Below are 144,179 nucleotides of genomic sequence, written 5' to 3' on the forward strand. Positions count from 1 at the left end.
TAATCATAATAATAATAATAATAATTGCTTACACTTATATAGCGCTTTTCTGACACTCCACCGCCACCAATGTGCAGCATCCACCTGGATGAATTGAGAGAATGAAAGAAAATGTCTTTGAGCACCAAGTACACCAGAGTACATTCCTTTTACATGAAATGTACTGGCAAATAAAGGTGATTCTGAAACAAATATATCTGTTTCCGCTTAAATTCTTAATGGTTCCTTGACTCTTTAGTCACTTTCCATCAAAAGATTTGAAAAAGTGTGCTCTAAAGAAACGCATTCTGGAAAATTCAGTATCTGGCACAGGATTCAAGCTAACTTCTAACCCCATCCTATTAAAGAGCAGAAACTGCTAAAACAGTTCAATAAACTTGATTAAGAAAGAGCTCAGAAAGAAGCAGACACAGGGATAGTTCTCTCCGTTCCAGGGCTGAAAACAATGTGCTCCTGTGTCACTCAGTCTGTGTCTTATATTGTACCTGTATTTTGTAGTCCTCTGTTTTAATTTTACCTTTATTACATCACTATATTGTACTTCTGAAGGTATAGATGAAATTTTGAATCTTCTTTGTACAAATTGGAATTATTTTTTGTAAATTGCTTTGGGTAAATACCACAGCTAAATTACTGTGATTATCAATAATGGATTTTACTACGTCAATGGCATACACTCATGTAAGGAACCTTGATTCTTTTATTTAAATCCGAAAGGATGCCAACAAATAAGCTGTATTTAAATGCCATCATATTCTAATACTTTTATGTTGTAATGCTGTATATTAGCGTCTAGACATTGTTTCATTTGACAACAGTACCTCTGCCCTGAATTTACACTGCGTTGCTTTATAGGAGTAAAGAGGAGACAATGACAAGTCGTTTGGCTTGAACTTCTGGAACTTTCGTGATCTTTTCTTTAGTGATTCATAGGAGGTCCTGGTGGAAACGCGATACAAGAGAATAGCAATAGAATCATATGATTCGGATGAGTCATAGTCAGGTGACGTTACTCCTTCAGGAGGGGATGAGAGGGGGGGCGAAGGGGGGTATTGCGACATACAATAATTCATAGCAACTTTCACTCTCTTTCGTCATTTTCAGGTAAAGGGGCAAATCAAGGCCTAGGCTCTCATGGTGATGCAGCGTTTTATAGTATAGCTTTGTTAACCGATTTATAAGCTTATCAGCATCACATGCTTTTATGCTACCTGATGCAACCTCTTGTTTGTTTCTCTACACAGGACTTTATTTTTCTCAATTTAAGGAAGATCCGTAAGCAAATAAAAAAGAAAACTAAACCCAACTGCAGGTTGGAAATTATAAACCAGAACTGGCTTCCCGAAGCACAATCCATCAGGTTTTATGGGTCAATCTTAAATCCTCAAATTCTGAACCAGTACGTTGGATTAAGTTAATTTTCACTACTGTAGCAGGTGAGGTGTTCAGCCGTTATCACCCATTATCAGGCAGATGCCTATTTCTATAAGGGGCAGAATCTTTGTGTTGCCTATCCCAGGTGCAAGGTGAGACTGTACTGCACACACCAGTTATCCTAGCCAACAGGCCCTTAGAAGGTAGAAATGGACAACCTGAAGAACAACAACAGAAAAGGAGCATATATACTCCATAGAGGAGATGCCCCTGTCTGGAATCCAACCTAAGACCCAAAGCAGTAAGAAAAGTGGTCCTAACCACCATGCCACCACAATGTAATTTCATTTTTTGAAATAGAAAACACCAACATTTAGTAGCTCTCAAGGACCACAGTCAGTCATTTCTGACTCGGCAGCACCAATTAATTTGCTGCTCATTCGCCGTAACTGTTGCTTGAAAAGCTGCACAGAACAGTTCCATGTGGTGAATGAGCCTGACTGACGCAACGTGTTAAACTGATCCGACCGTAAACGTGTTGCACGTCTTCAAAAACCTACAGAGTTAATTACTAGGGCCAGGGTTGTCCACCACCTGGTTACAAACTCAGGACCTGATGGCAGGTTTCTGTGCGGCTTCTTCTCTCTCGCCCTCCAGTACTTGAGTTTGAAACTCGCAGTGAGACAAAGTTGTCGATTCTGCCAGGCCTTGATAAGGCTCCTGCATAGTCCAGGCAAACAGCCGATACTCATAGAAGAGTACATACACACAGCTACGGCTGTTAAAAAGGCTGTTCAATATGTGTTGAACAAAAATGTTCCAAAACACAAGTTTGTGCCAATTTCCAGTGACTCATCTTCAACATGAGAGGGTGGCAGGTTCTGTACCTCGCCAACGCGCAGGAAAGACATTGAGGTGGATCTCTTACTTCATGCTGACTTGCAGATTGCCATCTTGCCTGATAAACAGAGGTTATTAGATAATGTGAAGACGGTCCCCCTAGTCTCTCTCATAGTGAAAATGACTGGTTATGATTTACTTTAAAGTCACATTTCTTAAGATAACGAGGTACCTTCAAGTGAGGTTGAACAGGCTTTCTAAAACATTTATGTAGGTGGAAGGAAAATAGGTTTCGTCAGGGATGCCCGCTTTATACTGACTTCTGTACAAACCAGTGTTGTTTCTAATACTGAAATTGATACAATTCTAAAAAAGTATTTCCATTTATAAATTAAAAACATTACTGGCTCTGAATTTTGCTCCCTGAAATAAATATTTCCAGTCTTTTCTGTGTTCCCGCGAAAATCTTGAGTTTAGTTTTTAGAACCACTAGATGATACATAACTAATGTAATGGATAATTCACTCATGTCTTGCTTTTAACTCGTATTCTAGCATGTATTTTCATGTATTTCATGTACCTCAGTAGTAGGATCATTTCTTTCTCGTATTACAGTTCCTTTTTTATACTGAATATTTGCTGTTTTACAGAAGCTGATATTTCCATTCTGTTTTCCCGCGCTGGGATGTCACTGTAAAAAAGTGCTTTGTCATTCTTCGACCTTCAACAACCCACTTTGAATAGGGCTCCATTCTGTTTACTTTGCTAAAGACTGGCTTGTTAGTAAACGCGAAGAAAAAAAGTGCGTTTTTTTACCAGACAGCTGGTTTCCCCCTATTCTCATAGCAACACCCTTTTAATTTTTTAGGATGCTCAACCTCTGAAGAAATGCTGATTGGCTGGGGTACAGTATAAATACTAGCAAGGAGGCGGAACTACAACACAGCAGACTAGAAAGCTGCAGAAGTACAGTAGCTGGTTTATTCAAGTGCGCAATAAGGTTTCACGGGTTCTCGTCGGATCTGGTCAGGTGAAGATCGAAGAGGTAACCATGTCGATGACAGTGAAAGCCTATCTCCTTGGGAAGGAGGATATCCACAAGGAGATCCGCAGGTTCGCCGTCGACCAAGAAGTGTCCAGCAGCTTTGAGTACTTAACTCGAAAAGTGGCCGAGGTTTTCCAAAGCCTCAGGAATGCCACTTTCCAGATGTACTATAAAGGTAAGAAACTTTGGGAAAAAAAACGAGAACTTCAACCTGTTTGATGAGATGTCACGATTAAACTTGCTACTAAGTGAAGCTGTGAATTTGTATAGGTCAGCTGGGAGACGCAAGCTACTTTGTTACATCACGAGGGCCTTTTGTTTATAATGTAGCCTGATGGCAAAGTGAGTTATGCAAATTGGACATTGTGGGTTGTGCTGTGCAGTCATTGTGACGCACTCACTTTTAGAACTCGCAGAAAATGGCAAGGATATTTGTTACAAGATTGTCGGATGTTTCAGTTTGTTGCGTTGACCTTTATCAGTGGTTTATGGACTTATTGTTGGATTGTGTAACGAAGTCTCGTTGCGCGTGACATTGGAAGCGGCCTTAACGTCGTTATTTTTAATATGTCAGGTGAAGAGAGAAGGGTTATTAGTTACTGTAACCTGAATAATGTGGTACAGATATCTGTGATGGCAAGGGCTATCGCTTAATGAGCTACAGAGAAACAAAATTAACACTTAAAACGGATGTTAATCATTGGCTACTAAACGTTAAATATCGTTCTGTGACTTTATGACGCCGAGCTATAGGTTCATTGTATTCTGCAGTTTACTGTAGACGCAGTAAGATGGGACTGTCAGCCCTATCCAATTCCCACTGCTTATCAACGTTTTCCTTTGGTAGACTTCCGTGTATTCATGTCGGTTTATTATTTTTTTCCTAATATCTGGAAGAATGGAATTGAGAACGTTCACAAAATGACTTCATCTAAATTCTATCACTTCCCTCCCGTTAAAGTTTTCCAAAACAAAGGTTTTCTGTTTGATATGTTAAGGAATACCCCTTAGCAGCAGTTGATACGAGCCGTATTAAATAACACTCCCATGGCTAGTCAAGACCAATGTCTGATGTGTCAGTTTGGTGATCATGTTCTTAACGCCCTATTGCCCAATGAAAACAATGCATTATTAAATCCAAATGCATTACTGAAACTCCTAAGTACAGCAGTAAGGCTCGTGGGAATGTTACCAAGACGTCGAAAACACCTCATTAGTAGAGACTGGAATGCTTCAGTTGAGCTTGATTGCAGTTAAGGTAAAACTTTCCATAGCATCTCCTTTTTGTTCCCTGAGTAAATGACTAATTGTCTGTAAATTAAACCCCGCTAACTAACACTTTTTTTTTTTTCCAACAGATGAGGATGGCGACTTGATTGCTTTCTCCTCTGATGATGAACTGATGATGGGACTTGCTTGTATAAAGGACGATACTTTTCGAGTCTTCATTAAAGGCAAGTTGTTTACCCTGGGTGAATCATTTACAGTTCTTAGGGGACCGACTAAATGTGTTTAAACAATGACTTAAAAGTTTGCTCTGTCACAAAACTAAGCCAGTTTTTTTTTTTTAATATTGAGCAAAATCCATGAACACGAATACTTTTACCACTTGGAGGTAATGTGAAATTTAACGATTGGGGAAGTAGGCAATGTTTATTGAATTAATTTAAAGGTGGTGGCTCCACTCCTAGCTTTTAACTGTTAAATAGACATGTTTAACTGTTCTGTGTATCCTGTGCCACACTTTTTCTGTGAAACATGCTGCAGTATCCATTTTTAGGGACAGATAATCAGAAATCTCCTGTGCTCATGACAGTGGGTTTTTTCCCCCCTTCACCCCGCAGAGAAGAAGGAGTGCAAGCGGGACTTTCACCCCCATGGATTCCAGGGTCCTGATCGCCCCTTCCCTTTCCCCTTCTCCTTCCAATCCCCTCCCCCTCCCCCCTCCCATAACGCCGTGCACCCCAACGTGACCTGCGACGGCTGCGAGGGCCCAGTGGCTGGGACGCGCTTCAAGTGCACCGTCTGCCCCGACTACGACCTGTGCTCGTCCTGCCAGGCCAAGGGGCAGCACAAGGAGCACCCCATGCTCCCCATCTGGGCTCCCCTGCAAAACATGTTTGAAGTAAGACGCCTGGCTGAGCCATGATCGGAAACGAACCCATCTTGGAAACCTTGTTTGTTCTAGATCAACATTATGACGGCTGTTCCTTTGCAAAAACATTATCCCTGTTTTTAGACAATGGCTATTCAGTCCAGATGACTAGCACAGCTGCATATCCTCTTCTGAGTTTCAAATATTTCCATTACTTGTTTTAGCAAAATTCAAGGTTTAATTAAGTTTTGTACTATGATATAACTGCTTTATATGCATTATATATGTGCATGTTTCCCCTTGGTGTGACAGAAGTTGTTTTTTACAGTTCTAAACTATGCTGAACCTTCCTGAAATGTCACTTTTCTACTCTGGTTCTAACTGGATCTGCCTGTATGGCTAAACTGCAAAATTGTCTGAACTGCTTTTTCTTCATAACCTCATATTGCTGTTTTGTATTTGTGAACTGTTTGGAGGGTTTCGTAAAACCTCAATATAATTTGTGTAAAAAAGAAAATGTACACTCTTAGGCCTGGTTCGGTAATTTAATCTTTTTTTTTTTTCCCCTAGTGGTACCCGCGCGGGAAGTGGATGCGCAAGATGAGACATGGCTTCCCCCACTGCATGTGGGGTGGAGCCCAGAACAGGCCCCAAGCCAGCCAGGCTGGGCCCCAGCCTACACCCCAGCCTGATCCGCAGAACACCCAGGAAGAAGCAGGTGAGCAGTCCCTAGCCTACAGCTCCTCACATCCTTTTTACCACTCTTCTGCCTTCATGTAAGCTAATGAACACAAAGTAGCTTTGTCACGGATGTCGGAAAAGACATGCTGTGGAATGGCCAGAAGAGCAAAAGAGAGACCCTATGCATAGTGGCAAAACTGGGGTTAGCCCGGGCTCAGGAGGTCAGACGATGTCGGGTAGAAACCTATGCCCTCAGGCTGCTGAGGAAATGACCTATTGGTAGGTGGGTCTCAAGACATCCGAACCCTCAATGCTGAGTGAGGAGGAAAGGGTGACCCGGAAATATATAGCCCCACACAAAGACACACCGGAAGGACAAGCAAAGCACAGGGAAACTAGGAACAGGACACAATAGGAGCGCCCTCTAGCTGTAGAGGGCTTGACAAACTTGCTTAGCTCATGCCTACTTCAAAAATACAGACTCGACTTCTCAATCTTCTTATCTTCATATTTCCAAACTTTAACTTTGACCAAGCAAGATTTCATATGGTCTTTAAGCCATGCAGCTTTCTATAAAATGAAGAACCAAAGACTGAATTGTCAGGTTTTAAAAAATGGATTTGCTTTAAATCATTGTGGTCTTTCTTTACAGGTCAAACTTCTGTGCACCAGGATAGTGTGGATTATCTGAAAAACATTGGGGAGGGTGTGGCAGCCATGCTGAGTCCACTGGGTAAATCTGTTTTTGTATAAGGAATGTGCTAAATCTAAAAAAGGGCACTGCTATGAATGATTATAGCTATGGTCCACTTAACTGATACTACATGACGACAAAGGACATGTCGAATCCTTCTTTTGACCAGTCTAAATGTTCTCTGCAGGCATTGATGTAGACATTGATGTGGAGCACAGAGGATCAAGGACCAAAGTGAACCCAACCCAGCCTGCTTCTGGAGACATGTCCAGTACCCAGGCTGGAAAAATAAGAGAGGACAGCCAGCCGAGTGGTGTTGAACCAATGGACAGTGAGCAGCCAACTGATGGGCAAAGTAACCTGCAAGCCACCAACAGTGGGGCAAAGGTACAGGTTTTATACCATATGCGTCTGTCTCCACCCCAGAAACCTGTTACAGATGTAATGATCATGGTCAGGATTCCGATAATGAGACTTCATGCAAAATCCTGCTATTTTTCTTCTTCTGTTGCAGCAGTTTGAATAACCGAGTAGTTTCTTCTACTGATTAGTAATTAATTTACTAATTTAATTTTCACATCCAATAGGGGCAAAAAGAAACAAACAGTGATGAGGAGTGGACCCATCTCTCCCCAAAAGAAGTGGACCCCTCAACAGGGGAGCTGCAGTCCTTCAGGCTGGAGGAGGGATTTGAGGGGCCCAGTCCCCTTAGTGCTTCTGCACAAGGTCCTACTGGTCTGAGAGAGGCAGCCTTGTACCCACATCTTCCCCAAGGTAAATAGCTGGAGTTGGTCATGTGTATGTATCCTCCAACTTTAATTCTGGACGTATTTACTACAAAAGCTAAAAACATGCTTGCTTGAGCTCACTAGTATTAACTGCACTTGGATATAAAGAAATAATTGGATCCATAATATCTATATTTTTAAATTTATTAATCATTCTTTTAGTTCCATATTGGAGCACTTACAAAAAACCTCTTCAAGCCAGATCTTTGTTTTCATGTACAACTGTTGGGGAATCCTCAACTGCAGCCAAGAGTTAAGACGGTCTTGTTTCTTGTGCAGATGCAGACCCGCGCTTGGTGGAGTCCCTGGCTCAGATGCTGTCCATGGGTTTCACAGATGAAGGTGGATGGCTCACTCGTCTCCTTCACACCAAGAACTTTGACATTGGTGCGGCAATGGATGCCATCCATTTCTCCAAGCCTTCCGCACCACCAAAGAAGTAGACTTTCAACATGCAACCCCAGCAGAGCAATGGCAGTTCCTACCTTTCGCTTTCCTGTTAAACTTCAGCAGGCATCACTGACAATAATACAAAGTCTCCAGATCACTTCTTGCACGTACAGTAGGGCGGAAGTTTTAAAAATGTAACTACTAGGAAAATATCCCAGAGTGCTAAACAGCCTACCCGCCGTTTTGGGAGAGATGTAGTAATGACTTTTATTCTGACACTTTTCTGACTTTGGCAGGAAATACCAGACCATTTTAGCATCAGTGGGATTCTGTCATCTTAAGTAACCCAGCTGATTTCCAAATTTGATTTTATTTTAAATGTCCCAACTTTCTGAAAGAACTGGTAGCAATATATGCAAAGAACGTTTTTATTTTTTGTTTATGGCCCAATCACCCTACATTTTTTAACTTCCCTCTACCTTCTATCTAAAAGTACAGATAACGTAACATTTAGTTAAAAACAAGAATTGCTTGTACAACATGTTATCCTAATTTATGACTGTGTAGCCAACTGAAATCATCTTACTATAATAGTTTAGGTTCTGGTTTCAGAGATGTGAAATATTATTGCCAGTGATGTTCATGAAGTATTTGCTGAATTGTGACAAAATGAGATGGAGGTTCTGATTTATTACAGCTTGATTGTTTAACAGTCTTAAATTTATATCTGTCCTAGCTTTCAGCAAAATAAATTGCTTATGCAGCAAAATGTCTGTGCATTTTTTTTAAATGAAAATATTTTTTACGAAATGCTTTGTAATTTCACTCCGTTCTATCGTGGACATGAACGCACCGAGGACTATTTTTACACATGTATTTTAATATACATTTAATTAATCATACATTCTGCAACAGCAGTTTAAAATAAGTAATGAAGCTTCTGTGATTGTTACCTGAATATGCACTAAAGGTCATAAGTAAAAATGGTTAACAACAGAACTGTTATTCCAAGTTATTAAACAAATTAATCCACATTTACACATTTGAGATATTTGCCTTCTAAGACCTAATTCCACAATCCAAGCAAGTAATCGTTTAATCTATGTACATCCAGTTAGGAGAATAGTGTACAGTAAGAAGGGGAAAAAAAACTTTGAATATCATTTGAAATTACCACAGAGGCTTGACTGAAGGCTACAAAAAATCATCAAAGTCCTCATCTGTCTGGAAGAGAGACGAAATGGAAGAATATTGTTTTCGAGCTGGATTTATCTTACCATTAATAGTAGAGGATGGAAATAATGGATCTTGGCAAAGTTGGGATTCACTAGTACAATCGGAGCTTTCTAAATTTAATTCAAAGTTGCTGTGCCAATCGCCTGTTTTTGCTGACAGAGTACGAATCTCTGTGGCATTCTGGTACATGATGGATGAAGTTACAGTCTCAGGCACAGTTTCAGGAAAGAAACATTGATTCTGTACTGTAGATATTTGATGTGTCTTATTTTCACAATGAACTTCTTGGACTTTGTAACATCTCCTGTCTTCATAACTGTCATCAGCAATGGATTTAACAATAGAAAATATATCACCTTCCAGCCTCGCATCTGTGGTAACGGTAATTTTCCTTTCTCTCTGCCCCTGAAAGTCTCTTTTCTCCTTTTTATCTTCTGAAGGAAAAGAAAGGTACTTATCCCATTTCAAAGCCTTGAGCTCAGAGTGCTTTGCGTTGTATCCAGGGTTAGATGAAGCCTTAATTGCTGTAGGGACTCTCTTGGCAGCTGAGGCACCAGGAGAACCTGTTGTTGATGATTCCAGGAGTTTTGAATTTCTATTTATTAAAGTCAAACTTCTTCTCTCATCCATCATTGGCTTCTCATTCTTCTGTTATCACAGGACACACAATAACCTATTAATGCTCATAATATATGTATATATCATCTCTAATGGGAGGGAAGTTAAAACAAAACACTATTCATGCAGCTGCTAAAATAATTACTGGCTCCCACCATAGCAAGCAAGGTAATTTGCTAACTTATTAATGGTCATTTTTAGTTTTTTTAACAATATCTCTTCTAGGGTTACGGAGTACTTGTTCGTCATATTTACAATTAGGATGTAGTGTACCAATGTTAATATCTGACACTAACTCAACGCTTTTATAATTGCACATCTCCATGCACAGTTTTCTATAGAGTTGGGTGTGTATCATCTTTATTTACCTCTTGATCACTGCATTTTTTCCAGACGCCTTCATAGGAGACATGATTTGTAAATTCCTCAGTTGGTGTATTGGCAGAATCCCAGCTCTTCTTACGTTTCCTGTTATTACCAAGTAATGGTTAATGGTCAACAAATGCTGATAAGATTATTCTAAATGTGTAGTTATACTGGATGATGGAAACAACATTGAGAGAGTACAACTGGCCAACTCAAACTGGGTGTGACAGAATAAACCTCACTGCAACATATTTGTTATGTTATGTATTACTCTCTGATCTTACAATAAGTGTTCTAATAGTGGTAACAGCCACAAGGAAGAAAAGCTGATCTTTGTGATTTTATAAGAGACTGCTGGGAGACAAATAAAACTATAAATATATAATCTTGATAGTGTCTTTCTGGCCCATGAAATATCTTACTTTGTGCTTTTTATAGACTGATACCCTAAAACAAAGGGTAACTGCATATATCAGTCTCTGCAATAGATGGATATGATTGACATCTGTTTAAGGTTCATGTGCAAGAGGTTTGCCCTAAGTTAACATGGAGAAAGAACAATAATTAGGTGATCAAAGTACTGAAGGTGTATAACACATAGCCTTCCTTTTAGAACCATATATTAACACAGAATAATTATTTAATACTAGCTTTTTCCCCAAAAGTTATATTCTCAAAGGCACTAGACTTTACTGTTACTCATGTTACAGTAAGAAATCCAACTACAATACCTTGAAGTCTTATTGATGACATTCTGTACATTAAAGCAGCTACTGTCAGTGTACAGATTATCCTCTTCACTCCTTGTTGTCTCTTCTCTCGACTCCTCAGTACTATCCTGCAGATAGTTGCTCCAGCAACTGGCTTTTTTTTCTGCTTCCACATTCTATGGGAATACAAATCCCAAATCTAAAGGTAAATTATACAGTACATATATTTGGCTGTGTAGTTACAATTAAAGATAAGTTTTAATGCAGCATCCAAAGATCCCTTCGTCTACAGAAAGGCAAATCTAATCAATTAAGAAACCATTTGGACATCTGTCATCTATACTTAACATTGTTAAAGATAATATATCTGTAACAAGTTTTAAATACTCTAAGGAGCTCATGGGACAGTCCTTGAAGTTATGTTAGTTATCCTTGAAACTATGAGGTGCACTTCTATAGATCTAATATAGATTAGCAATTATCCTGAACTTGTTTACTTATAATTAACATTTAATTCAGTCATATAGTTTATATGCCATATTATATAAGCCATATTCTTAGTCAGTTGTTTTATTTGTTTGATGTTGTTAATCTAAGACATTTTTAGACAACTAAAAACCTGCAATATATCCTTCTTTTCAATTCTGGTGATTGTGTGTGAAGGATAAAAAATGTAGTCGTACCGGTTCAACTGCAATGCTCAAATTTTCATCTTGTGACTGAATGTCTTCTGAAAACCTAGCTTGCTCACTGTTGAATAAACACAATACACAATAAATACAAAGATTTATATTTTTATGAACACATGAAGTATTCACAAAACTACAAGTCACTGCTATATGCTAGCTTTGGGTAAACATCAATGTATATTATGGGCTAATTAATTAAATTACAACTCATTGCATTTGTCAACCATGAAAATGTGATAAATTAAAAGATAAATGATAATGGGATAACCTTCAAAATACTGTACTACCATTATTATTAATTCTGCTAAAAAATGCAATAATTTTCCAGTAGAATCTTCACAGTCCCCTTTATATCAGGTCACCGACTTGACAAGGAGTATCTGTTAATTTAAACCAATTTCACTGTTAGAAAATGAAATCTTTATGCATTTTTAAGCATTTAGAAACTGTGTAACATTTGAACAATTAAAACATCCATTTCTTTTAAAAAGGAATTACATTTTTTTGGATGATCTTTTCCTCAAACATTTTAAGATGGATATAATTAGTAGTATATTTGATGCAATTCTCAGTTCCTCGCATGTAATCCCCCCACTCAGGTATACAGTACAATACAGAATTCAGTACGAATGTCGAGTTTCTTAAGCAAAATCCAGGAGGTAAAGAATTTTCTCCATAAACATCTGTGGGCAAAACTGTGGAATGTAAAAATCATTCAAACAGGCATACCATGCATGATCTTCTTCTGCTTGTATTATTTCTCCACGCATTGCATTGAGTTTTTGAACATGGCGCCTGCAGTCAGCACCAGAGCCCTGTCCATATATCTGTAAACAAACAACAGTGAATTACATAGTAAACTCTTCTGAGGAGCGTTACTTATTGGTGTTTTCTGTAGTCTGCTTAGGAATATGGTACAAAATAAACATTTCTAAATCTAAATGTTTAAGAGTTGTCCAGGTTATCGTGTGATTGGAAGGCTTTTTCAAGGACTGCTTTGGAATGCCAAACTAGGAAGTAAATACAACATTTTGCAAAGGTGTTCTAAGGTGTTTCAAGAGTACTGTATGTGCTTGTGTACTTTTGCTGTCCAAGAAAACAAGTAACCCAGTTCTGACAGAAATATGCAAGGTCAACTGTGTCTATTTACATTAGAGAATTGTAGAGTATTAAGTTAATGTTGCCTGTCACTTGGTGTCATACAGTTGACAGTTCCCATACCTTCATTAGGGACTGTTTTTCTCCACACATTTTGCAGTTCCACTTATTGCTCTTTTTCACCTTAAGCAAACAACAAAACCGCAGAAAATCAATATAGGGCATAATGAATTGTATAGGACAATTGTGCCTGTCTTATACACAATATACATATAGTTGCTTATAATTATAATACTACGACAGAAATCATCGTGAGACAAAAAAAAAACCCTTTTAGAAGAAATCTCCGAACAACAGCTAGTTTCTATTGCATACTGATCGAAAACCGGTTACAGGTCATTACTGTTATCAAAATTAAATTTACCTGTTGGACTTGGAAGGTTTTGCATGAGAAACATCTCAGGACCTGAAATTCCTGCACCATGACTTTGCTTACTCCACAATACACATTGTTACACTTACAGTAAAAAAAAACTAGCTCCAACGTACAATAGGAAGAAAAACACTACGCCTTCTTTTCCCGGCAAGCTAATTTGAAAAACGTCACTTCCTTCTACGTCACCCCAGCGAGGATTGGCTGATTTATCACGTTGTCACCTGTTTATACACAGTTATGTAGACTTGCAAGACTTTCTCTTTAAGTGTTTAAATGTGCATGTTAGATTAAAGGAGTTTGATATTTAGTCAAATTTTGCCAAGTATAATGTGGAAATAGAACACTTACTTATAATTAATCTGTTAGTAATACTGGCTAGATACTGTACCAAATTCACTAAACAAAATGGTTAAACGTTACACCCTACTTTAATGCTTAAAAGGTGGAAATATTAACTAAACTCCATTAAAACTTGAAAATTGGCAAGGCAAAACACAATTGATGGATGTAAACAAGCTAAGTGTTAAGATCTGTTACTCCCTTTGTCAACATATTGTTTTATATTTTTCTTCTGTTCGCTTGTTCTTTGTGGATACCTTTTCTCCTTTGTACAATGCAATGTTTCGATAAAACATTGTAAAAAAAACAGCCAGGTAGATCGAATTCGATCCTGCAAGAATGAAATCTTTTTTATGTAATTTCACTGTTTTTGTCATTCTCGGCTTTCTATTTACTACAACGAAGCTGGTCTGTTGATTCTATTTTTTCTACAGCACTGTACTGTAGTCGAAAATCAAATCAGCGTTTGGGTGACGGTCTGTTTTCCAATCTGCGCAATATGAAGAGCAGGAATGTTACTGCCACCTGCTGGCCCTGCTGAGACTACATTACTGTATTTCAACCGGGTTAGAAAAGCCGTGAAATCTTGCGGCAACCCCTACCAGTGAGCTGAAGGGCGCATGGTTGGACTGCACTCACGCTGGTCAGCCATTAGGAACTGCGGGCGAGAGAAAACAGACTCAGCTGAATAAGTATGCTTATAGCACACTCAGCTGCCCATCTTTTCAAAATCAGGCAATATTTTTTGACAGCCAAAAGAACCTTGCGACCTTTCCTATAATGGTTTTAATAATGTATGGTATGTTAATTGTGAAATAAAAAACGTCGCGACCTCAGGTGAGAAAAGATATGGACTTAAAGAGTTCCAAGTTGTTTTTAGTAAAAAGAAACTTTAACATATGCTTTACATCTTCTAAATAATGTGGGGGGAAAAACATTGATGAGATACATAGTTAAAAGTGGATAATTTATAAAAGATTGTTAAAAATGTAAATGTACTATAAAGACCTAATTTAGAATATAGTTTTAAAAAGTCTGGTTTGTAAAAGATCTTTAAAGTTTGTAAAAAAAAAAGCATTCTTAGAGAAGAGCAACTAGATAGATTCTTGGGCTTAAAAGAATGTCTTACTCCAGCAGCCTAAAACAACTAATCTTTTTAGTTCTGAAAAAATAACTATTAGGAGGCGTGATTCACACAGTATATTCAAAATCCTCAAAGTCTCTGAGAATCCAATGAACCTTTTCAGAATCAGTTGTGATTCGGGCAAGTTCATTTGAAAAGAAGAACAGGAAGCTTTCTTGCACATAAATACTGTACTTGTGGGAACATGGAACGAGGTAGGCCAATCATGTTGTTAAAGCGGATATCCTGACTTCTGTCAAGAGATCTGTATCTTTAGATCACTTCCATAGATACTAGCAACATACTGAGCTAGATAGACCTTATAGAGTAGCCTCTTCCCATCTGTAACCTTCCTTGTGTTTATACATCAAACTCACCTTAAAACAGCAGAATCATAAGCAAAGCATATTCTTTTTTACACTTGCAATTTCCCTCATTCTCTATAGGCTGCACTTCTGTTGCATTTTCCCCCCAAGATACTTTCCTCTCCCTTCAGTACTGATTTGGCCTGGTCAAGCTGCAGTCCTGGGTCATTTTTAACACCAGTGATGATAACCATTGCCTTGACAGTGAAGGGACCTGACACTGTGGTTGGCACAGCTGTCTGTTGTTATACAGTTGTAGTGGTGCTGGGTTGGGCATCTAGATTTGGAAGGGTCTCTGGTGCAGAGATTGAAAGTGAGTTGGTTACCTAGCTAGAACATCTACTTCCTTATTGGGTAGTTGGCTCTATTTGATGTCAGAACTACATTTTTTTCCCCCCAAACACATGCAACCTGTTCCCGAAATGTAAATGCCTTCAAGCTACTTATATCATTTGTGTTAACACCAAATCATAAGGAGGAATATAGAATATATGAATAATCAGGTCTCACACTTGAAGAAGGCTCCACGGCCAAACGTTGTGTTTTCTTTCTTTTCTTTTCAGCATGGAATAAACCTATTACTTGTTCCTTTGCAGCCTACGCATGCTGACGCAGCTCCCCACCTGAACTACATAAGGAGGAATGCTTAACATGGTTAAGGCTCATTGCTAAAAGACAGTAATAAGTTACTGTTTTCTTTCTTCTTTTTTTCAGCATGGAATAAACCTATTACTTGTTCCTTTGCTGTACTTAGTTATACATGATTTGATGCATGCTACTTTCAGATACAGTCATAATGAGGATACTTCAAGACACAAACCTAGCTTAAAAATGGCAGAAAAAGTTAGTTTTAATTCAGCGCTTTTATTACATGATCATAGATACATCAGACATACAGTACAGTCTTTTCAAAGACAATTAAAAACCCCAGGTCAGCACTAAACAGATGCATGTAAATAAATAATAAATTAGAGAAGTAATGTAGGACAAACAGCACATCTAGCAAAGCCTGAGGTTACATAGCCAAAAGGGAATAGTTGCAATAAAAACAGATGCAGTTTAAAAGGAAAAAAAAATCAGGAATAGTTTCTGCCCACAGGCATTTTTTTTCATTAGTGTCTTTTAAATCTGAATAATTTTCATGTTGATTTGTGTATACATTAGTAATATAGTTGAAAGTGAAAGTCTATGAGTAAACGTTGTTTATGATATTTTCATGTAATAATTAAAAACGGTTAAAATTTATGAGAAAGGAGTGCAGTATAAAATAGGTCCCATTCTATGTGATTGGTCATAAATGGTAATAAAAGAAATGGTGCACACAAAGACAAGTAGTAAAGAAATTAAAACATGAGAGATGACCAGCACTCACAGACACATTATTCTGCATTATCTGGCTTTGTAGATCAAGTGCAAAATTCTGCTCTTGGAGTGAAAAATACAATAGTTCCGGGATCTTCAAGAAATTCCATAACTACCTGTGCATTGAATATGCCAACATGAAAAGAAGAACTATGCATCATAAAAAACACCTGCTGAACTATCTACAGTATCAGGGATATATGCACTTCTACAGCTGCAAACAGAAGTGGACATGTTATGCTTTATTTCTAAAGCCCCTTCAACTTTGTACATGTTTTTCTGCATCTATTGACAAGACCTGCATGAGCATGAAAGAAGCAAATTACGTAACGCCTATTACTCCGTGACCATGAATATCATGAACATCAAAATAAAGCAAACATCGATGCTATACAAATTCAAAATCTGTGTTCTCAAGTCCCAGCTAAAACATTCACACTTATTGAATACCTAAGGCTTTTTATTTTTTAAATGAAAAATGTACATAAACATATGGGTGTGTCGCTTAAAACTTACAGTGAAGTACCTTGAAATTGTTTCCTAAGATTTCCTACTCTATAAAGAAATTACAGCATGAACGGAAGTGAAACAAAACTCCATATTGCGATTAGAAAAAAAAAACACTGAGATTTGAATAATGCTTGAGAATTCATAATATAATTAAGGAAACTATTATGGATAGTAATTCATAGCTTATGACATCTACAGCTCATACATTCAAACTAGACAAAGTAATTATAACACTGAACTCCAGTTCTCTATTGTGCAAACTCTCTTAACCAAGAGACTATGTTAATGTTGGATCACACTATGGAATTTAAGGAAGTACAAACTCTACAGTTTTCCGACTACTATTGTAAAGCAGCATGAAATGTGGTTTGCAAAACTGAAAACATTTATATATTATTCTGATAGTCATTTAAATGTAGATCATGCACAGTCAGAAAATAAGCTCCCAGTTATGGCAGTAACACCTTAGGACCTTGATGTATATTTGGGCTGTGATTCACAGTGTTTCTAAAGGTAAACATTAATCACGTGATTATTCCATGTGGAACTCTATGTAATTGGTTAGGTTTTAATATGGAAATTATGCAATATTGCAAACTGTTGTACAATGGCAATTCCTTCTTTAAACAAATTATCTGAAGATAAAAGTCTTGCCGGTACCTTATAATTCCAGGTCACAGTTGGATATTTAATCAGAGCAATTTAAACAGTTTTAAGGCTTGGAAGCAGCATTAATTCCAGGTCAATGGATTCTAAGGCAAAACAGCTCATATTAAAGTGTATGTTTTATAATACACGTTAAATGATAAAATCGAATTGATCTCCCAGTGATTAAAATGCACATCAGACCCAAATACATCAGAATCCTGAAACACCTGATGCCGAGCAAATCACAATAATGATGTTCCTTGCATTCAATTTACCTTGTCTTAAAGATAATCCAGCAAAGGGCTGTCTGATAGAAGACCACAAATCCAAATATTTTTAACTATCTACTTAACAACAGTCTTGCTAAAATAGTTCTTCCTTCTTTCCACACAGTCAATCAATCACAGTAAATCTGATAATAAAATAAGTACATCAGTTAAGGCTAGATCTTTAGACAATAAAAGGCAAGTGACGTTACATTTACTGTATGTTGGGCTATCATTTATCAGGGAAAAAAACTAAGCAGAGAATGAAGAAAAAAAACAAACTTACCAACATTAGAGACTATCGGAGGTAGTTTTATTTGATTAAAATAAGTTTAAAATGATCGATATTAGATTTGCCTGTAGACAACATTAAGCTGTTGCTCATGAGTGAAATCACTATAGCAGCTTCGTGCTTTTCTTTAACCTCTGCTGGAATACTAACACGTTCTCAGAGCTTTTCTGCATGTCTCTGCTCCAGGTATGGTACAAAACGAGATATTTAAATGTGATCTTTTGTATCTTCAGAGTCTAAAATATGCTTTTCTCAAGTGACTGAAATCCAGCTTCACATGGGGTGCTGTACATGTGTGTACATTTTTCATATTTACGCATATATTTGTATTTTAATATGCAAAGCCTTTTTTCTTACATCCTGTTATTTGTAAACCCTTAAAATTAACATACTTATCGAATAATACCTTTGGTATGACACAAGCGTAATTCCACCAATATTCTCAGTTTTAGGAACATGAGAACAAGATGCATTGAAAATACTGTTCAGTGTGTAACTGTGGATTCTGGCAATTAGATAATGTGCAAATCATGAAAGTCAAACTAATATTAAATTGTTTCTGAAGAAATTTTTATACATATGTTTTTTAAAAAAAACAACAAAATAAACAAAAATCCTAATAAAGCCAGTAGGTGTAGCTGGAATCAGGAGTAATACGAGCATATCCCAGGTTTAGCGCTTATCCCAAACTCTGGGTGTTCCAAGGCCGTCTGAACCAAAAAGGGGAATGTGGAAGGTGGTTAATGCATCAGCGATATCCGTGACAGATTAATCAAATCATCAGCCCGAGAGCAAGGGTAGCTCACATTCACTGGAGGAGCTGACCTGCCTCTCCACTGTCCGCTGGGCCTTGCAAGCTGCCATCTTAGCTCTAATGTCCACCTTTTTCTCAAAGTAATCCACCAGGGGGGATTCGGTCAGGATGGAGGCTAGGATTTGCTCAAACGAGATGGACCAATCCCCATCCAGGCTGCTGCCCCTGCGCTGACCTCCGCAGCCAATCAGCACTGTGTCGTCGGAGATGTCTTCACACTGCAGTGAGCCTGCGCTTACCATGGAGTACGAAGACACAGAGGTGTCATCTTTGGTATCTTCATCTGAAGCCGGCAACTGGGGTACCTCTGCCGGTTCTTCAGCAGCCTGGGAGACCTGAGCCTCTTTGGGATTCCCTCCTGGGCTTTCCGCTGGCCTCTCCTCTTTAGGCATGTCTGAGACCGGGCCTGCGACATCATTGTGTTCGGGTTTTTTCCCCCCATTGCTGGAGAACTTCTTGCCAACCTCTCCTATTTGCAGCAGGAGGCTGGCCACTGTAGCAATGGAATGATACAGCTCCTGTTCACATGAGTCTTCGCTGAACATATTGTAGAGGGTTTTGCAGAGCTCAATAAACTGCTCCTGTAGTGGGCAGAGAGATTTGAAATAAAAAAAACAGCCACAGGTAAACCTTTAGTACCCTTGAACAAGGTGTAGAAAACATCATGTCACACTCATATGGTCTACCTTAGATGGCTTCATACCATTTAAAAAAAACACTCTCTCAATTTTCCAGGAATAATATTGGCAGAGGTCTCAATAATTGTTCTATGCGTTTTAATTTACCTTTGTAAGACTGCTGCTATGCAGATTTATGTCTCTAAGGTCCAGAGTAATATTTCAAGTGTACTTAAAGTAATTTGAATTGACCTTTTAATTTGTTGTAAACCTTAAGAGCTACTTGACATGAAATCAATTTGAATATATGCACTTCTCTTTGAAAAATGTATTTTATTTTGAAGGGGAACTGATACAGGAAAAGAGAACTTTGGATGCATTTATAATATAATAAAATAGTTTTTGTTAATGTAGAAAATTTGAAAAGTACTTATAATAACTCGTATGTTTCTTTCCATTATCTACCTGGTTCATCTTGGGCAGGTCTTTAATAGTCTCTTTCTTGGGTTCCTTTTCCTTGGCCCACATTCGAAGATAATATTTGTAATCCTGGGGCTTCTCCTCTGCCAAATGGAAAATCACAGATAGGAATTCTGTCATTGTCTTTCCTTGCTGCAGCAGACTGACAGTGGCTACATGAATGCTTGGAAGGTGGAAGATCACATTCTGGAATCTTTTCAAAGTTTACTATGGAACCTGTCTTCATCCTTCTCCAAACAAACACCAAAAAATCTATGTTCCCATTTTCATTTACAAGCTCTTAGATGTTGGACTGCCGTACTCCTACAAAAAGGACAGGTCAAGTGTTCTACGTTTTCCCATTGTCTCAAAATCTGAACTGTACCCCCTGTCAATCAGTATTTAAACCACCGCACAGGGCACACTGCCATAATGTGAGCAGTGAAGTAGTGTCTGTGGCTCTTAAAACAACTTAAGGAATCCACATATACCTCAAATATGTGCTAATATCTGTCACTTTCCAATTGATCCAAGACCAATCAGGCCATTTCATGTTTTGCCTATTTCTTAAACACCTTGTTTTTTGCTTCACCTTTTAATGGTCTACAGCTGCCTTTTAATTGTGTTGCTTTTTACCTTGGTCTTAAACGTCCTTGCGATTACCTGAAATTAACACAGAACCTTGAGATGCAACGCATATAAGAACAAATTATAAATCAAATCTGACCTAAACAAATCCCAAACTACTGCAAGACCAAACCATGTAAAAGACACATCACGAAACAAGCAATTATTTTCTTTAACTGCCACTTTACACTTTACCTTTCTTGTTTTCTGAATTTCCATTGCTTGTCCCTTCTTCAGTTGCAATAGGTTTGGCATTCTCCCCTACAGAAAACGACAGGACAGACAATCCACTGAGCACTAGCATTGTAACTTAATTATACCCAGTTCATTACTTAATAGTCAAAAACCTTAATGTTTTATACAGCCTAAGCTTGAAAACCACAGTGACATGGTGAAAAAAATTAACAATTTTTTCCTGTCAATTCCCTTACTCTTGATACATTTCTCCTATCTGTCTGCTCTCCATCAATAATTAAGGAACACAGGTAACTAAAATTCCAGAGGGAGAAGTCTTTAAAGTCACTAAACTACTAGACATAGTTAACAACATTTTACCAGCCAACTCTAACCAGAGAGATAGGAAAAATACTTTTCAGAGCAGAAATCCACAGAGCAAGACATCAGAGACAAACCTGAGATCACTTCCTGCAGCAGGAAGTCCATTTCAGACAGGAAGGGAGAATCTGAAGAAGCAGGGAACAGGTCACAAGCAGAGTGTAACAGAAAGGAAGACAGATCAGGAAAGCGAGAAAAAGGCAGAGTTCACAGAACAGCGTCTTCAAAATCTGATCATGCTGCTTTGCCACCCCTTTTCCCTGAGAACAGATTTCTTCTAACAGATTGTAACAAAAGCAATAAAATGAGATTTCATTAGTGACAGAGTGCCTTCCAGCTAAAAAAGATTCAAAGACCTTACTTTGAACTATCTACCACCGAGCCAAGGATTTAATAACAGGCAACTAAGATCAAAGTCATGTTTTATAAGGCATTTGTGTGGAGGGACATACCTTGTGGGCTGGCATCATCTGTGAAGAACTGAGTGGCCTCTAGTGCCGATTCTGCCTCTTCTGGACAAAGGGCTGAGGAGCAGGCAGGAGAGATTACAGGACTCAGCACTATACCCTCATTTATCCTACTACATGTAACAATTGTTAGGAAGCTCGAAAGAGACTTCAGCCATTTTGAACCTAAACACTCTATTTCAAAAGAAATGTTAGAAAAGTTCTTATGTTACCTCAGTTTCCAACCACCAAATTATTAGACTGGCTTGTGTGGGCTTTTACCAATCCTTACAGCTTTCACACCCCTTCATAGAAAGCTATCATAAAGAACAAACTATATATTTTACTGTGCATTCATTATTATTTTGACATGCACTTAGATACTAAGCACATAGAGATCTAATTAATCTTTTATTATTTTATAAGTCCACTAGATTACAAGTTTAATTGCTAACATGAAACAGACCATTTTGTATAGCAAGCTGGAGAACAAAAATCTAGTTACTACAACAATACACTGCCAGAATTGTTTTGTTCTTTTGTCAGCACAATGGGAAGTAACACACGAAAAAATAAAAAAGCTGTTCAGTAAAACACAGTAATTATTTTTAAAGCCAGGTTCCTTTAAAAAAAGTAAATATTGTACTTCTTGTGGTGACCTTTGCACAACTGACCTGGGCATGAAGGAAACATGAAGATAAGACAAAATAATTTGTTTTCTAAAGTGACTGGAAATGTTTAATCATTAGAGGGCACTCATAATGACACAGAAAAGTTCTAGAATTCCAGGGCAGTGCTTTTCCTGTGCTTGATTCACCATACCTGGAGGCAAATGCAGTTTGAAAAGCATCTTGAGTTTTTCAGTCATGTCTCCATGGTACATCCCACCTGACAGAGAAGACCAGAGTTAACATGGGAGGTACCTCATGACAGACTCATAGGCAGACTAGATGTAAGGTCCACAGCTTCATAATTCATATTTAACCCAAATTATTTTAATTTTGTCTTTCTATATGCTGTATATTCCATAAGTTTTGTATAACAATGTCCAGTCGAGCACTGGCTCCGACACCCTGAGGAATCACTTACTGAGGCCCGTGACAAACTCCTTGAAGTTGATGAGGCCGTCCTTGTTTTGGTCCAGAAGCCGGAAGAGGCGTGCAGCAAGAGCGAGGGTGTGCACCCCGCAGCTCCAAGGCGTGAGCGCCCCAAATAGCTGGCTGAACTGACCCACGTCGATGCGGTACTGCTCCAGGTAGGGCAGGCTGGGGTCATGGCGCTCTGCTGCGCTGGTACTTGACCCCCAGTAGCAGCTCATGATGTGTTTAGCCTGCACACCGCCAACCAATCGCAATGTTAGAGTCAGATGTTAGAGCAGTGTTAAGAGTCAGATCCCACATTATAGTGAGACATGTACTGCTGTACTTTTCTAACATCAATAAAACATTGTTTTCTTTTTCTCAACTCTCTTCTGAACATGCTAGTGGTGGGATGTGAGTTTAAAGATCTTCACTGAGAATCAAGGGTCGGCTTTTGCTAGGAGTGATGAATGAAAAGCCTTCACTCAACCAGAGAGCGATCGTGGTTGCATGAAGGCTTTAGTTTTATTTTACTTACAGTACTTCTCGCCATTGTTCAGCTACACAGGACTGCACACAGAGTAAAGCAGAGGAAATGTACACTCACCTTGAAGAGAACATATAGCTCTTCCAGCTCATCTATACCGAAGGCTGACTCAGTCATGATAGCTCTCACCTGAAAACAGACAGAAAATATTACACCTTAACTTCACACTGTCAGGAATGTTTGACTCTGTTCACACAAACAGTACAGTTCTACAGGCCCATGCCAAAGGGACCTCAGTCATTTTACAATGACTGAAATAAATTTGTTAGATTGTACATTTTGCAGCCTCTCATCAAACTAGGCAAACTGGTTGCACATGTACATTTAACAAGAATTAGAACCTACTATATATAGTACCACAATCTTTCTGTATGCTGTACTCACCACACTTCGTTTCGCTGTATCCTCTAATGACTGAATCACTTTCAGCCTCTGCCTGAATCTCATCTGCTCAATGACATCTGCCCGCAGAGTGCCAAATTTCTACATCAAGCAAGAAAGACAAATGAATGAATGATTCAGCAAAACAATATGCATTATAAGCTCTTGAGGGGAACATATCAGGGACCACATAATGCAATTCAACATGCTGTGAAATTGCAAGTTCAGTTTCTAAATTCCTTTACCTTAATGTAATTATAGCAAACTGAATTTAGCAGTGTGGTTACAATATAATACCTAATGTAGACAATGAACGTTTCTGTAGCAGGTACCACTTGAACAAATCTGGTAATTGTGAAAACTGCCTTTGGTGTCTTTTTACATCTGATTCCTTGGCTACAGTCTCTCCCTGCTCTACAGGTACAGTACATAAAGGAAGACGTCTTTGATATGAACACGGACCTCGTAGGATGACTTTATGAGGTCAAACACATCTATTTCAGGTGGTGGCTCATCCCCGCTCGTCAGTAAGGCATGGAGGTGAGGGATGGGTGGAGAGGGGGTCTGTTTGTTCACAACATTGTCCAGGTACCTTTGATGAAAAGGACAGAAGAATGAATGCCCAGCGGGCAACACTTACATCTCTCAAATAATACAAAAGCAATAATTTGGCTTTTGATTTAAGAGAGAAAAAGTTTGCTAAATATAAATTTAACATTTTTTACAACTAATTATGAAACAAAATCATGGCAAAACACATGAAAAATCTTGGGAGTGTTACTTATTAGAGGCCATTCCAGCTCAACAGAAATACCTTTGCGTACTGTGCTATAACTGTCAGACCACTTTTTATGTATTGCTATGTGTATATAATAACATAAAAAAGTGAAACTGTTCACATTCTATTTCATGGTGGGGCTTAGGCTGTGGAAACTGAAAGGCTTTAGTTCAAGTCCACAATATGCACAGAAGAACTTTATCCTAAACATAAGATTTTGATTCCCAACTAGAGACCCCAGATTTCTGTGAATATAAAACTATATGGTCATATTTATTATTGTATCATAGATACAGATAATATGACCAACATTATAAGCTGTTTTCTGGAAGTATGAAACCTGAGCTCCACAGATTTTCATATATGTTATATATTTTTGTTTATGCTATACACACAAATAAGCTCATTACATTAAGGTACGAGCCTTTGGGAAATCAGTAAGCACAGTCCGCATGTCATGCAGGATTGTGCTTAAACCCTTACTGACCTCCCCAGGATAGTCATGGCCTCTCCTTCATCACTGCAGGCCAGAAGCTGCTCCATGTTGGCGTGGAGTACAGCCAGAGACACCTGAAAGATGAGCTTGATGCCCTCATAGAAAAAACAGTCGACGACCAGAACCGCGCTTTCGAAGGGCATGACGCTGAGAAAAAGAGTGAGGAACCAGGAGAGTGAGATGGTGGAGATGACGCCAAGCTCCTGCATGCGCTCGTACAGAAGGGGAAGGCATTCCCGTGTCAGCTCTTCAAACACACCCTGGTCCACCAGAGCTCCTGAGGAACATGGACACAACAAGATGCCCAAGTGAGACGCACATTAAACAGTCACAGACGAGATAGACCCCCAGGTAAAAGAGGGAGTTATAGGAGACACAAGTAGAACTTAAGGTAATTCAAGCTGAATTAATGTTTACAGACACAATTGATCCAGTAGAACAGAATGTTTTGCAGATCTCCTTCTGCAAAAGTTACTCCACAATTACAACAAACTAACAATACACATGCTTTTCACTGAATACAGAAGAATTACAAATGGGTCATAAGTCACCTTACAAACAGGTCACAAGTCAACTATGGTCTAAACAGAATCAATGAATATTCTAGTTTCCTCAAAGCAGACAGATACGTTTTTTAAAGCTCAAGTTAAATGTGTGATGCATCCTACTTACCAACCACCCTGGTGTTGTAGTAGTCTGGCAACATCCTCTCACACAGAGCCACCAGCAACCAGAAAGCCTGCTCCTCACTGCAGTAAAGCAGCAGCACCGAGGTGACAATATTCATTGCCTGGGTGAACGGGAAGCAATTTCAATTACTGGGCATTGATTAGATTAGTTGTTAATACTTTAACAGTTTACCCCTTTCTTTTTGATATGTCAGGACTTCATTTTGCAAAACAGTTTTCTAATGAGCATTTGTCGAGTCCCACAAATACATATATTTTCTGTAATGGTGTATTCCAAATTGTGTCATTTAATTCACATTCCTCATAAGTTTTCTTTTGTGTCGACCAATAGAAGCTAATTCCAAAAAAAGGCTTGCTATGAATCAGCCGTCTCATTCTAAAACTTTCCAGTATTACTTCTCTAGAACTGTTTACAACCTTAAATGTGGAGCCCAGGCAATGTTTTTGAGAACAAATATCAAAAGTCTTGAGGAGCTGAAGTTTTCAAATCCTCTTTAAATATTTTTAAGACTTAAAGACCAGATTGTAAGCTTGGGAAAAGCAGCACAAAACGTTATAGAATTAAAAGCAGTTTTTCTTCTTGTTCTTTCTTTAGATCCTATCACCAGAGTTTATTTGTCAAGCTTTCCAGTACAGTCCTTTTTTGTTAAAGACGGGACTTGAAATAAATACATATCCCCTGAAAGTGTGCATTTCCTCACAATAACCCTTACAATACAACTGACAATTGTGCTAACATCCACGTATGTAACAGCGCGTGCGCCAATGCCTGCGGTAGCCTCTGACCTGGCAGTAGCCAATGTTAGGGTTGCGACAGGCGTAGGCGGTGAGAACGCGGCGCAGGGCGGCGATGCCCATCTCGTTCTGGAAAGCGTGGTGCTCAGGCATCGAGCGGTGCAGGTCCCTCTCGATCTCCTCTGTGGCCAGTGTGCAGCGCCCCATAGACTGCTCCACCAGCTCGGCGTAGTAGCCCGGATGTGTTGCCATTTCGTTCTGTGCCCCTGCGGGAAGCCAGAAGTGCCTTTCATTTCATGCTGTCAACGTAGTGTAGGACTTATTCGCATTCTTTTCTCCCCACGCCCCCATTTCCTTTTTTTTTTCTTATGACTGATTCCATGTGACCTAGAGTTTAAGTATTTAGATAAAAACGTGGATCATAAAAGTGATTTCAGAGGTTTTTGGTGATTAACGATTTAGGCAAATTCTAACTGGAATCTGTGGATGTTGGGTCCTCGCTGGATCAGAAAAGGGCAAAAATGAAAACTACACCATACATTTTAGCAGAAATGAAATTTAAACTTTCTTTTCAATGAGATATACAGTAAAGTGGTGAAAGTGAACAGCTCACCATGCAGTTTCCAGTGCAGGTTCTGAGGATTTCACTCAGAAAAGAGCTTTTGGGAACAGAAACCAAAGCTTGGGATAAGCAAGATTCTCTTCCTCACAAATTTTACTTAACTAGAACAAATGCTTCTGTCTCATAACTTGCCTTCATATATGAATAAGTATTTTCTGATTATATTTAATCATACAGATTTCAGTAATAATTATTTTAATTATAAATAAAGAGATTATAATCTCTTTATTTAGAGACTATACAAATGATACATTGTAAGAATGTGTAAAAATGAGCTTTACCGTTTTAAATTTCCAAAAAGTAAAAAATGTATAAGGACCATGACAGTGAGAGCCCAAAACAGCTCTCACGACAGATGAACTACTGAAAATATGTCTTATTTATCACTATTTCTATGACAACTGGATAGTGCTTAATAAGGAAACTTCAGCCACAAAAAGGCAGGTCAACTAAAACAAATAGGTCACTTAGAAGGCCATACATGAATGAGAAACGCTTTTAAAAAAGATTATTCTGTTAAAGATTTGTTAACCTTACAGTATCAGCAATATCCCTTTAAATACTATTGGTCTAATTTAGGCCTACCCTCTTGTAAACACCTCACCTACCCTTGAGACACTGTAGGATTTCTTGTTAGATACACAGTATGCAGTAACACCTTCACAAATTAAACAATTTTGTATCCGATTGAAAATTTGGATAAAAGACAAAAGCTTTCATCATCTGAACATTAGCAGACGCAGCTCAAATGCCTGAATACCTGAGAACAGCAACCACAGCTCTCCTCGGAGGCTGTCAGGAATGCCTTTCAAGACCAGATCCCGCGTCTTTGATGTGCGGTACATACACACCCCCCGGCCATACTCAAAGAAATGGATATTCCACAACTCCTCCTTCATCTTCTCCTTGGTCTTGTCAAAGGAACAGACGTGGGAAAGACAGGATTACGCAATTAGAGGCTGCTTCGCCGACATGTTTCCAGAAAAGCAAAAACATGAAAGAAAATCACACATCATGAAGGCTACAAAAAGTAGGAGGCCATTTTATGGAATTATTAGACCTGGTCCTTGTGGATCACAGCCTAGCAGGTTTTATCTGAGTTTTTCAACAGACAACATCTTAAGTACTGAAAATAATCCATTGAACAAATACTTGCTTGATAGTTGGATTGATATCTTGTAAGAAAAAAAAGGCAGTACACCCTGTAGCCTTTAAGATGTACAACATTTCGCTATGAAGAAAGCACATTTGCATTATTTGCTATGTCCTGTGTTTTCCTGACCCGCGGTGGTGGACACTCACTGCTTTGGGCCCCAGGTCCTCAGGAGCGTCCCTCCTGAAGATGCTGAGGAGGCCCTGGGCAGCAGTGGGCAGGTCAGGACTGTAGAACCGTCCCGGCTGGCTGGAGCCAGGTGACGGGGGGCTGGCAGACAAGGGAAATCCAGGACTGGGGGGGTCCTAATGAAAGAAAGAAAAAATATCTCCATGTCTGACCATTTCTCTTTAATACTATTTTAAGTATTAGATTACCGGCATGGGTGGAATAGCCTTAATTAGCAATTTGTTTTCAATTATTAGGGTCTCACTTGTATACATTATCCTTTATGTACTACTTTATACTAAATTCCTTTGCTGCAGTCATTCCCCTAGTGCACTGCAACACTAGAAAGATTTTCAACAAGAAAATAGAGAGCTAATGGCATAATGTCACTGAAAACGTACATGAGCTTATAAAGTGCCAAATGTGTCCCCTGCATACAGATGTTTTCATAGTAACATATTACTTTCACCTAATACTTAGGGATATTACTAACATCCCATAAGACACTGGATTTAATATTAGGAACAAAAATAGTGCACAAAAGAGAAGTGAGAAATCAGAGTGGACAAAAAAAGCAGAGTGGAAACTAACCTTAGCAGAATGCTGAAATAACAGAATGGGTGAACTTACAGACTGCTCTTTCCCATTGTGCCAAAGTTTCTCGGGGGTACGCTGCAGGAAATCAGAGATCCTCTGCACCAGAAAGTCCTGGTCCTTCAGATTGGCAAACAGGAAAGTCATCTTGCTCTTCGTGCTAATGGACAGAGGGCTAGGCAGTACACTGCTGCTGTCTGCTTTCTCTACAATTGTCACCTACACAGCAGGGAACAGGAGGCAAAGGTTACCGCCCAACTTCCAACAGGTAGTGTGAAAAGCGAAACACACTCCAGTGATTTCTATCACATAAGCCCTCAGTTACATTTAACCACAATTTTGCATATTCAGTCAACTCACTACTTACGTGCTCACAACTTACACGGTCGGCCCCAGAAAGTAAAAAATATCGAAAAAATTGTTTATTCCCTGAAAAATTCGTCAAGCACGTCTATATGAGCTAGTTTAGGAGCGTATACAGTAATCTTATTTACTTCTATTTACTGTTTTTATATTTACGTTTAATATATTAAATTACCATAAGAGGTTAGTAGGGTTTTGTTTATAGGGCTTATAAGGGTAAAATTTGACTATACTCATTACTGAAATCTGTAACCCCTGTGTAAGTTGCGAGTCGACTGTACTTAATATGTAACATTGTGAATCATATTGAAACATTTTGAATTTGTGTCTTCAGAGCATGTAAAAAATAAGTAAATTTTACTCAAATCAAGTACTTTATATTCCCCCCAATGATCCTTATTGCATACAATTCAGTTTGAGCCCAATAATACGCTCACCTCTCGTAATGGGATGATTAGCTGGCAAAAGTCCTCTTCCTTGCTGGAGAAGCAGATGTAATTGTTGGAGACGTACATCTGTCCTGCCACATGCATCTTGCTGAAGGGGGTCCACAGGGTGCAATCTGTGTGACCATCCAGCTTCTCATCTTGAGTCAGCCGGAAAGTGGCGCGGTACCTCTCGTTCTTCGCACGTGCATCCAGATCCCTGAAACCACCCAGACGCAACCAATCAGAAATCAGCTGCTAAAATCTGTGTGATGTGAAAGATACACAGAGTCCACACCTTAATGTGACCTTAACCTCCCGGTTCCTCAAATGCTTTCCGCATTCTCAATCTCAGAAACTCAACTAGCAATGCACTCGTGAAGCCAATTAAGGCAGAATGCAAATCTAGGTAAATTAACTGAAACTAATCTCAATCCACATAATGCTATCTCAGGAATATTTTCCATCTGCAGGTGTACTGTACGTAACCATCTAAGCTAAAGTAAAAAGTAATATATCTGAAAGAACTCCCCACTCAAGCATTTGTGAAGATGATTAATTTTGAAGGCTTTCTGTGGCCATCTGCCAACTTCCCTCTCTTTAATTGTTTTAAACCACCAGTGAGGGCAAATAATGCTTCTATTCCTCTAAAGCAGGGATGTGAAACTAAAACCTGCAGTGAGATGTAACATGCATTCCTCTGAGAGATGACGCCTATTGACATTTATAAACTATAGTTTTCAATACATGTAAGATCTGACCAAACTCTTTTTTCTCTTCCAGCAACATACTGTCCTATCGGTAAGTAAATTCTTTATAGACAAGGGATGAAAATATCATCGAAGTTGTGGTCAAAACAAAATGTTAAACGTATTGTTTAAAATTTATATATTTTTGGTATAATTTGTCTAAAACTTAACCATATAACAAATAATGCAGCCCATGTAAAATACATCCTCCTTCATGTATCAAGTCACTAGTGCTTCATAAAAAAAAACAACGGTGAAGAACTGTTTACATTTAAAAGGGGAAGTGACTTGAAGACGTACATAAGACGCAACAAAGATGAATGACTGTACCTCTTCAGTGCAGAGACATTTTTCAGAGGTTTGCAAGGCCTGGGGAGTGAGCGGTCAGCAGAGAAGGACTCGTTGTCAAGCAGCTGCCTCATGGCGATGTTGGCCAGCTGCTCCATCAGTTTGAAGGTCTCATTGATATTGAGGAACATGGAGAAGTAGTGCTCAGAGTCCCGGGTACTGACACGGATGCTCTCTGGGAACAGCAGAGTGGCGTTCTTCTCCAGCTGAGTCACATCAGTCCACTGGACCACCAGCGTCACTGCAGGGAAGGGGAAGAACAAAAACGGTTAGCGAATGGTGAAGTTCTGGCAGATGCAGCAAGTAACAAAAGACCACACACTACCAATGTCAGTGACTTCTATGTCCTACGTTCTTATTAAGTAAAACCTGACAATCAAGAAGGTTGTCAAGAAGGCCAAGACCATTATGGAGGGCCTCACCTCCTATATTGTGAACTTACACTCCTCCCATCTGGGAGATGCCTCTGTGTCCCAAGGTGTAACAGTAACTGACTCAGGAAATCTTGCGGTCCCACTGCAATATCATTCTCAGACAATGTAAAGAAACGTGCTTATTTCCTGTAACACTACTGCATCACCTTCTCTGCTGGTAACATTGGTATCGTTTGTATTGGACAGTGCAGTAAAACAATTATTTCCCAAGTGAATTCTGAAACAAGATCAAATGTACAGTTTGTAGCCCCCCTTCCTATGTGTCTGTAAGGAAAGACTAACTATTCCACATGCCTGATATCTAGCACCAAAACCTTGCTGGCTGATGGATAAAGCACAGCACAGGGTTCCCATGTGAACGATTCTCCAGACACGTCTCTCACCTTCCTTGCCAAGCAGGAAGGAGTAGAAACAGAGATGATTGACACTCAGATAGAGCCAACCCTGGCGAGGGACACGTCCCTTCCAGTAGCTGCAAGAGTAGTAGTTCACCAGTTTCTCCTCATCAGGCATTCCAAACAGCTTCCGCATCTTCAGCTCTGCCTCCCGGAACTTCCCCGAATCCTCTTCCTCGGTCGTCTCTTTGCTCTTGTTCTCCTCTGCAATGATTCCCTGGAGGTTATGAAGGAAATAAACTTCGGTAATCAGGCTTTCACATGTAACCGCAAGCACCCACCACCACACAAAACAGCCTGCATTTTCATACCTTGAAGTCCTGCAGTCTGGGTTGCATATGAACATATTTTCATGCTCTATTTTGGAAATTGTACTATGGATAGAAATAAGTCTTCCAACAAAAAATTTAGCATAACAGATTTTAAGTATTCTACTATTTTAAGTTGATCAGTGCAAGGTAGTACCAATTTGTAATGCATGAACAGTCAGGAAGAGAAATAAGACCATCTAGTCCACCCACAGAGACAACATTTAGACTCTGTCTGAGATCAGACAAGATTTTTGTGTGAAATCTAAATGAGCCTTATCCACAGACTTTTAAAAAATAAGTCAGACTAAGTAAATTCTCATTTCATTTAATCTCCAGATAAAATAAAAAGAAATGTATCTGCTGGTACATGTTTGGTTGAAGCTCAACCTGTTAAATCTCCACCAACAAGAAGTGCTTTGTCAGGGTGAGAATACCCTTCCCATTTAAGAGTTCAAATCCACAGCAAGCATGCTTAATGTAACATTATTCACCATATTCTCCTCCTTCAGCCTGACCTACCTGGATCTTGCCCTTGACAAAGGTTGTGATGTCCTCCTCATTTTCGAAAATGGAGAGGGTCTGTAGCAGGTTCGCCTCCAGCCACTCCCAGTGCTCTGTGATTTCCTTACGGGATGAGCCTAGGAAAAGGCAGCAGACGTCTATGTTAATAATATTCCAACAGAGATTGCATTTCACTGTGACCTCCAGAACCAATGTGAAAACTTTTGTCTTCTAGCAGTTAAAGTGGGAATGCAAATACTGCACATATCCAGCATTGCAATATTACTACTTAACCACACTGTAGGTGGTGTTACTGGGATCTGTTCATTTAACCTTCAGCAAAAGTTATGCTAAGATGCAATAAAGCTGACTTTAGCAGCGACAGTGACTAAACTCTACATAACAAAAAACAGAACCAACACCCATCAACAGGATAAAGCAGATCAATGTCTGCTGCATATCAAAAGGCAAGACTTGGAGCAGGGCAAAGCAGATCAACATGAGTTACATATCAAAGGACAGGACAAATATCCATAACAATCCATAAAACTGTGAAACCAACTTCCTTAAGAAACCATACTGTATATAAGTATTGGAAACGCCTTTCAGGGTGTCTGTTCTGCAGGACAGACCCAGCGTGCATTGCTGTCTTTATCGAGCTCCATAAAACTGAATCTGCACAAGACTGTGTTCTGCTCCTCTGATGAAGAATTTCACACAACATGGTGAAGAACATCCACACTGATTAAAAGGTAAAAAGCCCTCAAACACTGTACTCACCACAGGCAATGCTCCAAAAAATCTGAGAGTCCTGAGTTTGGTGGAGTATCCTGTAGGGGGCAACTCTTGCACTGGAGTCCAGAACGACATCTAAGGTACCCACCAGCAAACCTAAAAACACAAACAACAAGCAGTGAAGAAGAAAACCAACAAACGCACATAGAAGATGGATACTCTATCTGTTACTTTACAATAATGAGCAAAATTACCAGTTTTTAGTGTGTACTTTAGAGCAATATTAAAATAATAGTTACCATCTGCCATGGGAAACATGAGCAGTTGTAGTTAAGAGATGCATGTGTAATTACACTGCATGTTTAGAGAATTAAATACAAATTCCAGTGCCACAAACTGTATTGGTTTATCTGTACTACAGAACGACTTCAATGCAAATTGCTCAGGACACTTTGCAAACACAGTTAAGCACACATCTACTGACAAACGTAAAACAAAAATGGGTAAAACAATTTTCTACATTAAAATTACTGAATGCATGCCCATGTGACCTCATTAGCTGTTTTAAATTCCTTCAAAATTAATATCGATTTCACATGCCGTAAAGTTCCAGACAACTTTTTTCTTGTTAAAAATTGTCATTCATATAAAACCAGGAGCATCTGAATTAAAGACAAAAAGAAACGTAACCTGCCATTCATCATTGAGCGAAACCACATGACCTCTATCGCTGTCGCAGAAGAAATAAAACTGGCCAATTCAATTCAGAGGAAGTCACATCCTAAAGAATCATTAGTGTGCTTCCAATGGCCTGCTGCAGAACACAATTAATCTGTGCTGTTTTTAAAGTTAACCGGTTTATAACAAAAGTGTTTCACTTTTCAGTTTAAGAAGTTCACCTTACAGTGTAAATACAGTGTCAATAAGAACGTTGAAAAAATAGCAAACTATTACAAAAATATTTATGATAAAGCCTGCTGTAGTTGCTGGAATACATCATAAATAAACAGTAATAACCCTTCAAATCATTATTTTAATGTCACTGGCACTATGAAATCACGTGAATGTTATATTACAACATGCACGAGCAATTAGGTAAAAACAAACAGTACTGTAATTTGTAATAATGCACACCACGACAACAAAGTTAAGAAAGTGGAGTGAAATCCAGTACTTCCACATTTCCTTTTCTCAGATATGTACGATTACTGAAAAAAAAAAATAACGCTGTTGTCAGGTGATCTGAATGACAGAATCCTCTTCCTTCAGATTGACAAGAAAATACACCAAACCGAAAACACGATTCCTAGCTCTTCCCCAATCGGAAAAGGGGAAGAGGTGGGACTCCTAAAATTACATGACACCCTTTGATATCTCAGTATTTGGCCTATAAAATTCCAGCCTTAGAAACACTGAGGTGACGTTCCAGAAAATCGAACTTAACAGCATCACGAGAAAAACACAGACCTCGACAGTATTTTAACCACCTGTGAGATTCACGTCAAGAGTTCAAGCAGTTGTTCCTGTTTGCGTCTTCGCCGAGAATAGCCTAATTATCTTCCCGTGAGAGAAGAAAGACAAGCTGCTGTTTAAACGCTTCTTGTTGTTATACATTGTGTTTAATTACTGTGTTTACTACCGATGCCCCCCCATAAAAAGTACAACAAAACCCTTCCGGTCTCTTACTTTACAAAACATTTTGAAAAGATGTTATCGTTCAGTGCCTCAGCATTTTTAGCTGAATGTTTAAGTCTATTTTAGGCTATATACACACAATAATAAACGTATATACTTATAAGTTATAAGTCTCTACAGGCCAATTTCACTTATTCATAACGTTTTCCCCCTTAAAACATAGGTCAAATGAATCTTGATTCCTGACAGTGCTGTCGCGTAAGCCTTTATATTCAATGTTTGGTTTCATTGTATATAGGCCAACTGTCAAACTTAAGAACATGGAGAGATCAACTAAAAAAACACTAAACCAGCCAGTTTGCGAAGTCGTTTAGTTGTCTTTTCTAGGTAAGCAGGTTTGCTGTCACTAGTTAAAATGCCTGGTTTACTGTACAAGAAAAACAAGCACAATCACTTGGGGCAGTAACATTATTTTTTTGGCTCACCCCCTCAGGCGTTAAGCTGATCTGTCTAAACAGAGCCGAAGAAGAAAGAAAACGTATGAATAATCAAACATTTGCAGTTTAATCTCTTACCTGTGAAGCCCCCTCCCTTACCGTGCCCCTTCCTCCGCTGGAGAATAAAGAACGGGTTCGCCCTTTCGCTAACCCACAGCGCGTTGGCCAGCAAAACCTCCTCCGGTACGATCCACATCTGCACGTTGGGAAAAGACTTTCTCGACTATCAAAACAAATAGATCTTGGGTTTTTTTTTTTAAAGGCAGGTCGTGGGAAGTTGACTGTCGTTCGTATGCCGCAGACGTTCTGCCTGCCCCCCCTATTTTTGTTTTGTTTTAATTTACTCCATGGGCCGCCTATGCGATCTTGTGTTGTCTGGTGCTGCAGTGAGCCGTCCCCCCTTGCAGCCACTGACGAAAACACAGCCCCAGCTTCCCTGGCGTCACGCTGTATCTTGGAGGCAGTCCAGAAGAAGATCCAGGAGAAAGGGGGGGAAACACACGGTTCAATTCGGTTTATTTGGCAAAATTCATAATAACGAAGTTGCCATGAACAGTAAAACGATTTAACTGCTATCAGGATGCACGTCGAGTCTGATGTATCGTGCACTGTGGCTATGTACTGTACTGTAGGAATGAAGATGCATGACGTTTGTTATGGCTGCACTGGAAATGTAATTTTAAGGCCGTTTAACGACTTCTGCTCTTGCTGGTTTTGTTTGTGGTTTTTTAAAAGGGTTTTCTAAAGACATTTTAAAGACATCAAATTTCCAGGGTTGAGGTTCATTTTTTAGGATGTGCGTATGAGGACCACGAGCATTTACATTTCCCGATTAGAGATAATGCAGTTTATTACTCAAGTTGGAAACAGAAGGAAAAAAATGGAAATAATAAAAAATTCCATCGGGTAATATTAGACTTTACGTCTCCAAGGTAACTTTCTTCCCTTTCTAAATTTCGCATCTCCACCAACACTGTTTTACTAATTTAGGAGATCCCCCTAACCTATTTTCAAATATTATACTAGCGGTTTCACAAGAAAGAAACTCATTAGAAAGTACTTTTTTAATAGCAAGCAAGCAAAATGAGTTTTTTAATCAAATCAAGAAACAGCAAATGAAAAAGAAAATTTCAATTAAATAATGAATACATATTGTTTAATGTAACTACTGAGGTAGTCATAAACCGACATATCCTCATAACTAAGAGGACTGCGAAAACCTGGAATTTCACTAACTGCAAAATTTTAACAAGAACAACGGTCTAATTATATAGTATTTGAAGCCCAATAAAGGTAGAGGACTCACATTCTTTTCTGTTGGTAAGCAGAGCGGAGCTTTCAAGAAAAACTAAGAGTAGAATCTCTTGTACCTTTAGTCATTTGACTATTATATCTATGTAAGCTATTATATCTATTAGTTCAAGTAGGTAACTGTGTCAGCATGCGTAAGCTGCAATTATATCTATTATACTGTATATTCCTTTATGCAAATATGAAAAAAAAACCTTTCTTGAGAAATAATTTTGTCAGCGGTCCTTATTTTTATGTCGAAAATCACTTTATTTGCTGACACATTTGACATAAAGGAGCCAGGTGAGATGAATCCTTTTATGTGGCATAATAGAGTTAGACTGGAAGACAACCCTCCAGTCAGGAAAGAATTGCTGCAATGTGGGGTTAAGATGATCACTCTGTACCATTAAGTTGTGATCAGACTCAACTTTGCATACTGAACCAAGGATTTCATCCAATCCATGCCAGGAACATGTGCTCTACAACACTACAGAACAACACGAACGCTTCACTGTTGAAACTGGTCAGCGCTCAGGGCTCTAGTGTTCTTAAGGTCGGTGCCACGTGTCTACTTTCCAAGAACATGGCAAAACATGATATATCATGAAAACAGCATATCACGTTTTTCCACTTTTGGTACTCCGTTGTCTGGGCTCTTTGCAGACCTGGGCTCACAAATGTGCATTGCCAGGTGACGAGCGGTTTATGCATCGTAACACGACTATGGTATCTCACTGTGGAGTTCTTGGTGGACCAATTGTAGTTAAATTGGTCTAAAATCATGCCCCATAGAATAATGGCTGATGATGCCCGAGGTCGAAATTTGTAGTCAATCGATCTGCAGATGTCACCTAGTTTTGCCTGGCACTTCGATTTAATTCACTGGGCATCACAACATCCTGGACATCCTGGAGTGTGAGCTTCTTCCCATTGTTGCCTTTTGGTGACGATACACATTCATACTCCAACAATCACTTTTCTTTCAAAGTCACTGAGGTGTTCTCTTGCAGTCATTATTATTGACAACCATGCCAGTTGTTTCCATTTTGTGCCAGAACAAATGGACTGTACTCGTACAAAGTACAGTATCACACTGTCTCTAGGTTTCATTACAAATAGGAATGTGTATAAAGTAGTTTTTGTGGTGATAATTAAAAAAATTTTGCACTTTTTTTTTTACTACTCACTTATAAAAATGTATTCAACTAGGAACAAGTCACTAGTGTTTTAGGTTTTGGTGTAGAAAAATAAAATAGATACGTGTTTGTAAAAAATATAGAGGTTTGTTTGTGAGATCCAGCTTTCATTTATTGACAAAGATCACCATTGCCTATTAATATGTCACTTAAACAATGGATACGTAAATACTATTAAAGCTTCTCGGGAAGGATGAGGTGTGGTATTAAATTGTAGTTACATAACAAGAGATCAATTTAATAAAGAGTCTGTAACTTTCTAATATGAGGTGCAGCTGCTCAAAACACACACAAAACTCACACACTGTCCAAAGATACTGATGTGCAGGCACTTGTATTGCACACACATACAAGAAACATACAAGACTTAATCTTGCAGGAAAGTAAAATGCAATACAAAGGCAACTTTTCCAAAATGTTTTAATCTGAAGTCTGAATACTGCAAAGAGAGACAGAAGGAGAAAAGACAAAGGGAATTATATTCAAAGGCACACAGTGAAACAGTGACCCAAACCATAGAGCAAGACCAAAAGACTGAAGCAATATTTGCCATTCACATCTATGACACATATAAAATGAAGATAATAACCAGCTTCTTCTTAAACATTAACATCACCTTTCTCACACATCTTTGCTTGTCACGTACCATATGAACATGCGTTTATGAAACAATGGTGGAGGATTCAGAGATCAAATAAGAATACTGCAAAATTTACAGAAGAATCAGCTTTGCATGTCTTGTGGCAATCAACAATGACACAAATGTCCCAAAGAGGAATTTCTGTGTACTTACACTCAAAGCATTAAACATTCAATGAATTCCTGCCAATACTCAAAGAACCTGAAATCCCATTTTCAACAGTGCAGAAAAACAAAGTTTGTGTGCTACACATTCTGTGCTGCAGATTATCATTAATTACAATAGAGGCTCCATATATCTCTGCAAAAATAACAAATTGTTACTGCTGGTTTCTAATTAGGAGCTTTTAATGACTGAGTAACATTCACTGGCTCCACAGCAAGCTAATGGCTTGTCAGGAGCCAGAATAGTCAGCTCATAGGAGTCCATATGCGTAGGGAAGAATTTATTTAGAAGACACCAAAAACACATTGATATCCCCAAGCTGAAAGTATCATAGTAATTGGAATGTACAGCTGTCCTCCACTTTATACCTGGTTACGGTCGTCAGTCTTGCACTTTAGGCAGAGGAATGCTATTTTAGATCTCCAAGTGAAAAGGCAGAAGGGATGTAGTTACATGTTTCAAAAATAAATACCAGAAAATGAGACGTCAATTAACATTTTTGTTTTCTACTCTCAGTTCTTCCATTTTATTTTAAAAAATGTATTTGAAAGACATCAACATTTGAGATGCATTTTAACTGAATAATAATCATAATATAAAAACAAAACTCTACACCCATTGTGACATTCAAACCAGGAAATATTATGGACACTGGTTGGGCTGACAGGTGAAGATGATAACTAGCTTTAGTGTTCAATGAGACAAAGAAGACTGGTAAATATGGCTGGTAAATAGAAGCTGGATTCAAATTTAAAAAAGCTTATAAAAACATAAGAGGGTGATTAACAACTGCTACTCCAATTGTAGTAACAGCTACAGCCATCACAAATTCATTAATTTTTCAAGTTATTTATATTAATTATGTATCAATTCTTTACTCTACAACCTCTTAGAGTCTCGACATGGGACTTTTCTTTCCAAATACAGTTTAAATAATTTTGAGAATTATCATTAATTCACATATATTTTACAGAAAATCAATTATTTTTGCACATATTTTTTCAAAAATCACTTTTGAAAACAAAGCAAATGCAATTATTTTGTATACATTTATTGCATTTAAAATCTGCAGTAAACGTTTTCAAATAGGACACAAGACAAATAGTAATACAGTATGTACTTTTTTAAGCAACATGCTTTGGTTTGCATGTGAACAAGCTTAATAGTATAATCTGTATTGGGGAACATTATAAAGAGACACCTCAATTTAGCTGGTGAATCCCATTGAAATTCCATACATATTTGGACACTTTAAAATTGCCCTGAACCTTGCTGCAATGTTTTGCAGTATACAATGCTAAAACCTTTGAAGAGGACTTAAACTCTTTTGTATGTGAAAGGAAGCATACTTGCAGAAAGAAATAATGAGTAGGGCTCTCCACATCCTAATCTCTTTACAAAGCCCTGGACTGTTCTGGCTTTACATGTACATGAATTAGTATGTACACGTACATATACATGTAGTACATGTACATGATTTAGTAGTAACAATACTGTAGGCTACTTCTTTTGTACAGTATCTTGGCCACAATATGTAAAAATGAGGAAGATCTTATTTTATCACTAAGACCACTACTGATTTCACAGAAGTGTCTGATTTTTGTATAATCCAGTTTGTCAGGAAAACACATTGGCATACATCCTTTAATATTTAGTAATTTACTTTAGGTGCAGTTCAGAAGTGTTAAAATAATATTTAGAGATGAGTTCACTTTTAAAACCAACTCTTTCTTTCAGTACAATATCTGCAGCTTAGGTTTCTTTTGAAGTAACTCCCCAAGAGGACATCTCTTAGGAATGTAGTTAGTGATTGTTATAACTACATTATATGCTACAGCATTCTAAATACATTTGCTGGTAAAGCAGAACCACAAAGAAGAAAGTGTTAATTATGGGAGATAGAGCACCTCCAGAATAAGTGGCTATGGGATGCATACGTTCATTTCCTTTAAAGGGCAGCCCAGTAAAGGAATAACCCCTTTTCAGTGTTCCATAAGGTCAGCACCACATTCTCAATTCCATGCAAAATCCCCTTTTATTTGTAAAGGACTTCCTGGCTTCACATTAGCAATAGCAAATAGGTATGTATCCTAAACATATAACGTTTATTAGTGCATAAAGCCACACACCAAGAAGGTGACACTTTAAAATCCAAGTTCCGCATAACTTTATGAAGGTGTGATAAAGTTTCACTGCAAATGACATATCTCTTTTTAAACACATATATTAAGAACAGAAATGTAATAGAAAATTAACTGTAAGTTTTTGTGGAACAATTGTAGATTTTTTGTAGGCTATGGCACTGAGTTGTTTTGTTAACAGGATTTTTTTTAAAACGTGAAAATCATGAATTTGTCCTCGCAATTCTGGAAGTCCAGACTGTACATTCTTGCTTCAAAAGCGAACTCCAATAGTTCTTGATCTTAGCCTCAGAGGCAATTCACTGATATAATAAATATATTCAATGCTGAAAAAGCCCAATATGGCATTTTTGTAGATTTTTCTAGTACCACACATAAACGTAACTTGTGTATACACTGACAGATAATTCTACTTGTTCAGATTAACAGATTAACTTGTTCAGATGTACCCTTGATTTATTTTACCCGATTTACCTTCAGTACCTTCTAAGAATAAACCTTGTGACTCTTTAATACCTCAATACAGTAATGAAAAACAGTAAAATGAACTGACATACCATGGCATTATATACTGTTTAGTCTAGTAAATACTGATTGGTTATTTCCTTTAGATTGCTCTGACCTATCTGTGCCATTGTCTTCATCCTGGTCACTGAAATATCAGCCATGTAAGAAAGCATGCTTTTTGGTAGCTGAAAATTATTAGAACTCTGTACTATTAAAATTGCATTTCAAAAGCAATATTAGGGGACTACCAGGGAAATACAATTGATCAATGAGAATTATATACAGCTCGTCTATAAAAACTATACCTTATGCAAAGCACAAGAACAACAAAAAACCTCCTAGACAGTTCTAAGTGAAATAAAACTGCACACACAGGTAGCCCCCTTGAGAGGTTTTGAAGATTCAAGACAAATTAGAGGCCAAGTTATTATGTGGGTTTAAAAAAATCTTTTGGGCAACTATCTTATTTGACACATGGAAAGGTTAAATACCACGAGATACTGATCCACCAAAGAAATTCGTGTGGTGCGAAATGCAAAATACTCTTCAATTAAATATCTTTCAGGTTCAATAAGCCAAGTCTTTGAATCCAGTACCACTTTAACTGCCTCAAGTCAGAAGACAGGCTGTGAGAGATGACTGGAGTTTCTTTGCCAGGCAGCTAAGGGTGGGCAACCACGCTGGCAGCAGAGACAGCGTATTCTGATGCAGTATGTCTGGCTCATGACTGGCATACCCACAACAATGTCAGCTGTGTCAAGGCAGTCTCATTTTCTTTCAAAAGATCCTCTTGTTCTGACAAAGGTCTGTTTTGTATTTGAGAAAACAAAATCAGCTAATCATAATCACAGATGCTTGTGGATTATCTAAATATACTTAAACGCATGGTTATGAGGAATTCGGTTTAAAATCCAGGCAATGCAGATGATTCTTTAGTAAATATTGTTCTTTTAAAAAAAAGAAATAAAATTTTTTTAAAACAGCAAGGTACTTCCCACACTCCCATAATGACATCAGTTCACTATCAAGGATTCTCTTTCATCAGAAAAAAGAATTAGCTGGGAAGAATAATTCTAACAATGATAAATGAAAACCTGAATTATTCCTTTCTTCTTTCGCGACAGGTATAGTACATTCTGTAATGACAGTATGTTGTTTTCACAAGGTATAGGGAAGAACCCCACATTCCGGGTTTTTCTTTGTGCTCTGAGGTTTTGAAGCCTATCCCGGATTGGGGGAACCTGATGAATGGAAGAGACCTCAGGATTTATTTTCATCGTACAGGTCCAAAGAAGTCTGGATATCCGGAAGCTCAATTTCACACACCACATTCCGAGGAGACAATGAGTTTCGGTTGAAGAAATGACCACCTGAAGCGAGAGAGAAAAAAAAGAGAAATACTCACATATGCATATATCAAAGGAATGAATGAATTAGCACTTGCTGTTTAACAACAGAGAACAGAAGAGAAAAAACCGAAGAGAAGTTCCATACAACTGTTTCATGCTAATTAAATAATAAATACACATTTAATACATTGAGGAAAGGATTCTCTGTTATACTAGTTGAAGAACAGTAGGTTAATTCTGAATTATAAATTTTGTGGCATTATTATGTGAAGATAACACTAAAATATACAGAACCTTCCTCATAATTCACAAGCAACGTTCGTGTTAAGTGAAACCTTAGTCATGGATGTGGTTCTTGCAGCTTAACTAATTGGTCACAGAGAAACGTTTTAAGAAGGAAATAACTAAAGTTCTCTTAAGTTGAGAGGAGGCATGTAAACAGTGCAGTCATGTGGTATTTTCAGACGCCAGGATTTACAGCAATGCCCTGCACATGACGAGCTTGAGATTCAGTGTTTACTGTAGATAATTCATTTTTCCATTCTTTTATTCTGTAACCTACTACTCATATTCTGTCATATTATTTTAACATATGGACAAAGGGCAGGAACTGAAATATAGTGTAACTACAATGAGGAAACTGTGTAGTATAGCACTACTGTACTGAATTATAGTTTTCTAGCATGCGCAGAAGCGCGCCATCTACTGGTACACAAACAGCACTAGCAGTCGTCTCGAGTTTGCCAGATGACAAGACACATACTGTACATACCGCATCTTGTTTGAAAGAGTTTATTGCACACTTCAAGAAATCACCCACTTTCTTGAACTCCTTACTTTATGCTAATAAAAACTTATCTCTGTAGTGGTAAAAGGAAGACTCTCAAGATGACAGGAAAACATAATTCCTTTAATACTGCAGCTGTTTCAAAGACAGCTCCACTGGCCTTCACTCCCCAGAGGTCTGAAACTAGAGAGATTACTGACCAGAAGAAACCTTCAAACCTAAACATTTTATAATGCGAGATGAGATTGCAACAGAATGCAAGCTTATATATATAAGTAAAATTACCTTTCTCAGGGTATACAAGAAGATGAGGCACATATTCTGTAATTTTCCAGCTTCTCTGACTAATGTTGTAACACCCAAGAACACATGCCCTGTCACCTGCTTCTTACAGTTCTCCTTTATTCTTTTTCACACAAGTCATGCATTTGTGCCAAACACTCCCTTTCCTTCCTGAAACCCTTCAATTTCATATACAACTTCAATCAGATATCTGTGTAATAATTCATATTTTTCTGTTTTAATGTAGAGAATGGACACTGTAATATAATAATAAAGCAGGCTCCAAATGAGATGTGTAATTTGAAAAATACACAAACTGGCACTAAGAAAAACCTTTGGTCCAAAGAGAGTGGAGACTTATAATAAAACAAGGAATCCCGGTCAAGGTTTTAAAAATATTTATTATTTAAAAGCATTATTTTTCACTAAAAAACTACCCTCTTTACAAAAGCGTTATAAAAACATATGGTTGAACTAGAACTAAACAGTGGAGCTTGATTGCAGAAACTTCATCCAAAAGATGATTCTTCAATACCACTCGACACTGTAAAAGATAAGAGAGAACCAAGTCTTACAAAAAGAACAGACTTCTACTGATTTACATTAGATTATCTCAGTTCTTTCAGGTGTTTATAGAAAGGAGACATAATGGAAGCATGAATACGAGAACTATGCAAATGATATACTGCATTTAACACGTATCCGTCCCTAGCAAAACAAAGATTTTTTATTTTCTCCTGAATGTGTGTCATCTCACCAATTAGAGGAAGGAATGCTATTGCAGAACTTTCAGAGCTCTTGTAGAGGTTCTGTATCAATCCCCCAATAACATCTGACCAAGTTGCACTTTAGTGTTTTTGCACAGTCACTGCAGAATAAGGCACATCTATGTAAGACAGTTGTCTTTTTGCGAATTCCAGCATTTTGGAGGTCTGCATAGAAAAGTGCTGACCAGAACCGGACATCCATATATATACAGCATATATAAAATGGTTCCATGAATATAAGTAAAATAGTCCTTAGCGTAAGAAGATATTTAATCAAGGTAGTCTGATGTGGTGGAAATGGAAATAAATTAAACAGTATTGATGAAATAGATGTTTGGATTCTCCACTTCTATCCCAAGAGCATTTTACTCCTGTCTACAGCTCAGATAAAGAATCCCTGCTGGACAATACAGCTGGGTGATTCCTTTGACTCAAGAGAAGTCACTGACCAGCCTTGCTTCCTTTTAAACAAGACATGTCCTGTCAGTTATCACACACAGCTGAATGAGGGGGTAGGAGGAATGCAAACCCTGTATGTCAAAGTGGTTATACTTCCTATTTCAAGGACACAGAGATCCCCCCAGATTATCTGTCTTCATGCTATTAAGAAATGCTACTGTGCTTTGTCCAGAGATTTGACTATGAAAAGGAAAAATTAAGTGCAATATCAAATGTCTTTAAATTAAGCCTGAATATTAGTGTTTGGACATCCTTCATGCTTTGAAGTATGTACATCAGTACATAATTTAAACACATTTTATATATCATTTGTAGTCTTTAATGCTGAAATAATTTAAAGTTCTAATATTTAATGATGTAGATATTTAACCATTATTGTGTTTTACAGTTTGTTATTTAAAATGAGTTTTTAACATTTTCTCCTTTAACAATTTCCTAAAGATACTGTGACTCTTTAGTCTTTATTACATATCTATTATTAGAGTACATTATGCAAGTGATATATTGCTCTGTAACTTGAAAAGAAGCTCTTGGTTGGCATCCTAATTAAGCAGCCACTCTTGGCTGAGATCCACAGAGGCTCTTTGTGAACTGTCAATGCACAGAACCTTATCAAAGTCAGGCTGAGATTGATTGAGCTTAATTTGTCCAACAAGGTTAATTACGTCCTCTGTACCAGATAATGTCCTTTCATGTCACTGCATCACCAAGTACTCTTTTCTTTACTCAGAGCAATTTATGTAATTTTTTATGAAATCTAAATTCTACCTTGTTTTATAAGCCATGAAGAATGACAGATTGTGGTTTCATCTCCACAAACAGTGTGCCATTCAAACCAATCATTCCAGTTAATGTACTTTATTAAAAACCAAACAAATATATCCAAGGCTGCAATTGAGAACAATTGCAGGCTGCACACTCTCTTGCAGGGAGGTTTAGGGATGATTATAATTAATTTGCAAGTCACATCAGTCTATTCCCAACCAAGCAGAAATTATATAAAAATAAATCACAATATGTATAAACATAATTTAACGTGGAACAACAAAAGAAGAGGAAAATACAGACAACAGAAATTAGTCCTACCATCACGAGGTGCTTATAAGCTATTAAGTTCCAGAAAACACGGTTTCCTTACTGTAAGTACTTTAATGAAATTATGTGCGGCAATATCCTTCCCTAACAAGTATGAAGAATAATTTTCTTCTACTTGTTAGTTTCCAGTCACTATATAACCCTAGTATTGTACATCCAAGGACTTAAACCAAAGATATACAATACATGAGTTTACTTATTTTGGCCACTGAAGTGTCATTCATACTTCAACCATCTATCCACCCAATTTCTAATTGCTTCTTCCAATTCAGGGTTGTGGGGAACCTGGCGCCTATACCAGCAAGCAATGGGTACAGGGCAGGATACACCCTGGATGGGATGCCAGTCCATTGCAGGGAACACACAAAGACAAACACAGACATGCACACATTCACACCTATGGTCAATCTTCCCAGAAGCCAATTAAAGTACCAATATGTTTTTGGACTGTGGGAAGAAACCGGAGAACCTGGAGGAAAACCACACAAACATGGGGAGAACACACAAAATGGGCAGACAGCAACCCAGGTCTGGAACTGAACCCAGGGCCCAAGCATTGCGAGGCAGGAATGCTAACCACTGTGTAAAATGCTGCCCAAACTATCACTCTTACTCCCGATTTTAAATAAAGGATTAGAGATCATGCTTTCAGGCATGGTGTAATGGTGTAAGAAGATTGTTAACAAAGTGGCTTAGTTTCATACCAAGATGAAAATGAAACTGAAAAATGTATTATATATTAGTTTAAATTAATAATTTATTAAATCTAGTTTAATAAGGATGCCCAGTTCCACCTTAACTCATGGAGTTTCTGGTTTGGTTTCTGAGGAAGCAGCTTCACTATTAGATACACTTCACTCAGTAACCAATCAACACAAAAAAAAAAGTTACAACAAAAGCCATTGTCTTGCACTTTCATGGTTAGGAGAGTGAGAAAAGGGAGTGAGAGATGAAGGGTACTTACTCAGATGAAGACAAGCTAACGGTGGCCTTGACGATCATGTAGCAGAGGGTGAGAGCGCTGAGAAGGCCGAAGCTGGCGATAATAAACCATTCTTCTGTCAACAAAGGAAAGGGGAAATCACTGTGGAGGGGCAACTCTAGGTGAGGCCCTGGAAGTCCTGCGGCACAGTGAGCGAGTGTGGCATTCAAGCTCATTTCAAAACACATCGAGCAGAAGAGAGCTGGAGAAACGGACAAAAATGGAAGCACGTGGGGAAGAAAACGGAGAGACGCTGACAGAGCGCTGGTGAGTCTGGACAGTGGAACTGCCAGCCTTTTTCTCCACTGCCTGTTGGAAGAAGTGCATAAAAAAAACATTTTTCTGTCTTGTTTTTTTGACACACTCCATTTCTAATGCAAAAGCTACTGTTTTAGAACATAATTCTGTAAATGAGTAAAACACAGCTTGTCTTTGCTTAGACTGTTTAGAGAAAGAATTCAGTTAGAACGCTTGCTTTTCCTTTAATTTTGCCTTAATTACAGTGAAAGGACAGCAGAGTGGAAAAGCCTGATGGGCAAATTCCAGGAAGCAGATGGATTGCCTTAAGCCTTTTAGGGAAAAAAACTGCTGTATTATGACAGAAGGAATCTCTGACGTCTTACCAGCGTTTTGCAATTAAGATCAATAGGCTTTCAGTCTAAAACAGTACTCTTGGAAATCTGTGATGAGGTTTGAAGTACAAAAACAGATTACATAGATTTTACAGTTCATGGTATCAGAAAAAGTGTAGATGACCTTAGATGTAAGTCTGTCTCATGCTACACTTTGAAACTTGTTTCATATTCTTTCTCATCAAGTTAATCGCATGGCGTACTTATGTTGAACAACAGGCAACCAGTATCACATCCTCTTTTAATAAAGGCATTGAAAAAGAGAGATGACATCTTCTCATAACCTTATAGTATGATGATTTGTAATTTTTTTAACGTTTCATCCCCTCCTATTTGAAACTGTCAGAATGTACTGGGTTTGATCTCTGATGGAATCCGACAACTCTGTGTCCATGTCTTCTGACACCTCAATCCTCCCTCTGCAAAAATATCCTCGTGTTTTCCCCACCAAAAAAAATTTTCATATCATGTGAAATTTAAAAAAAAACAAGCAAATTATAATTTTGTTTGTGACAACCTGATCTTAAATCGGCTATGATGCAGGAAATATTCCTTGGGATCATCAGGACCTCCTTCTATTTCCTCTCAGTTGACAGAATAAATGTGTTTATTTGCTTCCTTGATGAGAGAAATGGTTCTCTTTTAGACATTAAGTGTTGGAGACCTTCACTGATCATCTGTTGGCTTGTTATTATTACCATTTGTACAGGTTGTGTACAGAAGTTAGTGAAAATGCTCGTGAGCTAATCTCTGAGAGCAGACATCAAATTCTCGTTAATTCCAAGACGGAAAAGATGTTCTCAAAGACCAAATTTCATTATGCCTACTGAAGTAATCAGATTGCCTTGCAGTGGGTTTTATTTTGTCAACACTGGCAGCATCCTCCAGATGAAAGAAGGTTAAGAAATGACTGAGGGAGATATTCCGGACATTGTTTGCTACACATTGTGCTGTTTTTCCTTGAGATGGAGTTTATGGGGCAAGGTTATGCCACAGTGTATCTGATGGTGAAAGTAGGCATGCCTGTTTTGGTAATTCTCCATCATTTCCAGTATGTAATGTACATATCCATATCACATAAAGTTACTTACGTGTCCTGTAAACTGTTCTTATTATAGAGGACTGAATTAGAATATTTCTTCTTGCAATTAACTTTGAAACATACTAATCTGGTATACTAACACTGTAATGTGAAGCTAAACAAAATAAATTTACTGTAGTTTTATTAGTGCACAACAACAGTGCAAAGCTCTACATCCATGTGTATGCTGTGTGGAATTTTATCAATAAATTGTGACATTAAATTAAAAAAACAAACAATTTGGGCATGTACAAAATTCAAGTTCACAACAAATCTACCACATTAATAGCACTTCTGTTGTTGCCAAGAAAACCAATATGTCCCTGTGTCAGTCTGTGGACACTTTTGTTATCTATTATATTTTTAAGGTTATCTCAACTTTCTATTTCACAAAATGTAAAAAAATAATAATCATTGCTTCTTTAACAAAAGGCCCCAAACTACTGTATTAGCTACTTGTAATAACTAGAAATGTCTTCTGCACAGATTAAACTATGGAGATATTGATCTTTAATAAGCCAGATGCAATGCGAAGGATGTTTCTATCTTCTGAATCATCTGCAAACTCCCACCACCAGAAGATCAATAATTTTAACAGACAGTTCTTCTAAGTGAAAACTCTCTCAAAGAGACTCAATATTCTGAAAAAGCAGTTTAAAAAGCTTATTTTCTTACATTGCTCAAACTCTTCACAAACACAACACTGTATTGCATGGCTTAAGCCTTTTTGGATTTTGGACACTTTGCATGGTTTAAAAGATACAGAAAGGTCTGTAGAACATGGCTATCTATATGATTTCAGAGTTACCAGTAAATGCCAAAAATATGGCTCATACAATATTAGGCTATAGGGGATAGAAAAGAACAAAAGGAAAGCAAATGCAAGCAAAAGCACTGCAAGGTTAGTAAGCAGACATACCCAGGAGACACCAGATTTGACTCTGTGATAAGTAAAAGGCTTAGTGTGGTCAGGTTATTATAGCAGGCAAAGGCAAAGAATTTATTTAAAAATTGAAAGGTTTGAAATTTTGACTGCTGGATGAATTGTATTCCTTCTATACTAATATCACTTGTGATTTGCAGCTCTGACTGTGAAAGTTGTGGATATCACACATTGTACTGTATGTGAAAACCAACTCCCACCCACCACTTAAATTTCTTAACTGTTTCTTCAAGCAAAGAAACTTTTATTTGCCCTCTTATTACAGAGAAAGCCTAATGTGAGCAGACCACAAACAAGACACCGGTCAGTTAATCCTGAATAGTACTTGGATTTCCTCTTTTCAGCTAATAGCTGTATAGCTAATAGTTGATAGCTGTTAGGCTGACATGCTTAGAAAGCCCCCATAAATCACTAGTGGAACCCATAGTTTGCATACAGATCCTGCTACGTGTGCTTTTGCAAGTACTGGATAAGGAGACAATGCAGGTCTAAGAACAAAGGTAGCCATTTTTTCTTTCAGCACTTTTAGTTCTGTTCACAGAATGTTCTTGAACCCACACTCTGCAATAATGCTTGTATGACCTGTTGAAGCCTCTCCGGGCTGTGCTGTGGTGATATCGCTGACATTAAATATTTAAAAGGTTCCGCTTATGAAGGCCTGAGAACATGAGAGAAATGACAGCAGGCCATTCGACCCATCTAGCTTGTTTGACAGCTGCAAGGAGATTTTTTATGGTAAGGGAAAAAAATCTATAAAATCTGGCACTGAAGACCTACAAATAAGTGTGTTATCTGAAAGTAAACAATGTAATCTGATTAATAGTAGAAGAAGGTTCACAGTGAATACAGCAATTCTAACAGTAAGCTTTAGTGGATGACAGTACTGGGCAAAAGTACTTCTCAATTCTTAATAGCTTTATTGTGCAGAAGCTTATAAGAGTGCAGCTTTTCCAGCTTCACACATTCCAGGTGCAATCATGTATGGCAACTGCATGAGAAAACCTCTTACTAGTAACAGCAATGTTGATCTCTCCCGTGCGTGGCGTAAGTTCCCCCTCTGATGGGATTTGGGAGGTCCCAGAATGCCTCAGTGGTTCCAAGCTAATTGAGTTCTCATTGGATAGATCCCCCAAGGCTGATCTCTGATTGGCAGCCTGACCTCGACCTATTCTGTCCATATCAAAGGCCACATTGTCCACACAGGGCAGGTTTGGCTAAAAAACAAACAGGCAAACAAAACACGGTTAAGATGAGCAAAAAATGTTAATGTTTGATCCTAGTGCCCTTTGGTCTGAAAATCACTGAAAGCTACATATCAGAAAAGCTTGGCCGACAGAAAATTACACAGTGTTAAAAAGTACAATAAACATGACAGAGTACTAAAACTCATACCTGACTATAATTACAAAATATCTTACCAGAACATTTCAACCAGAAAGAAAAAAAATAGCAAATACAATCAATGTTTCTGCCAGAAGGTGGCAGTAGCTTCTAGGTTTTCCTTAGTCACAAAGGCGAGTTGCATAACATCAAAGCTGGTATCAAGGGCTGTTTCATAGGACATCCTGGCACATTCTTAAAGTCTAAGCAACAATATTTATTTACATTTTTATAGATTCATTTTTGCTGAGATATGAAAGAGTTTGCAGACTGGATTTTACATTTCCCTGTCACTTCAGTCACATATCCTCCTTTATTTGCGCTTGGAAACACAAGTGGCCTGTTACATGATTGCAGTTGACTTATAACATTTTCTAAATCTGTTTTGTTGTATTATGGGAATAAAATGTGTTTATCAAACAGCAATGAATATATGTTATTAATCCTTACTAAAAGAACTAGGGTTTTTGGCCTAACTACATACAATGCTGTTGTCTATTTATGTGAGCCACAATTTTAAATAAGGATTTTAAGGACAAAAGTGCTTGTGGAGAAAAGCTACTTAAAACCAAGGATAGTTACTGCTTCAGGGGAAGTGATTACAAATCATGTGGTCTACGTTTAAAGTTTAAAGTAGAACTCAAACAGTGAATGGCATTAGATTTATTTTATGGCAACAGAGCACTCTGGAAACATTAGGCCTATGTTCTACACAACACTTCACATACACTGCTTACCATTATTCCTAGAGCTTTCAGGATATTAAGTTTGCACATAGGGCAGGTACAGTGCTCATTCAGCCAGGGGTCCACACATATTTTATGGAAGACATGCCTGAAAAAAAGAACAAAAGACAGTGAGCACGAACCAGTCAAGGCCCGTCTCATAATAGCAGATTTTGTTTCTTTGTCAAACCACAATCATCCACACTGTGGATTATCTACATAGTTCATTTGCACATTCTGATCCACAGTGTACTACTATTGTTTTATTTCAGACGGACAATCAGGAACAATATCTAGTTGAATTTTCTGTTGTAATGCAACTTAACAGGTAGTTCCAGACATTTTAGTTTTTAAATTTAAAAAAGCTTTCAGAAAAAGTAAACCAATATGGAAATACATCATGTAGTGCATTGGAGAGGGATAACATAAAAACAACTGCAAACAACTTCTAGGGCAACGGTTTTCTTATAGTCATCAAAGACACGTTATGCGTCTGCATACAGCGAGGACTGTTTTTTTTCTTTCCTTGATTTCATGTTTGTCAACTGATTGTTTTTGCAGGATTTTGTTGCACAGTAAGATTCTAGAAAAAATAATGGTTTTACCCTGATCTGCTTTCATGTCAAATAACATTTGATAAAATAATTTAAAAAAAGCTACTTATTGTTACAGTTGTGGAACTGATTTTTGCAGTATGCAAATTAATTAATGTTAATTGGATATTGATCATCTACATTTGGAAGATACATGCACTTGGATGACTGAAGTGACAGTACGCTAAGCCATAGTTTATTTTACGGTGTTTAAGCCCCTGTACTAAACCTAAGAGCAAAGCAACCATTTTCAAGCATCTTCAGTAATGTTTAGTAATTTGTCTGAATCACATATATCCATATGTTCTTTTTTATAAACCATTTACAATGCAAAACAGGGTCACAGTATGGTAGCACATGTTTCTGAGCCCAGGAATTATTACCCACTGACCTACTCCAGTTAGCTCACTGTAATGGGACTGACAGTAGTCAGTGTCAGCCCCAGATGCGTCTCTGGTACTCAGTGGTCCAGTGAATATGCGATGCGCTGTTACATACGCAGTTCATGTTTAAATAATTCAGCACGGGCTGCTTGGAAAAATATAATCTTTGATTTCCTGTGCTGGGCAAGCTTAGAAAACTCAAACTGACTTCTACCTCACAAGAGCATTAGTAGGTAACCTAATCTTATCTTGCAGGAACCCAGAGAGACACAGGGTTTCTGAGATATATAAGCTTGACTGTGCCTGTAAAACAAATTCTCCTTTAAACGTCACCTCTAGGCAGGCAGTCGTTACAGAGGGGTAACAAAAGAAGCAAGGGAAAAAGATGCAATTGCACACACAAATCTACGCATTCCCTTGGCCCACAATGTAGGCATGACATGGGATAAATGCCAAAAACACCCCAAAAACCAGTCTACCTACTGGAGAAGTGCTTCCTCATTAGCATTGCAATAGCTTATATACACTACAGTAGTCACATGGTCAGCCTGTGACTGAATGCTTTTTAACCAGATTATCTTTAAATTGCTAAAAAGATTTTCCTTTACCAGAAAATATAAGTGTAAAGTGCTAATACACTGACAGCAGCAAACCTAAGAGCAAAGCAACCTTTACACCAGTTGAAATTTAACTGATCAGTATAAGAAGCATCTTCAGTCATGTTTAGTAATTTGTGTGAATCACATATATCCATATGTTCTTTTTTATTAACCTTTTACAGTGCAAAACAGGGTCACAGTATGGACTTTTACATTTTCTTTGCTGTAAAAAAATACCTCCTGGTTTTGTGACTTAGCAAACTGTGACTTATTGGAATATCCACCTGTAATACAGTATGTGTGCTTATGGGATGCTCCCACAGTTATGCTGTAATGAAGATAAGGTCAGGGACATACTGTAGATCTCTAAAATGGATATAGATCAGTCTTCCCATGCTTCTACTTACATCATGAACACCAAAATTAAAAACAAAATTATTTTCTGCTTTGAGAAAACTAACAGGCCCACCTGGGATCAAAAATACGTAGCATATCACCTAACATTTATGAAGTGAAAGGTATCAGAAAGTTACCCCAAAAAAGTTTATTTTGTATTCTTGTTTTTGGCCATTTAAAAACAGGAATATTTATGTTCCACAACTTGCACATTTCACAAATTTAACATCTCTCCCAAAATAGTAGGGAACCACGTGCAGTGATTTTGCAATATATTAAAGACACAAGCAAGAAGCTGAAGGTCTCAAGCAAACACTGACCTTGCACCCCCTCAGACCTATTATTTCCCCACCATGAGAACACACATTCTCAAATGAAGCTGATTTGCTTTCACAGAACACAGGTAACAGCCTGTCAGATGTATTTTAAATCTCTTCAGAATCATTCCAATTCTGAAACCAGGCCAAGGTTATGCATCAGCTGTACCTTAATATACCAGAACAGCCAACATGCTAGTAATACATCATTGTCCTTAGGGAATGGACACCACCAGATCAGAAATGGGCCCCATCCATTAGCAGGCTCCTTCACAAGCACAACTGCAGACTGGCACCATGCAGCTAGCTGAACGTGTAAATTTTAAAAACATATGAGATTAATGTTAACTCCTGCATGCCACAAATATAACACCTAAAGGCTTGGTAAACAGATGGGACTGTGGAGAGAAATGCTATATACAGTACCTTAATTCACAAGTAACAAACATTTCTGAAAGAAAATATTTTGCAGAGTCCCTACATTTTTAAATTAAAAAATGTAAACCAAAAGAATAATATCTGATTTTTTTTTTAAAAGCAAGAATTGAATTTAATGAATGTGACAATGCCCTGACAATATTTTCCTGACACCAGACTAATAAAATAAATGGACCACATTACTACCAGAAAACAAGCTTGGCTTAATTCTTATTTATGTTATCTGATACCACATGGATGGTAGTGATATCCCTACATCTACAAAATGTCAATAGGCATAAAGCAGCCCAATGCAATTAGACTGTGATTACCCTGATTCTTCAACTAAAGCATTAGACCTGTGCAAAACAGATTATAATACCATTAGGACAGCACTGACCTGTGTCTCAATATCCATTGTACATTTAACCAGCTTACCACCTGACACATTTGAAACTGTTCACTTTAAAATCCAAGCTAACAAGAATTTTGTAAAATCCAAAATCTTATGAATACATCTTGTAGCAAAACTAAAAATAGACTGTAATATGGAAAATAAAAGGTTGGGTTATTAACAGCAGTAAGACAGATGACAAATGATAAAGACTGTATAACAGCTGTTTTCTAAGCATATATGACATTTTGTTATTACCTGCAACAAATGCATTTTTAAATGCATTTTTTAAAATAAAAATCATTATTACTGGATTATTTCCATTTCCGTAGTACTGTATATAGTTCAACTACTGCATTTTTAAAATGATCGCTTCTGTAACTTCTTCTGGGTTACAGATGACTGCACTTACACAGCTGGATGTTTTAAAAATAACAAAAAAGTGCTTTTCATTCATGACTGCACTTGTAGATTTAGACAGAAAGATATATATACTGTATATATAATCTTAGTCTATATCATTGCAGTTTTTAATAGAAGGAATCTGATTAAAATAAGCCAAATCTTTAAAGGCACTGAGCAAAGTCAACCCAACAGACTTGCTCAGAATCAATAGTAAAAGATGAACCAGGGGACATACATGGAAACCAAAGAGATGAGCACTTAAACCAGAGAAGGCACTCCTGACACAAAGGCTTGTGGGAGTCTGAAACACGCTACCCAGCCATGTTGTCAAAGCTGATACTCTGGCTTCCTTCAAGAAACGGCTGGATGAGATCCTTGGATCAGTTACCTACTAAAAACTAAACACTCTGCAGTATATCACATTTCAATAATGCTAATAGCTTTTCAATGATGTGTACAAAGATGACCAAAGAAAGAGGTATGCTGGTTGTTTTAAAAAAAACTTTCGTTGACGAACTGAAAAAAGAAGTGACAAACTCTCAAATTGTATTACTGAACAATTAGAAAAGGTTTTGGTATCTCAGGTGTATGAATCTGATGATCACAACTATTGTTATGCATCTCCCCCTTAGCGTATTTGCCATCTAGTTGAAGTTAGTAGAAAGAAATTGCAGTTTTCTGTTCACAGATTCCTATATTTTATAAAAAATGCGACAAGAAGCTATTTTTTCCGCTTTTTGTGGAAAGAGCTCATAATATAATGAAATTGTGCTGAATGATGTAGTGGTATAGTGAAAAAGCCTTGAGGCAACAATACTATGATTGCGAAATATGCACTGGAGACATTTTGAAAACAACATTTATGCTATATTTGTCTCAGAGCACTGCCATGGAGAGTGGGAGTTAACAGGTCTAGAGTACTGAATAAGGAATTCATTAGACAGCTGCCTTCATGTTTGACCTTGCTGGAGATAGATATCTGGAGCACAGAATGGAGGCAATGGCTTGTTTTTATGTTATTAGGAAATTAGATTTTCTGTTCAGAAACTTACTTGCAAGGCAAAATGCGAACCACGTCATTCAGCTGGTAGCCTTCAATGCAGACTGCACAGTGATTAAAGTCTGGGTCTGTTTCCTGACAAAACAAAACAAATACAAACAGAAAAAAATGCTTAACACATATATTCCAATGTTAAAACACTCCTCATGTTTCCTGACATCAATACAACCTGATGGCCAGCTCACTTTTAGTCCTTCGATCTATTACGTTCGTAACAAACTAGGGATCTTTGATGCAAGACAATAAAACAGAGAAAGAAATAGAAATAATGAAGTGCTGTGATCCAGAAATTTAATAAAAATAATGCCATTCTTAGTTAAACTGGAATCTGAATATTGTCTAGTATCAGAGCAATGATCTAATAATATTGCATCCTGCATAAGACGTTCTATTTTCTTTACTTGCTTGAATCTTCAAACAAATGATAGCAGCAATAACAATCTACAAAGATTATCACTTGCACAATTACTGTAAATTACAAGATATTGAAGACATGGGAATTCTGAAAAAGTGGGTCAACAAAGATGCTTTCAATATACTGTATCATAGTAATCAGATCAAAAAGATACATATATCTGTGAAAGTCCAAGTTTGCCATGCCACACTAATAAGCCCTAATAAGGGTGAAACAGCAGTGCATGGCTTCTAAATTTGCTAAATCTCAGTGCTACCCCAGTGTTGTGAAATAGCAAGAACTAATTAATATTCATTCCAATAATTCATACAGACTGCATGCTCGTAAAATCAGCTATCCTTATTTAGGGTGGATAAAAACAAAAACAATAATTACAAAAAAGAGCATATGAGTATGATGTAGATTAAATATTATAATTATATAGATATATTTATTATTAAATAAGAAATGTATCTCTTAAGGAGAGAATGCTCAAATTAAGGTGATGTTATAAATGGAGTACCACAGGGTCCTGTATTAGGATCACTCTTCTTCCAAATTTACATCAACGATTTATCTTCTGGCTTACCTAGCAAACTAGTGGATTTCCGTGATGATACCGAAACAAGAGGATTAGCAAACACTTCTGAAGCTGCAAAGTAAATTCTAAAGGGCTCTAATGAAATACAAGACTGGGCAAACAGCTGGCAGATGACATTTAATGTGGACACATAATGCACGTAGGTAGCAAGACAAAATACAGATCTACTGAACTAGAAGAAGCTACTTGTGAAAAGAATTTAAGTGTTCATGTTGACATTTCATTTTTGTCAGTTATCTACTAGCAACTACAGAGGCTGGATGGACTGAATAGCCTCCTCTCATTTGCAACTATTTCTTATGTAGTTCAAGTAGGTAGCACGTGAAGGCTGCAAAGGAACAAGTAATAGGTTTATTCCATGCTGAAATGAGAAGAAAGGAAACACGTTTCGGCTGTGGAGCCTTCTTCGGGTGTGAGTCCTTTTTTCTCTTTTTAGCATGGAATAAACCTTTACTTGTTCCTTACTTCATACTGTATGTACACAAATACCCAGTAGCACTATAACAAAAATTGTATTATACATATAGCTGCCATTCAATTAAAATACTATAGAACATTTAAATAGATTCATAGATTTCAAATGTGGTTTCAGATGAGGAATCCTAAAAAATGTGAAAAACAATAGAGCTTGAATTCTGCTACAGAATCTTAGCCAAGGCCTTCAACGGGTTAAAGCTTGTATGACTTTTACAGCTATGAAGTTTAAATTGCCTTCATGATAGAGTAGCTTGTCCTTCTTAACTGTCCAACCACATTTGACAATAGTCTATTGCTCTGCTTTCTCTTTCAGTGTGTTTTATTCAACACAACAAGGTAAAGAAAAGAAGGATGAGCCACAGAAAGATAGGGAGATGCAAATCAATGCAATCTTATTTATGGGACAGTGATATCAAAAAAATTGCTGACTGAAGGAAACAAGGAACTATGGCAAGGACATTTAAACCACTACGGGAGACAAAATTAGCAACAATCCTGCTTATGGCAGAAAGAGATCAATGTACTTGATGAAAGTTGGGGAAGAAAGCACGTTCCAGGCAACAAGAGAGATGTTTTTAGCTTTTCTCTCAGATAACACCACTCCAGCAACATGGATTGGCAATTAGATTTCATGCCACACTTCCTAACTGGTATTGATTATGCCAGGTGACAGCCCATGCCTAGTGCTTTTCTCTTCCAATAAGGAAGCTATTGGTTCCATGATGTACACGTAGTTCATTTCTGCGTCTATAATTGGTTTATTTCATAAACTACAAATGTATTCTGTAGTACTGGTACACACTGGACACGCGCAGGAATTTAAGAAAGCAGATTAACACAAAGATGTCTCCTAAACATCAGGCCAAGTCCAAGCATACATCCCTGGCCTGCGAGACTCTCTCCTCTCCCTTGTCAGCAATGATTAATTCCCTGGACTCTGTTTGGGCTGCTTTACTGCCTGGCTGACTTTTTTCCCACATCATTACTTCTTTATCTGCATTTGGTTCTTCTCCATGGTAACTGTTCTCTATTCTATTTTCTGTTTCTACTTCATTTGCAAAGCATTTAGGACTATTTCTTCATAGCATAGAACAATTGGGACTATATTCTTATGATGGGATAACTGCAATTATGTACAGAATGCTGATTACAACCCCACACCACTACTCTTTACTAGATTAAACAAATTCAGTGCAGCCTCAACTGAACAGGTGCCTAACGTTTTTGTTACATTTGGGCAAAAACAAAAAATACAGACCCAGATCTGTATTGTACAATCATAAGTATAACAAGTATAACCTTATTTTTATACAGAATTATATGCAGAATTTTTTGTGCCCATCTGAATGTGTTGATAATAGTGTAACAGGCACTAAAATGAATGTCACTTTTTTTAAAATCACAGTGTCTGCAAAGGATTCAAAGCAGCTGTTTTGAAAATCCAAGTCTTTGTCTTAAAAAACAGAAAGCCTCCACTGGGAGTGCAGAACGTGGCCTGCAGCCTTAAGAGTCTGGCAGCTGAAATGGAGACTAATCCACTGTAAGGCAGCAGACTACAGATCCCAGGAGACAACGCACAATTGGACAGCCACTTCAAAGGTTGTACTGGGGTGATCCTCGATAAAAAAACTGTATCATTGGCTCAGTATGTCTGGTCTTTAGCTGTTCTGGCTGTCAGTCCTATGACATAACACTTTTCACTCATTTCAAATTTCATTTTCAGTGTGAGAAGAAGAGGACTGGTTGTCAATAAAACATGCTGGAGGACAGCCACTTATAGTAAATTTAAAAAGTAAATAAAAATAATAGGTTTTTGGTTCATAACTTAATGTGCAAACACCCTCTGAGCTACAAAACGTTTGCTGACAGTTTATGGCCAGAGTCATGCTCCTTGAAGGCGAGACATCGTGATGATCATCATTCTGAGTGTCGGGGTCTTTCCAAAAAACAACAGAGAATCTTTATGAGAGGGAGGATGTTCAATGATATTACAATTTAGTCCCATTTAGCCAAGGTCATGCATCTTGAATTTCATAGAGGTCGCTTCTCAACAATCAATGCTTGGAATGTGATTCTATATGCCTTACATGAGTCATTTTACATGGAGTTTTTATTTCTAGTAGCATGTGAGCTGTCTGACAATATTTTAGTAGAGGTATTCTAACTTAAATGAATAAATAAAAGATTATGGTGGTCATCTGGCGATGCACAACAAAATATACCACATCACGGACTATAACCCAGTGGATAAAAACCCAGTGAAGAACTAGTGTAGCTAGGAATCTGCTGGCATGAGTTCAAAACTCAAAACCCATGCTTTCTAACAGAAGAAAGTAAAAACAGACATCTTGATCTTTTCAGGAGAAGATATGCTCTCCGTCTGATCGTTTGTTTTGATGTAGTGTTGTAGAATCTGGTAGGATCATATGTGAATGGTTAATCTTTTCCTGGAGGCTTCATCTTTGCTCTTTTTTATATATACTGTAGATAATGAGGAAAAGCAACTGATAACAGAACTCAGTTTTTGTTGAGCACTGGTCATCACAATCTTCATTGATTCCTTAGAATGTGCTTTAGATTACCCGTTAAATTAGAATATTATTAGACACCCCCTTCACCTCAAATGTCCTGGAAATTAAATAACGGTACTTGGAATACCAAGACAATGACCTTTAACTTTGGATTTTATGGTCTTCATATGTGCCTTCAGGCAGGAACTATTTCTTCTTTTGTAGCTTGAAAAAATGGTCACATGGAGGGTTGGATCACAGGCAGGTTTTTATGTTTTCCTGGCAGATAGTTTTGGGTGTGAAGTTGTTCTTATCTAAGTAACTGCAGGGAACTGATCACAAGATTGGATGACTGCTGTACATAGTGTACAGAGCCATGAGAGCAAAATAATGTAACATTTCAATGCTTTTCGCTAACAAACCAATTGCAAGCTTAGAATGTTTTACTTTATCAATAATGTCATATAAAATATGAATAATGAGTTGCAAAATTAATACATACTTTAAGAAAGTAAAGACGACTTGAGTTTCTTAGGTCCGAGGAATTACTACATAAATTTCTATTTAAAAAAAGGACCAACGTTTCTTTTCTTTGTGTTAAAATAAGCTTCCATAGCAGGAGAATTACTGTATCTTGACTTATCTCTCCTTCATGACACTCTGAATATTAGTGTGCACTGTAATTAAGTCCGTCATTTTAAAAGAGCCTGTAAGAATCTGTAGCTGGGGGGTATTGTAGTGGGGGATTAGCAACCAGGCCTTGTGCAACGCCTGCACTAGGATCAAAATAATTATAGTACTAGGCAGGCTTTTGAGCTAGGGATGCATGTCAGTTGCATTTCTAACAACAACAAAACAAATGTCAAATGACAAAGGTGTGAACAATAAGCAGTGGTTAGGGCTCTCAGCATGTGCTATACAAGCTTTCTGCTGTTACTGAGCAGAGGGCAGCACTGCAGTCTGTGTAACAAAAACAGAGCTACAGGTTTCTATTTTTTTCAACTGAATGAATTATGTGGAATGTTTAGTCATTTATTGTCTTGTTGCATGTTCTGCTGTATCTGTTTATCATGAATCTCCAAAAGTTTGGTAGTACTGTATATTCAGCTAGCAAAGAACAATGATCAAATCAGACAGAGCAACATAGATTCGCTAAGCAATGGGAGTTCTGAATACACACAATACACAATAAAAGTAGCAAAACTAAAATGAAGGTGATACACTATTCGTGTGAGATCCCAATATCAGCTGGAAAAAGAGCCTAAGCTCAGTAATCAATTTTATTAGACTCTCAGGTATACCTCTTTTACAAGAAACAGCAAAGAATCCCCCTTCCAAAAGGATCCATTATTTTATTAGAAACAGATTTCAAAAGAAATATGATGTGGCTTATAGGGGAAAGAAAGAACTGCTCAAACACAGAAAAGATTATGTTTATTCAAATGCAGGGCTGAACCTATGAATATACTGTAGGATGAACTATGTAAAGTAGACAGACATTATCAGCTGAATTCAGAATATATCATATACCACCTACGCTCTTGATACCTCAAATGGAGACACTCAACAAGTTCTACTTCTATTGGGTGGGCTTAAGTAAGAACTGGTGATTCCAAATTTGGAAGCCTACAAACTGCTGGCTATTCCAAGTTTCTACATATACAGGACATTTTAATTAGGCAACAAATCAGATCATTTCTTAACTGTGCAGTCATTTCTATGCTCTATAATGGAAAACATCTATGCACTAGTTAGAGTATACAGTCTTTGAGATGTGTGGGCATCAAAGACAAATACAGTGTTCTATTAAACACCAGTGATTGAAATAGTGTCGCTAGGTTCTAAGTCCATGGATTCAAACCACATGAATAGACTTAAATGATAATGTGAGACAAGGATTCCACCAATGACTTTCACACAAGAAAGAAAAAAACACTTATTGCTAAAGATTTTGAAAGTCCATGGAAAATAAATGCATTTTCTATCTGGATAGAAACAGCCAAGGTGAGCAGAACTCTGGCCTACCTTGTCACCTTTCTTCACAGTCCTTGTGGTAAGTTTACCAATTGCTTTCTTGGCGGCATCACCGAGCCGGCGCTGCAAGACAGAAATATGAAGCATATGAACACCTCACAGACTTTCTTCCACAGGAATGTGACATTTTTCACTCAGAGTAAACTAGCTGTTAGGTCACTGAGCATGGAAGTCATAACCTTAGTTTTCATTAAATAGATTTCTTGAGGCTGCCCAAGTTCAATTGCAAAGGAACATTACTGCACATAGATGAGCAACGCACAGCAGAATTTCTCCCTATTTAAACAGTGCAGTAAACAGAGAAGGCAAAAGCATTAAAAATAATCTCTGACCCATATAATGTTTATAGAAATATATGCACGTAACAAGGAATACAATAACCCAAAATCCATTAAATTAAAAACTGAGAGGATTTTGTTTTTGATCTTTCAATTAATTTTTCTCTTGACAGTCATTTTTCATAGATGTACAAACCAGTCCAGAAATAAATAGCTTAATTTATAATATCTCCAAATGTCATTCTAAAGGCTGCATTTATAAATTTGTATTATCTTTTAACAGAACAAAGCCACAAACACATTTCTTTGCGGGCAGTTAAACATTTAGCAGAAACTGCAGACTTGATATGGTTTTGTCTGGATGCCAAAAAGGCTATGCTTTGCTTTTTTTAACTTGATTGAGAGATAAAAAGAAAGCAAGCTGAGGAAAACCTATTATAACCAACAATAATAAAAATACATCTTTGAATAATCTGTAAATTTACTGGTATCAAAGAAGGAGAAGGAACACAAGCATAAAGCCAGGAAAAAACTCAGTCCAACAAGGATGGCATCATTTAAAATATAGTATTGTGCTAGTCAGCTATTCAGCTATTAAAACCCTGAGATCCATTTTCTTCTAACAGTTGAAAGCAGTCTCCTTTCATTTTTTTTCTGAAAGAGAAGGATGGTGTACAAAAAACCCATCGTCTCTGGTTAAATTCTTTTCTTGTAACTGATATATCAGTTCAGTTAGGAATTCAGAAAATGTCTGTCGTTTCTGAGGCCTTATTTACCAATGAAATGACCATATTCAGAACCATGGTATTTGGAAAATAATTACAGTTTCACTTTTTTTTTGTACCATGAATACCAGGAAGGGGATTGAAATCACTTTCTCAAAAAGTGAAACAGAGGATTCTGCAAAATGCTGCTCTGTCACTTTTCAAGAAAGTCCAAGTGCTGTAGGAGAGCAGCTTGTGTGCATCTACATGAATGCAGATTTCTCTGTAATGGAGAGATCGATGTAAAGCTACTGACAATCCTACTGGGTGACATGTTACATTTTTCTGTAAGGTCCTTCATCGTCAGTTCTCTTTGACAGTCCATTTCAAGGTACATCAGTCTCCAATGACCTTTTCATGCTAACCCTGTAATATTTTTCAGCTTCTCATCTGTGCACGGTCAGTCATACACAAGCTGCTGACTATTCTCTATATTCCAGCCAATCATAATATAATTTTAGCACACTTGACAAGCTAATTAATTAGGCTACATGAACCTGCACGGCTAACAAATTTCTAAATGTTACCTTACATATCCTCCCCATATCCTACAGGAGAACGATAGTTGTGTAAGAGGGCCTTGGACCATGTAGACAACAGCTGTTGGTTTGACCTTCAGAACTAGGTATACGTAATGTTGACTCTTACACGTCATTATCATAGGGCAACTTCAGTTTGCTAAGCTTACAAACATCGAGAACCAGAAGATTGACTAGAACCGTGTAATTATAAAACACTGCCATGCCTCTTTGCTACTTCTACCAATCTCTGTAAACACCTACAGTATGCTTTAGTACTGTTTCAAAATAATTTAAAATCACAATATAGTTATGTATAATAAGAAGTGCATTTTTGGCTAAATGATTTGAATAGCTTCTTTCATGCTGGTAAACATTACTGTATCCTCAGATAAAAATGTGTCCTTTCTCATCACTCTGTCAAACTGCTGTATGGTCTAGCTGCAAAGTCATGTGTTGATACCAAAAGCAGCTCAGCTTCACCCCAGAGACAATAAGAATTCACAAACTACTGTAACAGGAAAATAACAATGAAGAATGATTCATTAACTATGCTACCTGGGAGAAACCGCATACATACTGTATTTGAGAGGAGCAAAGAGCAGATAAAAATATAATTTTCTGTTTAATGTGGTCAAGCACTGCACATGAAACATCTGAACATTTTGCAGATTTTGGTAAAGACATGTAATGCGAAATTGCTACAATATTTTCCAGAACACTGTTACATTCAATTTTAAACAAAATCAACTAAACATAATCCTAGCTAACTTTAGGAGAAAACGTTTTTTTTTTCCAGGTGTACTGTAAAAGTAAAATGCCAAACTGAAATGATCATGGACATATCGTTTCTTAATAGTCCCATTATGCTGATATTTTTATATAGAAAACACCTTCTGTGCCACCTGAAGACAACAAAATTTTACAAGTAGATGAAATAAAAACCACAAATTTTGACACAACACATGGCTGATCAGTACAAGAATAATCAAAAGTACTAAATACGACAGGACATTTATATTTGCTTACAGGCAGCTTCATTTTGTAGTTTTTTTGTGGTGCTCTGGAAACAAGTACTGTATCTTTATAAATGGTTAACACAACCTGAAGCTGATGAAAGAAACAAAAAAGTGGTCACATTCTCTTGTTGGAACATACTGTTTCAAAGACAAATCAATGGAGCCTTATGACCTTTTCTGGTTTTCAACATAAACCGGATTTTTTATTATGTTTTCTTATGATGTTTCTGATCCAAGAGATTGCTGCAGAGAGGCTGACAAAAGGCTTATGGTCAAGTTCCAGATTGTGACACACCAATTCCAAGCCAAGCTTTCACTGAATGCACAGCCTGCAGTTATCCATTTAACATAATGTATCCACTGAAATAAAAAAAAAGGTAACCCATGCAGTCAAAACACATGAAAATGAAAATTTATGAAACAGACATGAGTGGGAAAGTGCATTTACGACACCAGCCAACAAACAAAATAATCCTATAAATCATTAGTAAGAGACGCACGGCTGTATTCAATCCAAAAGTAAATGCAACTATGTGAAATCCATTATCTTGATTATACTGTATGATAAATAATTTAATAAAGAAAGGAATTTCTTGTTTGCCCGTAAGGATGTGTTATAGGCTTGTGTTCATCTGCAAAGTTCCCCTTAAATTCCAGGCACCTGTCCTCAGTTGTGTGTGGATACGACATATTTAATGAAGTTGCTATACTGGTAGTTAGATATCAGCAAGGCTCAAGATGTGAATTAATTTATGATCCACTTAGAAATACTATTTCTACCTTAAAAGACTAATATCAGATTATGATCTTATTAGATACAGATTTTAAAATTCAAAAGACTTTTTCTAAACCGCAGAAACATGGCATTTTAGTGACGGTATAGAGCACACTGTGAAGTGGTACACAAATACTTAGAATCTTTTTGAAAAAGGCAAAAAAATTAATCTTAAAGAGACTGTTAAGAGGATGTTGCATGCTGTGGAAATTGAGCATTTTTCATTAAATTTTATTTTGGTTGTATGTTGAATAAAACCGAGCAACAGGTTCAATTTATGATTGACAACTGATTTCAAAGAACAGGAGTGCTACTGGACTATCTCATTAGCCTGCTCAGAGACAACATGTCACAACACAGCTCACTTTAATTGCATGACAGCATGTATGTGCAACTAGGAAAAAAAAGAAGGGTACTATTTGTTTTCTACAGGAATCAAATATTGCCATATATTTTGCTGTTTACTTCTTACTGCAAAATGGCAACTTTACAGTATGTATGTTTATGGGGCAAAAACAAGTAAAATCACAATGGAAATCTGATTGAAGAAGGATTTTGAAGGAATACAAATTTCTAGAACTGAACAATCAACAAGAAAGCAACCAGAAAACAAAAGCACAGGCAATCTAAGATATACCTTTAAGAAAAAAACACTATGCATTGGGGCCCACCTCACAATTACGCTTATATAATTGAGAACTGAGTCACACACTTTTGCATATTAAAACTCTTCTAAATCTTTTTTGGTTAGGCAGGTGCTAATTTGACAGCTGTGACTAAAACAATCTGACATGCTCCTTATTAAGCACCTAAAAAATGTAGTATAGAAGGATTGTGTCCAATTAAAGAAACCCTTTAATTGGGTAACAGGATGTGCCTACATACTGCTGAATGTATACTGGCATAAAACAGAAAATTGAAGGTTACAGGAAAAAGCAATACTCCAAAAATACAAATGTTTAAAAGAATGCTTTCTTTTCTGCAAAATGTCACAAGAGAGGAATTTCTTTCAAAAAGGCCTGTTCTTTCTTGTAGACAACAGGAAGCATGGATATAGTTGTGTAAAAAAACTTCCCTTTTTTCATATTGCTGCCATTTCATAAAATGGTAAAAATGAAAGTCAGAACATTTCTGAAGGCTGCTAAGAACGGTCACAAACCTTTATCTAGGTGACCTAAGGACCCTATGTACTGTACTCAATATCAATGAGGAGTTGTTTTAATTCTAATATCAGGGGTATGGAGAAGGGGACTGTTTTGTGTTCTCTATTTCAGTAATTAACCTTAAACTGGTCCAGTGAATGTTGGTCTTTCAGACATTATAATTTTTTTATTGATGCAAACGTGAAACCCTTTCAGCCCACAATATGAGCAGATGGAAGAGCCATACATTGAGATTGCTCATCCACAGGAAGGACACTGAGCCTGAAGCAAGGTCAATCATCTGGCAGGTGACGCCTGCAGAATAGATTTAATTGCTTTGAACTGGAAATCTGTTGCGCCTGATTTGTATTATTAATTGGAAAGTCATTTGTCTTGGTAATTGTTGTACATATGGATGTTGTAGAAAACACTGTTTGGCATTTAGAGTCAACATAGAAAAACAGAAGGTTAAAGAGGTTTAATTTATCTGATTTAGCAGATTAAGGAAAGTCAACAGTGAAATACAAGTGCATGGGTTTGCTCTGTAATACACCTAAAATGTGTTCCCTCTGTAGCCCTTCTCTTCATAAAAATAAATTAAATTCAATTTATTTTTATATAGCGCCTTTTAGCTTCTGGTTTCCCCAACAGGAACAAAGCAGACCATAGTAGCCGCCGAAAGATGTGTATTCTTGTCTTTCAGGCACTTTGTTATGCCCTTGCTTTACACATTTGTAGTCATAGGCATCCTTTCACAAACTAAAGATGAAAATAGTTGATTCACCAGTGACAAGGAGAAGCAAAAACAGACTAATTTTTAGTAACCTTTTCAAAGCAAAATCACTTTGAAATCACTTTATATATTTCCCAATCCCCTGGTTTCTCTAAAAACATCCTCCCACATGATTAAGTCATTCTCAGATCAATCACACGGGTAAAGGAAGGGAAAGAAGCTGCAGAGTGTTTCTTTTTCAGATTATCTCAGTGGACCCGAGGACTATTGAAAAAGGGATGTGGACATAAGACTTGGAGTTTTGTTTTTTAAATATTTTTGCAATAAACAATAAAAAAATGTTCTTTTGAGTTTCAGAATAGTCTTTGGATGTGCACAAAAATACTGACTTTCCAGTCAGATGAGATTGATTAATTTACTGACGAGTGGGCTGATTTTTCATCATATATATAATGTTCACATTTTCTCAAGTATGTTTTTTTGTTTTTAAAGTTGTTAGAACTAGCAGCACCAGAAGAGAAGATATACGTGTCTCTGTACAGCAGGCACAGGAAGATAAAAGCAATGTGCACATTTTCATATCTTTTCAACAGTCAGCCTCCAGCAACAGCTGAAGCAACTGTCTTCAACTCATTTCTCAAAAAGCAGATGAAATGGGTGTTGCCCCCAAAACTTTAGACATGAGCCATATTTAAACTGTTTCCTCTGAAGTAAAACAGTGAAAATATAATGCCTTCTAAGCCATTTTTTTGTGTCAAATCAATCCAGTGGACAACACAATTCTCAGGAACACTTGTTGTGTACACAATTGTTACAGAATATAATGGAAATTCTATAAAGTTCAGGAGGACAAGCTGCAAATCCTTACAATCACTGGCACTAGGTAGGGTATAAATATAGGTTTTTATACAAGCTTGTTTCAGCATTTGTTACAATGACACCCTACTTCTTGAACCAATGCAGAAATGTCTTTATTTATGGAAACCGAGGTTCCACATGAAAAGACAATGATCCCTCAAATCAAGTGGGTTAATGACAAAATATTAAGACTTCTTCCACAACCACATGATTGAGGTCTTTAACTTCTGAAACAAGTATGATCATGATTTAGACATTTTAACCGAAAAGCCTTGTCTTGATTGTCAGCACATAACCCTGTCAAGTTTTTATTTCACAGCATTCTTCTTAAAGCCACTGCTAGTATCTTCAGCAGAATATGTTGATGGCCAGACAAAACAGTAGCATAGCTTTGAGGAAGTCTCTGGGATTTAAACAACATTCAGGAAAGATGTAATGAAACACTGAAAGTATAATGTTGAATCAGGAAACAGTAGACAATCTTAAACTTCTTTAAAGTAAAGTATTAGGTGTTGTCAAAGTTACTTCAACAGATCGGAATTCTCTCCTCACTTTTCTAACTTCATGTCAAACAATTTAATCTTTATTTATATTGCAAATTCAAATGCAGAGAGCAAAGCCAACCTTCTACATTAAAGTTAAAACACTTGTTTGTGTTAGCTGCAGGAAGATTTTATTTACATCTACTGTCAAACACACTGTAAAAAGCATATAACACAGTGGAACATTGCTGTACCGCTTAGCTAGATTTAGACGTCAGGAAAAAGAGCTCATGTTAGTCAAGCCTACAGCACATACTGGGCTTGTAAAGATCTGGCTTGTCAAAAACTTTTCAAAAAGAGAACTGTCAGGGGGAAATAAGCCAGCAGAGAAATATCTTTCAATTTAAAACTGAGCTTTATAGTGCTATAGTTCAAAGAGATGAAGTTGAAACACAACTTCCACAAAAGCATATGCCACATTTATAGTCTTTGGATGAAAGGCACAAATACACACACGGAGAAATACTGTTCTGAGAATACAGCAGCACAAACAGCCCCCTCTCTTCAGATGGTGGTGGTGTTCATCTTCCACCACCTGGCATTTAGAGACAGCTGCTGGAAAGGAATGCTTGTGAAAGTTTTATGAGCTGAGTGTTTTTACCACATCAAATTTTCATTAGGGTTCTCTTAACCTTGTTTAAAAAATAAATTCAGAAAAAAAAGAAAGGTCAGGGAACTATGAAGGAGTCATCCCCAGGGTTGGTTTCAGAAGGCCAACTCTCTTACTAAGGGTTGCTGTGGTATGTTCTCACCCTCCTGGTCTCTTGAGGTTGTATGACAATATCAGCATGCCAACAATACATTCCACCTATAGTATTCATCTAACAGGCCACCAGGATAGTGGGCTGAAAGCCATAAATTGAGATCATAACGCTGATGATGATATTAGAATATTAAAATTTGATTTTTTTAATCACAAAGCACTGTAAAAAGCATGTTCAACATAGACAGCCATAATTAGATTTCTGTGTTTACCTGCCTAGTGTATAATCAGTTACCCATTTTTGCAGCCTATTTTCACTTTTCTTATGCCAGCAGCCATATCACCCTGCAACTCACAACTGGCAACCCACTGAAGCTAAGCAGGTGTGAGCCTGGTCAGTACCTGGATGGGAGACCTCCTGGGAAAAACTAAGGTTGCTGCTGGAAGAGGTGTTAGTGGGGCCAGCAGGGGGTGCTCACCCCATGGTCCATGATGGGGACACTATACTGTAAATAAGCGCCGTCCTTCGGATGAGACGTAAAACCGAGTTCCTGACTCTCTGCGGTCATTAAAAATCCCAGGGCGTTTCTCGAAAAGAGTAGGGGTGTAACCCTGGCGTCCTGGCCAAATTTCCCATTGGCCCTTACCAATCATGGCCTCCTAATAATCCCCATCTATGAATTGGCTTCATTACTCTGCTCTCCTCCCCACTGATAGCTGATGAGCGTTCTGGTGCACTATGGCTGCCGTCGCATCATCCAGGTGGATCCTGCACATTGGTGGTGGTGGTGGAGGGGAGTCCCCATTACCTGTAAAGCGCTTTGAGTGGAGTGTCCAGAAAAGCGCTATATAAGTGTAAGCAATTATTATTATTTTAATTATTATTATTATGCCACTGTGCAGAAATTATTATAAATGCTAAAATTGAAGATGATGGGTAACACTTTACGGTCTTATATGACCACAACAAATAACAGGAGACTACAATCATTCGGCAGGTCCTCTAAACACTGTTTCAAGACCCAGGGAAAACACGCACCTGGCTTCTGTCCCGAGCGTTGGTGTAGCGAATCTTCTGGATGAAGTAAAAAATAAGCCAGGCGGAGGAGATGATCATCAGCACGATGAAGGAGATGGAAACAAAGACCAGGGAGCCACGGTTGATGTTCTTGGGTGGACCTCGAGTGCCTACAACTATGGTCATCATCACTGTCAAGTTCTTCTCTACGAAGCCCAGAATCTCCTTGCCGTAGGACTCGGTGATCATCACAGCTACTGTGTCCCCAGTACCTACAAAAAACCCAAGTAAAGGTTTGAACCTTAGTTCAGATTAAATACTTCAGACTTCAGATCTATTTCCTCAAAGAGATAAGTGCTTGGAAAGGTTGCCTTCTTGTCTACTGTAGAAAAGCTTTTTTCCTTTTTTACAGAAAACATGGATTATACACTGATGCAAAGATGACATTTGTACAGTATTATGATAAATTCGACATCTATCAATAATTACAACTGCAAATAATTGGAAATGAAAAACAAATGGAAAATCACAAACATCAGAAATTTAAATTGCTCTCTTAGTTTCAAAACCATATTTATAGATTTGCTCCATAGGACTGTACAAATTGGTAAGACATTAAAACACAGTTAATTCAGTAAAAAAGCATTGGTCCTACATCAAGTACTTTGATCACGCTGTAGTTTTTAAGATGACTGACACTATTGTGGGAGGTTAACTCAACTTGCAAAAACTTTTTTTTTTTATATTGACCTTAGGCAGCACAAGAATGACATTATGCATGGAAAAAAAAGAACACCACCCTTCTAATTAGGCTTGCTCATGACTTATCATCCTATTATTTACTTTTATAAGCTGGTTTCAACAGGCAATGTACTGTATATGAATGACTTCACTCCTTTCACAATTGAATAAGAAATAATTCTTTATCATATATATTGCACGTATATGGGGTTACTGAATGTTCTAACCACTGAAGGCTGATGCCTGTGTAAGTCTGCTGTACACCCAAATTTGTATAGTGGAAATAAATGACTCAATTCGATTGACGTTCATTACGCTACTCTTAGAAGCTTGATACAGTGCTGTTTTAACAATGAAAGAGTCATACCTGATGTGCTTAGGGAGTTCTTCTAGAACTAGTTCCTGTTTTCCCCAGAAAAGCATACAGTGCATAATCCCTCTTTTCCAAGGGAAATATACATTTATATGACAAGAACATTAAACTATCTGATAAATTCTATGAGAGGAATGCTATCGGATTCAGACTGCTAAGTCCTGCTGGCCTCTGGGAAGTTCACCATGTTTAGGTATTTGTTAGCTTGACACTTCTGTGGTGAGTGACAGAGAGACTGATGCAGCTCAAAGCTTTTTTCATGTCAACATTAAAAAAAAGATTCATCATAAATATGCAGTGTAAAAAATTGCATCTGGTCTGTTACTGAAAACCATATTGTATATGAATGACTACAAAGATATGGTAAATTAGGTGGAATTTTGCATATTGCACTTTATTAAAAGGACTGTCAGATTGTTACTTGTTGGTTATTAACTTATTTGTTCATTTAAGTACAAAGACCAACATTTTGCTTGGAATGTGGAAAATAGTGTAGTAAAAGTGTCCAAGCTGCTCATTTTAATAAAGTGAGGTTTTGCCAAACTTGAGATAATCAAGTTTAATTCAAGATTCAAGATAATCACTAGATGCACCCAGAAAATAAAGTCTTTGTATCTTGTGAAAACCTAGGAAGTATGCTATGCTGAAAAAACACTTCAGAGCAGAAGTGCTAGTTTTATTTAACAAAGTTAAACATCTGAAGATCAGCCTTGGGCCACACTGTATGATTTTAGTTGCTAAAGGTGAAATTGAGTTGACCGCAATATTATCGTAAAGATATCCAAGTTCAAGACAAACTGCCCTGGACTGCTAGCAGTAGAGTCAGGTTACTGCAGACTTCACATCTATAACTTTGATTCCCTTTATGCATTTTTCATTAGTACCAAAAACAGTTTACCATGTGAATAATAAGAATGATGTACATTTATAGAGTATATACATCCCTATTTCCTGAGTCAGGAAGTTTTGGTTTTATACAGAAGAATATCTGCAGGAAAGAAGGAACAGTGTCTAGTAACAGACAAGAAACATCTCTTATATCATTGATGAAAGATGCTGTTTTGATACTGGCATTTTATGAGCAAGGGCTGCTGCGAAGGCGTTATTCTTAGTGTAAGCTAAATAAAGACTTCTTGCAGAGACCCTAACAAATTATTTGTATGATGGATTCATAGAAGACGTGTGAGGCACAGTTTTCTATACAGATAAATAATTGGTTTGAAAAATTAAAGAAGTTGGACTTTTTAAATAAATAAGAAAACATGAATGCAGAACATATAGTATAATTAATATCAGGTCCTAACACCAGCTTGGTGTGCAATCAAATAATAAAAATGTACACCACCAGCATGTTTCTTATATTCTCGAGAACATGGGGGATATATAAATGTGCAGAAATCATAAACAGGACAAATATTTATTATAATATTGTGTTATATTATTTACTACAGAATTACACAACATGCAAGATTCTCACAGCTACAGTATGTGCTGATTTTTAAAGATCTGCCTTGAACACACAGAAACACAGAACTTTTCCTGAAGACAGAAATACAATAAATGGGGAAAGAGTGAGAAGAAACCTCTGTTTCACCACATAAACGAGCTTCTTCACTTTCTAGAACACAACAAGAATTTCTTAAACAAATGAGAACCTTTATGCTCCCATAGTTATTTTAGCTTTAAAGGTAACACAAATCGAAAATATGACTTTTCATAAATACTAAGACAACATGTCCCTAGATGAAGATCTACTGTGTGATCTGGTTCTCTTTTAATGCTCACATTACCTAACAGATTCTGGTTTCTTGAAATGCTGGAAAAACACTCTTTCAGAATGAAGTTGCTTTGTGTTCTCCTACTGTGTTTCTTCCCCTTGCTCTGTATGAGCTGGTTATCCTCTCTTTTCTCCATGTGATCTAAGAGAGCTGATTTAACCAAGGATCCTTGGCCATTATTACTGCCTCAAGCAAGACTGTCAGGTAAAGGGAGTTTATGAAAATACACAGAGTGCCCTTTGTCTTATCCTTTTAGGAAAAAGTGCTTTAGATGGGAAATTTAAACATTGGGCTGCCCATCAACATGCAACATAATGAGACTGAGAAATACATCTCTTTTCCCTCCACAAAAAATATTTTTTCTCTGTCCCCACACTCTGATCTAAGCATTCAAAGTTTCCAATTTTTTTTGAAGCATGAGTTACCCTTTAATTGTTAAATTAACACAAATCAGTCTAAATACTATATTATAATAATTACACTTGTACAATGCTCACATGTACATTAAGCAATATAATCTAATAAGACATAAAAAAAAGTTTAATATCTATCACATTAACAATGAAATGGTCATCACTTCATATTTCTGGTAGGTAAAATATAAAATACAAACTAAAATGAAGTCCTATGCATCCAAATACTCGCAGGGTTCTAATTAAGCAGAAAATCTGCAAAGCTCTTTAGGGGAATGACCTGTCCACAGATTTATATTGCAGTCAAATGAATGGTTTCTCAACATGGACACAAAACCTATACAGTGTATGTACAGTAGCAGGAACTTCTAAAAAATGGAAGTTAAACCATCTGGCATTAAGAGGCATGCTTCAGCACAGTAAATCAGAGAGAATCACATCCTATGCCTTGTAATTTATTGATGCACAATGTCCTTGGTATGACACTCGGAGTGTAAGCCTTTCACAAATGTATAGCTGTTTCACAGCAGGGTTTGGTGCTCAGGGAATATCAACAACCAGGCCGTGCTGAAACTGCTATTAAAGACAATTAGCCTCAAGTGGACTTTTTCTTACAGCATTTCCCTTAACGGGCTCTGAATTCCTAGGCTTTCTTGTACCATATTTAATACATTTCACTCACAAAGAAATCAGCACTTATGGTCACAGATAAAAAAAAAAAGAAATTTAGTTTTGTGAAATAAAATTGGATTCTGCTCAGTTACCGAAAGGACAGATTAATGGATTCAAGAGGGTACAAACCACACAGCCAGATCAAATCAAGAAATTTAACATCTGTTTGAGTTAAATTAACATTTAGTAATAAAAGATGGATATGTGTGTGGACAAACAGGCTATCATTTTCATTTGAATTCCTGCTGAATTACTTGTTTATTAAAGAATTACTGCCTAGGGGCTGCAGTTTGGGGTCATGTTTATAGGGGCTGGGAACTAATGAAGTAAATGGGTGCAAATCACAAGTGAGATACTGTAGCGCTATTTATGCAGTGAAGTTCTACACTAAAATGATGCCAGTAAAATTCTCTGCTGCATAAATAGCCTAAAATCTTAACTGTGCTTTATGAAAATACATCTGTTTATACTGTTATGTCAACAAGCCTATCCACTCTGACCACTTGGACTCTTACATGTCTTACAATACGAAATATAACCGCTTATTCTACTTTCTGATGGCCTAGAAGAATTTACAGTATTGTTTTGTACTGTACAAAGTCCTAAGAAGCATTATGTTTTAGGCTATACAGTATACTGTAGTTGATCTGGCACTCTTTTTTGTATAGTATTTTATATATTGGAGGTAGCAAATACGATCAGACTATGTATCTAATATACAGCCTGTAATCAAAGCAAGGGCAATAAAACTCATAATTAGCTGGAACCAGAGCAGCATCTTATAGAATCTACTGAATTGAATTCACAGCTTCAAACGTGCATTAAAGGTACCACTGATGCAAAAACACTAACAACTCAAACAACCTGCTTTTAAAACAGGTTTCAGCAGTGTAAAATTTAATAAACAGCAATGAGCAGCAATTACATTAAAAAAGAAACAAAAAATGCTACTCACATTTTCAAGACATCATTAATTTTTAATGTTAGAAAATCCCAGTAATGTATTAAAACTAAAAAATCCTCTGGAAAAATGGAAAGAAAAGCAACAAAAATGTTTGCTACTTTTTCAATTCTGTTTGCAAAGCTTTCAGACAAACACAAATGACAGCACCATGTCAAAAGTACGCAAAAGATAAATAATTTTACTGTCATCGCTCTATTGCTATTAAAAAGACTTATTTTGGTTTTAAAAACATCTGGGATTCACTATTTTTTACTACTGTATATATCTATCCAGTCTGGACTTTGTTTTCTGGCAGTGACTCCTACACCTGCTCAGAAGTAAATTAAGATATGCAGACACATTCCTCCATCATGCCCACCTGTATAGCCATTCATTTTTGACACAGCTCCACAATGCCTCAAACATAGAGGTCAGTGCTAAAACAAAGGCGTCTCATGTTTCCCTGCATTAGTCCAACTTAATGAGAGGCAAAGATGAGCTTTCATGCTGTAGAAATGAAACCTTACAACAACCAATTCTGAAGGAACTTCTCTAAACAAATAATCCAGTTGAACAGGCTTATGAATCACTGAATACAGTGAAGAAAAAACTTTTATTTGCATTAAAATAAATAATTGTGTGTTCAAAACAGAAGTAAGAAAAGGAAATGGGAGCTTATCTGGTTCTTCAACATCACCGGAGCAGCTCCAGTTACAGCACCAAAACAGGAAAATGCCATGACATCTGCTTTTACTTACCCAGCATTTAAAAAAGAATGCAAGTAGGTCAAACGTGTCTTAACAGCTAATAGTTTCTTCAATAATCATATGCTTGACACTGAAGCCAATTTTAGTCTTTACGTTTACAGATAATTATAAACATATTCCTCTCCCACCATGTACCAATGAGTGCTCTAAATAATATTGCTCCCAAAATTCTCATGTAAACTTGCTGCAAGGGTTCTGGAATATAAAAAAACAGTAATTGTTTACCAAATACTGTCAACTGATTGTATTTCAAATCTGTGTCAGCTGAAGATTAAAAAAATGCTGAACAAACAGGATACCAATATTTATCAAAGTCTTAACTGATATGACCTTACACCGGCTGCCGAGTTAAATTTGCTTGGCGAGAGAAGGGTGAAAAGGGCTGCACTAGAAACAAAAACCTTGGTACTGTCACTTTTAGTTTGTCATTAGGATTGCGCAAGTCTTGTGTGGATATTTACCGGGTCATAGAGTTCATAGCAGGCAATGTTGATTTCAAAAGTTTGAAGACACCTTATCCTTTTCACTTTTACACTTGTTCAAGCCAAATGAGAGATATTTATAGTATGCTTTTCATCTCTCCATTCATTTTCTAACTGTTTTATCCAGTATCCAGGAGCCTACCCTGGCAAGCAATGGATGCAAGGCAGGGTACACTCCAGACAGGATGCCAATCTACTGCAGAGTACACACAGAACAGACACACACTCTCTCACGCCAGACCCAAATTCCCCAGAAGACAATTAACCTACAAGTTCAATTTCTTTGGGAGGAAACCAGAGCACCTGGCAAAAACCCACACAAACACTGGAAGAACATACAAACTCCACACAGATAGCAGCTAGGAAACGAACCCAGGCCACGAGCCCTGTGAAATGGTGATGATACCCAGTGGGACAACCTATTTTTTTCATAATATATCTAACTTATCTAAAATACATAAGTACTGTATGTAGTGTGCGTTGCTATCACAGTTGGTTGCAAAACACAATCTGCAGGAACTGTTGATGAAATAAAATGGCAGAATAAACAAAAGCAATAACACAACACACTGTTTTAAATTATTATCATTACTTAACTTAATCGCAACTGCTATGGTGCCTCTTTTGTAGAAGTGGAGGCTTCAAATCTGATTTCAGCTAACATTTTCAGGAATTATTATAGCACAGCAAGTCTGACAACATCAGGGGGCTCTCCAATTACATGTAATAAAGCAAATCAACACAGACTGGACCACAGGTTAAAAAAGCACAAAACAACAACTAGCTGTTTAACTGTCATTTAAGAAATGACAACATCACACTTTATCAGCCTAAGGCTTATATCTATATTGAATTTCCACTGAAAACTTAATAAAAAGAAAAGTGTTCTTCATTAGGCTGTAAACATACCAAAAGCAATGAAATGTCACTTTTAGGGAAGCAGAAGTATACACATTTTCCATAATAATGTGTTTAACAACAACCCCTTCAGTAAAAAAAGAAGGAACAAATAAAAAAAATACAAAACAGCTTTAAACCCTTAGCTCTTATCAAAATGACATTTATACAGATGCACTCAATCAGTGATTAAATGGCTCAGGAAACAGACAAGAACTGCTCGGCAGGAAAACCTTCATTTCAGCAGGCAAAATCTGATTTCTTTTTGACATATCAATAGTCTACCAGCTTCTTATCACAACTGTGACCATATTGAGTTTTTCTTCAGCTTTTTTCAAAATAGTTTCAGAGGAATCAAAACAGAGAAAGCTGTGGATTTAAAGAATCAATGCTCACATTCAAATTTATGCATGCGCAAAATCAAGCAACATTCTGCCTTATATTGCATTGGCAAGTTTTTATTCTATCTAATCCTTAATCTTCTGAAGTGTGACTTATTAAGAAGTTAAGGATCATTTCAAAAACTGAAGTACTGGCTGGATCAAAGTCTGAAAATAAATGGTGTGCACTAAAGAGCTGAGACTGCCCTCCCCTACCCTAGGGTCAAGTTTGTATTCACCCACCACATATTGCAGTAAAAGCAAGCAGCAAGATCAACATCAGCTTTCTTCCAAATAGTTCTTTCAGGATTTACCATGGTAATGAATTTCATTAACTCAAGAGTACTGGTGTCACTATTAAGCTTTTTTTCCCTGCAAAAGTTTTAACATTGTTCAATTTTAATCTTTTTCTTCTAGTTTGACTGTAATTCTGCCAAAACAGAAGGAAGAGATCTGTGCCCCAGTCTAACCTTTTTGTGGTTGGAGACTTTGTGCCAATAAGTAGGTGCTGTCGGACATGTAAATGGGCAATATATGAGTCCATGGTCATATACTTCTTGAGACCATGCTTAAGAGAAAATATATTCTTGCTGCCTTTACATTAGAAAGTTTTTAACAAGAGGGACCTGCAAGGATCATGAGTGGTCCTTTCACACCAAGTTCATTTGAGCATTTGGTGTAAATTCAAGTGTGGTTCAGTTTGTTTGGAGTCACAGGTGAAAACTAATGATGATGTCAAGAGGACACAAATCATGTCAAATCAAGTGAGACTACTTGAAGAATTCTCCAGTCCCTCATCTCTCACTACATCCCCTGTAAATTTCTCTATCAACTGTCTCACCAGACATTCTCCACCAGACTGGTTATCCCTCCTCTCCATTCATGCAAAAAGATACTGACTACATATTTAAAGTTTGCAGAAAATAAAAAGATGCACATTAAAAGAAAGAACTTTCAATACAGAAACTTCAACACAGAAAATGGCCAAATAAAATACCCACAGACATTTCTATATTTAAATTTCCGTCGGTCTGATTGTGACAGGAAAGTCATGACTCACTTGCTTCCCACAGATGATAAAAAAACAATTTTTCATGTAAATGGTTGCAGCTTTGTTCAGTCCCTACATTTCATTCTTTCAGTGCAACACACTTAATGTAGGTGCTTTGATTCTACAACACAAACAGCATAGTTATAACAGCAGAACATGTAACACTTCTTCTTGACAGTAGTGAAAAAAAGATAGAAGATAAAAACAACGCAGGGGAAATCACAGAGACCAAAAACCAACTTGATGGTGACCTTTCTGCAGAACTATCTATAGAAAATGGCAAGGAAAAAGGCTTTATTTTACGCTACACTGTTTTCTCAGTTCACCAACAGATTTCCCCAGCCCAGGTCTACTGCTTCTGAATTTGTTTTCACAGTTACTTATGGACAGGTGTTGCAAAAACACGGGAGCATCTAAAAAATGAGTTTGATAGCAATTGTGCAAACTAATCTGTAGGAATAATATAAATGATGCTGACATTGTAAAGATAAAGCACTTTTCAGAGCAATAAACCTAGAAATACAGTACTAAGACAGTATAAGAGAAAATTAAATTATGGTCTTGTATGGTCTCCCAGTGTTCTCATGGGTTTCCTCTGCAGGCTCTGGTTTACACCCACGGTCCCAAGACATACTGGTACAGTATGTTAATTAATAATATCCTGCAGCTAATCCTTGATCATTTTCCAGCCTGTAGAATAACAGTTAACTCTTACAATAACATGGAAACATTTAACTTTTCACTAATTGAAATACAAGTAAAAACAAATCTGCTGACTCTATCATTTGAAAGCTATAAATGTTTAAAGCAATTTAGTCCATAAATGAAGATTCATGCAACATCTATTTCAATTTCAACTGCTACTCCTGAAATAACCTTATAAAAATGTTAATGAATGGCCACTTTGCCACACACAATCTTGCAACACGTTCGTTGATAAAAAGGCCTTGTTCTTATGTGGATGCAGTACTCTAGTGCAAAACTACAAAAAATAAGACACTGTTTCTTTACTAGTATGTTTTACATTAAATACAAGAACAGTATGACACTTCTGCACAATTATATGGTTTATAGGCAAGTGGTTAGAACCATTATCTGTACTGCAGTGTAATTTGATATTGTTAATACTAAAATGGCTCAATTCCAGCATCCCAGGGCTATGTGGCTAGGCTTGTAACACGTCCTTGAGCTGCTCAGGAGATTCGTACTGCAGTGGTCAGTGCTGCTAACAGCATGAAACTACTACTACATTCAGTATAAAACGATAAATTGAGCAGATAGTGATAATTAAAGCACAATTACACTTACAGTACATGCTTTCTATTCATAAAAAAACTTTTTTATAACTAGATGTTAAACTAAGAATAGCTAGTGCTGTGGCATCCCTTCTATTTCTAAAACACTTGCCTAATTCCTTCCTTAATTCACTATATTACTTCATTCCTTGCTAATGTTATTTAAAAAGAAACAGTGGTTAACAGGGCAGTACAGAACAGTTTTGTCATTGACTTGTGCCTACCTTCATGTGCCATGGTCACTGTGTCCTCCTTGGATGAGTTGTTGTAGATGACTACGCCAGAGGCATTGAAGGAGGTTGCTCTCAGAATTTTCTCCTTGAAGGTGCAGTTTCCTCTCTGGAGCAGTGCGATCCAGTGTGTTGTTTTGGGTGGGACAACGAAATGAGTCTGAGGATCACAGCCCTGTCGGTCTGCAACTGTCAGACAAAACAAAAACAGACAAAAAAGGTAAGACATACAGTAGGAACGTAAGAGGACAGTTACAGGAAAAAAGCTCTTCTAATACAATAAGCTTCAGGGATGATGTAATTTATTTTGTCATGGCTTTTGTCTATACAGTAGCAACATTTTAATCTACGTTTTGCACAGATTAGTTTCGTGTGACTGTTGCAGTATTTGCCTTCCTTATTGTTTAATTTTGCATTTGAAACTTTCTTATTATTTAGAAAATAAAAATTCTAGTGTAAAATATTTGTAATTTCCCTCCTGAACAGAAAAACTAGTGTGTCATTATCACAAGATTAGACGTTTACTACAGCAGTTCAAAAACACGAAACTCTGACAGATACAAGATTCTACTTGTTGAGCATGTATAACGTCTGGTTAAACTATTCATGCTCCTGAAAATTTCCCCCCTTTTTGCTTCTGTTAGAGCTTGTTTCAACAATGAAAAAAATAAATGGGCATCAGGTGATCATCTTGCTTCAAACAGGACCCCTATTTTCACACATTTTCACCTTATTGGGGATAGAAGCATGGGAGGCAGGAGTTAATTGGTCAAACAGTGTGACTGGCCATGTTTCCGGAAAATGGAAATGACCCAAAAATTATTTGGGTTAAAAATGATTGGGGCATTTATATGATGCATGATTAACATAATATGACAGCTTTGAAATCAATCAGTATAGAAGTTCATAAGACAATTTTGGAATGTTTTTCCTATATGTGACCCACCAGTGTAGCCCAGTATACCTGCCTACTATAAAATTCTGAGGAAGAAAACTGACCTTACAATTAATCAACATATGCTTCCACTAATTGGAAACTTAAACAACTGCTACACTATATTTCATTTGACTCTTCTAAACAGTTTCAAGTCTTCTATTTTCTTCAAATATACATACACAGCATTTACTATTCACTCTCTAAAGCCTGCAGCATGATCGTATAGTTATTTTGCATATACTGATTAGGTCAAAACTGCACCTAAGGTTACTTTAAGAACTTTCTTTGTTGTGAAATCCCACTACACTTTGTTCTCAGGAAAATTAAACCCTGCTAAGCTTCATCTTCACAGCTGCTCCCTGGAGTCTGTGGAAATGCAGGACTACAATTAAAAGAGAAGTGGGAAGAAGCCTGGAAGCCCTGTGTATACAGTGTATGTGTCAAAAAGTTTTGCTCACACTGAACAGGGGGATTAGAAAGTCTTTCTGAGGTCAGCGAAAGGCAAGAGGTCAAACATTTGAAAGATTAATCATTCCCACATTTACAGTACACATCACAGATATAAGTACGTACTGCTCCTGCCTGAAGAACACACGTAATCCATACTGTACATACCGGTTTGCCCACATAAGTGGTCTACTCTGTGCTACAGTATAGAATCTGATGTTCATTCCCTGAATCAATAATCTGCTTATTTTCAAACAGAAAAAGGAATCTTAAAACCATAGTCATTACTTGCATATATTTTACTTTATGGCTGATAACACTTTACCATCTTCCAGTCTGTGAAAAAAAAACAACTAAAAATAATAAGTTTGGTCTGCAATGGAAAATGTTAAAATGGGTGCTGTGACATTAATGGCGATTTGCATTTCTGCAGCATTCTGGGCTTATGGAAGTCTTAATTCTGCCACTTCTGTACTTGTGCAACTTGATCTACATTCTCATTCACAGTGGGCTGCATCACATTATGAACAGGATTGTCAGGAATGGATGGGGTTTACATAGTTTTCCTTTAGCACAATCAGTCATCAGACAAAAAAAACATAAAATAGAGTAAACTAAATACAGTAGTGTACTACTCATGACCTACTGAATAAGATTGTATGGACCATGGAAACTAGAAACTATAATACTGACCTGCAACACACACAAGAACTAAAAATATTCACGCAACCAAGTAAAAAACCTGGGCACGTCCCTCTTTTTGAACCTTAAACTATAATATTATAATGCAGTTTATTATACTGTTGTAGTGTATTATATAATATAGTGTGGGCTGGTACATTGGCGCACTGGTAAGCACTGTTGTCTCACAGTGCTGGGTCTCCGGGCTTGTATGGTCTCCCAGTGTTCTCATGGGTTTCCTCTGCAGGCTCTGGTTTACACCCACGGTCCCAAGACATACTGGTACAGTATGTTAATTGGCCTTTGGGAAGATTCACCCTGGTGTGGGTGTATGCATAACTGTGTCTGTATGTGCCCCGCGATGGGCTGGCATCCCACCCAGGCTATGCCCAGCCTTGTGCCCATTGCTTGCCAGCTCCCCCATGACCCTGAACTTGAAACGGTGGTTAGAAAATGGATGGATGGATAATACAGCATCATATTTATGCAACGGATCCACCATGTCAATGCAACATACTTCAATAATAACATCAAATAAGCTATGAAGTAATGTGTCACAAAAGTATAATAATTTCTGAAATATTATGTAATCAATATGTTTGAGTATAGTTCCCGTTACAAATCTTAACTTCTGCATGTAGTTTAATGCAAGAAAATCAATAATAAGCAAAAATGCCATATTCTATTTCTTGGCATGTCCATTAGATATTGCCAATATCTACGTTTTTCTGAAAGCAACATGCTCAGAAACAAGAAACATACGCAGACAAACAAGGAAGTAAAGCCTGCAGTACATTTAAACAACTAATTCTTGTAACACTTGTAAGCTGTTGCTTATAAATGAGCCTACACAATTTAAAACAATTGATTCAAGAACTATGAATCAAGCTAGAAACAGACGTGCCTCAAGGTTCAAAAAGGGGACATCCCCTGTTCTTTTTTGTACTTGGTTGCTTTAATATTTTGAGTTCGTGTGCCTGTTGCAGGTCAGTGTTCTTCCATAGGGGAGACATTTTCCATATCAACACTTCTACCTTCGTCAGGCAGTAATCGCTGCTTTTTGGTTCAACGACAAGCACTAAAATTGCCTCAGCTGCTTTAATGGGACATATAAGGTAATGATATATCATGCATGATGGAAAGATAGCACTCCATCTGTAAGCTATCAGTTTCAAGGGTCTATTTTGTAGTATCCTATGTGAAAGCATGCAGAGAGTTAGAGGTTTGACTCAACACTGACAAACCCAACTCCATGGAAAAAAAGGTTTGTTGCCTATTGTTGCAAGCACATACTACACCAGACAGCTAATGGCAGTTAAAAGACATTTAACAAAAGCAGGTTGGATAAACACCAGTTGTAGCATTCAACTGCGTTGGAAAAAGGGTGAGGCACTTGAGGGGCAGAAATCTCCCACTCCGATAAACCGTTAATGAAAGACAAACGTTTGATAATGCTTCTGTTATACTGTAAGCTAGCTGTTTTTTTTATACGCTCACAGTTTTTGAAACATGATGGGTTTCAAGTTTAATAGGTCTGTGTCAGTCAGTTTTTTAAAGGAAAGGAAGCATAAAGGTCACAAAGGCAGCATTTTCACAAGCATTTTTCCCCAGCTGCTCTTCAACAATATTCACAGGGGTCACATCCGTGTCAGTTTTTCTCAGCAGCAACAAAGTCAGTCAACACTCTGGGCTCTGGGCTCTGGTCAAAACCTAGCCTGTGCAAGCCCGACAGCGGCATGATTCAGGGCCACAAGATCAAGTCTCGGAGAGGGAATTTAACACAAGGAGGCTATATTTCTGGTCACAGAACCACTGAGTCCAGGCAAACAAGGTCTGAAAAGCAGACTGAATAGCAACACATCTACTCCAATTACAATACGGGTTCTATCCAGTACCATTTTAGCCTTGTAACAGAATCTCCCAGTCGGAAACAAATGGCACAGGACTAGTTTTTGAGAACACATACCTTCTCAAAATTCATATGAACATACTGTACTGTATCTTTCATGACATGTTCTTCTCAGGATCTTTATTTCAAAGATGACATTAAGAATAGTTATAGAATAGTTATTTCAGCATATCATCCCTGTGAAATCATCAGGAATGCATTTGCTTTTCCTCTTAAGTGTAAATACCATAATATTCAGACAACTGGTATTACAACTATATAGGAATAATCAGGAAGGATTAAAGGAGTTTTAATCTCAGGAAACACAAGGTGGTGCAAAGAACTAAAAACAAACAACGGAAAATAGAAATGCTTCAAAATATGTTTTTAATACAAGGGTTTTCCAGAAATCTTAGAGATTCAGTCCCTAAGGTGTTAAGCTAATGGAATTCTTATATGCAGTGCAAGTGGGAAGGAAGAGACTCTGCTCTTACGTCATGGTCAAGAGCAGCTGGAGTCTTCAGACCCAGGAAACAGGAGAAGGCTGCATGAAGAAGAAAAAAAGAGAAAAAAGAAAAAAACTGTGCCGCAGGAAGGAGGAGGCGATGACAAGGAGGAACTGCAGAGTTCAGAGGCAATGAGCTCTTTGCAGGAAAAAAAAAGTCTAGAGGCAGTGAAAAACATGCAGCCTTGTAACAATCAAACATTACATGATTATTTTTTCCTACATCGGGCGTACCACTGAATCACCCAAATGAGACAGGCCTGCTCTTCATTGTTGCTGTGAATTAGCATTAAAAGAAAATCTCTTCTATCTTAAATGCACTCACTAAAGCATTTTTTATATAAATGCAGTAAGGCTTACTGACTGCCAGTTTATCTATTATCTAGAGCAAGCAGGCCATAATCCTTTTGCGTATTCCAGCAAATGTAAAGCACAGTAGCATTTATCCTGGATGCAAGAATGGCTTAATATCAAGCAAGTGTATAGCAGAAGGTCAGAATAATTGATTCGCTTAAGGAGATACTACAGGAGCTGTAGTATTATTAACATTTTTCCCTTAAAAGTATAACATGCAGGGACTAAACTGCATGTTATTTTAGGTGTTTGCAATTCTTGCTTGTTTTAGAGAAAGAATACTATGTGGAGTGCATAATCTTGGCTAAAGCCAAGAACAGAAGTGAGAATGTCATGGTGCAAGCTAGCTCTGTGCCTAACTGGTTTCAGTGCCACAATCACCTCCAATCTCTTTCTAAAGTTAAAAATAAGTGTCTTTAAAACAAGGCATAACACATCTATACATTACAATGTATTTGGTCTATACATGTATGCACACAAAAAAAGAACAGAGGTACTACACACAATTTGCCAATTTCCCTGCCTGTGTAAAATGTAAATTCAAAACCATAATTTGCAATTTTCCTGGTGGTCAGTTTCCTGAAGCTGACACGTTTTAATTACTGGGAAGAAATAAGGTGCAGTTTGATTAATAATCACAATTACAATCACAACTACTGACTGCCAAAAGAAGTGACTTCACTGGTCAAGGTTAAAGCAAGACTATAGTCCAATAGTCTTTCCAGGAACTGCTTCACAAACAACCCCTTTGTCCCCAACACTTTGTACTGACCAGTCACCCTGCAGTCACCAGCTTCATGGTCACTGAGGCCACTGAGACTTAGATTTCTTGACTGTCCAGAAGGTGAGCTCAATTTAATAATGAGGCATGCACTATTTCATAATTCTCACTACCTGAAATGCCATAGATGACAGCAACAGGTCTGGTTTCATAAGAATACATTTAAAAACATTGTGCTTTCTATCTTATGTATTTCTGAATATTGACAAAGCCAGCACAGAAAATAGAGAGAGCTGAAATGTACCAGGTAGCCCATGGCATTTCAGAAAGTACAGTTTAACTGTACTACAGTGTTCCAGAATTCAAACCTAACACGGGCCTGTGTGGAAAATTTTATGAGAAATGCATTATTTTCTGTAACAGATAGCTACACATGCAGGGAATTAGATAACAGGGCACTCAATCTGTTTCAGGATTCATTTATCTTAATTAACATGGTTCCTGGTGGAAGCAAAAGATTAAATACTGCTGCTGGAATGTAAAGTGAATAATCCCTTTAATCAACAACATGACCATACTAAAGAACTGCAGCGGGACGTTTATCCATGTACTGTGTAAAGACGAGAACCAATTACTCTTAGGGTTCCTGGGTCACAAATCTGCAAGAGTTTTACAAGATAATTTTATAAACATTCTTGCAAAAGTTATAATTGCCCACTTTGCTTGGTTGGAAGACAAAAAACCTATAATACTAATACTGTTAATTTATATAATAAGTTAAGCAACTTGTGAAAGTTTATTCAATATTCGAGTGTGTTGCAGTGACTTTGGGTCAGAAGAACACCAATAATGAGAGCAGGTTATGAGAGCAGTGAATTCCCCCACACTCTGCATCTGAAATATGTAACCAATGAAACCCAAGACTTGAGAGCAAGGCCTAGTGAGGCAGCTGGCATTGCCACTCTTCATGCACTGCTGAATTTGTGAGAAAAAGAGGCCTTTTAAGCACTGTCAGTGTGGTACTTGTTGTCATCCAAAGCCTTTTATCACACATCCTTCGGGGAAAACAAAAACTAACAAGCAAAATGGGGAGCCGCATTCCTCTAACAATGAAGGCTGAGCGGCACAGTGGATGACAAGAATCCCAGATGCATTCTCTTCCTCTGACAACCTCCTAATCCAAAGGCAGAGGCTGGCAAATGAAAGACAGCCCTCCGTACCACAACAGAATACTTGAGACTTTTTCAATATACTGCATGGCTGGACCGGGGTTGGTAAGACTAGAAACTTGCAGATTAGGCTTTATGGAGCACTGTAACATTAATCAGGCCAACCATGCAAGTCTGAATTGAAAAAGATGCCGCAATCATCATAAGCAGAGCAGACTGATATTCAATTAAAAAAATGCTGACATTTTAATATCAGAATATAGGTATCCAAATGCCTTTTTTACATTCCTTTATACTTCTATAAATTTGGTATTGTCTATTAAGTCAACTCCTCTACTACACGTGGAGAATAAAGATCTAGAAACATGCTTCTTCAGCTCTCCTATCTTCCATAGCCATTCACTCTTGGCTCCTAAGTGCAGTACAGGCGAGTTATAGCTAATTGGAGGAGTGACATCACTGCAAGCTTACAGCTGCCCATCAAGCCAAAGGAATCATTACTTCTATAAAAGTAAATTTGGCCCATAATATCTTTTCTCTTTGATAATCATATTGCTGACTAATGGCCTGACAGATACGGACCAGCAACATTTGTACCAGCATTATTAGTTGCAAGCTTAGGTGCAAAATAAAAGAAGACTTTTTCCTTCATCATAGAAAATGATTCCTTTACTTTCTTATAACACTCCAAAGCTAAACAATAACTGACTATTTACTATGCTACAGAATTGCACAATCAAGGAAAGTTGTGACTGATATTTAATTAACCATGTAATTTGCTGTACTTACATTCTGGTAAGGACATCTATCTCATTATTAATACTCCTTTATTTCAGCAGGTAGGTCTGTTTAGTACAAATTCTCATTTACAGTGACAACCTGGAACCCAATTATCAGACAGCACAACAGTATCATCGCACCTGGGATTTGAACCCAAGACTCTTCAGTCTGGAATCTAGAACCCTTAACCTTTAGTCTACACTGCAGTCTAAATAACTGAAAGAACTTTTTTGTGAAGTTTTCTGGAGCACGGACTGTCTTTCCTGTGTTAGTTCTGTGAAGATATAGCTAGAATTTTTAAAAATACAGCAAAGCTGTCAGGTCTGTTACTAGCAAGCACATGGCTAAATAATAAATAACCTACAGAATTTACAGATTATGCTCTCATCTTGGAATCTGTTGTGCACTACTGTACAGCAGCGTGTGATCTAGAGGGAATGCTTCCAATCCATTGGTGATAATGACCTGGACAGCAGGGCTGCTTTTATCATGTAGTGGAAAACTGAATTGCACCATAGTTTATTTGACAGTAGACAGAGATGCTCTTCGTACATCCTGAGCTTGTCAAGCATTAACATCAACAGAGAAATATCCCATATTTTCTTCTTCCATAAATTGTTGCAGCACATTGTAATGCTCCCAGCCTTTTCCTTCAATTTATTTATTTCACTTGACAAAGACATGCTTATTTAAATATTTTTCTATATGGTAATATTGTTAGGTGAAAATATGAACATTATACTATTAAGAAGCAATTATTACCATAAAATGTGAATCCTTTAATGTTTAATATGTTCATGGGAACTGCTACTAATACAAACTGAAATTGCATGGCTTCCAAAGTAAGTGGCTTGGTGACCTGTTCAAAGTGACTCACAGCATTTAATACCAGCTGGGTAATAATTTATTCTTTAAAGCTAATTTAAAATTCTATTTATACCTTGAGGTCACGCATCCTAAAAAGCAAAGTACGTCTATTTTATTCCCAGACTATCCCACTTCAGGTTTAGCACTGCAAGCTCTAAAAGCATGTTGATATATGAAAAAAGAAAAGACAGTACCGAAAGAGCTGACAGTGCACACGGCAAATACCAATCCAGTGCTCTGTTTACCTGTTTAAACATATGACTGGAAATATAATTACAGGAAATAAATCTTTTCTCACAATAGCATGGCATATTCACCAGAAAATAGGAGTCTCATGACCTTTTCTCATCGCGTTCAATTCAAACTGAAACCAAAGAATGCCTTATGAGTAATCATGATCCACACTAGAAATCTGGTGCAGTGTTGAAGTGTATGATTCAAATATACTGAGAACAACTCAGATGTATTGAGTTATCTGAGAAATGAAAACATTTCAAAGAAATTCTGTACCCTGAACCAAAATAATAGTGTTGTACATTTCAGACTGAAAGAGCTCCTAATATTATTCTGAACAATAAGGGGAGAGTTTTTATGACTTCAGTAGCTGACCCTTAATTTCACAAAATGACTTGTGGATTTCCAAGGTCTGACATCAAAAGCAACTGTCAGGAATTTGTTTGCTCCTGGATCAAGGAGCTGTACTTGATCCAGGATTGGTATGATAGTTATTGTCACTCATAACACTGATACATGCTAAAATCAGAAGAGAAGGTCACCATTTCTCTAACAGCACTAGCTTGTTTTAAGGAACAACCATAGAAGGAGGGTATGGTACAGTACAAGCCACTTCAACTGAGGCAAGATAATCTGAGAGTACATTTTGACTGAAAATGTCTTGTCGGTCAAAGCACATTTTAGTGTGGGTGTTATAAAAGTGTCCCATATTGATCTGGTGCTTAGCACCTACTCCTGTTTTGTGGGACAGTACCTAGCTACAACAGTACTTAGAATACCAATGATGACTCAAAACAAATTCTAATGAATCTTCCAAAAGCCTGCTGTTGCTCACTGTTAACTCTATTTCTACCTCATATTTTAAAGATAAAATACTTTATAAGCCAGCATTCAAAAAAACATTTTGAAGCAGCTTTTAAAATGCCTTAGTCACCTTTAGCATCAGCTTACGCTTTCCACATCTAAAATAATCAGTGCAAATGATCTAAAGTTTAAGATAGGCCTTATACTAAACAAGCTACTGACTGCAGTTAAGTAATACCTAAATGCAAAGCCATTTTCTGGGTGTACCGTTTCAAACAAGTGTGACAACAGTAAGCTGTCAGCAAAGCTGAAAGTGTGTCAGGAAATGAGTTACAAAACGAGATTGAACATATTTCTCATCAGGCCTCTCACACAGGGATCCTTCAAAATACAATACTAGGTGGGCTGAATGGCCTCCTCTTGTTTGTAACATTTCCTTTCTATGGTCGCTTGAATCCACTGGTCTCTCTAATCGGGTCTTCTACAAAGGCCTTGTACACTTAAATCATTATTCTGCTTTTAAGAAAGAAAGACACTGAAAACATTGTATCCTGCAGTCCATTCTCACCTTCTTCATTAAATCCATGTTAAACTCTTTAAGGTGTTTTATTTTTAAATCATTGCATACAAAAATATTGCAGGAATGGACTGATTGTACAAAGACTGAAAAATCTTTCTCCATTACATACTTAACATTCCTGCATGTTTTTATTCAGAACAAGTGATCTTTTTGAATGGTCTAATTCTCCTTTCAACTAATTAAGCTCACAGAAAGAGAAATGGCTAATATTGCCATGCAGCTACAGCCTTGTTTGTATTTCCCTCAACCACATTTTGAAAGTTATTACTTCTGCATTATTTACTTAAATAACTTTTTTTTTAATTAAGTGAATGATGGAACACATTAAATATCGGTAATTAAGGCACATTAAAAAAATGTTGTGAAAGGACAGAAGATTGTGGACAGCAATAGAAACTATGACACAATTACTTGACAGGAAATGGTGGTTTTTTTTTATCTGTACAAAAAATGCTTTGCAGCCAAACAGTTTTTTCTTAATCCATTTAGTGCAGCTTCCTTTGTAAATGAAAATATGTTAAACGTCAGCTTGCTATCACTTTAATTATTACTGCAAGGTTGCTATATAGCCTTTTCAATCATCGGTACCAAAAATACCTTCTACTGTAACTTTTGTTCTACAACGTAAGAGGCAAGACATTCATAATAATACCAAAAAAAAAACAAATCCTGGAAACACAAGCTTACTGGTAGACTCCCGCTATATTTCAATGCTTTACATTCTGGGTTACCCAGGGGAAATCAAACCATTGGGCAAAATTAATACTTTTCGTGAAAGATTTTAGGAGCCATCATATGCAAAGTTCATAAGGCAACTGCAAGAGTAGATCAAGATCCTTCATTTTTTGCAACTACTTCTACCTCATGTATTTTAAATCCTTCCACTTCTGTTAGCAAGCACATCAGTTTCCACATAACTCTATTCTTCAATGCTTTAGAAGAAATGCCAAATTATGGCAGCGGTGCTGTCCCACACAGCACAATACAACAGTTTTATTATCATGTCCCTATACTTGTTTGTATCACCATTTTAAGTGCACTGAAGAGAAAAAAAATGCAGAGCAGAAAAAAACGTTACAAATATCTTGCGGGTAGGTGACATATGTAGCCACTGAAAATAGGAAGCACTGATCTTTGTGAGAGACACCCAGGTGCATCTAACTTGACTGCATTTCCTAAGCTCTTTCAATTCAAACACAGGTAGTTCAATGATACTCTCGATTCTTTACATTACAGAGAGCCTGAAAATGAATGCCTACATCCTTTGTAACTTTGTGTACTTTTGTGTTCCAGCAGCTGCTTTACGGTCTCTACACTTCAGTTGAAACACTCAGCCTATGACACCTGTCAGCAAATGTGTGAAAAGTCTGAAAATGCTCAGAAGAACTTTTACTGTACTTAAATGTAGATGGTATTCTGAGGAGGACCAAGAGCACACCACACTAATGCATCATCAAAGGCAATTGTTCATTGAATAATTCAAAATATGTTTTATTAGGACTAATGGATGCACCAGACTTTACTTCTAGGATGATGTTTTATGCTTGCAATTTTCAAAGTGAATGAAAATGAGCAAGATAAAACCCTGTAATGTGCTTAGGAGTAGACTTCAGGAGAATGCACTACTGAGAAAGTACTCTGGTAAGTAACAACAAACATTAGCCTTCATTTTCAGTTCAGTTTGATAATAAATAATATTGTCCTTCAAATCATGAGAAAAGGCATGGGGAAGCTTTTCATGTTCCCAGCCAATCTTTATAAAAACAACATCAGTCAAATAACAGCTTGGGATTCTATTTTGTTGACTTTTGGAGACAAAAACTACACTGTTGCACATGATTATCAAAATGATGGTGCAGTAGCTTTACTAACTTCTATCTAGATCTAGTCAGAAAGCAAAACCTAAGTAAGGCTGGGACTAGTCAATACTGATATGGGAGACCTGTAAGGAAGTTGCTGGTGTAAGTAGTGAGGGTGGACCAGTAGGTGTGTCTCTTTCTTCCAAACTAGCATTTACAAAACCTGTATCGTCACTTTGCACAATTTATACTACATACGGGTAGGCAGGCTTAAAATATATTTATAAATTTAAAACACATACAGTATATACAACCATTCCTTCTTTTAGCTGTTTTGGCTATACTCAATTTCTGTTTGGTACAGATGCTTATTACTTTGATGTACTGATCCAGATCTGTCATGAGAATACAGTATAAACCCTCCCCTGCACTGAAGATTGCTACTCTGCCAATTTTAAAATCCAAAACAAAATGACTGCCCAAACAGCAGTGTTTCTGGAAAACAATAGTTTGTTTTAAAATAAAGTTAAGTTGTGCTTTAACCTGGGAGCTGTTAACATAAAAAATATTTACAAAACGTGCTGTGAAAGTTTCCAATCCACATTAATAACAGAAAATCAGTTAGGAGCATTCTAGAAGCTGAATTATTTCTGTAGCAGTACAAGGGTCATTTAACAATGGGTGTCTGATTTCTCATATTCTCTTGATCTAAAGAACTATGACATTTTCTCTAATTCAGGTGTTGGACAGTCAGTGCTTTAAAGGGAAATTGCAGTCCCAATTTTTCCAGACCGGTTATTAAAACTCGGTTAACAAAATAAATTCATTGATGTTTACAAATAAATTACAAATATCAAATTCAACACAAAATCATAAACTTTGTGAAAGTACTGTAAGCCGCCATCTTGTCTCACATTCGAGTTCCCACGACTCTTCCTTCTCACTAGTTACTGTAATAACTAATGTAATGCGATGTACGAGCGAATAAATACAGGTTGTGCAGCAGACATTTCATCACAGATATGTTCCAATGTGATCTGCATGTAAGGTTAACCAGTAGTATTTGTTAGCAAAACCGTCTCAAAATCGAGAGCAATACATTTAAAGAGATTAATTCATAAGCCTTGTTGTTTACATTGACGTAGGGCTGATCTAAATCATCCCTTGTTGCATTAAAAGACCAGATCAGAAGAATTTTGGTAATTGCTGAACCATTTATTGAGATCATTTGCCAGTTTCCTGCTCTATTTCATGATGCATGTGACCTTATTTCTTACTAGTGAAATGCTATTTTTAATTTCGTGACCACTCATCAGACCCAGTGAAACTAGCCTATGAAAGTTCTGCTTGGCTGAGCAAGTGAGGAAGTTTAGCAAATTGCCATCAGTTTCTGTCCATGATGCCTCAGCAAAACACTTTCACACCCCCATCCTCACAATCCTTTTCAGAGCTCCTTAAGAAAGGTTCTTTTGAAACGTCCTCTGCTATGTAGGCAGCTAGTATTGCAACACTCATGACTCGAGCAAAACGTGTATCAACAGGAAATAGCAAAAAGATAAAAGACAAATGCAAACTTGCTCTTCACCTGTGGAGGAAGGTGATCAATTCACATTAAAGACACTGATTTAACAGCCACTGTTTTCAACCTTGGTGAAAATGTTTGTCTGTTCATCCAGGATGTATTATGCTTCACAGCAAGTGTTTATTAGTATTCCTTTTATTATGTTTATTGTTCCCTAAAGCATTATCATCAGATTATCTGAATGCTATAACATTCACATAATTCTATTTGGAGATATACAATACTAATTGATAGGCTACAGGACTAATACAAAACAAGGCAGTTTAAAGTAGAAATTGTTGCACTACTTAATATTACAGAGAAAAACACTCAATACACAGTAGACTAAATTACATAAATGAAGTACTCCATCACCAGTGCTCTAGATTGATAGTGCTTATGCTGTTTCTACAGTCTATGTAGGCAGCCCAAACCAGTAATTCTGATTGTGAGTTTTAAAGGAAACAATTTTGGAAATTGGGGTATCAAGGCAGACTGAATTACCTGTGACAATTTTTCCATGAAAAATTCAATCTCAAGTTGTGGCCAGTGAGTTAGAAAACAAAATGTCTGAAAAAAGTTCTTTTCCAAATATACAGTAGTCAGAATGCTAGCAGAAAAGTTCCATATCGCCACTGGAGTAAGGTTTGATTCACAAAATATGAAACATTGATTTACACCATGTAAAATCTACCAAATAAGAAAAAACATGTTGTTTTTGACTATATTTAAATGCATATAAATATAACTTAAAAACCACATTAACACCTATTGATAAAAATGTGTTCCAGTTTCTGTATTTAAGTCCTCAGGCCATGAACTGGCCTGAGGACATATTAACGTTTCAAGGGCGTCTTCCCATTCTTGAACTCACAAGCCCTGTCCCATTCTTCCAAGAGCCTGAATCACGCACCAAACCCTTTTAAAATAACATATTTACCTTTAAAGAATTATTAGAAAGCATCCGTCATAATAAAATTACATGAGTAATGATGACTCAGATAATCTTAAAGAGCTACGTCTTGCTTAACCATGAATTCTCTAAACAATAATGATGGATACAAACAGAGCACATACTTCCTTGCTAAAGATTAATTCTCAAATTATAGGTTGTAAGCATTCAAGAAAATTCAAGTGTTTTCTAGGACTGGACAGAAAACAGAGTATACTAAAATGGTAAATACTCAAAATTGGGGCGACATGATTACTAATGTAACACATGGATCTTGGTCTCCCTTTGTTTGCAGACTTTCTGTTTTTTCTTATGTTTCCAAATAAGAACAGAAACAGCCAAGCAGAAGTGTCAACTCTAGAACAAGAAAACTTGTGATCACACTGCCAGATACTGGTCAGCCAACCACATGGAACTGGTGTGCTCAAATCTCAAGGGTTCTGGCAGGGCTCACTGCAGGCAAAAGCTTATACTGAATGATCCGCTCAGAAAACCGCAGGGTCCCTACAAGGTCTGGAACCAACCTTTTTGTCTTAACACGCACAGAATTACATCCCAACTCAGGCAGTGTGTTGGGCTGAAGATGACTGGCTTTTGGGTATCTTTATTTCATAGTTATTTTATGGAGAACAAGAAGACATTATGTACGAATATTGGGTGTAAACCATCTCACTATTCATGTTATTAATTATATGGGGTGGCATAGGAGTCAGATGATTGACTCGAAACTCATCAAAATGTTGTGTCAGATTCATTTTAGCTGTATTTGGAAACTTCCTCTTCCTAACACAAAAACTCAGACGGCATTCAGGGTCATTAGTCAAGAGAACCACCAAATAAGATTAGCAGTGCTGTACCATGAATACAGCTTATTTCTCATGGATGCTTAGCCAAAGTAGGAGCTGCATCCTAGACATTTAGCCATGCTAGACTGGGCAAAGAATTGAGCCAGTGTCTTCAATGTTTTTTTGCCTAATTAAACTTCAAGTAATGGTCCCAGTTCCATCAGTAGGGCTGTTAACTGCCCTATGGTTCACTACATTCAATGATCAAACAGATTTTATTTAGCCAGGAGTGCTCACAGGCACACTGGAGGCTTGGCATAATTTGGGAAAGACCTATGATCAAAAAGAAAGTTATAATTAATGTGTTGTGCATCTGCTGCAAAAATAATTTTTGGTTAGTGGTATGTGTAAGACATTAGTATGCTTTGAGAGTGTGGATCATTCACTATACAGTAATTGTTATTACGTCCGGAGTAAAATTTAATACCTAAGCCAAGTACTGGCACCCTGGATCTGAAACAATGTTGTGGCATTCATAAGATTTTATTTTAATACATGGTTTGTTTATTTATCTTATAGAATGTGAAAGCTAAGACATTCCAGTGAACAAATACTGTAATCCCTATATTTACTTAATTGTTTTCTTGCCTGAGCAAAGAACTGTCTTTAAAAAAATCACAATATAAATATTAATATCCAAATGCATTGGTCCGCTTTTGGAATGATAGCTGTATAACTCGGGAGAGTACTTCTGTAGCCTGATAAATCAGCATACACTACTTCCATACAATTAGATGGTATTCTCAGAAAACAGGTGCATTCTTCTATTAGAATCTTTGACAGAGCAACAAAGAGTTTTGAAGGTTCTTACCACTCTGATTTCCTTATTACTAATTTCTTCACACCCCTGAAAACCAAGAATCTCCTTTTTAAAAGTGCTGCCGACAGCCAGGAAATAAAAGTTATCTCACCACTATGACAGCAACGATGCTGTCCTTACAGACAGGAACAGAGCAAAACAGAAAAGTGTACAACTGCTGCATGGTAACCCATTCAAGGGCGGAAACATCAATTGCCGTCATACTTAAAGAGGACACTGCGTGTAGAAGGCATATATTATAAAACAGGAAATGTTATCTGTATGAGGGATGTAAAGATAAGCTCATGAAAAAGGCTACAAATCAGAGGAGGCCATTCAGCTTATCTGGGCATTATAGTGATTCAAAATTTAACCTCCCTTTGCTTCTGAACAGTAGCGCTCGTCTGCAGTGTATACCTTCTTCAGTAAATTCGGTTATTTCGGTTGCTGTCACACTGACAATTATGACACATCATGACAAAACAGGGTCAAAAAAATAAGTGCATTGTGTTTTTTTATCTGGAACGTACCAATTGGCACAACAAAGCTATAGACATATTTACCATCAATACATAAATCTTACATTTGAAAAAGAGATGAGTCTAAATTTTAATTTACACTTCTATAAAACAATCACAGCATAACAAATACAGTTAACCTAATTAAAAGTTGCCCTTGATCATGTTTATCCACAGTAAAATATACTGAATGATAACAAAACCTTTTTGTCCATCAATGGATTACTTAATATGCTGTAACCAACACTGAAGGAAATGATTATGCAGCAACAGAAAACTTTAAATTAATTTCTTGGAAGGCTCCCCAGGATAGCTACAATGGGTTGTTTTTACTATTAATATTTCAACAAGAAAACAACCAAGAGCTCCAGCCTACAAGCCCACAATGTAAAAGCAGGAGTAGATCCACTTACTGCTTCCACTCCAGTTTAGTCATAAGAAGCACAATAATGGCCTGAGATGAACCAGCTGCTTCTGCCTAACCATGAGGAACCAGTTTAATTACGTCATGTTTTTACTTTATCCCAGATGAGACAGAACAGTTCAGACGTGCACTGCTTCTTAGTCATATACAGTACCATGTAGGTTTATCAGTTTTAGAGACCAAGACGAGCTTTAGTAAGAAAATACTGGGTAAAAGAAATATAGGAAAGATACTATAAAATATTCATATTTGTAACATAGACAGAGTGGGATGAATCTCAAGTTATGGGGATTATGTTTTAGAGGACTACAACATCAAACATTTTCTTTAAGAAAAATCACTGCGCCATGATATCACCAGATCACGTTATTACAAGCAAGAAAGCACTGGAGCAGTGGTGAAAATTTGTATTGACCTCTGGGTTTCATTTTGAGAGTGACTGATATTTAAGGCTTAGGTTACTTCCCAAAACATGTCAAACGTAATGTAAAAATGCTTTAACATCCACAAGGTTTGAAACCTACAACTGTGTCAGTGATCTTGAACTCATTTCCTGAAAGGCAGAATGTCTTCAAGGATTTGATTCAAGTGGTCAAATAATTACCTTAAACATTTCTATTCTTATTCCTTGTCATACAGGCCTATAGGATTTTTCGGGATATCCTTCACAGTTCACTTTAATGATGTGTTATTTTAATAAAATAACACTTCATTAAAGACACCTATAAAATTTCTCAGAGCTCGGTTAGAAGTATGGCAATTAAACAGTTAATTACTTAGTTCTGGTGTACTTGTTTTAAACTTTTAAATTATTTTGTCACAAACAATCTTGGATCACATGTGTCTCAAAAGGGGGGATGTTTACACTGCACATATACACAAAAGAGAAAAACAAGTGAGAAAACAATAAAAGTCTAAACACTCTTTGAAATAGATCTTTGAAAAATAGAAAATTTGGAATTATATCACTCGTTACAATATTTCTTTAAAATATTTAGGGATCAAAACTGAAAGATGATGTTTCCACGTATTGCTCCTATAGTAATTTACATGTTTTTTTTATAAAAACGTTTTATCTGTTTAGTCAACGCTTGACAACAAAAATGCCAGTCAAATATAGTATACTATATTTTAAAGCTCCTATTTGTGCTTCAAAGGCTGAAAACAAAAAAACAACCCTAAAGTTACCATAAATTACGGCCTCGGCAAAGTTTTGAAAAGTAGGTTAGAGTGATGAATTTTGTTTAAATCGAGGTTTCAAAGGAACAACCAGATGTTAATTTCGCGGTTTAAAAAGTAAAAAAAAGAAAAAACACAGGATGCTCACACACCAGAAGATGGCTACACAAACGAATTTCTGTGTTTCTCTTTCTCCTTTTCGGGGATTTCAAACATCAGAGAATTTCAATTGATTTTTGTCATTAAACAAGAATACAACTTACTGTACGTGCTCTTTGAATACAACTAGTGTATGTTAATGATTACAGATCTCGGATTCTGACAGTTCAAGCCCAACACAGTTTGACCTGTCTTCAACGGGCTAGAAAATAAAGCGTGAAAACCAAGCCTGCCGCGATTATTATAAAGTCTCACAAAAATACACTCTCTTGACTTCCCTTAGTGTAAAAACAAAGATATGTACACGTCTGATCATCTAGCATTTCTTAAACATGGAAACGTAGCGGGTTTACTCTTGAATTCATAAAACAAGCTTTAGAACTGCAACGCCACTTCGGACGGGATGGGACGATGCCTTTATAACCCGTAGGATTCTAACGATGAGAAACACTGTTATTCTTACCAACAAAAACTATGGCGATACAAAATATTCCTTGCAGATGTGCAGTTACTCTGTAACAGTGTAATTAATAGGTATATACATGTACCCAGCGAGTAGCTGATGCAGAAACTCACCTCCGTGGATGGCCGCGGGTGCAATTACTACCCCTTTGGCTTCGGCTTTGCGGGAATTCTGTCCGTACCTGCCGTCGTCCTTCGTCAGTATATGCTTAGGGTTCCCTTTGGAGTCCAGGACGGAAACGTTCACGGTAGCGCTGTAATAGTCGTCCTTGCTCGCCATGCTCTTATTAGCCCGGATAGACAACATGCACCTGGGCAACACTAGCATCAACATTACGGCGGAAAGGCTGTGGTACGGTGTTCCTGCAGACCACTTTTTCGGCATCTTTGGGTTGTCTGGCTGTATTTTCCAATTATTTAGGCATAAAGCATTATATTTCTTTCGAAAGCAGCGAAGGATTAAGGAAAGTCTTATCGTGTGTCTCCGGTGAGGGTCCAGTCATAGACACCCTATACAGTATGTTCTTCTTTACATCATTTTCGTATTCCAAAGCATGCGTCACCTACACTGCTTTTGGACGGACAAAATAAGAAAAACGAATATTAAACGAACTAGCTTCAAGCTAAAAACAGCTTGACAATTAAAAACCTGTACATGGCACGTATTTACAAGTGTTTTCGGTTAATGTTAAATTATTTTAGTGCGCATGTAGAAGAGTTATTAAATATTAATACTGACAGCATATCATTACACGGTTGGCACGTTGGCCATTTTAAAATAATTAACGATTACAAATTGGAAATGTTACCATAAAATGTTAACTAAATCGGAAATATTTTCGAAAAAATGCGTAATGTTAACCATATGAATAGTGCTCTACTATACGGAAATTAATGCATTAGCTTCCTGATTTTTTTTTCAAATCCAAACTAACTAAATCGAAATGTAAGATACTGCAATTATAACTTAAATACAAAAAATATTTGTAAATGTTTAAGGAATTAACATACTGTAACTGTCTCTATTGCATTACGTTACATAGATTGCAATTATGCCTGCCAGTAAACAATTTCTATCGACTCAGTAAGTCTATTAAAACATATCATGCAACCCACCTTATTTATTTAATTGATACCGAATAATTCTATCCCCAAACTTTATCCTGCACTGGGTATTTCGTTTCACACAAAGCAATATTTTTCTCCGTTTTCAAGAATAGAGAAATACTGCGAATCCACTCCTGTCTTTTCCTCCTGCTCACAGCACAGCGCCTTGCGCAAGCGCGACGAGGAGAGGCAGGGCTCAAACTTACAGAAAAGGGGGCGGTGTGGCGTGCCCTGCCACGCAAAATAATCAATACGACCACGGCTGAAAAGAAGTGATGGCGTAGACAGTGGAAATTCATTTTCCTCCTGTTGACGATACAAGCAAATCCAATTCTCAAAGTGGCACGATAGTGTGACAGACAAGAAAGGGATATGATGAATGCCAGAGATGGTGCCTTAAAAAGAAATAAAAAATAACCCCGTTATGAAAAGCAGACGCAGTAGCACAATCGCTCCGAACCAAAATGCTTCTTTCCATAAATACAACTGCGGACAGAAATGGAGTGAATCGATTGTGTGACACTTCAAAGCATTTCTATGCAGATAATAAAAGGGTCCCCAGTATTACACAGGAAAGTGGTCATACTTGTGGAAGTTCTTGACTTAGTTGTGAGTTGCTGAAACTAAAAAGGAACATTTTTAGTTTATCTGTTACGAAATAATTTTTAGAAGGTTTCTTAAGAAGGGTTAGATTGAATACTAAAGCTTATATGTAACCAGGTAAGAACGCTACAATGGCTTCCACAACCAGATTGTTTCCCAGCGAAAATAAATTTGGAATGTGAAGCATATTTTGTAAGTTATACTATATATGTGAGTGGCCTGAAGGCAGGGCAGTTTGTGGGGCTGCCTCACAGCTCTTGGGTCCTGGGTTCGATTCCAGCCTGGGGTGTCTACTGTGTAGGGTCTGCATGTTTTCCTCCTGCCTGTGTGTGTTTTTTCTGTAGGTACTAGGCTTTCCTCTCACCTCCCCAAAACATGCTGTGTTTAGATTAATTTGTGTTTCTCATCTGTGGATGTCCTACAATGTACTGAAATCCCCTCCAGGGTGTAGTTCTGCCTTTTGCCCTATATTCCTGGGATAGACTCTAGGTTGCCACAGCTCTTTGCAAAGATAGTGACTTTCTAACAAAGGAACAGATACAGAAGAGTAAAAGAGAGGAAAGTGACATAACATTATGTTTGTATCAGGATTAATTTATTGACAAACCATACAATCCACTGGCAAATTTGCGTGAGGTTGATACGTAGTGGTACCTGGTCAGGGTTGGTAATTCTGGACAGCAGGCCGAAAACCCATAATTTTAATGTTTAGGAGGCAACCCTAGAAATTGTGGATGGTTTCACAGTGAAGGGTCAAGGGGTTGGCCTTCACCAATCCCTGTGATCAGTGACAGTCCAGAGCACAGCAGAGCTGTGCAGTGTACAGTATGTTCTGTGGGACTTATCTATGTATCCATAAAATATAAAAATGGTTGCATTTTGCAGTTCTTAAACTGGATCATCTTCCTTGCAACAAGGATGATGCAACATCTTGCAACATCTTCCTTGTTTGTTTTTAGGGTAGCTTTAAATAAATGGGCAATTACTGGACATGTGAAAGTATTTTACTTCTTCACAATTAAGAACATAAGAACACATAAAGGGTTATATGTAAGAGGAGGCCATCCATTCCAGCTATCTTAATTAATTCCACCTAAATATTAGCATGTGCTTGCTAGTAACTAATTCATCCAAGGATACATGAATCTAATCCAGCCATTTCTCATAAAGAAGCCATGATAACAGCTTAAACAACATGGCCTGGTAGCTTGTTCTGTGTAAAAATCCACCTCATGTTCTCATTAATAAAGGTACATCCGTGTAGTTTCTACTGTGTCCTCTGATTCATATTTCACTATTGATTCGGAAGATGTCCTTTGGGTTGACTTTGAATACTCGAATCAGCTCCTGTCGTAGTCTTTGGTTTTTAAGACTAAAAATATTTAGTTCTTTTTGCCTGCTGGTGTTTTCTTTAAGACACAGAATGTACTTAATCACTCTTCTTTTGTGACAGATTGATCCAACAATGTCATTCAGAGCTCTGCTAGAATGTAAACCAGCAGACAGAATGACTTCTAAGGACCAGGGCTGGACACATAGCTGTTTAAAACCACAATACATATTACATATTTGACTGCAACCTTATGCTTTTATAGTAATTGAACAAGCAACCAAGAATATGGACAAAATTAGAGTCACAGTGCAGCCAAAAAACAGATTAAGCCAAGAGCTCACAATTCTTGTCAGTCTCTTAGAAACACGTTCATATATAAACATATTTTACTGTTTCCTGTGTCTTAATACCTCGCCATTAACATTATTAATTAATGGAACTGAACAGAGGAGAATGACATTTTTTTTTTAAAAAAAAAAGCTTTAACTACACTCGCAAAAACAGTTGTGCAGTCTTTTCATTTCTCCACTTAGGCCACCTGCAGGAGATTATTTGTCTACAGGAGGTTTTTCTTCACAATACACAGTATCACTCTACTAATCTGCTTGGATACCCTCACCACCACCCTGCACCCCAGACTTTGACATCAAGCCAATGTTGGCAGGTCTCAACATTACCAAGGTCTTTCAGTTTGCACAGACACAGAGGTGGTTTAGAAAATCCAAGCGCCTGAGCTGAAAGCAGAACAGCTATAGATTTGCAGGTCCAGCTCTGCCAAAAGTGGGATGAAGTGAATGCTTGCAGCATGCCAAGTGCTTCAGCTGTTATTCAATGAGTGGGATTATTGGGAAAAGGACAGGGAGGAAGATAAAGTTAAATTGGTTCCACAGAAACACGCACTGACAGCTAAAGGGAAGAATCAGCTTACAGGTGCCCAGAAGATTTGCCAGGCGTAGAGGCCACCTAATATATATTTATATAAATATATATTGTAAGCCTCTGATCTGTGTATCACTCTAAAGGACCCATAAGGTGATGACAGGAAAGAAAACCTGTAGCAATCATGCAGAACTTTCAGACTCTGAGATGGTAAATATTTTGTTAACAAGAAAACACTGAATGAGGAATATAATTAGGCTAAACATGAAAGTGGGTTCTTGCACAAGCCAAAATCAGTAACAGAAATTTTGTTAATTTAGACTAGAGGTTCAAATCTTCAATTCGAGAACTCTGTGGTACCTAATCCTCTCCATTAAAGAATGGCATCATTTTAACACGTTCTGTACATTACTTTACCAATTGTTCACATTGAACCCCATCTTATAAGTTCCATCTTTTAAGACAAAAGTCTCACGTAATGGTAAATAACCTTTTCTGTTGTTATATTGACTCTGTTGATAGTACTTAAAGACAGATATCAACAGACCAATCATGGTCACAGTGGCAGTTATCTAATCTTGAGAGACCTTCACTGTCTGCTTCTGTATAAAGAGTTTTCTCCTCGTAGTTAATTAGAGAATTGATATAAAAAGTTAAAATGTATACGTTAATAACGAAAAGACGGAATAATTTATTTCGGTGGTCAAGGGAGACATCTACCGGTCAAAATCTGTATTACACCCCCCTGAGTTTTGAAGGCTCGGTTCCAAGACTGTCTCTATCCACGTACTTTAATAGTGAGCGAAATTCCAGTTCAGTGGGAACTAAACTTACATGTGAGCTGCATGTGAACATGTGAACTGCAGGCTGCAGCTATGAGGCAGATTTTAGTGTGATGCAGCACAGTGTCACTGAAGTGGTTAGCTCTGTTGCCTGGGATCCTGGGTTCAATTCCAAATCTGGGGTGCTATCTGCTTGGAGTTTGTATGTTCTCCTCATGTTTGTGTGGGTTTTTACCTGCGGTCCAAAAACATACTGGAAGGTTAATTGGCTTTTGGAGGAATTGACCATGGTGTGAGTGCATGCATGTCCCTGTGATGGGACAGGTGTCCAGTCATGGGTGTATCCTGTTTTCTGCCCATTGCTTGCTGGGATAGCTTGCGGCTCCCCCGTCACCCTGTACTGGATATAGCAGTTAGTAAATGGATGAATGTAATCTCGCCTAGTTTCAAGTAAATTGGTGCAATAGTTTCAGCACATTTGTAGTTTGAATGTTGACTGGAAGCTGATTGCCATAAAGTAGTAGATGTTTAGGTAAGAGGCTACATTTCATTAAGCAGTTGATGACTTCCTCTGGGCAGGAAGACTATGGGTGAGAAAGCAGCTTTAGTTGCTCATAAAATCTGGCAAATTTCAATTCAGATGGTGACGCAGCTGCCAAGACAGAGACAGCTCCAGATGTGAGAAGAAAATGGTAACCATGTGGCAGCCTTGGTATACGCAGGACCCGAGTAGCAGATGTTAATGATATGCTCACTAGAAAGATAAGATTGAAAGAATACAGGAATTTTAGAAGCAAGAGAAATACTTTCATATGAAAAATAACCAGTGATCCTTGACTTCAGTATTCCCAAAATCAAAATGCAGAATGTAAAGAAAAAAGAAGTTCTGTACTTGCACATAAGATGATCAAATTGTTGAATCTTAAAAATGATGAGGCACACCTGCTTCACAACATGGATTTCCATGCACAGTTTGGAATTCCAAAATACAATATTAGAAAAGGCATTTCCAATAAAACTAAGTACCTGACAGCAACATTATCACCTACTGGACTGTGGCTCTGGATCTGTGCCTGTGATTGGAAGGTTGCCAGTTCATATCCCGCGGCCGGCAGAGGAATCCTACTCCGTTGGTCCACTGAGCGAGGCCCTTCACCCCAACTGTTCCAGGGGTACTGTATAAATGGCTGACCCTGCACTCTGACCCCAAGCTTCTCTCCCTGTCTGTGTGTCTCATGGAGAGCAAGCTGGGGTATGCGAAAAGACAAATTCCTAATACAAGAAATTGTATATGGCCAATACAGTGATCTTCTTATGAAATAGAAGACCTCAAGGAAAAGCTGTCTGGCTCCTGTATGTTTTGTTTGTGGGCCACTATGTGGCGCTACATATCCTCATTCTATAAATAATTCTCTCTTTTTGAGTGCAGTAGGGATCTTGTGGAAATGTAAGGCGTAAGCAGATGGGTTCTCAGAGCTCCTCTCAATTCTAAATATTGGCTTTTAAATATTTTTTGTTTTGTGTCTTGTGTTTTTATAGTTTGTTTTAAGAATATGTCTCTTTTAAGTTATTGCTGTTAAGGAAAAATAAACACTTAATGAACCATATGACTTTATTCTGTATGTCTTATCTGGTAAATATCCTTTTCCTTGTGCTACTAAAACCACTCTCTTTATTACAATATCAATGGCTGGGTTATATACAGTATATATAATTTTATTGTACATCCGAAAGGGTTAACATTTGTATTTGGCATCACCATATAAAACTACAAAAAAACAATAGAATAAATAAAATAAACACATAATATAAATACAAAATATAAACCTAGCTTTTCAAAAGTACATATACAAACATCTTGCTCTCTCCATATTACACTACCATTACACTTTTTTAAAGCTTTTTTTTTCATGGCCATAGGCATTCTTAAGTGCCTCCCCGAAGGTATTTAGGATGATTTGGGTATGACTTTTTAAAAAATAATCTTTCTCATTTTGGGTCCCTGCAGATGTTTTTAAAATTCAACAGCCATCAAAACAGACAATGACATTCTTTCACTTCTCTTAAGCTAAATGAGCTGTGTTTATTGTACATTTAAATAACTGCATTTGACCTCTTATTTTCCTATTTCTATTGGAAACTGTTTGATGTTTGTACTGTAATAATAATAATAATAATAATAATAATAATAATAATAATAATAATAATAATAATAATAATTGCTTACACTTATATAGCGCTTTTTCTGGACACTCCACTCAAAGCGCTTTACAGGTAATGGGGACTCCCCTCCACCACCACCAATGTGCAGCTTCCACCTGGATGATGCGACGGCAGCCATAGTGCACCAGAACGCTCACCACACATCAGCTACTGTAGATGCTACACCTCTTTGTCACCTGAAGGGGTACTTCACTCACTTATCTCTTCAGATTTCGAGCATTGTTTTTAATGTCTACAATATTCTTTGTATTCTTGTGTCTGTTTTTCTTATTTTATACTGACCTGGAGCTGCCATGAGATTTTGTTTTTCTGGTTTTCATTCTTGGACTTCCTCAAGCCTTAGAAGCAGCTGGAAAATAAACATCATGAGTCTTAGGATGTAATACATTACACAAATGATGTATGGAAAACTGTGCTTATCTTTCAGGATGGAAATTGTTTTTGTGTTGGACATTGTGACAGCATATCTGTCTGAAAATACACATTTCCTTAGACTTTAACCAGACTTCCTTGTTATCTGACAGCCAGAATAATATAACATCCTGCACAGAATGATCAACGGTGCTAATGAAATTTGCTTCATAACTTTTAGAGCTTATATTTTAAAGTTAAAGTCCAAGGTTAATAACAATATTTTGTCTTCATGAGAGACATATCATAAATGATCATTGGTAGTCCATTATGTTATACTGTTAGATTACTGTATATGCTCATTTTTTATGCTACAAAATAATTTAAACAGTGAAAGTAGGGGATTATACATGGAAGAAAATGGCCATGGGGATTACTAATGCAATCATATGGAAATGAAACGTCATATGAAAAAAAAGACTTAATGATGTGGATATTGATGACATAAAAACGTATACAGTAGTGTGAAAGCAAACATCTCACTACTTTAACATGCAAAAGTAAAAAGAAAGGATGCAGTGCACATATTCTAATGATTTTGTTAACTAAACTTTGAACTATCTTTGAGTTAATTCTTTCTTGCTAGTGTTCTTCTTTTTATTAAATGAACATCCTGTTTTTTACGAATGTTTCTTACAATAATCACCTAACAATCGATAGTGTTGTTATTCAATTCACGATAACATGTGAGTTATTGCTGTCTTTTACATAATTTTCGCAACATCTGATTTAACATGAGTGCAGCAAAAAATAAAGCCACCTACCTTTGTTACAAACCTTCTTTCATGATTGTACAAAAAATCTATAAAATAATTGTTCTTAAAATAAATGTTCTCTGTTTAAGCAATTTCAATGAGCACAGAATAATGAATACTGACTTAAAGACAGTGAGGAAATGGACAAATAATCTAGAATTGTTTTCAGGATGTCCACAACAATTGAAATTTAAGGTATTTTCTAAAATAACATGGATCACAAACAAATAATTTCAGACTAAAACCCTGCAGGTTCCAGCAAGCAGAAAATTAAATGTCTTTCATTTTGCTGCAGGCTACAAAGGTCAATGCAGTTTTGCTTCCTCGTTTATATTTGTACCGAAAGCTTTAAACAAATGCTTTATAAAAGGCTGGAGGACCAAGAGCTTCCAGAGCTGAGTTTCCTGTTGTAGATCACACGTCTAGACTGTCTCTCAGCTGGATAAGTGCTATTGCTGAGATCCCTCTGGCCACTGCAGCAAAGAGAAAGAGCGAGGCAGAGTGAACATGGATTCGCCGTCATTTCGACAACCTTTCTCCGTCGTTTTACTGTTCATCACTTTTCACACATTCACTTGCGCAGAGAAAGAATGTGTCTCAACACTTCAAAGTAAGTTTGACAGTTCGTAACGGTTTTCTAATCTGCTGCTACAACACATACGGTGCGTCATAATTTGTAGGTAACAGTTGAAAAATATTCAGATCCTTTTTTATTTACAAGTGATGTGTATTTCTGTATCGCGTTATAGAGAATCTATGGAATCAATAAAGGGGGTTGTAACCTAAATTTGATTTTTTGTACTGCTTTTGTACTTAAAATACTTGCGTAGAATCTTTCAAAGCATTTCCGAATGGTTTGTGCTATAGATATGTCAAATGTGATTCCATTCCAAAAATGAAAAATAATGCTGTAGATGTAGAAAGTAAGAAACGGTACTATAGAAGATATTAAAATATAAGTTGTTACAGGACTAAATGGTAAAAAGAAACTGAAGGAAGGAATCTATAATTATGAATTGAAAATATATAATTATCTCAAAGCAGTGTACAATCATGTCTTCTCATACTGGTAATACGCAAAGCCCTGTCTAACTATCTGTTTAAATGCAATTTATATATTTTTTTACTAAATTAGAACTACAGTGACACCATTGCCATTAAATTCTTATTTAGATTAGTTGTAGTCTGAAGAAATTGCAAGAAAAGATTTATGCTAAGCTACTCTGAAAAATAAATCAAAGTACTGGCATGCATAACACATGTGGTGAATGAACATGTGCTTGGGAATTTGTAAATTTTTCCCTCTGTTTTTCTCCGACTTTGTGATTCATGATGAGTCTCATTCTCCATGCATTAAGTCTGATTAAATTACCGAACATTAGTGGCTAAAACACATTACAGTACATTTAGTGTACATGTTCATGAGTTGATTCTGGTTAATACTGTACAGAAAGTATTATGTTTAAGAAGAGAAATTAGATTGATATTCAATAGGTATCTTTAATCTTGATTTAAGGAAACTTTGGGAAGCTTACATGTCATGTTTGATGTGAAGTTGGTTAAAATCAGTCAGAGTTTTTCATGAGTTGGCTTTAAAGTAATCTTTAGTTAAGTTGGTCAATTGTGATTGTGAGCCAATTGTATTAAAATTTGCGGTGGTAAAAGGAAGGAAACTCAGTTTTGACCTACATTTAGAGCTTTTGGGTCTATAGGGCCTCTCTACTTTCCTCAAGATGGTGACCAGATGCTGAACTGCTAATAGAAAAAACATGGGATTGTCAGGGAACCGGCAGGTAGTTTCTGATGTTCCTGGCATAGCTGTGAATTCTGTGGGATGCAGAGGCAAACAATCCAAAATCATAATCCAGAAGCAAGGTCAATAGGAGAAGCTAGAGATCAGATAACCAGAAAGAGCTGAGACAAACTGAGAAGACAATCCAAAAGGCTAAATCAAAGAGACAAGATCAAAAAGGTAAAAGTTAAGTCCAAAAAACCTGCACGATAGAGAACTCTAAAGGAGGCTTCTCACTAGTGAGCATGGTTTGGTGCGTGAGGGAACTTTAAATACTGAAGGGAGAGGGACGTGGTTGGATAATTGGTCCAGGATTGAGAATCTGTGGAATCTGGTGCCTGTGGGAATCTGATGGGCTCAGTTAGGAATGGGATTGTGAAACAGTGGGTTTGGGAATGTAATGGCGTTTGCGAGGGAGAGTCCGGGGCATGACAGCGATAAAATAAAAAAACACACGATCTGTAGCAGCACTTATAGACTGACCGCTGCGCGTTACCCAACACACCACTCCCACCCCCATCCCAGGCAGCCTCAGAACACACATACTGTATGTGCTCCTCAGGCCTTGCTTGTACACATTTAAGGCCGCTGGTGCTGGTGTCTCCATATTTTGGAATACTGAAGTGGTATTTTAACAGTTCTGCAGCTACACAAACCTTCCACATATTTAAAAATGTTTAATTGTGCATTTTTTACTATAGATCTTTCAATTTTCATTGCATTTTAGTAATTAGGATGTCAGAGATGCCTATCAAATAACGAATGCTTCCCAGTGAATCACACAACTTCTTTGTTTTAATGGCAGCCCACAGAGAGCAAACTACACTCTGTGGTTTTCTCTGTAACGAGCAGCAACACCCAACAAACATTTTGGTGCACTTCAACAGTGGTGGAAGGCTCAAATCGAAAGTCTGTGTGTACAGTATGTATAAATAAATCATAGCTCGCCCATGCAGTAACGACATGAAAAGGTAGATTTACTGTAGTTTGAGGCAGTCTGAGTTTAGTTTTAAATAACATGCTTTTATTTTCAGTAAAATGGAAGATTATATATTTTTTAGAAAATAACGAATGTACAATTAGCACATCTGACAGGCCCCCTCCCAATAATATCTACTGTACTGTAGATCGCCTATACCTTAATCGAGCCCTATCCTGCAGATGTTTGTATACAATTAAAAAAATGTTAAACTTAAATGCAATCTTATCACATCTATATTAGTAAAAATGGTAAAAATGCAGCACTAAACCAAAAAGCTCAGAAATGATTCAATGCTCAAAAAAGTACCCCAGACATGTGCTAAAGTGCTTATTTGTAAATAGATTGTTTATTAGTAAGATGGTAGATGGTTTAAAGAGTATTAGAAATCTGATTTTTCAACCAAAATATTGCTGCAAAAAAGTTAAAAAAACATTTCTACACTAACACATTTGAACCACAGGATTCCATTAGTCATCAGTACAATTTTGTTAAGTGTTTTGTTTCTGATGTGACATTGTTAGCTTATTTTACATTTAGCTTCTTGAGCATTCAAGTTTTTGTTGAAATCTTCACTTTATGAATAATGTGTGTACACCATTTTTAATTTGAACAAAACAGGACATGATTGGGAGGGGGTGAAATACTTTTGCAAGGCATTGTATATTGATGAAGCATCAATATCACATCATTTGTGAAAGAAATATTTTTAAAGACACATTCAAGAATCTCTTTCTAACAATCAACCATACCCAAAATTGACTGTGTGTATAAGCCTCATAGTGTTCTTTGTTGAGAAATTTGCTCTGAAGTCTTAAAGGTGTCTGTTTTTTGTGAATTTCCATTTGTAAAAGACTAAATAAGCACTGACATCTTCCTTCTTTTTTATCTAAAACAGTTGTGCGAAGTTTCAACATCCACTCTAAATGCAACAGAACAGTACTGGATGAAAAGGATCAAGCGCATGTGAAGGGCCCAGTCACCACACTGCTCATCCCCTTGCTTTACTTGTTGGCTCTTGTCGTTGGACTCCCCGCTAACGTGACAGCCATGTGGGTCCTGCTCGCTAAAACCAAGAAGATGCCTTCGACTATTTTACTGATCAACCTGACAACTGCAGACCTCCTGCTCATCCTGGTCCTGCCCTTCAGGATTGCCTACCACTTTCAGGGCAACAACTGGATCTGGGGGGAGAGTTTCTGCAGGACCACCACCGCCATGTTTTATGGCAACATGTACGGTTCCATTCTGTGCCTCATGCTTATTAGTATCGATAGATACATTGCCTTAGTCCACCCATTTGGTGCCAAGGTCTTCAGGAGCAGAAAAACTTCCATCTACATGAGCCTCGTCATTTGGGTCATTGTAATAGGAGCCATGTTGCCTTTACTCCTCACTCAGCAGTCTTATACCTTAAATGAGCCGAACATTACCCTCTGCCATGATGCTTTGCCCCAGAAGGAGCAAGAAACATTCTTCTTTCCTTACTTTGCCAGCCTCTTCACCCTAGCATTCGTCATACCCTTCTGCGTCATCTTGTTCTGCTACTGCTCCATCATATGGACGCTGATGAGAAGTCAAGAGAGGTATACCTATGCAGCGAAAATAACTGCTCTGGTATTGGTGGTCTTCATTGCTTGCTTTTTGCCCAGCAACATGATCCTTCTCATCCACTACTCAGAATCCCATCTCATTGTGGGAAAGCAGGACTTATATGTCCCTTACCTGTTCAGCCTGGCTCTGAGCACCTTCAATAGCTTCATTGACCCCTTTATCTATTACTATGTGTCTGAAGATTTTAGAAATAAAGCAATAAAACTATTTGTCTGCTGTAGAACCAAAAATTACTTTATATCCACTCTTTCTTCAAGAAATCAGGATTCTTATTCAGCTTCTAAGTTCAGGTCTGTTAGTACAGAGATGTCTGCCTTAAATGGGGGACAGCTCCAGAAGAATCAGTGCCTAACCTGAGATGTCTTTGTTGTGAATTATGAAAGATTTTTAATGCTTCAGAATATTTCTGCGCAAGCTGTTTTTGTTGTGCTAAGAGTTAGCGAAAACACAAACTAATAAATGCCTTATTTTTTTAAGAATTGCAAGAATTCTGAAATTCATTTACTTTCTTATTTTTTCAAGAGCATATGTATTTTCAAGCAACCTCGTGTTTAAGATGTTTCAGTATGAAACAAGATACTCTACCATAATTAAATCATTACAAGTTTATATTGTTTATGTTCCCCCTCTGTCAGTTACAATTGTCTCCTGATTTCAATTGGTGAATTACTCAAAACAGAAAAAGTTGCTGGCGACAACAAGATTTTGTCATTGTTTTCTTAACATAATCCTAGTATTGTTTGGTCCTGCATTGACCTGCTGGAAAATAAATTAGCTTGGAGACATGGAAAAGCTGCTGGCTCAAGGGCTTCATCAAAGTTTTGCTAAATTGTAGGCCTTCCTTCTGCACTGGCGATGTTAAATCAGATTCCTGCCCACATCATCACAGTTCCTCCACTCTCCATCACACTTCCTCCAGCCTCCAGCTGGCTTGAATAACACTACAGTAAATACAATGCTTACTGTGACATTTTCTGTCAAAGGAAAAACAGCATTCATTCCCTCGGTCACTTTACTAGATGTTCTACCTCCCACAGAGACAATTTTGATTATTCCTTCCATTTACAAAGTGTTTTTCCTCCCTAAGGATTGAAAAACACCCTACACGTTGCATAGGAGGGGACCCATCTCATCTACCACTAAAGTGTCTCACCCATCCTGTGCCTATTAGCAGTCCCACTATACAACAGAGCAGGCTACGATATTGTGAGAAATGATTTCACCAACTGAATTAGGCTGAAGGTTAGGTGGCCATTTCTAACCTTTCAAAGTTACCCCTGACTGATTTATAAATGTGCAGGACATTTTCATGCAGATACTTTCTGCTGATACATATGTTATTTCTTCCTGTACTGACTCATCTTGTAACCCTTGCAATCTGTAAACAATAACAAGGATGATTCATATGGATGAGGCAGTCCTGGGCTGGTGTGGGGACCCTCTTCCTTCCAGGATATGTCCTTCTCCTCACAAAACTGATTTCCTGGTTTCTCTGGACCAGTCAGCCGTTTGCTGAGGCTGGACAAGAAAACCTTCCAAGAAAACCTCTTTCGTTGACTCATACTGATAGCAACCAAGTGATCTTCATTACTGAAGAAGGACAAGATTGCATAATTTGTATAAATAAGAATAGTTAATCAATTAATCAATTAATTTAGACAATTTCAACTCTAAAAAAATTCAAAGGAGGTAGTTAGCTAGCCAATCTTCAAAGGCTGCAAAACAACTATTTTTACACAAACAATAAACAGGAACTTGTGAACACCTGCTTACATTATTCTTTATCATGTTGGTGTTTTCTTTTTATCAGAGATATTGACAGAAATGCTTGTGCGATTGGTCATGTTGCCGACACCAAATACTTGCTTGTGGTTAGCTTCTTGAAGAAGATGAGCTTTCTCTTCAGCTTCAAAAATGCTGTTTGCACTAGTACGCTTAGTTCTGTTATATTTTGTCTTGTCTTTAGTCAGTTACAAAGTAGTCTTGGATCAAAGCCCTGTTCGTTTCACTTTAAAGCAAAGCTGTACAATGCTGTAAAACACGAGAAGGAGCTTGTGTTATGCTGAATGTGGGAAATTACATCACTTTATCTTTGGAGAAAACATAATCTAGTAGTTCAATCAGATCAGAAAGGGCATGTTTTTACAGGAAGGAACATGCATCAGAAGTGAAACAAATACTCATCACCCACATGATTCCTACATAATGTGAGAAAGAAAAGGGAAATTATACCTATCACTACATATACAAAGCAGTGTAGATCAAACGTAAAATATTTTAGATTCATGAAATATACAGTATACTGTAAAATATATATGGTTCTTCCATGCTGTGTATAAAATTACATGAACCCAACAGATGAAGGCCACACAGTTAAGGAGAATTTGATAAATAGAGTTTTTAACGAAAGTTGGGGAGGGATAAGTAATCAGTAATTAGCAATCACTCCCTACGTCCTTTTATCTCCTAAAACACTATAAATACCTACGTGATCCCCATCTCTCCCTCGCATACGTCTTTTGCATCTCACCTCCACGCCATCTCCACATCTGCAGCTGCCCCTTGGTCACCCTGCGCGAGGGTCCTGGCCTCCTTGTCCACAGGCCAGGAGGTCGGTCCTCAGCCAAGCCAGTTAAGCCAAATTTTCACTCCTTAAGCCTTTCATGACACTTTATTCTTGGGTGTTGGCATTCCTAGTGAAACTGTAAACTGCAGAGAACTGAGAGATGTGAATAACCCAAAGAAGAAGTATCCTTGTTTCACACTTGGGACAAGCGAAACTCGGTCGTAGGCTGCTTTTTGTACATACTGTACTATTGAGCCTAACTTACCCTTCAATAACTACAATATGGGGTCAATGTTCAGCAAACATTGGGGTCAAGGCAGGATACATTCTGGACAGGATACCAGTCAAGCACATTAAGTAATCAATCAATTAAATTCTTATGTATTTTGCCTGCAATCTTTGTGACACTTCACAAGTATGTAAAACATTTTCCAGTAAATGAACTAACTCTTACTGCATGTTAATTCCAAATGGCTGACAGCAATAAAATCTCTGAATTCCTCCCTTCAAACCCTTTTCTTATTTGTATTTCTTTCAGTGTGCCACTGTTATGCGTATTGAGTTCTGACCATGTGATAGTCACGGTTCTGCGCGGGGTCGTGCCCCCCGCCGCCCGTTCTGGGTGCGAACCGGCGTACAGGGCACCAACCGAGTGAGCTAAAGACTGAGGGCTCTGACATCACCACACTAGCTCCGCTACAACCACAGCACTTAAAAGTAGAACAATCTTTTGCTTCTACTGACCAATGATACGCTTGTAAATGATACTAACTTTGTTTACATTTAATCTTGCAAACCTGTCATTGCTTTTTACAGTCGGGGCCTTTGGCACTTTATCCAATGCTTTTTAATGCTATTCTCCGACAGCATTTAATATTTGTGACAGAATGACGCTTGTTTTATATTTATACACATATTATATACTATATTTAATGGAGGGACATCTATTAATTTCTTGATGTTGAATAGAAAATGTGTATTTGTTTGGTCAAAATTATTGTCAATAAATGCCAATATTTTACTCCCCGAAAGGTTCACTCTCTATAGCTGTAACAGAGAAATTATATAATCAACTGCAAAGCAGATGGAAAAATTAAACTGTATATTTTGTAACCTGTGTTAGAATTTGCATTTATTCTTCATTTCTGTCTGCCTTAGATACTGTAGGTGGTATAATGTGATGAAATACAATAGGTGCCTGTGCATCAAGACGATTAGAAAACACGTCAGAGCTTGCCTTTTTTAAGCAGTATGGTGGGATGTTTGTGAATGGAATAAAACATCAAGAAAGGCCAAAAGGGAAAAGATTACTTTCCTTTATTTCAAAACAATCTTCTACCAGGATTGGCTGAGTCTTTCAATCTTATCTTGTTTCCTGTTTATTTGCAAAACATCCATTACTATGCATGTTTTGTCAACAGTTCTAACTTAAGGCTCAGGAATTCAATATTAACCATTTTAAACCAATCATAGCAAACGTTACAGTAAAAAAAAGGTTGTCTTCATCAAAAAAGCACAAAATAAGAAACATTTTGTCTTGCAGATAAACTCTGGTACGATTGTCAGAGATGATATATCTGGCTGTAGGCTCTAAGATTTCATAGGTAAACACTGGGACTTGACTTAAAAACGCATGTTTCTGAGAAACTTGTGAAATAATCAAGTTCCTGAAAAGATTGATTAGTTGTTAAATTGATCTACCAGCCTTATATTTGCAGAATAGTACAGACTAGCAGGCCTGTAACTAAAAAATTCATTAGTATAGCCTGACACCTGGTGGCAGGCACTGCAAAAGCCTGTCTCTAGCCCGCCATACAAAAAAAAAGAGAAGCCTTTCATGTTAACTGTCACATCTTAAGAGAACCAACAAAAAGAGAATCGTTTTATTTTGACTATCATTCACCGTATTCTTGTTACTGTATTAGCATATCAACATTCCATTCTTTTTTCCTATTATTTAAACATTAGACAGCAAAGGTTGAATATATATAAGATGTTAGGTCTTATAAGATCAGATTGTTCTCTTATTTACAGTTCATAGTTATTTTAAATTGCTAAACATGACGATGTCATCAAACTCAGTTTTACAGCAAAAATATTATATGGTCAAAAACAAAACGATTTGTGGTACTATACTATCAATTTCTTAAAGAAGCAGTGCTTTATTAAGCAGTTGCATTTGGCTCATTTATTAAACACTGCATATGATCTTTTTACACCTAACAAGCTCATTTTATGTTTGTACAGAGAAAACTATAAAAAATATTAATGAATTCAGGCCTTTGGGTACTCATAAGAAAAGCAAACCACTGATATTTGCATATGTGCAAATATAATTACTGTAGTATTATCTTTATGCTACTCTAGCAGCAAACCGAGATAAGATAAGACCACTCAAATGTCAAGAACTGCTCATACTGTATTTACAGCATCATACCTGCAGTTCCTTAAAGCACTGTAAGGGGGAGTGTGGCAATCATTTCTAACCTTGAATAACAAGTAACGTACTGTAATAAAAATGTTTCTCTCAGAGACTCAACACACGCAGTTGAAACTACCTTTTAGAGACGGATGTGACAATTGTCTTGAGCTACAGTGATAAAGCTCCAGTAACCGTATTACAAACAAACATTCATTTTTCTCACCTTCATTTTCCTCATCTTATTGCTTAGGCAATATTTATTTATTCATTGAATGTTAAACTACTTCCGTTCCTGATGCATTAAACCTGGCTGAACTAATGATTCTTGATTACACTACAGGTATGTACTATTAGTGCTGCATTGAGGTCAAACAGTTGACCTCAATGAAAGCAAAAGCAAGCTTTCGTTTTTCTACCTTGCGGCTGGTCAGCTAAATTTCTTTAATTTAATTGCTGGTACAGTACAGTATATACGGCAGAAGGCAGGTTTACACCCTGCGTAGACAGGATGCCAGTCCATTGCAGGAAACACACACACACACGCAATTATTTAACGAGAGAAATTAACCCGTGTTTTAGCGGTGTGGGGAAACTTAAGCACCTGCGGAAAATCTCAGAGACAGTATACACCTCCCGGCGTTGTTCGAACAGGCTCAGGCAGACTTTCACAGCGGGCAGCCAATTAATCTATGATTTAAATATTATTTCTTTATTATTATTTCCCGCAGGGCTCTGGCATTAGCTCAGCTACTGTGCCCTTTGCTACCTCGTGGTTTCTTTATGCTGGGTTTCTTTTTTGTCAGCCTTTCTGTGCTTGCTTCCTTTCCTCTTTCACTCTGCAGCCCTGCGCGGTGGGTTTATTTTTGTGTCGTCGTTGACTTTTTTGGCTCGCCTTTTTATTTTCTTACGGTGCTTCCCACCTCACCACTGCCTGAGACCTGCTGGTGAGCTCTAGGCCAGACGCAGTTAGTTTTCACCTCGCCTAACTGGCTCCCTTTCTACATTTCAGCAATGCATAAAAAGATTAATAAAACAGTCAAGGTGTTTTTGTAAAAATAAATAATTTAATGATTTCCCACTATCATTATGTTACTATTTTTTTAGTTATTGTAATAGCAATAACAACAATAATTATAGACATATAAGTATTATACTGTATACTGTATGATTATACACACCAGCACATATATAATCCAGAACAAAAGCAAAAAGAAAGTAGGAAGCAAAGCACCGCACAATAACTTCACCCCTTATTGTATAGAGCCTGATCTACAGTGAAGTAAGATGGTCTCAATCAGCAGATCTCAGATTTAGATGTGAAATATACATAAGCACTAAATTCTAAAAATAATCTGGAGCTGAGTCATTCCAAGTCTTATACAGTACCTTGAAATTCATTCCAAATTTCACTGACAGTAAGCACAATTTCAACTTCCACCACATGGCTGAATAGATTGTTCCATATTATCACAACCCTTGGGGTTAAGTACCTCCTGTTTGCAGTTTTAACGTACTGTACGTACACATAATTTGTACATGTGTCCTCTGATTTAAGTTTCACTGTTTATTTAACAGAAATCTGCTGGGCTGACTTTGTTTATTTAAATGGTTTTGATCTGAAATTAAAAAGAGGTGTCTTGGGTTCAATCAATATCTTTTTTTTCTTTGGTGACATAATCGTTCTACATTTGTGCCTTGCTCGCAGAGTAACCAGATCACTTACGTTTATTCCTATTTCAATTACAGTTTAACTACAGAAAAGTAGTTGAAAACATCTTTATTTGTGATGTGTAACCTGCTAATGAGTTATTTATTTATGTAAATGTAGTCTTTGTTTCAGAACAGGAGCTTTACTGATGTATAAGCTGTTAATAAGATCTTTATTAATTTAAATTATGTCTTCTCTTCAGCGTACAAGCTGCAAAACAGATTTGTAGCAACTAAAAGGTATATGTATATGTAGATTGCACTTTAGAATAGGTGGTAACCATCAATGAATCATCTGCCATTCAAATTGTGGCACCTAGATTATCAAAATAAAATCTGTAATTCTCAAAAGCGACTTTTGAGAAACACATTTGCAGCTTCACTGTGTGGATTGGTGTGTGAGGGTGTTTAAAACCAATGCAATACTATAAGTCCTTCATTTTATTACACATATTGAGACATCTAATACCAGCCATGTAGCTTTTATTCATTAAAAGTCTTGTGCTAATGAAAGCTGATAGGAATCCATGCTAACTTACATAGTTTGGTTCTCTTTACTTCCCATCCATACCTTTTCTTTAGAAAGACAACAAACTATAAGACAGAATATATTACACCGTAGGAGGCGTTGAATTAGAAAGCATTCAGTAGGAAAATGACCTAGAGCTTGTAGCAGATTCATCACTGTCGCTTTCTAGGCACTGCAAAGAAACAATAAAAAGGCAAATAGAATCCTTGGATACATAACAAAGAGTTTAGAATAAAGATCAAGTGAAGCTATGTAGACAGCTTCAGTTAGACCATATCTGTTACAGTTCAGATTTCTCAAAGGGTTCTCAAAAAAGCATTGATGAATGTCCAGAGAAGAGGAACAAAACCCGTTCCAACATTAAAGTAAATGAAGGACCCTAGTCTTTTTAATCTTAGTACAAGTCATCTGAGAGTGGATTTGATTTAGCTCTTGAGAATTATAAACAGAATCAATAAAGTATATCTCACTTGTTGTTTAAGGTTTAGTTCAGAAAGGGGAGAAATAAAAAAAATCAATGTTCCCACCAATATTAGAAAATACCCTTTAAACACACAGTTATTAATACACAGTTGTTAATGTACTGTAAGTGGAGATAGTGGGAACTATCAAATCTGCAAACTTCAAATCAGGACTGCATAGAGCACCTGCAGCAGTCGATATTGTTCAGAGTGCTCAGAAGGTGCTCAGCAGAATCAAGGTATCTGTATACCTGCAGTTCCTCAAATTTCCCTCAGAAGAAGGAAAATAAATGTTCCTCAAATAATTACGTTTGATAATTAAAAACTGTATTTTAGGTAACCTGTTGGGGATAAAGTAAAATATTGCAGAACCTCAGTCACATTATATTCGGAACTCATGGGAACATGTAAGTTCATCTTATTTTTGTTAACCCACATTTACTGCAAAGGAAGCCAGTCTAGTGAATTATATTAGAACTTTTTAATTAGATTATGTCATGTGATACAACTAAATGTGTCTTCCGGTTTTTTATTAGGAAGTTTTCTGTAGACTTGAAATATTTTTATCAGGTCAGTAAGATCTAAAACATGACAGATGTAACTAAATTCTGAAAATAATGGGAAACATAAAAACAAGCTTTTCTCAGCAAAAAAACAACAATGTCTACCTGTTTCATTTCCACAGACAAAGCCAGATCTCTATGATGGTTGTAGAGCAGGTGTAGCTGAAAAGTGCACTATAGACACCAATAGTTCAACCGAATAAAACAAAATAAAATAATTCTGGTTTCTATCATTATACTGTCTGTACTGTCTAAATAAATATTAAAATGATCACTCAGTGAAACACCATCCCCATCTTAATAATCTGAAAAGGACATCAAACAAATATTTCTTTCAGTTCCTGTATGCTTTAAATTTGTAATTGTTTGGACTCACTCAAACAGCTCCAACAAGTCAAACATGTTTAGTCTCTCGACAGTTCGTGTTGAGCAAGAAAAAAGCTTTCAGGCTTCAGAAACTGCGAAAAACCCACAGTTACCACAAAACCAGCAGTTTTGCAAATAAATCCTTTTTGGGTAACTGTTGGCAACATTTTTGAAATTTATTTTCCCCTTTTCAAAAAAATATTGCAATGTGATTTTTGTAATGCCAAAGTAATGCCAGATAGTACTGGCAACTAGACCCATGCTGCAGGAGGAGATTCTGAAATCCATTAAAATCTTCACTTTGCACATCTCTTTGCAAAATGGTTTTATTCATTAAAAGTCTTGCGCTAATGGAAGCTGATAGGAATCCAAACTAATTTATGCTATAGTAGTTCTGTTCTCTTTACTTCCCATCCATACTTTTATAACAGTATAACAGTGCTAAACAATAAAAACATTGCAATGGAACAAACTATGTTTTTGAACATATTACACCATGGGATGTGTTGTATTAGAAAGCATTCAGTAGGATAATGACCTACAACTGATTACAATTGGATATTTAGAGCTTTCCTTAAAGATTTGTTGTCTGCTACTATAAAGAAAGCAACACGCTTATTAATTTCTAAAATAATACTGTATTATTTGTGAAGCTGGGGAACTCCACCTTGGGGTGTTTTGATAATTATAAAAACAATAAAAAGATCAAGAACAAATACTTAACAGGTAATCCTGTGTTGGCTGCTGTAAACACATCATCCTCATGTCAGGATGGATTTTGTTGAAATCAAGCTCTTGGAAAACAAATGCTGGTCACATTGTGCAGCCTTACTTTAAGTGGCTAATAAGGGGTATTGCATGATGGCAGAGTGTTAGCACTGCTGCCACACAGCTCTTGTGTCATGGGTTTAATTCTGGCTTGGGGGCATCTTTTAAGGGGACTATGTATGTTTTCACATGTCTGTGTGAAATGTCTCCAAGTACCCACATTTGCAAGTGCTCTAAAATGCTCTCCAAATCTTAAAGATATTTTGTCCATACTAAATGGGGTGTCTATATTTTGTGCTACATGTATGTGTACTCTGTGATGGATTAAAGTCCCATTTCGGGTGTATTCCTGCTCTGTGTTTCCCAGGCCCTCTACAAGAATGTTTCTGTGATTATTGAAAATGGATTGCTGGTTTTAAAGAGATCACCTGAAACAAACTACGTTATCACACAGAAGACAAAATGATTTCCTGAGTGAAAATAACCTGCAGGGTTGTGGTCTTTATGATAAAACCATCACAAAGTGTCACGGACGTCCAAAGGGACTAACCGTGGGGAGCAGGAGAGCGGAAAAAGACCCATATGCGTAGCGGCGAGACGGGAAAAAGGCCCGGGCTCATTAGTGCAAAGAGTTCAGGAATGCCGTATAGAAACCTATGCCCTCAGGGAGCGGACGTGGGGCGCCCTGGTGCTAGGCGGGTCTCAGGACATCCGAACGTCAATGCTGAGCGAGGACAGGGTGCAAGACCCGGAAATATATAGCCCAAGGGAAAGAGAGGGACAGGAAGGACAGCAGACCGGAAACTAGGGACAGGACAGAGAAGGAGCGCCCTCTGGCTGCAGAGGGCGTGACAGTACCCCCCCCTTCATGGGCAGCTCCCGACGCCCATACAAATAAATAAGCTGCACAGCACTGGGGGGAGGAAAAACCTCATTTAACTGAAAGGAAACCTCCGGGAATCCACGGCTGAGAGCTACCCCTTCCTCCGGGGTATAAACCTTTATTGGGTGGAGGAAGGGGGGGTAGAGAAGAGCTCCGGAGACTTAAAACAAAAAAGTACACAAGCACAAACACAACAGACAAAAACCTGGGAAAGACCAGGGAGACAAACCACAAAAAAAAAAATAGGAACCAAACACATGTAGGAACCAAAGTTCCGAGACACAGAGAGCAGGGGGGACCAAAAAGGAGGGGAAACCAGGAAGAAAAAACACACAAAAACCCCGGGGAAAAATACCGCAGACTGGGCAAATGGCACGTTCCCATACTAACGCTGATATCGGAGTGGACAACCTGAGGAAAGCCAGACCGAAGCCCGCTCACAGACACAGATGCCCGGAGTGATATCCAGCGAAAGGCATGGAGGAACGGCAGAAAGCTTACCATTCTATCACTGATATCGGAGAGAGCCAGACCAGGAAGAGCCAGGCACGAGAACCCGCTCCAGACACAGAAGCTCGGAGTGATATCCAGTAATAAGAATAGGCAAGCCAGCTCAACATTCAATCACTGATATCGGAGTGATCTACCCGAGGAAAGCCAGGTACAGGACCCGCTCACAGGCACGGAAGATCGGAGTGATATCCAGTGATTAGAATAGAGGAACTGAAAAAAAAAAAACAGCCCAGAGAGCAAGAAAAAAAAAACTGCGGCAAGACAAAAAAAAAACGCCGCTCGCGGGGTCAGTATAGGGCTCAGCATTCTGTCACGGACGTCCAAAAGGACTAACCGTGGGGAGCAGGAGAGCGGAAAAAGACCCATATGCGTAGCGGCGAGACGGGAAAAAGGCCCGGGCTCATTAGTGCAAAGAGTTCAGGAATGCCGTATAGAAACCTATGCCCTCAGGGAGCGGACGTGGGGCGCCCTGGTGCTAGGCGGGTCTCAGGACATCCGAACGTCAATGCTGAGCGAGGACAGAGTGCAAGACCCGGAAATATATAGCCCAAGGGAAAGAGAGGGACAGGAAGGACAGCAGACCGGAAACTAGGGACAGGACAGAGAAGGAGCGCCCTCTGGCTGCAGAGGGCGTGACACAAAGCTTTATTTCAGTTAAAATAAACTGTAGCTGCAAAAGCACACACACGATTAAACATAGACTTTATATTAGAGGTAATACAGCAAATATTGAGAAAAGCCCAAGAAAATCTTTAATAGCTCACAATGATGAACTAATAGAGAAAAGACATTTTAAATTGTGAAACAAAATGTGAAAAAAGTATTTTTAAACCCTCGTATTTCAATGTTCTAGTCACTCTTGTTATCCTAACTACAGAAATTAAGTATAAGTATAAGTGTTAAGTATAAGTAACATATTCAGGGGCAAAGGAATCTCTCTGAACAACTGAAAATAGATTACATAAGTCTTTGATGATTTCTAGAAAGGCAAAGGAGACAAAATATTGTTTTTGGGGAAAAAAAACTTTTAAAAGCTGTCCTAGGGAAACTTTACAAAGAAAAGTAACCTTATTGCAGAACACAATGAACATATTTATTTCACAGTTTTATTTTGAATTAGACTGTAAAACAACAACTGTGGCGTACCACGTATGTGAATGTAATCTACTCTAATAAAATCTATTATCTTGTTAATGATGAGGCTCTTTTTAATCTTATCTATAAGCCCATAAAGAAAACTTGGTATGATTGAACTTAAAGTAGGATCAGGCACTGTGTGGGAGTAACTGTCAGAATTCTAGTGCAAGTCCTCTCCGCCTACAAGTAAGCAGCACGCTATATATAACACACACTCATATTGCAAGAGACAAGTGCTCTAAACACCCATCTGAAAAACAGAAGTGAGAACTTAACAAAGTGTTTGCTGTCAAAGATTCTCCTTTAAGGTGTCCTGAGAAAATTCAGAATGAGGACAGCAATTATTCTGACTGTCATTTTGTCATCTGGTAAGCATCAATCATTCCTTAGATTTTGTTGACTTATTCTTTTACTTGTTTGTGTGAGCCATATCTATACTTTCCTGAGCAAACTACATAAAAACTATGCACAACGTGCATGGCCCACAATCATCTGTGACATACTAATAAGAGCTAATTTCACACTGTAAATGCTTTCAATACATTTCCATTTTCTTACCTTGGTAAAGTCTTGCAAAAAGAGCAACAAATGCATGTTTCTTAGTCTTCCATGGAAGGACAATAATCATACTGTATAATTCTGACACTACCAGTATTTAAATCCTTGTCAAATCATTGTTTCATAATGATTTGTACTTTAAGCTCCATATTTCTATTTAAATGGCTCTTTGAGGTAACATAGATAATGCAAGACCAATGGCACTTAGTCCAGGACAAACAAGTATCTTATTATTTTTCTCCTTTCTCCCAGTGCTTTTTGATGAGTACCTCAGGGCAGAAGGTAAGCCACATTGCATCTGTGCTAAAAGTATATTTTACTTGTAACACTTCTCAAACCATTTTCTTTGCCCTATGAATCCTGCTGTAAGTGCAACAGATGCAACATAATATCCAAGAAGGTATGGAACAGCAAGTATAGGTGTTTAAATCATTCAAAAACAAGAAATAGTGCTGAGGAACAGGAAAATATATTAGGCAATCACTGTATCATTTTTGAATCTCATTTAGATGGTTTCCTTTGTTAATTTGCCCAGCTATATTTTGTGTACTATATTTGTGTTCACAGGCACTGAGGACACATTTGGGGCTCTGTGCAGTGGAAATCCAGGCAATACTAAAAGGGGTTGTGACAGATATGGTTGTGGGAACTACGGAGCTAGCCGGTAATGTTATCACATTTTCACCCAGATGCGCACATATTTACAGTATATAACCCCCATTTTTACTATGAATTTTGAAATGCTCTCCATGATATGGTCTTTTGTTCCTGGTTTGTTTTTTTGCTCAACAGCAAAAAACTGTCAAAAGAGCTTTTAATAAAAATAGACACTCAATCATCGGTCTACGAAAATGGAACTCTTGAAAAAGCTGACAACACACTGTTGGAGTGTTCTAATTCTAATCACTGAAAAAAAATAGCTAAGCTTCTTTAACAACAATTTTTACATTTTGGGTTCACTGTTAACTTTTGAGTTATCTGATCTGAAAAGCACTTTGTCAAATAGCATAATGTAATAAAATCAATATTATATTCTTTACATAAGATGTCTCAACCGAACTAAACCAATGAAAACTCACAACTCAGTTAAGAACATTCTTACTTAATTTACTTATTTAGGTTGGGAACGTAAGTAGAGTTAATTGCTCTCAGTGCTGCCAACTAAATATGAATGCCCTGGTCCTGTATCCTTTGTATGTAATGATATCAAAGTCACATAAAGCCTGTTAGGCCAGATTTCACCAATGTATTCATCAACACATGGATACATCTCTCTGGGTTTTGCATAGTTAAACCATTGCTTTTAATTTATCTTTTTCAGCTTGCCCATCAATCATTCCTGTGCATGAGTTACATACATAATATGCAATCAACCATATGGTCTCTCTTTCTGCAGATATTCTACAATTTATCTATTTGTCTTCACAGAAATGGTTATCACAACTTAGGTCTTGATATTACATGTGCTGATGGTGCCACTGTTTATGCCCCATTTGATATCCAACTTAATGCCCATGTCAGGCCTTATGGTAATGGAAATAAAATAGATGATGGAATTTAGTTCACAGGTAAATTTTTTCTTATTCCCATTATTGAATTGTCAAGTTTTGTCAGTTGATAATACAAAGAGTAAAGGAAACAAGTAGATAGCACAATGTACTGTATAATGCTTATCTGCATAAAGTGCATATAATACCTTCATTTTTTTATTGAAACTGGTTATTTTGAGACAATTTTTATTACTGATTCAGTGTTGTAATTCTGAACCTGGATATACAAAGATAAAACATAACAGGAAGCATAATACAGTAATTTCCTACACTATTTTACTATCAGTCAAGTCTGAAATGAACCTTCTCAGATGACAGATTAACCAGGAAAGGCACATGATATTGCTTTATTCCATGTGGGGAATCTGTAGCGTAGTTCAGGTATAATCCGGAAGTAAGTGGAGAACGAGATCGGGGGAAGGTACAGCAGGATTGGATGGTTAATGGACAGGGGGCGGTGACGGCGGTGATCCGGTGCTCAGGGGGCGTGGCGAAGGCAACTATTCCAGGGAATGTCCAAAACGGGAAATCCGGGGTGCAATTCAAAGTCCAGTAACCGGGTGATCCATCCAAGACAAGACAGGGTTAAAATCTGGAACAGGATCTGGAACTGGAACAAGAAGTTAAAAGAAAGTAACGAGTCCAGGGGCTCCGAGCCCCGGACTCAGACAGTCAGGACGTCGTGATGAAGCCTATGCCGTTGGGTTTCTCCTGGACCCGCTGGTAGGCGGGCTTCCAGGCATCCATCTCCCAGTGCTGAGCCAGGAATTGCGAGAGAGCCAGGCTTAAATAACGAGACACAAAACAGGTGGCAGGTGCACATGATCAACTAAAATACAAAAGGGTCGGCGCACCCTTAAGAGGAGGGATCCCGATTGTGACAGAGTCCTTCCATATATTTCAGAGGTTTCTATCCATCCATTCATTATCAGAAAGCCACGTATCCTGATGAGGGTTCTGATAAATCAGATCCTATCCCCGGGGCACAGACAGAAGGTGGGACTGAGGCCACACGGCTGCTCATCCCCTGTACAGCATGGCAGTCTTTGACTGTTTTAAAAACCCTGCATTTACTAGTTCTGGGAATGCAAGTGGCAATGATGACTTTATTTAAGTTTAACTGCAAAAAAAATTAACATACATGGAAATGCATTAGGCTTTAAAAAAGCCTGCAGGGCGATGCTGTGTGGAGGAAAAAAAACAGGGTCAGTAGCTTTTAACATTGTAATTTGCATTGTAATTAGATAATACATTTCTCATTTATTCGGTTAATTAAAAGTTTCTTTTTTTAGTTTTGTTTTAATTGCTTCTGGGTGCGATGAAAGCATTGTGCCAACATTTATATATTTCAATATCTGTCAAATTATTATTATAAAAATACTGGTATAAAATGGTCTGACTATTATGTCACTCCTAAGTTGTTGTCTCTTTCTAGTTTAAGATTAAGAAATATATTTTTAAAAATTGATTGTGCAGCCATCAAACTTGAAAAACAACATTTTTTTTAAATGTAGACAGGGATCAAATTAGAAAGATAATTATTTTTTGTTGGTCATAATGTTTTTCCAGTACTACAACAGTATAAGGATGGTAAAAGTCAGAATAAAAAGCTTGAAATAATCAGAATTTAATATTAATATTAAAATTAACATTAATATTTCATACAGGTTTTAATATAAATATAAATAACACTGCTCTATGTTATAGAACAAGCTCCAACATTATAACTGCCACTGATGTTCTACAGGACCTAAAGTGGATACAAACAATAAATTGTCTGGGCCTGATGGTATTTTTTCAGTCATACTTAAGTAAATGAGGGATGATATTCATATAGTAGACCTCATTTAGGATGTTTTAACTCTTAGAATTGGAGCAGGGCCAACAGATTGGACTCTTGTGTATATAACACTGATTTATAAAAGAGAATCTGAAGTGTTGAAGGAAATTCCAGACCAATCGATCTTGTACCTGTTACATAAAGATTTTGAAATGATAGCCTGAGTTATAATTAGAAGAAATTATTATCTCCAAATATTAAAGTACTACATAGAAAACAATAATATTTTAAGAGACAGCCAACATAGATTTAAAAAGAGAACACTCTTTTTACAATTGCTAGAATTTTTGCTAGAAAATTACAGTTGCTAGAATTGTCCAATTGGATAATTATCCAGTTGGATTATCCAAAATCCAAAGCATACAACATGATATAATTAGACATCCATAGAGGTTTTGATAAGGTCAAAGATCAAAGAATGATTATCAAAATAAAATTCCAGTCTTATATTAGCCTACAGTAGATTAATTGAGAACTAGTTGATGAACAGGAAAGAACAGGGGTAGATGCAAGCAGTTTTGTGCCACAGCGATTCAATTTAGGCTCATGTCTCGCTCTGATCTATATCAGTGATTTACATTCTGATATAGTTAACATGCTAGTTCAATTTTTAGATGATGCAGAAATAGGGGAGTGACAAAAACATGAATTTGAGCATGAACTGGCACTAGGCTAATTAAATTAAAATGAACTGATCAATGCAAAGTGATTCACACTAGTAATAGAAACATGAGTTATTGTATGTATACTGTATCACAAGGGGAAGGAGCTGGACGTTTCACACAAGAGGTATCAGGTTGATCACAATATGTCCTCTTCAAGGCAAATTGCTTCCCATTTTGGGAACCACTAAAAAACAGATTTCTTGGAGTCACTGTATAGCCAAAACAATTTAAAGAAAGCAAATCTGTGCTCAAGCTTTACAATGCATTGATAAGACCTCATTTAGAATTTTGTATGCCATTTTGGTTGCCATACCACAGAAAGGATATTGAAGCCATAGAAAATTGGCTAGAAAAGAGGATTGATTCCTGCTCATAAGGGATCGTCATATAGAAAAAACTTACTGGTTTTATATGTTTTCACTCATGAGCAAAGGTGATTGAGAGGTGATTTAATTGAAATATATACCATCCTAAGGCATATACAGATACAGCATATACATAAAGCTAACCAGAGGGCTAATTTACACAGGTGGAACAAGGACATGGGGTCACAACCGGAAACTAAGAGAGAATAGGAATAGAAATGCTGTTTTAGACATAACGTTGTGGGTATCTCATACATTCTAGCTAGGTAGTTGAGGTCCAGACTCTGGGCAACTTTAAAAAATGGTTAGAAAAACCTTTAGTTTCACTTAGTACTAAACTACCAAATGAGCAAAATTGGGCTGAATGTCCTTCTCTTGTTTGCATTTTTTCTTGAGCTGTAATGAGTTGGTAGTGGTAAAATGCACATCATATACTTCCAATGCTGCAGTATGGGAAAGAGATTAATAATAATAATAATTGCTTACACTTATATAGCGCTTTTCTGGACACTCCACTCAAAGCGCTTTACAGGTAATGGGAACTCCCCTCCACCACCACCAATGTGCAGCATCCACCTGGATGATGCGACAGCAGCCATAGTGCACCAGAACGCTCACCACACATCAGCTATCAGTGGGGAGGAGAGCAGAGTAATGTAGCCAATTCATAGAGGGGGATTATTAGGAGGCCATGATTAGTAAGGGCCAATTGGAAATTTGGCCAGGACACCGGGGTTACACCCCTACTCTTTTCGAGAAGCACCCTGGGATTTTTAATGACCACAGAGAGTCAGGACCTCGGTTTTACGTCTCATCCGAAGGACGGCGCCTGTTTACAGTATAGTGTCCCCGTCACTATACTGGGGCATTAGGACCCACATGGACCGCAGGGTGAGCGCCCCCCGCTGGCCCCACTAACACCTCTTCCAGCAGCAACCTTTTTAGTTTTTCCCAGGAGGTCTCCCATCCAGGTACTGACCAGGCTCACACCTGCTTAGCTTCAGTGGGTTGCCAGTTGTGAGTTGCAGGGTGATATGGCTGCTGGCTTTGAGTTCAAACTTCCTGTTGAAATCATCAGCTGTTTGTACATTTGTACAAATGAACTCCTGATGTTATACAAGGAAGGTTCATCCCTGTGATTGTTTCCTTGTAGGTCTCTGTGTGAAGCTCTTCTATGTCAAGCCAGGTAAGATCAAAGGACGGGTGAAGAAAGGAGAAAGAATTGGAATCATGCTACCCACGCAGGGGGTCTATCCTGGAATTACTTCTCATGTTCATGTTGAGATGTGTGATCGATCTGATCCGACTGAATATTTCTAAATGTAGTCAGACTCACCTTCTTGTCACAATTGTCTGCTCTCATTCATTTTCTCTGCCATTTAACCAGTATTCCAAAATCATGTAGCATTAGACTCATTTGTTGTTTACTATTACTGATTCAAGCCAGATTCTTTGGTTACAGTTTTAAATCTTTTATGAGTTTCAATACTTGTATGTGTACTGTGTGTAAACTCAACAAAATATGCAATAACGACACAAAATTGTGTTTTTGCTTTGCTAATAAAGCAAATCTGAATTAGGTTGATACTTCCTGAGCTATCTTTGCTTTTAATAAAGCGAGGTTCATTTCAGCTTATTCACATTAATATGTTGCTCTTTAGAGAAGATGCCTTTAAGGGAGACATATAATCTGCAAACTTTTGCATAAATTTTTCACATGTTAATTGCTGTGAAATTATGCAAATGATAGCTCAGAGCCAGTGGTACAGTATATTGTATGACCAAAGACATCACAACTATAAACACATTTTCCAAATTCATCCTTGACAGTATCCGCTCTATACTGTATTTAAATACAATGTGTTTGTATATATAAGTATTAGTATGCACATGCAAGGTGCTGTTTTTATAATAAATAATCATGTCTGGAAGTCTATAACTATGGCTTGGATAAAACTCTTTCATTTATTGGAAATGTAGTTGAAATCAACTTTTGCCCTTCAAAATTCCAATTTTGTCACACTTACCAGTATGCAACTGGAAAATGTTTCCATATTTAAACTAGTTTTAATAATAATAATTGCTTACACTTATATAGAGCTTTTCTGGACACTGCACTCAAAGTGCTTTACAGGTAATGGGGACTCCCCATCACCACCAATGTGCAGCATCCACCTGGAAGATGTGAAGGCAGCCATAGTGCGCCAGAACGCTCACCAGCACACCAGCTATCAATGGGGAGGAGAACAGAGTGATGAACCCAATTCATAGATGGAGATTATTAGGAGGCCATGATTGGTAAGGGCCAATGGGAAATTTGGCCAGGACGCCGGGGTCACAACCCTACTCTTAACTCATCACTTTTTAATTGGGATTTTTAATGACCACGAGTCAGGACCTCGGTTTTGCATCTCATCCGAAGGATGGCGCCTGTTTACTGTAGAGCGTCCCCATCACTATACTGGGGCATTAGGACCCACATGGACCGCAGGGTGAGCATCCCCTGCTGGCCCCACTAACACCTCTTCCAGCAGCAACCTTAGTTTTTTCCCAGGAGGTCTCCCATCCAGGTACTGACCAGGCTCACACCTGCTTAGCTTCAGTGGGTTGCCAGTTGTGAGTTGCAGAGTGATATGGCTGCTGGCTATAAAAAAAGATACAGTTATTACATTGTAATAATATTATCATTACACATTTAATCCTTTGTTTCATGTACAGATTAAAAACCATAGTTCCCAAGAGAAGGTTACATTAAATAATTACATAAAATAACAAGTTAAAACCTCTGATCACAGATGGAAACTTTATATTAACAGAAACTGAAATTCCTAAGCCTTAAACATGTAAGTACACAGTACACTGGTCCTTGAGGGAAAACAGTTTCTGAAATATTAAATAATTTGTGAGAATGTTGTGATATAAGTGAGAGATAAGATAATCTGTTTTGACATTTAAAGATTTGAGTTCTGCAGTGTGAATTGCATATACAGTACAAATGACATTGTATACTGTAATGACAAATCAAAAAATCCTGTTGTTCTTAACTCAGTAAGGCAGATATACATTTGTATAACAAATGGAGCAGCTGAAAATGAAGACAATGCATACTTAAAATAGCAATATATATTATTTGTAAAACAGAATAGCAAGGACAAAAGGGAATTTTCTGATTATATTTTTTCCATTGCTTGTAGAAAAAAAATAATCTGTGAGCAATGGTTCTGTATATAAAACTAATTAATACATACTGTACCATTGCCTCATGATGTCTAAGAGGCAAATGGTGTTTTATTGTGAATCATACGTTTCTTCTCAGTCTCCTCACTTAAACTCAAGACTGCATTGTTTCACAGCACACGGTGAAGAAACTTGTCACGACCACCAGCCAGCGGAGATCATCTCACAAAAGAACTAACCAGTACCAGCAGCGGGTTAATAATAACAAGCGCCGCTGCACGTGTTAATCCATCAGCACACGCTCTACCGTGTGCCAAGCAGCACTATTTAAACCATCCTAACCCGCTTACCCCTGCTTGGTATTGAGTCTACTTGTTGAGAGCTCAACCTGGCGTTTTCTGTACCTCGTATTATTCTGGATTCTGGACTTCCCTTTAGCCTTTCGACTTTCGACTTTGGGCCTCGCCTCTTGTCTCAGATTGTTTGCCACCAGTCTACTTCCCGGATTTCGACCTACCTTACTCCTGTTGACCACGACCTCGCCTCTTGCTTCGGATTTTTTGCTTCCATTGTACTTCCTGGATTCTGAATCACCTTTTTCCTTTGGACCACGAATTCGCCTTACGTATTGGATTGTTCGCCTGCTTTGCCATCAACCTTCTCCGGTGTCTGCACAGGATCTGTATTCCTTTTCACTGAGGATTCCTGACAAAACTACTCGAATTGTAATCTGAAAGTATTGTCTAGCACAGGGGTTTCCAGCCCCAGTCTGGTTACTCTTTCAGGCCTGAAACACCTCTTTTTTTTGTAAATCATTTATCTGTTTAATTGATGGAACTCTAATCTGTGAGGACTGATGGATTTTCAATATTTTTTCTCAGATGCTGTCTAAAGTATTTTATTAACATGAATTGAACTGACCATACAGTAGTTAAATTGCTCAATGTTTTAGAAATGGATAAATTAAACCATATAACCAGTTTGACTGGGGGTCCCCAGGAACAGGGCTGGATACCTTGTTTAGCATATTTCATTCCAAAAGAAATATAAATGTTTTCTTAGTTTGCAATAGGTAGGGATCTGTTTCTAGTAATTGGAATTGACATTAATTTTACTATTCACCCTACAAAATTTCAATTTTCAAGGTGGAGGTCAACAGTCATCCAAACAATGTATCCTTTCATGTCTGGGCATGAATACAATCTTAAACTCTCTTTTCGAACAACATGGTGTCACAAAAAGTCAATGAGGTTAAATATATACCTTCCCATTCTCAATTTTTTCATTAAGAGTAACCTTTTTGTTATAGCCACAATTAAATTCTGTTAGTTTGTGCAGACATTTATTCATGACTGTATGCAAAATATGTTTTTGTTTAAGGTAAGAGAATCAAGTTTTAAATTATGTTCAGCTGTCTCTGACTCCACATGAGACCTGCAAGAGAATGTACAATATCTTTGTGGGCAGGTTTCTGAAACAAGATCATGGACACACTATTAACAGTGGATGGTGGTATTAACATTAAGGTGCACTACATGATTAATAGTGAGACTGACATTTGTGGCTCCAGCTCTTGGGCTTACTTGTGTGACCATTGAGATGTTACTCATAGCTGATGGATGTGTTTGACTGGAACTGTCCATCAACAGGACTATTAGCAATACACCCAAAACAAGCAATGTTTGTAGATAGAGTTAGCACACAGAGCAGGTGATCATCATTAAAATATTAGGTAAGAAATGAACTACCCTTTAACATAATTGGAACACATGTTCATCACTATTGTTCAATAATTACTGTATGCAGAGGCTTGTCCAGTTAATAAAACTAATGAAGCATTTAATTAATACTGCAAATTGGAGCAATATGCTTTCCCTTACAGAATCTATATCTCTTTTTTCCATCCTAACAAGTGCTTGAGTAAATACTGTACAAATCCTTAAAATCTTAAAACTGTATGTGAACTGATACTATTTACAGTGCCTAGATATAATGAGATATTTACAATGAAAACCTTCCTATTAGGCTATGTACTGATTACTGAACTTTTTCAAACACTGTTTTAGTTACTTTCATTTTTCATGAAATGGGAATTTATGACCTCCATTGGACTCTGGTTCTATTGCAAAGGTTAATGAACTCCTGTTCTCTCTGCTTATTAAAGATGGGAATTAAATCCCCCAAGAACCTTTTCAAACTGTGTTTCTTTCCATACTGCATTTAAATAGGGGCCGCATTTGAAAACAGCCTGTTTTCAAGTGCAGTGGATTCTGATATGGTGGTGCAAGCCTTCGCTGCAATAGGAGATATATTGAGACAAAGGTGAATACAATCAGGGTTTGCTCCAGTGTGTATTGCAAGACTGAAGCACAACTCTCATTAATAATAGACTTAACTTTAAGCCCTTGTTGCTGATCACAGGAGCCTGAGGTATGCTAAACACAATAAAAAAAAACAAAACCAATAATCTTGGAGAAAGGTCATTTGAAAAGTACTATTTACTGAATATTGTTTTTTTTTGTATTTTTAGATGGCCTGTAATGTATATTCTGCATTTTTAATTGTTACTGCGGGATTATATTATATTGGGAAAAAAGTAGTTTCAGAACAATATCTCAAAGTAGCAATTTAGATAGCAAGTAACAAAAAATACATTAATGGCTTAAAACTTGTTGGGTTGGATGAGTTTGCCTCCATTTTGTAATGCTTTTTTGAGTGTGGTTGCAGGGTTTGTAGCTGTGAGTGTAGAAAACACAAATGGACATTTCAAATTTACAAAAAAAAACTTATTGGTGATTGTAAATTTAAAACAAAGAAAACAAATGTTTTTGTTTGTTCTTAATTATTTTTTCAATTTTGGGCTGTATAAACATGAACCCCATGAAATCCACTCTTGTTTTCCATTTCTCCACGTCACACAATTCCTTTTTTATTTTCTTATAATCTTTTTTAAAACCCCTGATTCTTACGTTTAAGGGATAAGGTGGAATTTGCAGCAGATTTTAACCCATTTTAACCCATCCATGCAATTAGATCATAATGAGATAAGATACAATTATTAAGAAAATAAAAGTTATGGTAATATTGTAAATCTTGTAAACTCTTTCTTTCATCATTAGACTGCAAAATATGTGCCAAGACACTGACACATACACAAATTTAACCAAAGGAAAGAATATGATGCACAAAAGGCAGCTATTTACCTACTTAGTGCCTCTAGGGAAATGTTTTTTTTCCAAAACAGTTATCTTTGTGCACTTCTGTGGGTGTGCCGTAGGGGCAAAACTGTCTTGAAGATGTACCTCAGAGACAAAAACTGACAACCGGTAACAACAACAAATTGCAGTGAAGCTCAGACGAAAAATGAAAATGTTCCATAAAAAATAAAGCTTTACAATTTAAAACCCATGGTGGTATTTGAATTTGAAGCTGGTTGTATCTTTTTCGTAGACTCTACTAGACAAGTATTCAAAGCAGATGCACCTTGAAGTCTTTGAGAAGCTCAGAGTTACATAAGCCTTTGTGGAGCATGTTGAGATTCAGCACTGACTTCTCTTGTGAGACATATTCCTTCTCTGCTTTAAAAACTGTTAGAAAACTGTTGTTTACCATAAACTCTATTCCCCAGAGATACCAGACCATATTTTAATCATAAAGCAAAGTTCCTAAGCTGTAGTTTTGTTTCAAACCGCCCATGTGTTAAAAGAATTTTGATTCTGTGATCGATAACGGTGTCATAATAGCTTAAAAAACATTGTTTGTAGACAAAACGGAGCACTGGACTGAAACGTCTGCATATATACCTCCTGATGCACAATCTGTTTACTGAAACGTTAATGGTGCTCAAAACCACAGCTTCACAGAGCTCATTAAAATGGAAAAGAAATTAAAAGAACACACCAGCAAAAGATGACCCATGGGTCACTGTGACAAATTAGTCATCAAGGTTCCTTTAAAGTTACAAATGTTTTGCACTGTAGGGGTGTAAAAATAGGGGGGGATATTAATATAGAAATACAATATAACAGGGGTTTGGTGAGTCATTTTTGTGCAAGTCTTCCTACAGTAAATGTATCCTTTTAAAATAAGTCGCAATAAACTAAAGCATTCTGAATTGGTTAGTTTAGACACCAAAATAATTAGATATAACCACTGATCTTTTCAATTTGTTTCAGCCTTTTGATAAAGTGGAATTAAACTCTCCTTGGAGAAGCTGATGTCTGGGTTGAGTCTGGGACGACTCTGATAGACAACGATTTAATCCTTGTCATGGTTGAGCTGTACTTAACCCATTTATCCTGTTATGTTCATTATACACTATATATATATATTTAAACATGCAAAGGACCTTAAAAAACACCAACACAAAAAAGCAGTGACACACAGGGACATTGTTCTATTTATATGGTTTTGTACCTGACATTCCAGAAATCGTGCTGAAATGGCCGAGAGGCATCAGCACTTAAACTCTGTGCACATTTTCATACAAGACAAGAAAGTGTCAACCACAGACACTGATTATAAGAAGACAACTTGTCTTAGATCCAAAATTCAGTATCGCCATCTGTGAATAACACATTTGTCTTGTTTGTATCAAATGGCCTCCAATTTTGTGAATGTTTTGGCTCTCAGAGAAGCTGTAATTTAGAAAAGCTTTTCATCTGAAGCACGGAGGCAGTTTGGTCTGTGGAACTTGTCTTTGGTAATAACTGTGCATTCAGCTGTCTTGGTTAGAGGCTCAGTGAGACAGTACAACAAAAGCACAACAGTTCTGCAGAGAAGCAAAGAAGGAACGTAAACTATGGTAAAAGCACAACAGAAATCTAAAAAGACAAAAGACACTGGCGATGATCCAAATTGCCACTGTTTTGCGTGCCACATTTTGTTTTCTTTAAATTTCACATTGTGTTTTTTGTGAAATTAAGTATAATTTGTACAGAGTAGCATTTGTAAAGTGTACTCCATAATGCAAGTGGTTACTGAAGTGACTTTTAAATAATCACTGCTTAAAGGTCAGGTAAAACAATCTTAACCTTGACCTTTTCTTTTATTACTAAATGGGAGATTCAAAGGAACAAAAAAAACTCCATACTAGGGTTCATTCTCAATGCTTTTTTCAATGTCAGTATCAATATCATCACCTATGCTAAACATACCTGTAATATAAATCTGGAGTACTTGGATCTCAATTGCAGGTGAATAAACCATCATTTTCACTTATAAAAACTGATAGGAATATTTTAAATTCTAAGATTAGAGGAAAACAAGGACTTTTTTATCACGTGCTGATAGATAAGCTTTAACAATCATCCTCAATAGGCCTTCCCATCTATAACCCACTCTTTCTCTGCCAAGAAGCTGATCTGCACAGACTTGACAGCAAGTTATTGGTGTTATTTGTCTTGGCTAGATGACAGTGTCCTGTTTGTTGGCATTGTAAATACATTAACTGTGACAAAACAAAACAAATACAAAACAAAATCCTCTTTATCATTGAATTTTTCACATGATTTATTAGTGAAATGACCTCACATTGTAATAATCAAATAGAATATATTACATTATCTTAAGTGGTAAAAATCAGGATTTCCAAACAGTTGCCCTTGCAACTTCATTGTCTTCTTGTTTTGTAAGCCACCTTAGCTTACTTAATAGCTTTAATTTGGTTAATAGTTGAATAAAAACTTAGATTTTATAACAATTTGTTTAAAATATTAGGAAAACATTCGTACAATTAAGGAATCAGATACATTACACAAAATGAAAAGCAATGGGATCATAAATAGGACTGGAAAGCCTTAAAAAAGTTTAAAAGATGTATTGTTATAATGGTAATACAGCACATGATGGCAGCAAAGGACCAGCCACAGTTCTGTACTGATCTCTTGCAGGACTGTGCTCTCCTGCATCTAACAAGCACTCTCTGATCTCCAGCCAGGGTTAAGGCAATGAAGTCCAACACCAAGGCGGTTTTGACATCTAGCATTGAAGGAGTTTGATTAATTTCACTCTTGTGGGATTGTTTTTATTACATTGTGAAAGTCTCACATACAGTATGTGCAGTATATATGTTTAAAGGCAGCACTGGCACCTACAACATAAATTGTTAGGTAGATGGTAGGCAGAAAGACAGGAAGGTCAAGGAAATGTCTATTAAATATTAACAGAAATAGTAATTTTTTAGAATCCGGCTTGTTCACTGTCATATCTGGTAGCAGAACAAATTTCTATCAGTATTAAGAAGACTTGTTGGAAAGACAGATTGTGAGATCAATTGTATTTACTTTGAAAGTGCTTTTTCACATGTAAAAGAAGGCATTTTTATCACAAGACCTCATCCCATTTCAAAAAACAGTTCTCGCAGTTTGGCCCTTTCAGTAACATTGTTCTTTTCTTCTAAAAGGCTGCGCAAGTTGCAGGAAGAGGAGCTCTGTAAATTAGTGGCAGGTCCCCAATCAATATCAGCCAGAGGTGGCAACACTCTACAGCGAGGTTTAAGTCCCACGCTAATCTCCACTGGAGGAACTAAGCTGCTGACATTGCAGGGTTAGTGAACAAGGTAATTAAATCCTGAAGCAGCAAGCAAGAAAAAAAATAAAGAAAATTATTTCAAATTATAAATAAAAAAATCACTTCTAGGAACCAGCTGGATGAGATGAACTGGAAAGATTGTAAAAGAAGGTTTGATGGTATTCACTATGAAAGATTGAAGACAGCTGGTTTGTCTGCTTTACCCACAAAGGATCATGAATTTTCTAAAATTCAATCAGTAAAAAGGGATGCAGGTGGACAACAAGAATTAACAGACACTTTAGAAACTGAAGCCAGCATTTGGTTTATCATGTGATATAAAAACAGCTATGACACACAAAGCTATTGAAAATAGTCCAGTATTCCTAGGACTGCCAGAGAAAGAATATACATATTAAATGTCTAAGCGGCATCTTTATATTTTACAGATAATATATTAATCATATTTCTGTAAATTGGGAGGCACGGTGGGGCAGTGTTTTGTATTTCTGCCCTGCTTGGGACTTGGGTTAAATTTCCAGACTTGAGGTGCTACTAAATATGCATGATATTTGTATATTTTCCCCACGTTTTCATGGGTTCCTTTGTGTGATCTACAGTAGCTTCTCATATTGACCAAATGTAGCGTAGTGCAGGATCCTGTGCAGACGGTATAATCCGGAAGTAAGTGGAGAAGGACATCAGGGAAAGGTACAATAGGATTAGGACGGATTGACAGACAGGGGGGCGTGATGACTGCGATCCAGTGCTCGGAGGGCGTAGCGAGTCCAAACAGTCCAAGGGGGGATCCAGGGTGCAGTCCAGGGTTCAGGAACCAGGAGATCCATCCAAGACAAGACAAACAAGGTTAAAGTCCGGAATGGGATCCGGAACAGGGACAGAGAATAAAACCAGGGTAACGAGGCCAGGAGCTCCGAGCCCCGGACTCAGATGGTCAGGATGCCATGAGGAAGCCTATGCTGTCGGGTCTCTCCTGGACCCGCTGGTAGGCGGGCTTCCAGGTGTCCATCTCCCAATGCTGAGCGAGGCAGAGCAGGAGCGTCGGGCTTAAATATTGACGGACAAACAGGGGGCAGGTGCACGTAATGAACTAAAATATGAAAGGATTGGAGCGCCCTTAAGAGGAGGGATGAGGATCGTGACACCAAAGACATACTAATTGTATGGCTTCTATGAAAACAGGCCCTTTTATGAGTCTATGTTTGCCAAAATGTGTGCCCTGTGATGGACTGGGGTCCCATCCAGGGTGCATCCCACCTTGCACCAATTACTTACTGAGATAAGATATATGTATTGGAAAAAGCGGTCAGAAAATGGAAGAAAATCAGTTCTGTAAAGTCAGCTTTTTCCTTTTAAAATGTATAATATAATATACAGTGATAGTTCTATTTATAATAGAACATGTATAATAGAAAACGTGTCACTCCTCTCTTTTGCATTCAGCAATGGTCTGTGAGGACTGTAGACTTCAAATTTCTTATAGGTATAAACACTGTCTGATCAGAGTCCATTAAAAATGGTGGTGTTCTCTGTTGGGCAAAACTGATCACTTAATGGCAGTGGCAAGATGCTTATTGGGAGATAAAACACACACCAAATTAGTTAGTATTGGCAGGACTCCTTTGAAGAATAACACACCTGCTTATAATATAGAGTATTGCAATCTCCTTTTTTAAATTTTACATTTTAAAAGGAAAGACTTTTATATGGCACAGATATTATGAAACTGTCACTGTGTTTTTAAGAGCAGCTACCCTTCTTGGATAAAAATTCAAATAACATAATTTACCTTAACAAGTGGTTTTGCAGACTCATATTGGCATTAGTTCTTTACTTACTTTACTTGCCAAAGTTAGCATTAGGTAGCCCAGGATTAGTGATACTTTAAGGTCTGTGAAACCAGGGATATGAATATATAGTAGCTAATGTTTGGTCTGTGAAACCAATCCAAAGAGAGCTCAGATGATTTAATCCAGTTCTCCCATACTAAAGTGTATATTTGGCTGCATCTCTGGAGGTGGCTTAAAAGAGCCTTTATTAGAGCATGTCTGATGAATAAGTCAGTTTGCATTGGTAACATAATCATCTTTACAGAGAAATATCAAAGACGGGAGGAAGCAAGAGCAGAAATACGAGAGAAGGAGAAAGAATGTGAGAGCGAGCAGAGGAAAGGGCCAGAGAGAAAAATAGAGAGCAGCTAATATGTTTATCGAGTGCAAGTGAGCTTGTTAAAGGCTCTGGCTATTTATGTTCCTGGATCCCAAGTAGAGATAAATGGTTATTTCTCCAAAACCAATTTTAGAAAGGCGGAAAAAAGCCAATTGGATTTCAGGGCCTCTGCGCAGGGATTTGTGCTCCAAAGACTATAAACCTTAGTGACAGTCTTAAATGTGTGGCCAAGCTTGGCAACTGTGCAATTTATTTTTACACCAAACATTTATTACCTTCTTAGACTGTATTATTGTTTTGTCTTCTTTGTATTCCAATTTGCCTCTGGATCCTTTATTTCTTCAAGATGCTTAGATGTGCTGCAGATTTCTTGAAAGGGTGCTAAACCATTCCATCCGTTCATCCATCGTCATCATGAGAAAAACAAATACCACAAGCTGAAATCATGTCCAGATGAATATAAAATAATTTTATAAGAAAAAATATCAGAAAATAATTACTGGGGACTGTTTCTTAGTCTGTAGATACTTTTGCTGCTGGAAAATTGTGTGAAGCATCACATTGGTAGTTGTTTTCTATTCCGGTCAGACAAAGCAAACCATGGCTCAACATCAGTAACGCAACAAGCAAGACTGAGCAGAACAGGAAACTTGGCCCTGCTGCTAGCCATCAGCAAACTAAAACCAACAGAAAGTCTACTCTTGTAACACTGTGCAATTCTGGAGCCATTTTGAATTACACAGGACAATGGAGCGTGCTCTATGAGCTGCATTGAACTTGGGAAGAAAAGGCATTTTCACACAAATCTAAAAAAGGTTTTGAAACTCAAACTTATCTTATTGATAAAAGGTAAATATAGGTTTTGTACAGTATTTACACATATTTATTTATCTGGGAAAAAAAAAAACATACTATAACTGAAAGTGAACAATCAGTAACAAGAAAATAAAAAAGCATTGTTTTCTCCTCCTACCCCTGCCCCTGTTTTTTTTTAAGTTGGAAAATAATCTGTTATGGGAATGATTAATGGCGCCTGCAAACAATGTATTATTTTTCCCTCTCCTCCTCTGTAGCACAGTCAATTCTCCTCGAAGACAAGTTTAATTATCTAGCTCAAGCTTCTAAATCTCTTTATGAGTGGATGCCTGGCTGCAGTTTGCAGTATCATTTAAACTGTATTGGCCGGTGTTGTGCCTTATTCACCAAGGAAAATTAGGAGTATACAGAAGAGGAGGATGTGTTTAGAGACTCCCTCACTATGGATTTTACTGTCTATGAAAGAACCACAAGTTGTCACCTTAATAACTGCTGATAACATTCTCCAGTTCCTTGGGGCAGTTCATATAGTATTTTTTGACTGTTTTAAGTGGCTAATTTGTATGCTGAAAAACAAAGTGATTGTTTGATCTTTTTATGTACTCTCTCTGTGTATAATATGTATAACATTTATTATAAACTCTATAGTATATCTAACTGTTTGAATGGAGACCAGCATTGCTTGAGCCAATCTCTGAGATGGCTTGGCCTCCAGTCCATTGGATGGGGGGTGAGGTGGGGAGTCACGTGCTCCCTTAATGGCATGGAAACCAGGATAAGCTCTGGCCAAATGTGCTTGTAAAGCTCAGAAATTACCCACTTATGGCATACATAATATATATATATATTTACAGCTATATAACCTTGTGTTGTATTTCTTCAGAGTGTGGCATTGTTAGTAGTTAGCTTTGTTAAATCTAACAAACTTGTGTGACATGTACTCATACAAGTGTCACTTTTGCAGACTACCAACCACACATGCTACTCCTTACCAAAAATAACAATTATTTTCCTGTTCATGCTAGTGAAGTGATGAACTATGCAAGGAGGGGGATACATATTTGCTTTACAGACATCACCTTTAATAATATGCTATTCACACAGTTTACAGTAACTATGTAGTATTACTTTATTATTTGTGTTCAGCATTTTTGGAGCTTATTTTCACCAGATCCCAATTTAAGAAAATGTATTCATTGCCTTCTGGATATGGAGTGTTTTTTAATTATTTTAAATCTCATAGTTGTACACAACATGCAGTATATCTCTTTTCATTTTGGAAAATAATAGTGAAGTGAAGAAATGGTAAAAATACATACACAGCCATTCACATCACTTGTTAAGCTGCAGGAGTTAACTGTGAGTTAAACACCATGCTAAGCTAGTATGAATGTATTTAATACTGTGATTGCAACTGATTTTTCAGATTTTTAATTGGAGGGGCCTCAGATTTTACCATCGAACCTGAGGAATCTTTTTCAGCCAAATTTGTGTTGAGCACCAACCAAGGTTTCAAAATTGACTGTGATTTAGCTACATGCATTGTCATCGAACTATATTCACATATCTGTACAGATCGCGTTACAATGCAGATTATAATAGCCAGCAGCCATATCACCCTGCAACTCACAACTGGCAACCCACTGAAGCTAAGCAGGTGTGAGCCTGGTCAGTACCTGGATGGGAGACCTCCTGGGAAAGACTAATGTTGCTGCTTGAAGAGGTGTTAGTGGGGCCAGCAGGGGGCGCCCACCCTGTGGTCTATGTGAGTCCTAATGCCCCAGTATCGTGACGGGGACACTATACTGTAAACAGGCACTGTCCTTCAGATGAGATGTAAAATCGAGGTCCTGACTCTCTGTGGTCATTAAAAATCCCAGGGCGTTTCTCTAAAGAGTAGGGGTATAACCCTGGCGTCCTGGCCAAATTTCCCATTTGCCCTTACCAATCATGGCCTCCTAATAATCCCCATCTTTGAATTGGCTTCATTACTCTGCTCTCCTCCCCACTGATAGCTGATGTGTGGTGAGTGTTCTGGCGCACTATGGCTGCCGTCGCATCATCCAGGTGGATGCTGCACATTGGTGGTGGTGGAGGGGAGTCCCCATCACCTGTAAAGTGCTTTGAGTGGAGTACCCAGAAAAGCGCTGTATAAATGTAAGCAATTATTATTATTATAATCATAGTAGATGGTCACAATGATGATAATGACAGTGATCAGAGGTGGGCAATCCTTATCCTGGAAGACTAGTGTATCTGCAGGTTTTCATTGAGACTCAGCTCCTACGAACCTAATCCAGCTCATTATCGAGACTTGATGGGACCGATTTCACAAATTGTATAATCTCTTCAGGTGCTGCTGCTTTCAAGAGACCTAGAAAACCTGTAAGCATGCTAGTCTTCCAGGGCTGTGCAGGACAGGCTATCACTGATGGTGGTGATGGTGATAATAACTTTGCAACTGCAAAGCGTTTCACATTTTTACAAAGTGGCAGCTAGAAGTGCAATTGTTTTCAATAAACTTGCTAGAATTGTAGTCAATCCTGCTGGTCATTCAAAAAACTATTGTGCTTCAGATGAAAACAAAAACAAATATTAGCGCAATAAGAAAAATTAAGATATTTGTAAAGCTTTGATTTAACCAGAATTCCATCACGTTGTGTTTTTCACTACAAAAAGTATATTTAATGCTCTGATTTATTAATCATGATTCATAACTCCAAACAGTTCTCTGTACAGCTATACGAAGATGGAGGATTTTCCATTGGCTGAAACCTCTTCAAAACAATTTGACGTTTGTAATGCATATGGACATTAAGATCAAGCAATGGTAAAAGATATATTGAATTAAAAATAAAAAAATGATTTGTCACCTCCAAAGACATTGAGGTTAGGTATGATTGGATATTTTAGAATGACCCTTAAGAGATACTCTCTTGTCCCCATTAACTAAATG

General features: G+C 37.4%; 6 protein-coding genes across 10 annotated transcripts; 3 read left to right on the top strand and 3 right to left on the bottom strand.

Moving 5' to 3' along the window:
* The first annotated feature begins 2,995 nt into the window (after positions 1–2,995).
* Positions 2,996–8,676, top strand: sqstm1 (sequestosome 1). The gene is made up of 8 exons (XM_088604525.1): positions 2,996–3,434; positions 4,618–4,713; positions 5,104–5,384; positions 5,925–6,072; positions 6,688–6,768; positions 6,917–7,116; positions 7,317–7,503; positions 7,797–8,676. Exons 1-8 carry the CDS (start codon positions 3,266–3,268, stop codon positions 7,958–7,960), a joined length of 1,326 nt encoding a protein of 441 aa, XP_088460651.1. The 5' UTR covers positions 2,996–3,265; the 3' UTR covers positions 7,961–8,676.
* Positions 8,677–8,767: 91 nt separating this feature from the next.
* Positions 8,768–13,225, bottom strand: mrnip (MRN complex interacting protein). The gene is made up of 7 exons (XM_088604526.1): positions 13,049–13,225; positions 12,748–12,807; positions 12,256–12,353; positions 11,521–11,587; positions 10,859–11,013; positions 10,130–10,229; positions 8,768–9,791 (listed from the first exon to the last, which is right to left on the bottom strand). Exons 1-7 carry the CDS (start codon positions 13,106–13,108, stop codon positions 9,102–9,104), a joined length of 1,230 nt encoding a protein of 409 aa, XP_088460652.1. The 5' UTR covers positions 13,109–13,225; the 3' UTR covers positions 8,768–9,101.
* Positions 13,226–15,735: 2,510 nt separating this feature from the next.
* On the bottom strand, positions 15,736–35,711 carry tbc1d9b (TBC1 domain family member 9b). Of its 2 annotated transcripts, XM_088604527.1 has the most exons (22): positions 35,197–35,711; positions 33,032–33,142; positions 32,270–32,388; positions 31,428–31,656; positions 30,593–30,851; positions 29,526–29,733; positions 28,762–28,944; positions 28,113–28,268; positions 27,571–27,721; positions 26,240–26,454; positions 25,437–25,554; positions 24,756–25,041; positions 23,953–24,082; positions 23,494–23,592; positions 23,170–23,238; positions 22,573–22,813; positions 22,306–22,371; positions 21,490–21,561; positions 21,115–21,165; positions 20,678–20,743; positions 19,862–19,959; positions 15,736–19,360 (listed from the first exon to the last, which is right to left on the bottom strand). In XM_088604527.1, exons 1-22 carry the CDS (start codon positions 35,312–35,314, stop codon positions 18,746–18,748), a joined length of 3,660 nt encoding a protein of 1,219 aa, XP_088460653.1. In that variant the 5' UTR covers positions 35,315–35,711; the 3' UTR covers positions 15,736–18,745. The 2 variants fall into 2 exon arrangements, with proteins under 2 accessions (XP_088460653.1, XP_088460654.1); XM_088604528.1 differs by lacking the exon at positions 21,115–21,165 and having other exon boundaries at positions 35,197–35,710.
* Positions 35,712–40,428: 4,717 nt separating this feature from the next.
* rnf130 (ring finger protein 130) lies at positions 40,429–100,456 on the bottom strand. Of its 4 annotated transcripts, none has more exons than XM_088604532.1 (10): positions 100,276–100,456; positions 99,274–99,730; positions 80,489–80,683; positions 70,494–70,744; positions 62,114–62,185; positions 56,099–56,181; positions 51,555–51,651; positions 50,447–50,651; positions 46,764–46,854; positions 43,860–44,022 (listed from the first exon to the last, which is right to left on the bottom strand). In XM_088604532.1, the coding sequence occupies exons 2-10, from the start codon at positions 99,542–99,544 to the stop codon at positions 44,007–44,009; spliced, it is 1,281 nt and encodes a 426-aa protein (XP_088460658.1). In that variant the 5' UTR covers positions 99,545–99,730; positions 100,276–100,456; the 3' UTR covers positions 43,860–44,006. The 4 variants fall into 4 exon arrangements, with proteins under 4 accessions (XP_088460657.1, XP_088460658.1, XP_088460656.1 ...); XM_088604530.1 differs by having other exon boundaries at positions 46,764–46,857; positions 99,274–99,727; positions 100,276–100,455; XM_088604529.1 differs by having other exon boundaries at positions 46,764–46,857; positions 100,276–100,455.
* A 7,172-nt stretch (positions 100,457–107,628) lies between these two features.
* Positions 107,629–112,116, top strand: LOC148650560 (proteinase-activated receptor 4). The gene is made up of 2 exons (XM_088604533.1): positions 107,629–107,862; positions 110,922–112,116. Exons 1-2 carry the CDS (start codon positions 107,760–107,762, stop codon positions 111,992–111,994), a joined length of 1,176 nt encoding a protein of 391 aa, XP_088460659.1. The 5' UTR covers positions 107,629–107,759; the 3' UTR covers positions 111,995–112,116.
* Positions 112,117–121,543: 9,427 nt separating this feature from the next.
* LOC148650561 (leukocyte cell-derived chemotaxin-2-like) lies at positions 121,544–130,481 on the top strand. Its single transcript, XM_088604535.1, is given in 6 exon segments — positions 121,544–123,920; positions 124,363–124,392; positions 124,678–124,774; positions 125,539–125,670; positions 126,143–126,156; positions 129,684–130,481. Coding segments are annotated over 6 exon segments (480 nt in total). The 5' UTR covers positions 121,544–123,880; the 3' UTR covers positions 129,851–130,481.
* Positions 130,482–144,179: the final 13,698 nt, after the last annotated feature.

This window comes from Lepisosteus platostomus, chromosome 13 (genome assembly GCF_059453375.1).
Source record: "Lepisosteus platostomus isolate fLepPlt1 chromosome 13, fLepPlt1.hap1, whole genome shotgun sequence".
NCBI lineage: Eukaryota > Metazoa > Chordata > Actinopteri > Semionotiformes > Lepisosteidae > Lepisosteus > Lepisosteus platostomus.

Excerpts from the sequence above, each read along its gene's own strand:
- mrnip (XM_088604526.1), bottom strand. The coding sequence starts at position 13,108 with ATGGTGCAGGAATTTCAGGTCCTGAGATGTTTCTCATGCAAAACCTTC. Across the intron at positions 11,588-12,255 it reads GCAGAAGAAGATCATGCATG|TGAGCAAGCTAGGTTTTCAG; the intron begins GTATGCCTGTTT and ends TTTATTCAACAG. Across the intron at positions 11,014-11,520 it reads TGAGCATTGCAGTTGAACCG|AATGTGGAAGCAGAAAAAAA; the intron begins GTACGACTACAT and ends GTATTCCCATAG.
- rnf130 (XM_088604531.1), bottom strand. The coding sequence starts at position 99,544 with ATGCCGAAAAAGTGGTCTGCAGGAACACCGTACCACAGCCTTTCCGCC. Across the intron at positions 80,684-99,273 it reads ACCCGCGGCCATCCACGGAG|TTGCAGACCGACAGGGCTGT; the intron begins GTGAGTTTCTGC and ends TTTGTCTGACAG. Across the intron at positions 42,431-50,446 it reads GATCAACATTGCTGTTACTA|GTGGTCATTTCTTCAACCGA; the intron begins GTAAGAGGTTTT and ends CTCTCGCTTCAG.
- LOC148650560 (XM_088604533.1), top strand. The coding sequence starts at position 107,760 with ATGGATTCGCCGTCATTTCGACAACCTTTCTCCGTCGTTTTACTGTTC. Across the intron at positions 107,863-110,921 it reads ATGTGTCTCAACACTTCAAA|TTGTGCGAAGTTTCAACATC; the intron begins GTAAGTTTGACA and ends TATCTAAAACAG.
- tbc1d9b (XM_088604527.1), bottom strand. The coding sequence starts at position 35,314 with ATGTGGATCGTACCGGAGGAGGTTTTGCTGGCCAACGCGCTGTGGGTT. Across the intron at positions 32,389-33,031 it reads TTTTTGGAGCATTGCCTGTG|GCTCATCCCGTAAGGAAATC; the intron begins GTGAGTACAGTG and ends GCCTTTTCCTAG. Across the intron at positions 29,734-30,592 it reads AATGTCTCTGCACTGAAGAG|GGATCTGGATGCACGTGCGA; the intron begins GTACAGTCATTC and ends GGGTGGTTTCAG.
- sqstm1 (XM_088604525.1), top strand. The coding sequence starts at position 3,266 with ATGTCGATGACAGTGAAAGCCTATCTCCTTGGGAAGGAGGATATCCAC. Across the intron at positions 3,435-4,617 it reads TTTCCAGATGTACTATAAAG|ATGAGGATGGCGACTTGATT; the intron begins GTAAGAAACTTT and ends TTTTTCCAACAG. Across the intron at positions 6,769-6,916 it reads AGCCATGCTGAGTCCACTGG|GCATTGATGTAGACATTGAT; the intron begins GTAAATCTGTTT and ends TGTTCTCTGCAG.